The sequence below is a fragment of the Schistocerca nitens genome, chromosome 2 (genome assembly GCF_023898315.1).
Source record: "Schistocerca nitens isolate TAMUIC-IGC-003100 chromosome 2, iqSchNite1.1, whole genome shotgun sequence".
NCBI classification, from domain to species: domain Eukaryota; kingdom Metazoa; phylum Arthropoda; class Insecta; order Orthoptera; family Acrididae; genus Schistocerca; species Schistocerca nitens.
This window is the reverse complement of record NC_064615.1, coordinates 1,109,966,432-1,110,110,610: the sequence shown is the minus strand read 5'-3', so window position 1 is coordinate 1,110,110,610 and position 144,179 is coordinate 1,109,966,432. Positions and strand designations below refer to the sequence as shown.

The window sequence follows — 144,179 nt, the reverse complement described above, 5'->3', positions numbered from 1 at the left end:
AGTACTGATGTAAAATATATACTATGTGTCCTAATATTTGGTGGATATGAAGAATTTTTGTAATTTAGTATTTCAGTCTTTTTGGTCCCAGAAAAAAAATTGACCACCCACATAAAATTTTCATTCACGATATCTAAGTTCAATATTCAGGAGGATTCAAAACATTTTTTGATTTACAGGAGGTAAAAACATGATTAAATGAAATTTGTGTTTATCTGTGATTACATAAAGGTGATATTGTCCATGTGGATGCTTCTCATTCTCTCCTGAGTTGTGTTTGGTATATTCTGTCTGTACCTGATATGTGTATATTTATTAGCTACAAACCATGGCCCTTCAAGGAAATTCTACCATAATTTGAAATCATTGTTTGCACTGCTTATATTCTGCTTACTCGGCGTATATTATTTTGTATTTGTACCAGGCTTTTCGCAGTGTGGCTCAATAAACCCAATCCAAATAAAAGGAGTAATAAAACTCCTACAAGGGAAAACTACATTGGTGTTGCCTGATCTATTTATGCCTGTTTCGGATAAATCCACACGTTGTCTGCTCAACGACCCAGTTGGTTTCAGCCTATTTGGCAGATTAATGTACGAGTACTGTTGTTTTATAAAAATCCGATCGGTCGCGAAATGCAAATCACGGTGATAGTCAAAAATGATTTATTTGGAAGAGTTGGTTGGTTTGGGGGATGGGACCAAAGAGCGAGGGCTTAGATCCCTTCGGTTTATGGAATGACGGAGAAGGGAGACAACGGTGCCCTTTCAAAGGAACCATCCCAGCATTTGCCTGAAGCGATTTAGGGAAATCACGGAAATCCAAAAATCCGGATAGCCGAACGCGGTCTTGAACCGTCGTCCTCGCCACCCCGAGTCAAGTATGCTAACCATTGCGCCACATCGGTCGGATCGCAAAACGTGGCTACACCATCCATCTACTTCTCTACATAGTCGCCGATCAGCGTTAGACAAATGTCGCACCCTTGTACTACACTTGCAGTACCGTCGCCTTAGAAGGCAGTTGCCTGCGCTTTCCGAGAATTCTACAGGCTGGTCTGCAGTCTTTTCTAGTCGGGACTGCATGGTGGATGATCTATGACAGTTGACACAAGGCGCCGATTTGTTGCAGGTGTTGCAGTGCTCGTCTCTGTTCCATGTGAAACCAACTCTTCCTCATGGAGAGCGGTTCATGTGAGCAGAGATGACACCCAGAGGGAGCCATTTCTGGCTGTAGGGCAGGTAATCAAACAATTTTCAGTGAATACGCTGCAGGAGCATCTTCATTGCCGCTGCAGTGTGTGGCCAGAAGTGTCATGGAAATGCCTAACAGTTACGTTACGTGAGCTGCATCTAATAAGGCGAAATCCCTCGGCAGGCATTTGTTCTTGGCGGGGAACACTATCTTCTGTGCATTTTTACTTGATCTCCGTTCTCTCAGAACTGAAAAGAGTGACAAGACGCTATCGACGGGCATATCTGGGACACTGCCGGGGACATCTGTGCAAGGTTTCATCGGATTTTCTCTGTGATTTAGACTTCACGACCCAGCAGACCTTAATAATGGAATAGCCCACATCAATCTTAATCAGCTACGACGTATATTTTGAATGTGGACGAGTAGGAAGAGAAGCACACGTTGGCGGTGAGGTTAATGCACTGGAGTTTCCTACGGTTCGAGCTGTACAGCGATCTGAGCTGGAATTTACTTCATTTCCATAAGTCAGTTCAGTCAGGTGCCAGATTGGTACACCTAAGAATAGATGATCCTTATGGTGGCACAGCTTTGTTGGATCCGCATATCATCGAGAAGCCAAAGCCATGTTTTCCTTTCAGCTATATTGTGATCCACCGCATAAGCTGAAGTTCCAGCAATGCTCTAGATATCCTTTTAATCTGTTGGCAAATTTTAGGATCGTTAGTTGACAGTTTGACTACTAGTAATTAAGTGTGCATCTTCCTAATTCGTGCCTGGAACTCAACAAAACCACTCACTATTTTAATTGGAAACTTAGTAACTTCCCACACAATAAATGGTTCACAGGTATCATCCATTTCAAAACGTCTTTTATGAGTTTGTGATGTCTCCGTAAGTAGTGAGGGTATTCTGTTACTGACAACGCTAAACAATTACCTTCAGTGCATTAGTCATAAATTTCAGGGAATGTGTCAACGACGGATACATAATGAACAAACAACTGAGATTCGAAAATCAGCTGCTAGTTGCCTTTACTACGAGTTGTTGCGTTGTCAATGTACACCTCAGCACAAAATGCAGCTGTAGCAAAATGATAAAATACGGTGCCACTGCCACGCGTTTTTTTATGATAGCAGATCTTTTAATGTATACGCACAACAGACTTAGAGGCGTTTAACTAATTATATTCCATAAATACCTTACTTGTGACTAATATACCGTTGTGTCCGAATGAAAGAACTAAAATCAAGATTTCAGGAACACGCAAATAACATTTAAAAAATCTAAATTCTCTTCTTATTCGCAGTACTTACCTATAAAATGCTGTCACAGGAGGGATAATTGTTATGTATTGCCTACGTGACAACAGCTATAAAGGGCAATTTACATATTTTTCTGAGCATGTCAACCTGTATAAAATATTTCGAATCACTTTCAGTAAACAATATAATTATTGCTAAGCTGATCATAAGTTGCTATACGGACGTAGTTACTTCGCAATGCTTCAGCTCCATCTCAACTATATGTGATTCTAAGCAGTGGGAAAACAAAATTCTGGTACTGTGAGGAAAGAGAGATAATAACTTAAAGCTGGAATATATTTTATTTTCCATTCAAACCTATCTTCTTGTGGATTTAACACAATTTATTTGTGGTGACCGGTTATACAGGCTTTATTTAATGAAAAAATATCCTAACTTGGATGCTGATATTGCTACTACAGTGCTACATTCGGATTACACGTACTAAGGAATTAATGGATCGCATTCAGACAGTCCTGGTAATCAAAAAGCTTAATTTGGTTGACACCGGATGAAAGGCAACCTATTTGCGAAGCACATACGGCAAAGCACGTGTCTGTGGTGACGGTAGTTCGGAGAATTACTGATCAACCATTTTACCGGACGTAGATTCACTGCTCTTGGGAGAAACATGAACACACCAGAGACGATGAGAGAGAGCTAAAATTTAGCAACTTCTTATTCCCGATTACTGCATCTACTCTGTGGACTGGTGATACTAGTTTCACGTGAATTAGCTCAAGCAGTATACGTTGCTCACATCGACAGTTTTATAGAGACCAAACGGGCCATACTGCGACTCCCGTAAGTGTTAATCCTTTGCAGAGTTAACAGTCCCCCGAAAATCGCCTTAAATAATCGGAACGTTTTATTCGGTCTTTCGATTGACCATACTTGCACCGAAATGGTAGACAATAAGGAGAAAACCAAACTAATGAATTCGATATTCAGAAAATCTGCCACCACGGATAATCGCAATAGGTTACCTCCTTTCAGTCACTGGACAAACGCCGTGGTAGTAGTTTGAGACAAATTATCACGAAAAAGAAAATCAACTAAAATCGCTCATCAGAGGAAACACATCGGGACCTGATAAGATGCTGGAATATTCTGTAGAGATTACTCTAAGAACTTGTGATCCTTCAAGTAGCTCTTTACCGTAGGTCGCCTGAGCAACTGAGGATGTCAACGGATTGGATAAGAATTGCAGGCCATTCCCGTTTTCGAGAAGTTCGTCCCGATCGATGCATATAATTATATCACTGTATTGCCACGACAATCTGTTGGAGAATAGTGGAATATTTTTTTATATTTATGCACTAATTTATATTAAGCTTTTGCAGGAAGAAAGTTCAAAAAGAGACTTCTGAAAACACAGATCTTGATCAGCTTAGTGGTTAACGTCGAAAGTTCCTTGAGGCTACGCGGAGGTGAATCTATCATCTATAGAAAGGTTGAAATGCCAAAAGACTATAAGCAAAATGGAGAAATATCTGCAGTGAATCAATTAGTCGCACAGGAACAGGTAGTACCGTAAAAATTCTTCTCATTATAACACATTGTGTATAGATAGTTGAGGAAGTGCATTATTGTTCGATTACGGTACTGGCGATATATCAATGGAAAGTGAAACAACGATAAAACACGCAGAAGCGGCATGAAGTCGAATGATGGTGTACAAATAATTGTAGGAAAAACAGATCCAAAACTGAGACTCACTAGAAGAGTCTTGAGGAAATGCAATGCATCCACGAAAACAGCTACTTATAAAAACCTTGTTCGACCAATTCTTCAGTACTGCTGATTACTCTATGCCCTATATCATCTTGGAATAATAGAGGAGTTGCAGGAGATCCATCGGAGATGGATATCTGTCGTCACGGGATCGTTTAGCAGGTGCGAGACCGTTATGGAAATGCTCAAGTCCAGTTGGAGACGGTAAAAGGGTTGTTGTGTACAGCGGAGAAGCTACTGTTGAAATTGCGAGAGAGTAAGTTCCGAAGAGAATCGGACAGGATATTATTTTCTCGATTCCAGTTCTCACGAAACGATAATGATGTGAAACCCTGAGCGTTTAGAGATGTTACGGTAGCGAATTATTATGTTATCTTCTCAAGCACCTTTCGCTAATACAACAGGAAAAGTGGGAATTCAGAAGCACTCTCGGCCACACGCCGTAAAGTGGCTTGCGTAGTATAGATTTCTATGTACAGTGATAGGCGATTCACGCTGGAGACTGTGAGTCCCACATACGAAGCTCTATATTATTCTGATTAGGACGTATGAGATAATAGCATTCAACAGTAACGGTGTTTTTGGTTGATGAACACTGTCGGGCTTTCTGCTTGGACATGGATGATGGCTGAGTGTAGACAGTTATTGGTCACTTACCTCCACTGGCTTCATGGTTTTCTCTTATATATGCCTCTCTTCAGTAATCAAACTTTTTTCGGCGACGAATTAAGCTCCTTCTAGCACAGATGTGCAGCTCACTTCACTTTTCAGCAGATTCTTTTTCTACGATCACTGATACGCACTTCAATAGCTTAAGTTCACCAGGCAGACAAATGCTAGGCAACGCACGCACGACGTTGCACGATGTTTTATTGTTGTGAGCCTCGCCTGGGAACAATACTGAAGAGTTACCATCCATCGTGTGTGACTGTAGAAAACTTTCTAACCATTCGCGATTTGTTTGTAACTGTCTATTATCCATTACAACAATCCTCGTAAGAAAAGAAGAAAACATAAAAAATTTATTTCTTCATCACCGAAAATCCGGAATCTAATTTAAAGTTCTCCCAAAACAACGAAATAAATGGGTAATAGAGACATTCAGCGAAACCCACATTTTTCTCAGTTAGTATAGCTAGAACCGTTCCTCGGTTTATTTTATTGTGAAGAGATCGAAACATTTTCATATTGTGATATTCTGACGAAACTGTGCACGAAATATGATCGAAGAGACATTCCCCGTGAAATTTGTAAATTTATGCATTAAAGCAACGCTACAATCTATAGTTCGTTCAGTGTATTGAAATTTATTTCTGATTTTGGAGAAAACATCCGTCATTGAATGGCGTGAGTGTCAAAATCACCTAATCGTGAGAGGTAAATGTGTTAAGAAGAGTGGACAGTAGCACACATTGATAATACGTTTAACGTGTTAACAAATTAACGAAGGTGTAATGCATATAGTTGTTTCTACATTAAGTCAACTGGACAGGTTGAGCGTATGAAGTACTAAATAGCAGAGCTCCCTGTGAAATATCTTCATTGAATGTGGCGTGTACACGTACGACTGAAGTTCTTTAAATTCGAAACGTGAGCTAACACAAAAGTGCTACAGATGGAGGTTTCCGCGCCCCTTTCTGTATCAGTGCAGTGCATGAAAAGTACGGGGAAAATGAGAAAGAAAGAGAGAAGGAAAGAAGACAGCGTAAACGTTCCAGATGAAAAGGATGAGAACGGAGTAACTGAATGAATAAAGACGTTTCATAATAAGGGAAAAGGAATGTACCAGGGCAAAGGTGCAGATACGTTTCACATCGAAAATTATACCTGTACCCAATAGTTGAGAGTAATCAAGAAATGACAAAAAGCTTTTAACTGGATAACTGAAGAGCTTCAGAATAAAATGAACTTAATCATGCGATATTTATCTCACAAATATATCGAAAACCTTTAAACAACCACCTTAATAATTCGCAAATACTCATTTAAAAGAAAGAAGTATGTATAGGAAATTTCTTCCCTTAAAAACGTTACACTTAATATGGTACGTGATTATCCACCTGGGCCTTCTAGTGGCGTGTCACATTTTCGGTCAATACGTTTCAGATTCAGAGACGTAGCTGTCATTTTAGATTGTGAATACTTTCCATCACGCAAAACTTACGTCCCGTCGCAGTTCGATGTGAGCGCTTATTACCACGAATGAGAAGCAACTACTAAAAACCGTCCATTAAGTATGGTCAACTCTACCAAGGAAAAATTGGGCTTGTGGTTGCAGTATCTCAAGATAGACATCAGCTTCTCTCCGTGGATAACCAATAAAGATGTACAGCCACGGAGAAAATTGCCTTGCCATACCCGGTCTGAATCACAAGCAGCCGTTTATCCTGATACCAACGTCGACGAAGCGCAAACATTTCACGGACATGTAGTAATCTTCTGAGAGAGCGGTATTAAAATCCTCAATGAAGTAGCAGCAATTGACCAAAGAAGTTTTCTGCTGTCTCTGCGACCAGAAAGAAAGTACCGCAAAGCAATCTTAATCGCTATTGTGGGCTACAGATCGAGCGTTTGGGCTCACAGAGCCACAAAGGTTAGGACAGCACAGGCTCTACTGGGAGCACAGAGAAGTGTACTCCTGCACTTGACAGGCCATAACACCGTCTGAGGCGCTGCAGTGGTAATAGGCTTGCTGTCTCTAGACCCGAGCTTAAAAAAGGCAGCTCCACAGTTTTGGCTGACAAATGGCGAACATGATAAGCTAAAAGAGATACTGGACATATGAGCCACATCGAATAAGGAAATGATGGCATAAACTGATAGAGAATGACGTGAAATCTGGGCAGGGCAGAAATAGCTGGAGGGGCATGGTCCATACCTAACTGCTTACTGAGTACACTTGTTAACGTGGAGCAATCGGCACCCTGACCACATCGTCACAGAAAGTGCCATCAGCCTACATGTTACAGACAACGAAAGGAACGTCTTTAGCATTACTACAGTCTGTAACATAATAAGGAATGAGGAACTGTGGAATCAGCTGAATTCGCTTAAGTCTAAAACATCAGTTTATGAACTTCAAGCCTACATAGCAGAAAGGCTACGAAGACGAGGCCACGCATCATGGAAACGACACACAACACGGCAGAAGATCCACCTACGACAAGCTTCCAGAAGCAGTGAGGAGATGAGCCTCGAGGAGGACAAGGAAGGATTACCTGAGACCCTAACAGCCACCTACAAATCTCCACATCTTTCGTGGCACAGCAGCACAGCCCCTGTGAGTCCCGAGTTGTACCTCAGTGCCGTATGGGATAACTATCCAGACAAACAAGTAATCTAGCTTCGTTCTAATACAAGTACTGTAGTGTAGTGTGGTATAATATAGTGCTGTGTAGGACGAAGGTTGCAAGTGCTACTCTGAGATGAAGAGGTTGGCACAGGAGAGGAATTCGTGGTGGGCCGCATCAAACCCGTCAGAAGACTGATGACCCAAACAAAAAAAAAAGGTTTTCATTCTAGATTGTGGCCTCTGTATGTGTATGGGAGGGGGGAGGTGATTCAGTCCGACTTGTCCACACTCTTGTGGATGACTTGGCGTTACAGGCAGATTCTCAAACCTTATCCGTGTCCAGTAAATATTAGTGGGAGAGTGGTTCGTGATTGCTCGTATCATGCCTGTCACGCACGGCAATCTCTTTCCCTTTTCCACATGCCCCAAGGAGATTTAAATCCACTTTATTGCTGTGACTTCTGAAATTTTCCCGGCGTATTTCTTCTTCTAATAATTTCCGGGTATGCAGCCGGATCCCGTCGACATTCTGCCACGATATTTCGGCCCAGAGACGTCCGGCCATCATCAGGTGAGTACACAACTACTGAAGAGCCCAGGAGCAGTCGCGGTATTTATGCCGATTCTCGCGCATGTGAAATGTACTGGCATCCTACAGCGCATGCGTCAGGTGTTGACATGCGCAGCATGGAATCCTGTTATTAAAATTATACAATCACAGCGGAATCGACAGTGTCATTCGATACTCAATGACTAGATGAACTTTTATTATCACCACCGAGGGCAGCACGTACAACTCGGCTATGCTGCGCATGTCAACACCTGACGCATGCGCTGTAGGATGCCAGTACATTTCACATGCGCGAGAATCGGCATAAATACCGCGACTGCACCTGGGCTCTTCAGTAGTTGTGTACTCACCTGATGATGGCCGGACGTCTCTGGGCCGAAATATCGTGGCAGAATGTCGACGGGATCCGGCTGCATACCCGGAAATTATTAGAACACTTTATTGCTATCCTTGTCACCTATCCCAACTGCCAGACATATAATCTATACTTCCGTATGTCACTCTTTCACTAAATCCCAAGCGTTTTCCAAAGGCATAAGCCATTCGTGCTTAGTGAACTCCGTGAGTTTTTCCCCAGTTTCCTTCTTAGCACCTGCTAATCGCCACACAGTTACGTAAATCACAACTTAGAACTAGGAGTACATCACCCCAGGAACACATAGCATAAATGATAATTGTTAGAACCTCACCCTATATCCCTAAGCAAATAAAGTTAAGTGAACTACGCTATCATTACAAAATCAAACTCGAGAATGCTAAAGTGGAGTTTTAAGTTAATCCATGAGCGTGAAGGGATGATCAACAGCCTGATATTTGCAGTGTTCTGTAAGCCTTTCACGGCAGCGCTTTCTGGGTCGACAACAAGGTAGCGGTGGTCGCCCAGAAGATATATGACTCCGCAGGGACCGTCATACAGCGGACAGATCTTGAATACTTTCTTTTCTGAGAGATCATATAGGTGATGGTTTCGGACTAGAATCAAATCGGCTTCCTTAAACGCAGGATGCTCGGCTGTCTGATCATGTTGCGCCTTCTGGTGAGCTTCCTTCCTCCTCATTCTTGTTAGTGTGTTTGACAATTTGGTTTGCAATACCTCTCCTTGCGAAGGAGGCAAATGCACCGTAGCACTGAGAGGCGTAATTACTGGTCTCTGAAGCAGAAGTTCGGTAGGGGAATAACTTGTAGAATCGTGGATTAAACTATTAAATGATCTCTTCGAACTGCGCGATATACTGTACCCATTTGGTATGTTGAGCTGAACAGTGAATCCGTGTCAGTGTCCCCACTTCGAGGGAATGCCGTTCAATTGTGTCTGCGGTTGCTTGTTAAAGGCTTGTCCGGCTAACAGTGACTTCTCACTGCTGCATTTCGACGCTCCAGGCACGAGAAGTAAACTGTGGGCCACCTTTCCGGTTGTCGAACCTGTAAGTGTAACGCCACGAACAACTCACGAGATCATCCGGATACCTGCACGTGTGCCAACGAATATCTTTCATGTGGATTCAGAATAGTGGCAAGCTACGCGTAGACTTTGATACGCCTGTACTGATACGAGAAATTCTTCCGCCAGTAAGCATTCCAAAGGATTTTGCGGGCAGTTCAGCTCCAACCATAAATCACTAGACACAGACAGCGGGAGTACCTTGACTCTGCTCGTTAGCTTTCCTAAGCAACGTCTGTAACGGAAGCGGCTGCCGTTGGTTGTGTACCATCATTTTCTTTCTGAGGCGGCACAGAGCGCCAAGTTTTCTTGATTTCCTTTCTTACTGAACTAAAACACTGAGGGGCAGCGGGAATTAAGTCATTTTCATGTCAACGACATCACTCAGTAAAGAGCGGCCAACAACTGTAGCTGGAATGAGCGTTTGAAACTCACGACCGTTACAAACCCAAAATATGTTGGAGGAGATATGTAGTCGATCCTGACACAGTCGCCACGTCTGTAGCCTTCGGGTGTTGGTGGATGTGACTGTAGCAAATTAGTAAAGACCCACAGACTAACATCTGTTTCAGGCGTTCGACTTAATTTCTTACAGCAGATGTTTCATCGCCTAGAAAGGAACTGATTTACGAAATGGGAATCAGCGAAGCTACAGACAATGAAATTCGAGATAATTTGGAGGAATGTATACTCAAAAATGAACACATAAGTGAGAGGAAACACTGTACAAGTTATCATACACGGAATTCAGCCGCTGGGCGAGCATTACATTTGCCAAAGGACAAGTTGAAAGTGTACAAGTTCACACAACAAAACCGTCTTCAGAATACAGACAACACAACGGACAGAGCACTGGAATGAAACAACGGGTATCGCTATACCAGAAAAAAAAACAACGGCACACACGATAACGGTAACAGCGGTCGATCCAAACAGCTTTCCAAGCTACATGTCAGTCTGCAGTACCAGTACCTCTCGGCGCAGACATAGCGGTAGTAGAGTCCCAAGTATAGTAATTTCGATGTGCTTAGTACCTCTAAACATTACGAGTGGTTCGAGGATGACTAAACTAGGCTGTCCCCATGGTAATGGAAAGCACTAGCTGCCAAATGTCGGCAAGTACCGTACAGTGAACCTGGCGATGTTGCACCTCTGCAGACTGCAACGGAATGGACTGGAGAGCTGCACCTATGATTAGTTACAGACTCGGTCAATGAGCTATGGCACAGCTCCGCGGTACACGAGAGAGTCCTTGTAGCCAACCAAACAGGTGTGTGAGGTGGAACGTCCCTGCTGTCCTGGCCGCCTGGGGTTACCAAGTTCCGGTTCTCACGTTGGGTGACCTGAACTGGAGAGAATTCTAAGAACGCAGGAGTACTGTGTGTGACTTCGTCACGGCGTGGCTTCAACAACGACACGAAATAACGGCTCGAGGACCGATTTCACCATCTTGGGCGTTTCCTATATTAATTAATCGTGAAATGTTAAATTTGTCCTGAGTCTCTAACTGATGGAACTGTATGGAGACAATAACTCGATGGTGTCTGTGGACGTGGGAAAACTAATTTAGTAGTGTCAGTTCAGTATTTGAGTTTGATGAATTGTGAAGTAATTAATCGACTCGTCTCAGCTAAGCATCAGTTTATTCGGATCTTCCTCTGTTTTTTTCTGGGTTAGAATCTGTGATTTGAATTGAAGGATTAATTTTATTACTCTCTCTTCCTTTGTGGTGGGGAATGGTCTGGACATATGCTGTGGCCTCGATACGTCCGTTTTGTGCTTGACAAAAGCACTGTACTACAAACTGAAACGAGATTCACACTTTTGTAGTCATTCACTTCGTGCCTCTTCGTACGAGCCAGCCTCTGAAACACCAAGAAACGGACGCACGTCGAGGGCCGTCTGATGAGTAATACACAACTGTACTGGACGTGCATCTCATCAAATTTAAGCTCTCCAAAAACCTGTCTTGTATTCTTGGCCTTCTGTGTGGTGTTAATCGTAGATATTGCTCCTGTTGTGGCATTGGTGGTATTCTCGATACATTCATCTGACACTTTTGTTCGAAGCCTGGAGTTCTCCTTTGCAGTGCTGTTCTCACATTTGCGTTTTTTTTTTCAAAATCTTGCCTGCCAGTCATGCGACTGCTCACATCTTCTTGTTATATTTATCTTAATTGGCAGACAGCATCTCGCCACTAGCGTACTAGATAGGTGGATTGCTGACACAGACTGCCACAGTTCTGGATAACCAAATCCAGCAAAAACCTGTCGTTACTGCAAACATGTAAAGTAAAGAGACCGAGCAAATAACTGTAACAACTCATAGTGATAAGCAGCCCACAAAGCTGGGACTGTTTTGATCCGAGATAAAGGTAAAACTACGGGCACTGACTGTTCTGTTCTTCAGGGAAGCTGTGAAACTGGAGTCCGCAAATGTATCCACCACTGAAAATGGGTGTTCAGCCAATAGAAACGAAAAGGATTTTACACCAGGAGGTTTTTTTACAGAGGTCAGGGCAATCACGTGAAAGGCCGTGAAAAGCCTAGAATCATCAAACAAATACATGTCACCAAAGACTGTGTCATTATTCATGGTGAGTCATCGTCAGAAGCAAGGGTAGGTACTTCTGTTTAGTGAGACAGCGAACTATTATCACAGTATACAGCAGTATCGCTACACTCCACTCTAATGCGTAACTAATGATTAGATGTCAGAAGAGGCTGGCCTGGCAGTATAAAACGAGTTGGGGAGTACTGGATTGTTAGCAGACCGAGTCTGTTAGGAGGCGTCAGCAACTTTGAACGTGAAGTAGTCACTGGATGTCAACTGAGTACAAAGGAAATTGTGGTATGGTATGAGGGTGCTTTCTATAGTTAGGTGTGGTCCTGTTACTACGGTTAAGATAATGCTGAAAGCACAATGATGTGAACCCATATTACAGTACAGAGAAGTACATATAGTAGAGGGTCATTTTGCAGACAATGATTGTTCATTATAGTATGACATTCTACCCTATAATAAAGCTGCATCTTTGAACCAATCGTCTGCCGACTACAACGTTGCAGAAATGGACCAGATTCCCCAGAGTCCTGGCATCAAACCGGGTTATTTAGAACGCCGACTTCACTCCAGATTCCACTGTCTAAGCTTACCACCTTCTCTGGCAGGTAATGGTCAATTTCATCTCGTAGTTACTGTGGAAACTAAACAGCTACAAAATGGTTTTCAATATTTGAGGGTGGAATAAGAAAGGAATAAATGACGCTGGTCAAAAAACTTGAGAGGGTATCTGACTTGGAAGTGGTAACTCAAATTCAAGATCAAGTTTCCAGTCGTGCTGCATTACTACAGTTCAGGAAAAAGTTCTGAAGGACTGGGGCCAGTATGTCACCGATTAAGGAAGAAGCGAAGCAAACATTCAAGAAGGCATATGGGTGTGTTTTGTACAGTTGTGAAGACTTATTTGGTGATGATTAGAATCATTTCATATCCAACAAAAATATTTATGTGCTAAGTACATTCATCCTCATGCTTGCTTGGCGTAGTTTGATTTTCCACCTCGGTCAGGCAATTGCCAAGACTGATTAGTGTGTGGTTACTTGGTGGGTAACTGCAATGCAGATGTCTGACTTAGAGTACAATTGCGAATAATATGAGAAATTTTGATGCTTCTTTTTTACATACTGGTCTCAGGAAGCACAAGGCAGAGTAAAGCATGGTACACTAATGATGAAAAACTTTTTCAGTCTGGCTTTAAAACTCCCGCTTGGTTTCTTGAGAGTGCAGGGTCAGGAAATCAGTTTTTGCAAACTTCCTACATTCCTGATGAACGAACTTGCATTTGGATTATGAAATTTCTCTCAGAGCTCCACCAAATCATTCTGTTTGGTGTAAAGCTAATCTCTAAAGAGTTCCAATGTTTTACCACAAGAGGTATGGTCGTGTTGAAAAGGACAGTGCTGGCCAGAATGATAATGATTTCTCTCCTTCAACTGAAGTCACAGGGAAACGCAAAGTACGATTTCAGGTGACACAACTCACTTTTAGGTCGACATGGCGTTGAAACTTGAAGTGGTTGATGGAGGAACTCCCTGCTAGAAATGATGAGGATAATTTTAACTAAGAGAGAAATCAGTGAAATTTTAGGGGTGTGTGGCAACAGTAAACATCATTTGTTGTTACACTGTGGTGTATATGATATTGTTATATTTTAATTAACAGTTTTCTTTTGTATGCAACAAAGTAACGAATGTGTGTTCTTCTAAGGGGACACTGTACGTGAAATTTGTTGAAATTTGACATTTTCTGTGTTCTACTTCATAATGTATTTTGGACTTTTTTTAAAAAAATTTTGGTATATAACACGTTAAAAACAGACAATTGTGAGATCTTGAAATAATATTCTGAATGTTGACGTGTGACTGTCAAATTTGGCGGCTAGGTATACACTGCCACAGTTGAGCAGTCATATCTTGGGAACTACACAGCCTAGGAGGCTGTGAATTGCTTTGTTTGGTGCCTACTGCTACGTCTCAGATGTTGGCAGTACGAAAAGACAAATCAGTCCTTTGTTTCTGATACCAGTTTTCGTTGAAAGTAGTGTAATTATCGGCTATTTTTGTAGTACGCTAAATTCTATTCCTTCTTATACATAAATAAATGACTAAGCGTAAAAGTAACTTCAAGAAACGCAGATTTGCGGATAACAGATATGTGAGACCTGCATTTTCTTCTGAAGCACTTAAAAACACATATGCTAGCAGTGAAGAAAATAACGATAATGTTTCTGAAATGACTACACCCCATAGTGCATCTAAAAGCAAAGTAACTTATTTAAACATATTCTGTTCCTTTGGCAGGAATGGAGGCAATCAAACCTATTGACAGAGATGTGGCAAATCCTCAGCTACTGAGTTAGTGTTTACATGGAAAGATCCAGAATGTGACTGAGTCCTTCAATAATGTTGTGTGCTGCAGCGTGCCTAAAAATGTATTTTTGGCCTTATGACTCTAAAGTAAGCAGTGTCTGATGCTGTAATAACTTTTAATGGTGGGAACTATGAAAGACGTTAGGTTCTGAAAGAAGTTAGGGTATGATTTGGACAGACCACAGCTAAAGGAATGTGGAAACTGGATGAGCTTCATGTACATGTAGCAGAGTAAGCTGCTCAGCAAATGACAAAAGAAGTAAGAAAGAAAAGGAGGAGGCAAGCACTGGGCTGTTTTGACATTAAATGAGACACAGACTATGGGCCAGGGCAATTCTAGTGCATAAAAGACTCAGAAATGTAAGTCTGTATAAGAATTTGTAATAAAGTTTTTAACATCAATATCTCTCAACTACACTTTTTGCCATAAATGACCTGTTTTCTAAAAATGTACTGGTGGTAGAAGCACGAAATTTTCACAGCATGACAAGTGTGAAATTCAAGACATATGGAACTAGAATAATTAAAACATCCTGCGTTGTTTTGTTTTTATGTTCATTTATTTACAACATTCTGTCAAAAAAAATTGAGTGTTTGAAAAAAAAAGATAACATGTCCTACAACACAATTTTAATAAAAATTCTAGTTCTGTGTATCTAGAAAGGTGAATTCAATAATCATAGAAAATTGTAAGTTGGCATCTTAAAATGTTTCTAAGATAATGGGACACAAAATTCGGTAATTTAACATCGGATGCATAGGACATACAGTGTCTCCTTAAAGAGTATTTTGTGTGCCATGATTCATTCACCTGATTAGATCTTCTATGTGCTATTACTTTTTAGGAGGGCTGGAGTCATTTTTTTGGTATGATAATGTGGATGGACTTCCGTAGAATATTTATTTGTATGCCACATTTTATTAGTCTTTCTTATGATGCTGATGGTGAATGTAATGCTATGGAAGCTACAGTCTGTGAAAAACAATTCCAACGACTGAAAACAAATAAATATGCCTATGCAATGTTACAAAGCACTCAAAATATCACAAAATACAATAGAGGCAGTACCATCATCAGAACCTCAGTAACGTGGTTTGATAAGCGAATTTGAATGAAATCAATTTTTACTTCCAGGTAGCCTCAACCGAAGTTATACATCTGAAGTTTGCAACCATTAAAGTAATCTATGAGAGCCATTACACTTGAAATCTCTGTGTGAAAAAAATGCTGTGTTTATGAATATCTTTTATGAACAAAATCCAGTCCCAGAACTTGCTGAAAGATGAGACTTGGAAGAGTGACATGGGTGCCAATGCTCAGTCATTGGCAATAGTAAAATATGCTTCATTATATACAATGGAAAACAAAACAGTATGGGCACTGTCTTAACAGTGTGTTGGCCCACACTGGAACGCAGTACAGCCACTGCTCTGATGGCACCGACTCGACAGCCCTCCAAGGGTATGTGGTATCAGATGTCCATGCACAGGTTACAAAATTGCCATACATTATGCTCGATGTTTGAATGTATGGAGTTCACGCCTGTTAACACCCATATGTTTGTCATCCATATCACAGCAACCAAATTTGTTGGGCAACATGTCAATGTGAGTAGGTGCTGAAAAATGTTGAAATGTGTGTGAAATCTTATGGGACTTAACTGCTAAGGTCGTCAGTCCCTAAGTTTACACACTACATAATCTAAATTATCCTAAGGACAAACACACACACCCATGCCCAAGAGAGTCTCGAACCTCCGCCAGGCCCAGCCGCACAGTCTGTGACTGCAGCGCCCTAGACAGCTCAGCTAATCCCGCACGACAGTAGGGAAAGAAACTGTAACAAAACTGTAACAAAAATATCGGCTTGTGACACAGACAGATATCCTGCTGACAGGTGCCATCGCTATCAGAAAGACATAATATTCAGGTAGTCCACAGCTGCCTTGGTGCTTTTGATTACAACCATAAATTTCGTGAGATCTCAGATGAATGTCCCCTCGGAGGATAATACTGACCCAGTGGACTACGTCCCTGGGGCAGTGCATGTATTTAGCATACATAGACCTGGATAGCGGTGTATCCAGGCATGAACATGGACCGAGTGTAGCAATAAAAACAATAAACGTGATTCATCCAATGAAGTGACACGATTCCACTGATTGTGAGGACAATCTCAATGCTCCTATGCCCATTACAACCTGAATTGATGATGTTGTCGGATCAACATGGGTGTTTGTAAGGGTCGTCTGCTGCAGAGGTCCAATACTGTATGCTGAAAGGTACGGGCCGAAAAGCGCCTGCACCAACACTCTAGTGTCTTGAGATTTCCTGCAGACATCCGCCTATACGGCTTTGCAGAGCAGGAAAGCCTCTGTACTTTACATTCTGTGATGATGCCTACTCTTGGCTAAACATTGTGTCAGGTGGACCTGCTCGTGAAAAATAAACAAAAAAAAAATCTTGTTCTGCAGAAAAGAGCACTTCTTGCTATATTCAAAAACTGTGTAATTTATCGACATTTTGATTTACCATTTACTTGTAAACATAATTTGAACGTAATGCTGCACAGGTGGTACACTCATTTGTAATTTTAAAGTCCGTTAGAATATGTGATGTAGCCTTCTTTTCCTTCTTCTGGCTTTTAGACACGGATCGTAAACACAGACGTATTCTAGAAGGCTCTGACTACCGGAACGTAAGTATAGGTACATCTAGAAGGCTGTGGCTTAGCTGCAAGTAAAGATCTAAATACATTTGTTTAGCTCTTCCTATCGGAATTTCAAACACGTGAACTTTGTAGTTACCACTGTGTTGTTCTATTTCAGAGTACGGTTTCCTGCGCTAGAAATACCGAGACTGGAAAAATTTAACACTAAACAGAGGTTTCGAGGAAATCAGTTCAAAGCAACCTCGAATAATAAGCTGAACATTATTTGTGATCAGTTGTGACTTACTGAAACAGGGTGTACATGCATATAATTCCCTCACAAGTATTCCATCGTGTTATGGAGAATTAAATAAAGGGATCAGACAAATACAAACCTTCTTAGAAGATATTCCCATGGTCTCTCATTGAATTCCACCGAAAGTATCAACAGCTGCAGAGGGGAGCGAATATCGAAAACAGTATTAGTCGGGCTGACAGTGTCGAAGATAGGTGTAATGGATGGAGTAATAACTTTCAATGATAGTGCAGTTTGTAGGATTTATGTTCTGAAAACGTTAGGTATCCAGACTGGAAAGAATACAGTTTAAGCTGAAACCGTTACCGATCAGTTGCAAGTAACTGAAGCGAAGAGAGTAGCAGGAGGTGTTACCCAGGCGGTTAGCATAATTCAGAGAATGAAGGGAAAGAATATGGAGGATAAAGAAAAAAAGTGAGCAACAGGAAAATGCAGCTTCGAAGTTCTAAAACGGCCGACTGATTATTAATCTACATTTTTAAATATATTTCCTGCAGTAAAATAATATTTGTAACGTTTTCTGTAGCTTGACTGATTTTTAAGCTATGGTGTCAGAGATACGAAAGAAAACGTTTGCTCTGTTATACAGTGTTCAGTTTTTTTAGCCTTTTATAAATATTTTTGTCAACATCACTATAAGATAGCTAACTGATTTTCTCAGAACTGCTGGGAATAATAACGTTAATTGCAAGTACAAATTTTAAGCTGCTTCTGCTTTATAAATCCGAATTACTGTGAGGGAGAAAGGAGCGTTAAAAGTGCAGCCCTTTCACAGATAGGTCCCCTCAGTCTCTTTCCCTGGACGCAGACGGCAGCAGCACGCGGACAGTCGTCTGTTTCGCCGATTCCGAGATGCTCGTTCCCAGCCAGCTGGCCACAACAGTCGACTGAATTCGTAAATATCTGTGGATTTCCCATCTATGGCCCGTATTGTCGGTAAAATGATTCCCTCTTTTTCTCTACTCCAGTTATTTTTCTTAGCGCGTCACTTGCTCGTAAAGCCACCGGGCGGCATTCAATTCGTGGTGATTTGCCTCATTAGTGCATCAGTATATTGGAAATTAATTATTAACATACAAAGATTCCAAATAGCAAAAACCTAACAAGGTGAACTCCAGGTAGATCCACCACTTACAAAGACAGTTCCCCAGCGGCGGGATAGACAGTTTGAAACTACCTCTACGGTGATATAGCCCGAAGTCCAGCGCCATTCAGCATGGTAGGCCCTCGTTTAGGAGTAGTGGAAGTTAAATTATTTGATTTACATGCAATTTATTATATTTTTATTGCTCTGTCACGTAAATTTAATCCACGTATTAACATCTTCAGTAGTTCATTTTTATTCTTATTGGAATATCTGAGCCCGTAAATTTAATTATTTTTATTTACCCACCATACCGTTTAAACATTTTAAAATACCGATATGAATACCGATATGTCGATTAAAAAACAGAAGACGAAATAATCAATTTATACTGATTGTGCATTGGTGCCGAGAACGTGATTTTCGTTACAAGATGTACAATTGTTGAATGTTAGTCGTCACATAAATGTTTAAAACATATTAAACTAAGATGATATAAACGAAAGCGACGATTATAAGTAAAACGGCATTCACAAAATGAGAAACAGAAGTAACGAATGCAGTAACATGGAAGATGATGAAATGGAAGACATTAAAACGGAGTTAACGCATAGCAATAATCCAAATCAAACGAACAAGGATTCAAAGTGGAAAAACACTTAAAATTTTGTATTTGTGGCGAGCCACAGCCTCCAGATCCTTAATAAATGTAAACATGGTCAGTATTAGGCTGTAGCGCGAAGTTTAATCGTGCGATTAGCTAATTTCGATTAAGTGTCATTGTCAAGCACGTTTGTAACATCTGTATGTCATGTCATTTTCAAATCACTCTTATGGCTAGTATTTACTTTTAATTTAGAGTGATTTGAAAATGACGTGAAATACCGATGTTACAAGCGTGCTTGAAAATGACGCTTGGTCGAAACTGGCTAATCGCACGATTAAAGAAACGTCGCATTATAGCCTATTACGGACCATGTTTCGTTTACATCTACATCTACATCCATACTCCGCAAGCCACCTGACGGTGTGTGGCGGAGGGTACCCTGAGTACCTCTATCGGTTCTCCCTTCTATTCCAGTCTCGTATTGTTCGTGGAAAGAAGGATTGTCTGTATGCTTCTGTGTGGGCTCTAATCTCTCTGATTTTATCCTCATGGTCTCTTCGTGAGATATACGTAGGAGGGAGCAATATACTGCTGGACTCTTCGGTGAAGGTATGTTCTCGAAACTTTAACAAAAGCCCGTACCGAGCTACTGAGCGTCTCTCCTGCAGAGTCTTCCACTGGAGTTTATCTATCATCTCCGTAACGCTTTCGCGATTACTAAATGATCCTGTAACGAAGCGCGCTGCTCTCCGTTGGATCTTCTCTATCTCTTCTATCAACCCTATCTGGTACGGATCCCACACCGCTGAGCAGTATTCAAGCAGTGGGCGAACAAGCGTACTGTAGCCTACTTCCTTTGTTTTCGGATTGCATTTCCTTAGGATTCTTCCAATGAATCTCAGTCTGGCATCTGCTTTACCGACGATCAACTTTATATGATCATTCCATTTTAAATCACTCCTAATGCGTACTCCCAGATAATTTATGGAATTAACTGCTTCCAGTTGCTGACCTGCTATTTTGTAACTAAATGATAAGGGATCTATCTTTCTATGTATTCGCAGCACATTACACTTGTCTACATTGAGATTCAATTGCCATTCCCTGCACCATGCGTCAATTCGCTGCAGATCCTCCTGCATTTCAGTACAATTTTCCATTGTTACAATCTCTCGATAGACCACAGCATCATCTGTAAAATGCCTCAGTGAACTTCCGATGTCATCCACCAGGTCATTTATGTATATTGTGAACAGCAACGGTCCCATGACACTCCCCTGTGGCACACCTGAAATCACTCTTACTTCGGAAGACTTCTCTCCATTGAGAACGACTTGCTGCGTTCTGTTATCTAGGAACTCCTCAATCCAATCACACAATTGGTCTGATAGTCCATATGCTCTTAATTTGTTCATTAAACGACTGTAGGGAACTGTATCGAACGCCTTGCGGAAGTCAAGAAACACGGCATCTACCTGTGAACCCGTGTCTATGGCCCTCTGAGTCTCGTGGACGAATAGTGCGAGCTGGTTTTCACACGACCGCCGATTTCGAAATCCATGCTGATTCCTACAGAGTAGATTTCTAGTCTCCAGGAAAGTCATCATACTCGAACATAATACGTGTTCCAAAATTCTACAACTGATCGACGTTAGAGATATAGGTCTATAGTTCTGCACATCTGTTCGACGTCCCTTCTAGAAAACGGGGATGACCTGTGCCCTTCTCCAATCCTTTGGAACGCTACGCTCTTCTAGAGACCTACGGTACACCGCTGCAAGAAGAGGGGCAAGTTCCTGCGCGTACTCTGTGTAAAATAGAACTGGTATCCCATCAGGTCCAGCGGCCTTTCCTCTTTTGAGCGATTTTAATTGTTTCTCCATCCCTCTGTCGTCTATTTCGATATCTACCATTTTGTCATCTGTGCGACAATCTAGAGAAGGAACTACAGTGCAGTCTTCCTATGTGAAACAGCTTTGGAAAAAGACATTTAGTATTTCAGCCTTTAGTCTGTCATCCTCTGTTTCAGTACCATTTTGGTGACAGAGTGTCTGGACATTTTGTTTTGATCAACCTACCGCTTTGACATAAGACCAGAATTTCTTAGGATTTTCTGCCAAGTCAGTACATAGAACTCTACTTTCGAATTCATTGAACGCCTCTCGCATAGACCTCCTCACACTACATTTCGCTTCGCGTAATTTTTGTTTGTCTGCAAGGCTTTGGCTATGTTTATGTTTGCTGTGAAGTTCCCTTTGCTTCCGCAACAGTTTTCTAACTCGGTTGTTGTACCACGGTGGCTCTGTTTCATTTCTTACGATCTTGCTTGGCACATACTCATCTAACGCATATTGTACGATGGTTTTGAACTTTGTTCACTGATCCTCAACACTATCTGTACTTGAGACAAAACTTTTGTGTTGAGCCGTCAGGTACTCTGTAATCTGCTTTTTGTCACTTTTGCTAAACAGAAAAATCTTCCTACCTTTTTTAATATTTCTATTTACGGCTGAATTCATCGATGCCGTAACCGCTTTATGATCGCTGATTCCCTGTTCTGCGTTAACTGTTTCAAATAGTTCGGGTCTGTTTGTCAACAGAAGGTCTAATATGTTATCGCCACGAGTCGGTTCTCTGTTTAACTGCTCAAGGTAGTTTTCAGATAAAGCACTTAAAAAAATTTCACTGGATTCTTTGTCCCTGCCACCCGTTATGAACGTTTGAGTCTCCCAGTCTATATCCGGCAAATAAAAATCTCCACCCAGAACTATAACATGGTGGGGAAATCTACTCGAAATATTTTCCAAATTATCCTTCAGGTGCTCAGACACAACAGCTGCTGAGCCAGGGGGCCTATAAAGACATCCAGTTTCCATGTCTGAGCCTGCTTTAACCGCGACCTTCACCCAAATCATTTCACATTTCGGATCTCCGTCAATTTCCTTCGATACTATTGCACTTCTTATCGCTATAAACACGCCTCCCCATTCACTGTCCAGCCTGTCTCTGCGGTATACATTCCAATCTGAGTTTAGGATTTCATTACTGTTTACGTCTGGTTTCAGCCAACTTTCTGTCCCTAGTACTATATGGGCGTTGTGACCGTTTCTTAATGAGAGCAGTTCTGGGACCTTTCTATAGACGCTCCTGCAGTTTACTATTAGCACATTAATATTGTTATTCCCTGTTGCATTTTTCCTACTCCTACCTTGCCGCGTCTCAGGAGGCGTCTTGTCGGGCCTAGGGAGGGAATTCTCTAACCTAAAAAATCCCCATGTGCACTCCACACGTACTCCGCTACCCTTGTAGCCGCTTCCGGCGTGTAGTGCACGCCTCACCTATTCAGGGAGACCCTACATTTCTCCACCCGATAGCGGAGGTCGAGAAGTTTGCACCCCAGATCTCCGCAGAATCGTCTGAGCCTCTGGTTTAAGCCTTCCACTCGGCTCCAAACCAGAGGACCGCGATCGGTTCTGGGAACGATACTACAAATAGTTAGCTCTGATTCCACCCCGCGAGCGAAGCTTTCCGCCTTCACCAATTCCGCCAACCGCCTGTACGAACTGAGGATGACCTCTGAACCCAGACGGCAGGAGTCATTGGTGCCGACATGAGCAACAATTTGCAGTCGGGTGCACCCAGTGCTCTCTATCGCCGCCGGTAGGGCCTCCTCCACATCTCGGATGAGACCCCCGGCAAGCACACAGAGTGAACACTGGCCTTCTTCCCCGACCTCTTCGCTATTTCCCTAAGGGGCTCCATCACCCGTCTAACGTTGGAGCTCCCAATAACTAATAAACCCCTCCCCCCGTGTGCCTGCTCGGACCTTGCTGAAGGAGCAGCCACATGTCCACTCACAGGCAGAGCGGGCGATGCCACATGGCCAGCCTCCACATTTACCCTCCGCCTCGTGCGCCGCGAACGCCGCTGAACCCGCCACTCCCCTTGGGTAGAGGGTGGCCCAACCGCGGCCGGTACCGGCGAAGATGTCTCGATAGCAGGGACAGTGGGTGAAGCATGTAACACCTGGGGTGTACCTTGCGACGCACCAGACTCCCCACTGCCGCTACACTCCGAGGCAGCAGCCTGAAAACGGCTGACAGCGGCCATCAACACGTTCAGCTGTTCGCGAACAGTGGCCAGCACCTCCTGCGTCCGTACACAGCAGTCACACATCCTATCCCTCCTAAAGAATCAATTTACTGAAGAGAGTTAATCAACTTTTAACTAGACAAAGGCGGCTGACTATTGACTAAACTATGATTGCTAGCCAGTTCTTGTAGAAAACAAAGAAAATAGCACTACCTGTCTCTGGACTGTATTGAAAACAAACACTAGCACTACTGGCACTATGGTTGACTAAAGGGACTCTCTCTTACTGTATTCAAAACAAACACGAAATCTATGGAACACTATTAATAGCAATCGACAAATAAAGCTTCCTAAAAGCAAAAACACACGGAAGAAGAAGTGACAAGTAAGAAAAATACAGTTAATACTAAAATTAAGGTAGCTCGCTGCACAGCAGACGTGAAGCAGACGGTGGTTAGGACGACACTTTACTATGGAAAAAGGCTGATAGGAAGAGAAATGAAATAATGTATTTCATACGATTACCAATACGACGTGACACAGGTATAGAAACAAGTTACATTTAAACCAGTTAACGAATAAAAGTAATGATCAAAGTCATCTCGATAAAACTTAAAACTAAAAAAAAGTTGAAGGCACCTCACAAGACTGAAACCCACAACCTTCTGCATGTGAGGTCAGACTTTAACAGTTTCGCTATTAAGCCAGTCTGTACTGTACTACTATTTTCAAAGCCATGCACCGTCACGGGACACTCCGATATATTTTTTCGTCTGTTACTCGCAGACGAAGGCATACCACAGTGAATGGCTGCAGACCGCGATTCCTTAGACCTGAAAATACATCATCGTATAGAATGTTTCAAAACGTTTTACCCCACCCCTGGGGATCTCTCCACGTAACTAAAAATAACGTAAAAAGGGGAGACAAAAGGGACGCAAAAGTTAGTACGTTTATCAGGGCGAAGACAGTAAGGCGTAGTATTGTGTGCCAAGAAAAAACGTCATTGCCTCTAACATCGGGAACATATAAACTGATACGCCAAATGTCCAAGTAAGAATATGAAACATAAGAAATCACTTCTTGCCTCAATAAAACGCATACAGGTTGGATAAAACTTGTGTCACGTAATTTTACCCCTAGATAGATGATGTCAGTAGGAACCAAAATTACTAATTATGCGTAGGTCGACAACACACAATTTTTACACTACGGAAACGTGGTGCCACACGCTCCAATGGCCGCTGGATTGCCATGTTGTCGGATGCTCTGGACAACACATGACCGCGAATGCTTTGCCAATCAGAGATCGCGATATATCCAAAGTGTCTCGCATGGTCGGTGATAGCGCGCCAGGTCCTGGGGGCGAATCCGCAAGGATCACGACACATGCATTGTAGTTTCATGATAAGACGTACCGGGAACAAACCCGTCAACAGCTGTTAGTTCGCGTACAGAAAGTCCTTTACAAATTGTATCGACCTTGAAAAGGGCCCTTTTTGGAGCTAGGACATTGTTTACTTAAAGCAGGTGCTGGAACTGACGACACTATGACGCGACACAAGCTTGGTAAAGTCGAACAGTGTTTTGCGAGATGTCTTTCAAAGACTGCTGGCATTGCCATGATGTGATTGGCGGTATGTGTAATGCGTTTTGCCGAACTCTTTCAAAGACTGCTGGCATTGCTCTGATGTGATTGGCGGCATGTTGAACGCGAACCATTAATTCTTCTTCGTTTCTAGGTGGTTCGCGTCCAGGTGGGTGAACTAGAGCCCTGAAGAATCGCCATAGGATAAAGTCTGGTGGCGTGAGGTCTGGTGATCGCGGGAGCCATTTCCTGTGAGCACCTCTGCCAATTGCCCGGCCGTCGAAGAGTTCATTGAAATATCCTCGCATAGTACGACCGGTATATGCGGGCGCCCCAACATGCTGCAAGCACATGCGTAGCCGTAGGTCCAGGGCAACATCTTCCAGCAGCCCGGGTAGAGTTTCTTACGAAATGTGAAGGTAATTTGCTCCTGTAAGTCGAGGAGGTAGCTGAACCGACCCAGTCAGATGGTCACCCACAATGGCTACCCAAACGTTGAGGGAAAATCGTTCCTGCTGTTCGTGGACGTACATGAGGTGAGGATTTCCCCTTGCCCAGTAATGAATGTTTTGCGTGTTGTAAAGGCCATCCCGATGGAAGGTGAACTTGTCGGTAAACAACACAATGGCGGGTAAGTCGGGATCTCGGGCAACACGTCGCAGAAACCACTGACAAAACCCTAGCCCGTGTTCATACTCCGCCACAGGATTTAGGTCTTGGACGGAGTGGATACTAAATGGATGCTGACCGTCATTCCTCAAAACCTCCCAGCCTAACCGATGAGTGAGCCAAGTCGTGTTCAACTTGTCATATGTGCTTCATCGAAACGCTCGAGTACAGTCTCTTCAAATGGAGAATCTCGTCGTGTTCGATGTCTTCCAGCATCACTAGGATATGCCGCCGACGAATATGTTTTCGCCAAGTCGCCGGTGACTTGCTGTAAACGTCTACGGATGTGGGTGGCGTCTTAGGTGTGAATGCCTTTGACATGAGCGGGAGTGCTATTCGACGCGTGTGCGTATCACGTGGGGGCAGTGGCAGGGCGATTGACGTTTGAATGTGCGAATGTGAACCGACAACCACAGCACTGCCCGTCAGACGACGAACAGGAACAGGGCAATCCCACGCCCAATCGGAGCGCGTGGCACCAAGTTTCCGTAGTTTAAAAACGGCGCATTGTCGACCTACACAACATTAGTAATTTTGGTTCCTACTGGCATTAGCTATCCACGGTTAAATTATTGGACACACTATTTCTTCATCCCTAATAGTAGATACAAGCCCGATACATTTGAGGATGCTATGGTAACATAACAGACGATCAAGAAGAAGGAAAAATATATGGTTTATTCGTGATGGACTTCCAGATGGAAGAGCCTTCAAACATTTTAGGTAAATCACTTGTGCTATCAGTTCTGTAGTACTCTTCTAGTGTTCGGATTCCGTACCAAGGTGGTACTGGAAAAGGGAAAAATGATCCTAGAACACGAACACAAGCTCCTAATACGATACAGTTCTACAATTAGACATGCTATAATGTTAAAGCAATGTAGTTTCAGATATACTAGGTGTGGGGAATGCAACACTGTTAATACCCCAATTCAGGGAATATATTTTCTGCACCTACATTAATTCGCCCTGCGAGTTTTCTATTCCACTCATTATTATGAGAAACTTTAAGATGATAATAAATTACTACCCTCTATTCCAGAGGAAAAGACGATACATTCTTTGTGATGCATGCACTATATAGCTCTCTGGAGGTGTGTAGCACTCAGTTTTCACATCCAGTTACGATTATGAAATTATGCTACGCTCGCATCAGTCCTATAAAACGATCGTCAGCAATGGAAAATGCATGAAACAACGAAATTTTATGGGGAAGTAGACATATGAATAGCAGCAGGATTTGACATGTGAAATTATACTCATGGTGCACTAGCTCCCTGAACAGAACACAGTCTCTTCCACACACAACATCTGACAAACAATTGAACACAGGGATTGCAGTACCTCAAATTGCAGTACCTCACCAATGCTTTGTCACTAACTCAGAATCACTGCAGTTATGAAACTGAAGACTCGATTTATGTCCAAGATGTGACAGATGGTGCTGAAATAAGTTTTCCATCGGTTAGGTGGACATGATTCATCAAACGTGCGTTGAAAACCCTCTGCTGACTGTGGTATAGACAGATTTGCTGTTAACGATTGCAGGTAGAAAGCACTCTAAGTCACACACTGAACACGCAATTGCGTAAAAGTCGAACACAGGTTATAGCACACAACTAAAACATCCCGCAGAACAACAGAAATAGTGGTTAAATGTGTTATGAATGACCTACCGCAACTTCTCCCTCTCTCTAGAATGCATCATCAGTCTACCAGTCACCAATGCTTTGTCACTAACTCAGAATCACTGCAGTTATGAAACTGAAGACTCGATTTATGTCCAAGATGTGACAGATGGTGCTGAAATAAGTTTTCCATCGGTTAGGTGGACATGATTCATCAAACGTGCGTTGAAAACCCTCTGCTGACTGTGGTATAGACAGATTTGCTGTTAACGATTGCAGGTAGAAAGCACTCTAAGTCACACACTGAACACGCAATTGCATAAAAGTCGAACACAGGTTATAGCACACAACTAAAACATCCCGCAGAACAACAGAAATAGTGGTTAAATGTGTTATGAATGACCTACCGCAACTTCTCCCTCTCTCTAGAATGCATCATCAGTCTACCATTAAATCATACTTAGTTACTGCTATTCTCAACCGACTTCTCCATCTACTTTCAATTAGTCTTTAACGCAAATCCATGTCAGTTTAGAGGCACATGGTCCTCTTTTTTTAAGAAAGCAACTTGTATGTATCCCTGTTACCTCAATAGACATACAGCAGAATGTTGTTAAAAAACCATGCAACAGCTGTTTTGTAAGGTACTTGCTAGCTGACACCGAGTGGTTGTGATTGGTAGAGAATACGTAGAAACACATTGTAACTGCTGTTTATTAGAGTTTACAAGACATAAACACTTTTGCAGAGGGTGAATCATGTGCTCCATTCTGTAGCTGTATATTGCAGTCCCCAAAATGATAATACAATGCTGTTTAGCTGAGGACACTTTATAAAAGTCTACAAGGTAGTTGCTCATAACATTGGGGTCACACCTGTGCTTGTAATCTGACTTATATAAATTTATTACTCTGCATTTGGTGTCATCCATGTTAAACATTCTGTTACAGCTGTCTTATTTCTGTGCACGGAAAATGATTGTTTCCCTTGTTCCGAGTGTTCCCATGTCACCTTTACTCGTATTTCTCTTGCTGCCGCATACTCGTTCTGATGTACAAGAACTTTCCTTCATGAATCAGACATGTAAGCACTCCCTCATTGTCCTTCAGTTTCCCCAGTTTCCCATGGGAGGCCTCCATACCACGCTCCGAACCTACCACCAATAAATCCACGACCCCACACATACAGCGAGTGGATTAACTTCTGAAGCACTTCATAAAGAAATCCTGGCCATAGCGCATGGTGGATCCAGTTTCGAACACTATCCCACCCGTAATGCATGATAAATTCATATTCGAACCCTATCCGGACCATAATGCGTGGGGAATACACCCACAAACACTATCCCTGATATAATGCAATCCCTATCCTGATCATATCCCCAAGCAACCTTGTGCCACGAAGGTCCCCGAACGTGAAACCGATACAGGCACAAACACATAGAAAAAGAGCGTAGTTGTGCTAGGTGGTGACAGTTGTACTACATGTACAAGCAGATTTAGAATACGTGGTGAGACGTGATGTCATGATTACACGAGCAGAAGTGACATAAAATCTGTAAAATTAGCGAATTTGACGGAAAATACATCTAAATTGAGGGAAAATACGCCAAATTCGGGAAAACTGAAAATGGCTCTGAGCACTATGGGACTCAACATCTTAGGTCATAAGTCCCCTAGAACTTAGAACTACTTAAACCTAACTAACCTAAGGACATCACACACACCCATGCCCGAGGCGGGATTCGAACCCGCGACCGTAGCAGTCCCGCGGCTCCGGACTGCAGCGCCAGAACCGCTAGACCACCGCGGCCGGCTCGGGAAAACTGTAGGGCAATGAAGGAGTATTTACATGTCTCTTTGGTGCAGGAAATTTCTTGTACATGGGAAAAATGTATGTGACAATAATATGTATACGAGAAAAAGTTGACATGGAATCAACGGGAACCAGGGAAACAGTCTTTTTCGTACACAGCGATAAGACGGCTGCCGTAGAATGTTTAACGTGGATCATCAACAAATGTAAAGTAATAAGTATACATACGAGGGCTGCTCAAAAAATTCCGGAACATTTGTATTTTTGCGCCAGTGGTGTGTTGCAGCGAAATGCGGTTGGCATCCCTGTACACGCTTGTGCTTATGTGTAACTGCTGGAAGTTTCACTGTTGTATGTCTGTTAGTGATTGTTCTGTGTTGTAGTGAGTAGAACCTTATGCCTCACAGTTTGTGAATTTCGAGATGGAAGAGTTAGAGAAGCAGCGTATCTGCTTTAAATTTTGCATGAAACTCACAAAAAACGTTTACAGAGGCACATCAAATGATGCAGGGAGCCTACGGCGATGAGTGATGAGTATTACGAATGGTTGACACGGTTTAAAAATGGCCAGACGGAAGTTAAAGACGGCCCTCGTTCAGGACGCCCTTCGACTTCTACTGACGGCGCTCATGTGAGGAACGTCAATGAAACTGTGCGTGCCAGTCGAAGACTGACTATCCGAGATACTGCAGAAGAATGTAACATTTCACTTGTGTCATGTCACGAAATCCTGACACAGCATCTAGGAATAACTTTTGATGAAGTACACTCTAAGGAAAAAAAGAATACGACGCACCACACAGAAACTATCCGAAAGGGACGGAAATTGGTATATGTAATGTACAAGTGAAAACAAACGATTGATTACAATTTCAGAAAACTTGAATGTTTATTGAAGAGGAAGACCTTCGCAAGCCGCGGAAGGCCGGCGTATACCAGATTCAATGCCAGTGTGAGAAGACAAACAGGGCGCAGCGTCGGGCGTCGTTGCCGAGAACACCAGAGGCACACTCGACTGATGTATGCCAATAAGTCAGCTGTGGCAGAGCACTGTTTATCCCTACAGTCACGCGACGGAGAACGAACGTACCAGGATCTCGTCACAGACTTCCAAATACTGGGACAACGTCGTTAGAGAGGCCACAATGATTAGCACCAGGGACGATCTCATCAACCGAGACAGCGGCTATAATCTTAGCAAGGCTTGGGAACGAGCACTGAGTTTAATTAAGAGCACTGCGGTACTTAACATCTGAGGTCATCAGTCTCCTAGACTTAGAACTACTTAAACCTACCTAACCGAAGGACATCACACACATCCATGACCGAGGCAGGATTCGAACCTGCGACCGTAGCAGCAGCATGGTTCCGGACTGAAGCGCCTAGAACGGCTAGGCCACAGCGGCCGGCCACGTCTTATCACCGAAATTTTGTGTCCGCTCGACACTACGAAACGACATTGCACCCGTGGCCTCTTGGATCAACAAAGACGCCGAGAGAAACTGGAGAAATGTTTAAAATTATTATCTGGGTATACTTTCCTGGAAGACTCAGTATATTGCTTCGAAACTTATATCTCATGTAAAGGCCGTGAAGGTACAGTTAGAGAGATATGACCTCACACGGAGACTCAGCAACAACTGATCTTCTTCACTCACCTCATTTGCAACTGCAACAAGAAAGGGGATGAGCGACAATGGTACACAGAGTAACCTACGCCATGCATTGTAACGTGGTTTGTGGAGTAAAGATACAGAGGAGAAGTGGGAGGCGTCCTAGACATCTACTCGCTCAATCCCCGTGAAACAAGACGTTGGCAGAAAACGTTTGCAGTCTCAAAGTGTTTGGGCTCCCTCCATTACTGACAATTTTTATTCAAATTTCAAGCGGCGACTAGGATCGAAGTAAGGATCCAGGAGGTTCAGTACAATACCGGTAAACTCCAGATTCCTTAGACAATGGAACTCCCATGTATAAAGGAGATTAAAAGTACTAATTGCTTTACGAATGAGTTAACGTATCAAATGTTTGGCGGTAAACGTATTAGCGACAAAAACCGTACAAAATAATTGAAATTATGTTTAAAATTTGTTGAAAGTCGCTAAGTGCTCTCATTACGGAACACTGCACGAATATTGTCTGTGGTCGAGCGGTTCTTGGCGCTTCAGTCCGGAACCGCCCTGCTGCTATCGTCGCAGGTTCGAATCCTGCATCGGGCGTGGATGTGTCTGATGTCCTTAGGTTAGTTAGGTTTAAGTAGTTCTAAGTCTAGGAGACTGATGACCTCAGATGTGAAGTCCCATAGTGCTTAGAGCAATTTGAACAATTTGAAACAAACTTCTCAGGTATCTTAATGTTTATGACGTCATATCTCCTGAAGTGTGTGTTGTACAATGATATAATTTTGCATGCATATTCAATGATATATGTAGGTTTTGTCTGTAAAGTGTGTTGCGAATAGAGCTGGTAGTAAAGAAAATAAACTGGAACGTCACTGAACTATTACTGCACGCCAGTTTTAGCAGAAGCTAGTTTTTCACTTATCTACATGTCTGCGACGTCATACCTCCTAAACTTCGTATCGCATAATCATATAACTTTAGTGGCACGTTCACTGGTATCTGGATACAGTCTGGAAACTGTGTTCAGAGTAGAGTCTATAGTGAGGAACTAATCAATTAAATCGTCATGTCTGATGCAGAAGTCTGTCAAAATTTAGTATGCCAAAAAGATTTATCCTATTCGTCATTTTACAATGGGTGTCAGAAAGAAAGAGTTTCATAAAGGTTTGATATTATGTGCAAAGTCCGCTGGAAGTCGCTAAGTGATATAATTCTCCAATACTTTATCAATAAAGTCCAGGTATGTAGACACCATCAGTTATTCTGCTTCCAGACAAACATGCGATTTCTATCTGTATACTTTTCTTATTGTGTTAAACTTTTAACTAAGATTATACTTCTTAATAAGTACATTGTGATAGCATTTTAAATTTTTAAATCCGGTCAATAATTACGTGAAATATTTAAAATCAAATTTTTCTTACCCTCGGAATCGTAGTATAGGCAGCAATTGCTGTTGATATCTGGCTTCGGACATAGACGTATAGTTGGTCCGTTGGTTGATTCGAGGGAGGGGACCAAACAGTGAGGACGTCTGTCCCATCGGATTAGGGAAAGATGGTGAAGGGAAGTCCGTCGTGCCCTTTCAAAGGAAGCATCCCGGCTTTTGCCTATAGTGATTTAGGAAAATTACGGGAAACCTAAACCAAAGAGGACGGATGCGGGTTTGAACCGTCGTCCTCCCGAATACGAGTCCAGTAGACGCATAGTAGTATCGATTCTATAACGCTAGCCGCACAACAATTGAACTGCTGAAAAATTTGCAATAAATGATATTGATGAGCGACTACATTTTTGGAAGCGTCTGAGTTGTTAAATATATTTGAAATGCACATCGATGTCTACGACTGCAGTAAAGATGGAACATATCGAAAATCTAGACAATATTGCGATGTGGGTTATGTGCACGAGCGGTCGCAACTACCCCCCGCCTTCCGGCCTCACGGGTACACTCTGTGCCGTGTATATGAAAGCTTCGCAACTGTTGCAGTGTGTTAGTTCAGTGCATAACATCTTAGCATTCTTGTTTTGCATGATGATATTCCGTTTGTCATGGATTTATTCATCGATTGTCACTTTTTTATTGTATTTCACTGTTGCTATTTTAGTTTACGTATTGCCATTCTGTAATTTGGATTTTAAAAAAATGGTTCAGATGGCTCTGAGCACTATGGGACTTAACTTCTGAGGTCATCAGTCCCCTAGAACTTAAAACTACTTAAACCTAACTAACCTAAGGACATCACACAAGGTCGCGCGGTTCCAGACTGTAGCGCCTACAACCGCTCGGACACTCCGGCCGGCATTTGGAGACAGTGAGTGGAGCTGTGTACGCTAGAAAGTGGAGTGCCAAATAGAGAACTTTGAGCATTTTCGACAAATACCGACGTACCTTCTAATATCATGTCGGAACTCCTTTCACCCAGCGTAGAGCAACAACTCGAAGTCGCATGGACTGAAGAAGACTTTGGAAGTTCCCTGCAGTATTGAGTATGCTGCCTCTGTAGCCGACATAATTTGTGAAAGTGTAGAATGTTCGATGGGATTCGTGTCGGGAGATCTGGTTGGTCGAAAAATTCGTTCGAATCGCCCACAACGTTCTTCAAACCAGTGGCGTACATCTGAGGTCCACTGACATAAGGAGTTGTCCACCACAGGAGAAGCATGAACACTACCACTCAGCCATGGAACGTGATGATAATAATTGTGATTCGAATAAAATTATTATGGATGGATGTTATTAACCTCAGGCTATTTCAACTTATGAATTACGTCCGCTCTTCACAGCAAAATAATGAGCACTACGTCATTGCTCAGTGATGAGTAATAAACTATTTACGTGCGCAGAACTGCGCGCGCTAGCCTGCAGTGTCTGCTCCCTTCTTTTCTTCCCCAAATCATAGTCTGCAATGACTTCCAACGAGGAACCAACACGTGAAGCCAGACCACAGCGTTCAGTTGGTATCTTCGAGTGCCCTTGTTCCACGGTAGTGTGTTGTTCTGAGTACATTCGTCCAGCACTTTTTTGAGAGGCTATTCGATTTATTGCCTGCACAACGACCAACTGTATCACGAAATTACGTGTGAAAAAAATACATTATGTAGCACATACCATCAAAAACGACAAGGGAAACAAACGAAGGAAATTGTAAAACAATCGGAGAGTATGAACGTATTTTTACGTCGCCTTCAACAAGCAGTAAAAAAAGTCGTATGAAGATGTTCTTTCTTCGAACAGAAACACTGTGAGACTAAGTAGTAACCTCCTTTCAGCTATAACTGCGAAAGCAAAGAGAGCTTCACTCCAAGTTTAAACGCAGCCAAAACCTCTCAGACAAACAGAAGCTAAACGATGTCAAAGTTAGCGTAAGGACGGCTATGCGTGAAGCGTTCAGTGAATTCGAAAGTAAAATTCTGTGTACCGACTTGACAGAAAATCCTAGGAAGTTCTGGTCTTACGTTAAATCAGTAAGTGGCTCGAAACAGCATATCCAGATACTCTGGGATGATGATGGCATTGAAACAGAGGATCACACGCGTAAAGCTGAAATACTAAACACCTTTTTCCAAAGCTATTTCACAGAGGAAGACCGCACTGCAGTTCCTTCTCTAAATCCTCGCACAAACGAAAAAATGGCTGACATCGAAATAAGTGTCCAAGGAATAGAAAAGCAATTGGAATCACTCAACAGAGGAAAGTCCACTGGTCCTGACGGGATACCAATTCGATTCTACACAGAGTACGAGAAAGAACTTGCCCCCCTTCTAACAGCCGTGTACCGCAAGTCTCTAGAGAAACGGAAGGTTCCAAATGATTGGAAAAGAGCACAGGTAGTCCCAGTCTTCAGGAAGGGTCGTCGAGCAGATGCGCAAAACTATAGACCTATATCTCTGACGTCGATCTGTTGTAGAATTTTAGAACATGTTGTTTTGCTCGCGTATCATGTCGTTTTTGGAAACCCAGAATCTACTCTGTAGGAATCAACATGGATTCCGTAAACAGCGATCCTGTGAGACCCAACTCGCTTTATTTGTTCATGAGACCAAGAAAATATTAGATACAGGCTCCCAGGTAGATGCTGTTTTCCTTGACTTCCGGAAGGTGATCGATACAGTTCCGCACTGTCGCCTGATAAACAAAGTAAGAGCCTACGGAATATCAGACCAGCTGTGTGGCGGATTGAAGAGTTTTTAGCAAACAGAATACAGCATGTTGTTATCAATGGAGAGACGTCTACAGACGTTAAGGTAACCTCTGGCGTGCCACAGGGGAGTGTTATGGGACCATTGTTTTTCACAATATATATAAATGACCTAGTAGATAGTGTCGGAAGTTCCATGCGGCTTTTCGCGGATGATGCTGTAGTATACAGAGAAGTTGCGACATTAGAAAATTGTAGCGAAATGCAGGAAGATCTGCAGCGGATAGGCACTTGGTGCAGGGAGTGGCAACTGACCCTTAACATAGATAAATGTAATGTATTGCGAATACATAGAAAGAAGGATCCTTTATTGTATGATTATATGATAGCGGAACAAGCACTGGTAGCAGTTACTTCTGTAAAATATCTGGGAGTATGCGTGCGGAACGATTTGAAGTGGAATGATCACATAAAATTAAATGTTGGTAAGGCGGGTACCAGGTTGAGATTCATTGGGAGAGTCCTCAGAAAATGTAGTCCATCAACAAAGGAGGTGGCTTACAAAACACTCGTTCGACCTATACTTGAGTATTGCCCACATCCGTACCAGATCGGGTTGACGGAGGAGATACAGAGGAGCCAAAGAAGAGCGGCGCGTTTCGTCACAGGGTTATTTGGTAACCGTGATAGCGTTACGGAGATGTTTAGCAAACTCTCTTGCAGAGTCTGCCACTTAAGAGAGGCGCTCAGCATCGCGGTGTAGTTTGCTCGCCAGGTTTAGAGAGGGTGCGTTTCTGGATTAGGTATCGATTATATTGCTTCCACCTACTTATACCTCCCGAGGAGATCACGAATGCAAAATTAGAGAGATTCGAGCGCGCACGGAGGCTTTCAGACAGTCGTTCTTCCCGCGAACCATACGCGACTAGAACAGAAAAGGGAGGTAATGACAGTGGCACGAAAAGTGCCCTCCGTCACATACCGTTGGGTGGCTTGCGGAGTATAAATGTAGATGCAGAACTGTTTCTTCAAGAGTTCACCCATTGCCAGTAAAGATAAGAGATTATTTCATTTACTTGTTGCCAAACATTGTTTACTAATTCTAGGAAAATACGAAAGGGTAAGCTATTGAGGTAAAGAATTAGATAATATGTGGTGTCACTGCCAGACACCACACTTGCTAGGTGGTAGCTTAAATCGGCCGCGGTCCATTAGTACATGTCGGACCCGCGTGTCGCCACTGTGTGATCGCAGACCGAGCGCCACCACACGGCAGGTCTCGAGAGACGTACGAGAACTCGCCCCAGTTGTACGACGACGTTGCTAGCGACTATACTGACGAAGCCTTTGCTCTCATTTGCCGAGAGACAGTTAGAACAGCCTTCAGCTAAGTTAATGGCTACGACTTAGCAAGGCGCCAATTGTATCAGTGCATGTATCTTACGAGTCTCATTTGTATAGTCAAGAGAGATGTACCAAAAGGAAGCATTAAAAGTTAAGTATATTCCAAAGCTACGTATTTTCTTTATAGCAGTCATAACGTATCCTGTTCTAGACTTGACGCCAGTCGGCGTGTGTGTACGCGTGCATTTCGGCTTCCTTCTCCGTGTGGCGTAGCAAGCTTGTTACGCCACAACATAATATCTACCGAGGATATCACGAGCATGAATTAACCTGGATGAAGTTAAGCTTGAAAAATCGCTAAAAATGGTAATCGGATGCTTCTATATATAGCCTTAGTTAGGAGCTGTGGTGCTAAATCCTTTAGAGAGAACTTCCAGAATATCGCTAACACTTTTCCTGATCGTGCCGTTGTAATAGGGGGGGGGGGGGTGACTTCAACTTGCCAGGTACAGAGAAAAAATTCCAGAAGGTAACGTCTTAGACCTTCTACGAACAAGCAGACCTGGAACTAAATGTAAATGTCGTGTGACTAGGGCCTCTCGTTGGGTAGACCGTTCGCCGGATGCAAGTCTTTCGATTTGACGCCGCTTCGGCGACTTGCGCTTCAATGGGGATGAAATGATGATGATTAGGACAACACAACACCCAGTCCCTGACCGGAGAAAATCTCCGACCCAGCCAGGAAGCGACCCCGGGCCCCTTGGATTTTCATTCTGTCGCGCTCACTACTCAGCTACCTTTTTTTATTTTATTTTTATTTTTTTCGCGTCTCCGTCTACCCCTTACAGTCCGTCCTTCCGCTCGCCATTAAGTCGCCTTCTTCGGCGCGGCTTCAAATGCCTTGACAAAGGAAAACAAAACGTGTGTGATTACATGCTCTTGCATTATTTAAGAAGATACAGTCATTCACGTAAAGGAGACGTTAACTGAATGTCAATTCGGCTCCATTGCCTTGTGGTAAACGAAAAACACAATGAAGTTAAACCAAAAGGGAGATTACATTCCTTTTAAAAATAAAATTAAAAGGTGTATTCTGAGCTATTAGAAGTTAAATGAAAACTGATATCTTTCTCAGAACAGAAAACTTAATTTTCTTCTTCTGACGAAATGAAACTTCAACCCTGCCAGTCGATCTGCTTAATGATCGTTTACATGAAGTTCAATCAATTAATCTGTTATGCTCCTTAATTTTATGTTACAGTCTTGAGTAAGTAGTTTGCGAATTTGTCGTTATAGTTTATTTGTTTTCATTAGCATATAGTACTAAGTTGTAAGATAGACCCAGAAGTCTTCCTTACTCTAATCTTCTTTTGTAAATAAGTAATGTACTGTTATTCCTTTTAACCAGTTGAGTGCGCTTCTTCTCATCTGTGGTTACGATGTATCATCCGGCGTCAGAAAGTCAGCAGGTGTTTTATAGCTGGGCGATGTCCTACTGCTGAGTGCTAACTTATTCGTAATATATTCCCACACATATTTTACTTTGTCACACACGAACCTGTGTTTATCAGTATCTATTAAATTGCATGTTGTACACAAAGGTGAATCTGCGAGGTGGATGTTACGTAGTTTGGAGTTAGTTGCCAGTTTTCTGTTAACTGCAAAATACCAAGTGGCTCTCATTGTGGACGGCAAGTACCGACAATGGATGTTCTCCCAGATTACCTTCCAGTTGTAAAGTTTGTATTTTTCTTCGATGTTATTTTTCTTCTTATCTTTCATGAGTACCTGGTATACATGTTTTACTTTCTTCATTTCGTTTTCGGGGATCCTTGTTTGTACATAAGTGTACTCCAGTAAAAACCATTTTAAATGGTAAGGTCCGTTCGGAATATGTTGCACCGTGATAGGTGGACTGAGGTCGGACGGAGCTATCTCAGTAAGCAGATGAGCAGCGAGACTATCAGCTGAGTGTTTCCATTGGTGTAAAGTTTTTGAGATGTATAAAGCTTGCGCCTTCTTTCCAACATCTATAAGATTTAAGCTACCATTTTTTGTAGCAAGCGTTAAGGTGTCAAACTGAACTTTAAAAATGTGATGACTGCTGACAAACTGTGCTAATGCTGACATAATTCGTTTTGCTGTGATTGCAGACATTGGCAAAAGTTGAGCGACATAATTGAGATTTGAGGTGAAGTAGACATTTGCGACCGTTACTTTCTGAATTTCATTTAATTTTCGTACACTGTGTTCCCATATGCTGGCACGTATGGTCTGGAGAAGCTTTCTATAGTTGGTTGCAATTGTGTGACGGATATTACTCTGAAAATCAATTCCAAGACACTTGAAGATTTTCAGCTCACGTAGTTGTCTGTGAGGGTGCGATCCTAGGCCGCGGCCAGTGTTGAGTATTCCAGACTTTATCCAGTTTAGTTGTGCACTGATGCTTGCTCATATTGCCTGACTATCTGTAGTGCGGTTTCCACTTCAGTTCTGTTGAGTACAAGGAAACCGACATCGTCTGCATACGCCTTGCACACAACTCGGGATCCATGTATTTGTATGCCCTGTAAACTTTGCGTCAGGGTAGTCTACAACGGCTCAATGGCAATAGCAAAAAGCGCCATGGGCATTGGGCAACCCTGACTGATGGAACTGGCTATCTCTATTGCTCGAGTAGGCTGTCCATTGATTATGACATTGGATAAATTAGTCGCTACCATCTGTTGTATAACGACAACGAACCCAGGTGGAAAACGCATCGCATACATTGTACGAAAGAGATACTGGTGGTTAACACTGTCAGAAACTTTATCGAAATCCAAAGACTACCGGGGGCGGACGCCTGGAACTTATCGAATCAGTAAACGTAGATGAAGTTATGAGTCACAATAAAGCTGTTCCTGGCAACTATGAGCAAGGGTTTTACAAGAAACTGTACAGTATGTGTATAGTCAGCATCAAATATTCAGTGTTGGGGACGATGACGTGGAGCACAAATGAGGAAAATTCAAAAGCGTTCTTCAGGTATGTTCCGAGCAAGGTTTTAATGGACGCGAAAGACCCAACGTGGTTTAACACCAGTTTAACATCGTGTTATGTAAACACAAATTCAAGAGAATTCAAAACCTAACTGATAAACGAAAGCTGACCGAAGCGAAAATGAGCGTAAGGAGAGCAATGGCAGAAGCGTTCAGTGACTTTGAAAGTAAAATTTTGTCAAAACATATGTGTAAAAACCCTAGGAGGTTTTGGCCTTACGCACTCATAAAATCAGTAAGCGATCCTCTATTCATTCACTCAGCAATGATGCTGACCCCGAAACGGAAGATAACAGAGAGAAGGCCGAAATTCTGAATTCGGTCTTCCGAAATTGTTTCACTGCGGAAGATCGTAACACAGTGGCTCCCTTCAATCATCGTAAGAACGTCGAAACGGCAGATACTGAGATAACCGATCGTCGAACAGAAAAGCAGCTACAATCGCTTGGTAGTGGAAAGGCGTTAGAACCAGATGATATACCAATAATATTCTATAGAGATTATGTGAAAGAAGTTGCCCGCCTTCTAGCAGCAATTCATTGTAGATCGTGGGAGCTACCAAGGGTAACCAGCAACTGGAAAAAAGCACAGGTCGTCCTCGTTTTTTACAAGGCAAGCGTAACAGATGAACACGATTATAGATCCATATTATTGGTGTCAATCTGTTGTAGAATTACGGAACATGTTTTATGCTCAAGAATTATGATAATTTTGTAGAACGAATATCTCCTATCCCATCAGGTAGAAAACGAATGAAACGAAAGCGAATGCTTTGACAGAAATACACCTGCGCAGGACACCAATGTTTGACGTCAGAATATGTCCGATAAGAATAGAAGAGAACAGACCACAACACTAGATCGCAACAGTCTCTTCCTCACACAATAACTGCCGAGCAATTTGTTACAGATGCGTATTCCTAAGATGTGGCTGCACTATCCAATAAATTATCATGTTAAGGTGTTCCTATCTCTGCTGCAGAATCGAAACCAAAACAGCTAGTAAACTGAGAGTTCGACACATATTTTTGATGAAAACTGGTGCTAGTGATACAACACTTCCTGAATGTTTGCAAGAAATCTAGTTCTTAAATCCATTTCCCCTGTATTTCATAAACCAAACGATAACTCATCTCTAGCTCTGACCGGTTTTTCATGATCATAATAGTAACAACTAGACGTATTTCACACAATTTCACATGTTTAGCGGTGCTAAATCTCTCGAGTACACTACGTTTACATATTTAGTTGCTGTTATACCTATCTCTGGCAGTCTCGAGAATGATATTGCACACTGTTTACACTAATTTCAAACTTTATACCTCCTCGCAGTACATTCCTTCTGTAACCTCGAATTCGCAGAATGGGTGAAACTTGTAGCTGTAGTTCTGGCACGTGGTAGTACTATACACTGAATTGTAACGTTGAGTAAACACATTTTTACCACCGACTCAAAACCGCTACAACTTTGAAGCTGAATGTTTAACACGTATAATTGTTTGGACGCCTTCCGGTCGTCCGAATGTATCATTAGAAACTCTCTCACATTATATGTACATGGTAAGAGATGATGAAAGTATCATATTTGAAGTCACATTTTATGGAAACTTTCACTGTAAAAATAAAGTAGCTAACCATTAGATTACGGTCTTCCTTTAAATTTTTTCCAGAGATACAGCTAATAAGAATGAACTGTGTATCTCTTAAGAAGTAGCGAACATTTTAGTGGTGACAAATTATTATACCGTGACATCTGACACCTTTTTCACGCCGAGTGCAAGTATTTTTATATGGACTTACATTCCAAGTTTACTATCAAGTAGCTCCATCAGTGTTGTGAGGAAACTGATCAGCTGTCTAGACAGCACTTACAGATGGTTGTACCGCAACCCGAAGTACTTAACACCAAAACACATCAAAAATATGTGTGAAACATTCAGCTTCAGAGTTGTAGCGGTTTTGAGTCGGTGGTAAAAACTTGTTTACTTAAGATGACAATTTAATGTATAGTAATACCAAGTGCCAGAACTACAGCTACAAGTTTCCACTTATTCCACGAATTCAAAGTTACAGAAGAAATGTACTGCGAGAACGTATAAAGTTTAAAATTAATGTACACTGTGTGCAGAGTTGTGGCAACTTCTGCCACCGAACGTATCAGGATGACCAAATGCAGTGGGAAGACACCAAATGTAGTGGTCAGGTGCTAGGAGGTGTCGTATTAAAACTCGGCGAGAACTTTCCAAATGATTTATTTGTTTCCACTACAGTGCTCCATTCACCTCGGTGTGTGTCACAGGGCCCCACAATGCTGAGGAAGCACCCCAGCCGCCTGTGCAACGCAACGCTGTGTCGTGCCATCCTTGTACACCAGCTGCAGAGTTCCGATTACGTCAGGATGGCTGCGCCAGCAGCCGACTCAGCGGCCACCGTCCTTGTTTCCGTGCTGCTCCCCGTGAGCCGTAGGCCAGCCCCGCTGCTGCTTCTTCGGCGCTGGTGAGGCTGAGAATGTGGCGACAACGACTGCCCGTGATCCGGCGTCCGAATCTGCGGCCCTCGCCTCGGGAGTCTCCGGCGTTTGTCGGGAGCCGAGTCGACTGCCCGCAGTAGTTAGCCGAAGAGTGGCCCGCCACTGGCTGGCTGCGGACACCGTGTCAGCCTCAGAGGGTCGAACCAACGACCTGCTGTGGACTGGGATGCTGGCACCCCATCTGTTGCTGCGTGTAGCCCCGTGGTGTGATACGCCCCACTGTCCAGGAGAGCTGCCACACTTGAATGAATCTCGTTAGAAAATGGTACCTAATTATGCTCGGCTTTGCGCCTCTGTTTTGCCAAGCGCGATGTTTTGCATCACGTATTCATAACACTTAGGTTGGGGAAACTGCTGTGTGCACCCTCTCCTGCAGTTCTACGCCGCTGTGGCCTCTATTTGCCTTCGCAACTGCTGGTATGTGTAACGTACTGCAATCTGTCCCGCACCTGGCTGTAACTCGTGCTCTGAATATCAGACAAAACTAACTTTCCCTATCCTAAACGGTGGTTCCGCTACATTATTCCCCTCTTAGGAAAGACCCAGTCCCCAGGTCAACCCTTAACTACCTCTTAACTTGTTTGGGTCAGCACCTATGGCATATTTCCTTACTACTAGAAAACTTAAATGTGGTCCAGTGCCATCTTAAAACCATGAAATCAAACAAAACGTAAAAATTCCTTACTGGACGACCACTGCTCGATCAACCCCGTACTTACTCGCCTCACGTGCTCCGTATCCAATCCATTGCGACTTGGACTACCCTTAGTTCCCTCATGCAATTAGCTCTCCGCCTGGTCAGAAAGAAAATAACACATAACAAAGTTAAGGCTGCGATGATATTATTTGCCATAGCCTTTCCCTATACTGAGCGACATGTTGCACATGCTGTTCAGCTGATATGAGCCCTTGTTCCTCTAAAACGAACTGGTTTACAGATCTCAACAGACCCGGCTAAGGTGTTTGATTGAACAAGGTCAGATTCTGCCTTCGCAAAAACTCTAAGGTGGTTTCTGAACAGCACAGCTGTGGCTGCGTAACTTGCAGTTGCGTGACTCCTGAAATTGACACTGGCAGATGGAGGTTGGTCCTGTTATGATACACTTAGTTCCATTGATTAAAATTCCGCTTCTGTAAACACTCCTTGCTGAAAACAACTTGCTACTACTACCAAATTCTCGTATGTGGAGAAGATCCAATGGATCCCGACCCGTTACAAGCTCAAGTTTGGTTCCACAATGTCCCTTGGACAGTCTATTCCGTTACCCCTGGCTAAAAATAACTGCACCGTGCATGTGTTCCATATTTGTAGTTTGACAGATTTTCCTCCGACATTCACTATTTTTGATCCAAACTCAACACCAATTGTGGGACTACTTTCATCCTTAAAATTACATTATGTGAACTGGTACAATAAACACGACTTTCCTGACCCAGCACTGTCGATTACTAGAAATTTAAACAAGAAATCGTACTCTGATATCGTTCACCACATATTTATTACGGCTTTGCCGCAAAATTTACTCCGACGCATTTATTTCTTCAGAACTGCGTTCGATTTCTCCTCCAACAACACTCCACATACTTCAGACACTACACTTCCCTTTTCAGTGACCTGAGGACAGGGATCACCATCACCCTTCCTCCCTCTTCTGCTGCCCCTAGCAGGCTCACAATACTCGAAAGCACATATAAAATACAATTCCTAATTAATCTACGCAAACCCAATGATACATAACAAAAAAACTACAAATACTCTACTACTTTCTGGATCGCAAAGCATTCGGTACTTCATGCTGTACTCTACCTTTCTGGTTTTCTCTGTGCTTATCACCTCTCTTCACTCTCTCTTTCTTCCTCTTTCCTTTCTGTGACACTCCTGGAATCACATATGGGCAACCCTTAAATGGCAGTAACCGCCCAATGTGTACTATCGTCGTTCTAGTTGGCAGCTGAAGCTTAACATTAACGGGAGATGTGGTTTCAACAACTTGGTATGGCCCTTGATACCTCGTGAGGAACTTCTTCGTTTTCCCTTTTTGCGTATAGGGGCTGGACAGCATCACCCATTGCCCCACTCTATACTGCGGTAAACTTCCTTTCCGCTTCACTGCGTCTTCTGCCTTTCCAAAGTCTTCGTATTCGGATTTTGTACCCATACAGATTCACCGCTCCTTCCTTTCTGTAGCTTCAATAAATCAAACGGTGAAGGCATTTTTCGCCCACAAACTACCTCATACGGAGACAAACCGGTATTAGTATGGACTTTTGCATTGTATGCGCATACAATATGCTTCAAATACTCGTCCCTCTGATGGTGATGAGAATCCATAAAAAATCTCAACATCTTCCCGATTGTTCTGTGTACCCTTTCTGTCATTCCGTTGGCCTGTGGATGCAACGCGCTCGTCCTCAACTTCTTTACGTTCAACAATTTACATAATTCCTTCATTAAATCCGACAAGCCGGCCGTTGGTGGCCGAGCGGTTCTAGGCGCTTCGGTCTGGAACTGCGCGACCGCTACGGTCGCAGGTTCGAATCCTGCCTCGGGCATGGATGTGTGTGATGTCCTTAGGTTAGTTAGGTTTAAGTAGTTCTAAGTTCTAAGGGACTGATGACATCAGATGTTAAGTCCCATAGTGCTCAGAACCAAAGCCAAATCCGACATGGAATCGGTCGCTTGCTCAGTAATTGTTGTCTCTGATACACCAAACTTCAAAATCCAATTGCTCACTAACGCTTGCGCGACCATTGCTGCCTGTTGATTTCACTTAGCCACCATCTCCACATACCTCGATAAATGGTCTGTTATTGTGAGAACGAATCTGTTCCCCGATGGTGTTCGCCTAAAATGTCCTAAGACATCAATTCCGAGCAAAGTGAATGAACATGTCGCTTCCAGTAATAGTGGCAGCTGTATCGGTTTGCGACTCGAATCTGCTCTCTGCGCACATGGTATACAATTAATGACGAACTGATCCACATCTACTTTCCTACCTCTCTACCAAGACCTCTCCGCCACTCTCCTATTTGTCGCTCTACACCCTCCATGACCAGATAACACGTGATCATGTGCTTCCTTTAAAACCTCATCCCTCAACTTCGCTGGCACTACTATCCTTGGCCCTATCTTTGTTTCCCTGCACAGAAGACCGTCGTACATATTAAACTGTGGCTGTGTCCGATATAATTTACAACCGTTGTCCTCGTCCTGTAATTCTTGCCATACTGCTAGGTCATAACCTATGACTTGTACTTTTGCCACCTTTCTACTTAGTGCATCTGCATTACCGTGCTTCTCCCCAGGCTTGTGCACCACCTCGTGGTCGAATTCACTAAGCGTCACAGCCCATCTAATGAGTCTAGTGGACGGATCCTTCAACCCCAACAACTACTTGAACCCAGCATGATCTGTCATTACCCGAAATCTTCTCCCATATAAATAACATTTAAAATATGTGATTCCATACATTACTCCAAGCATCTCCCTCTCTGTTGTTGAGTAATTATTCTCTGCTGCATTCAATTGTCTAGACGCGTAGGCTACAGGATGTTCTTTGCCATCAATTTCCTGACTAAGAACACACCCTAAGGCTTGATACGATGCATCGCATGCTAGTATAAACTCCTTTTCCAAATCTGGAAACACACAAGAACCGGAATTCTTGTTACAGCAGTATCATTCTCGAGACTGCCAGTGACAGGTATACCAATAACTAAATTCGTAAACGTAGTATGCTCGAGAGATTTAGCATGGCTAAACATGGGAAATTGTGTGAAATACATCTAGCTGTTACGATTAAGATTATGAAAAACCATTCACAGGTAGAGATAAGTTATCCGTTCATACATAAAGTACAGGCAAAAAGAATTTGAGACTAGATTTCTTGGAAGCATTAGGGAGGTGTTGTATCACTAGCACCAGTTTTGTTCCAAAATACGTGTGGAACTCTGTTTCCTAGCTATTGTGGTTTTGAGCCTGTAGCAGAAAAAGGAACACCTTAGCGTGATAATTCAATGGACAGTACCGCCACATGATATGACTACGCATCTTCCTACATCCACATCTACATCTACATGGATACTCTGCAAATCACACTTAAGTGACTGGCATAGGTTTCATCGAACCACCTTCACAATAATTCTCTATACTCCAATCTAGAACAGCACGCGGAATAAACGAACACCTATATTTTTACGTGCGAGCTCTGATTTCCCTTATTTTATTATGATGATCGTTTCTCCCTAAGTAGGTCGGAGTCAACAAAATATTTTCACGTTCGAATGAGGAAGTTGGTGATTGATATTTCGTGGGAAGATTACGCCACAGCGACTAACGCCTCTGTTTTAAAGATGTCCACCCCAAATCCTGTATAACGTTAGTGACACTTTCTCCCCTGTTTCGCGATAGTAGAAACCGTGCAACTATTCTTTGAACTTTCTCGATGTACTTCGTTAATCATATCTGATAAGGATCCAGAAAGCGCAGTAGTACTCCAAAAGAGGACGGACAGGTGTAGTGTAGTCAGTGTCTTTAGTACATCTCTTACATTTTCTACATGTTCATCCCATAAAACGCATTCCTTGGTTTGCCTTCCGACAAAGATTTCTTTGTGTTTTTTTCCAATTTAAGTCTTCGTAATTATGATTACTAGGTGTTTAGTTGAATTTACGGCTTTTAGATTTGACTGGTTTATCGTGTAACCGAAGTTTGCCGGATTCCTTTTACCACTTGTGTGGATGACCTCATACTTTTCGTTATTTAGGGAAATTACCAATTTTCACACCACACATACATCTTTTCTAAATCGTTTTGCAATTCGCTTTGATCTTCTGTTGACTTTACTAGACACTAAACAAGAATATATTCTACAAACAACCTATGAAGGCTGATCAGATTGTCTTCTAAATAGTTCATGTAGACAACTTCCCGTTAGTTACTACGGTTTGTAACCTCTCTGACAGGAAATCATGAATCAAGTCGTATAACTGGGGCGATATTCCAAACACAGGCAATTTCACTACAAGCTCCTTGTGTGGTACAGTGCCAAAAGCCTTCCGGAAACCTAGAAATACGGTATCAATTGGAAATTCTTTGTCAAAAGCACTCTACGCTTCATGTGTGTAAAGAGCTAGTTGCGTTTCACAAGAACAAAGTTTTCTAAATCCTTGTTGACTCCCTGTCAATAGACCATTCTCTTCGAGGTAATTCATAATGTTCCAATACAACACATAGTTCTGCTACATGTGACGTTAATGATATGGGTCTGTAATTTAGTGGATTACGCCTACTACCCTTCCTGAATATCTGTGTGACCTTTGCAACAAGCCAGTTTTTGGACACGGATCTTTCGTCGAGTAATCAGTTGTATGCGATTGTTAAGTGTGGAGCTACTACGTCAGCATACTCTGTAAGGAACGTAATTGATATACAGTCTGGACCGGAAGACTTACTTTTATTAAGTGATTAAATTGCTTCACTACTACGAAATAGCTGCTTCTAAGTTAGTCATAATGACAGCTGTTCTTAATTCGAAATCTGGAATGTTTACTTCGTCTTCTTTGGTGAACGAATTTCTGAAGGTTGTGTTTAGTAACTCTGCTTTGGCAGAAATATCGTCGATGATATTTCCATTGCTATCGTGCAGAGAAGACAATGTCTTGTCGGTAGCATACTTTACACACAACCAGAATCTCTTTGGATTTTCTGCAAGAATTCGAGGCAAAGTTTTGTTGTGTAAACATTTATAAGCGTCTCACATTGAAGTCCGAGCTAAATTTCTAACTGTTTTAGGATATCGCCAACCTTGGAGATTTTGCGTTCGTTTGAATTTGGCATGCATTTTTTCGATTAACAAACTGCTTGACAGTTATTATGTGACAAAGAGACTTCATTTCCTTTATTGTGGCTGACTTGAATTGTTGTCTGACTTTATACAGTATCGGATAAATTGATGGACGACTTAAATTTTATGGAAATCCCATTTAATGTAAAGGAAAAGTGGTGTAGAGGAATGTATTAGTGTCATTTGTAGAGTGCAAGACAGATATCGAACGAAATCAGAGATGCTGTGTTAGAAGCGTTTCTGCAAGGCTACAAATCATGCACGCCGTGGAAGCCATCAAAGTACACATCGTGGAGTGTATCTTACATCTCTGTTAGTCGTTACCTTTCCTATTCCACTCACAATTGGAGCAATGGGAGAACGAGGGAGTGCCATCGTGCGTTAGGTGTTCTCTTTCGAGTAAATTTAAAGCATCCAATTGCGTTGCACCTGCTCTGCAAAAATGATCACTAATCCATAGCAGGTATCTCATAAAAAACTTTTCGATGAGTGTCACTTGTGTGTTGAAACATAAAGTAAGTGTTCCCGACTTCCGGTTGGTGTTCAGTACAGCTCCGAGATGTCACACACTAGCAAAATAAGGAATATCACGACGGATTTATGATTGCAGAGAAGAGTTCCTACCAAGCAGCATGTTGTCATTAACAGTACCTATAAATTTCCATGACTTCGGAACCATATTCGCTGTTTTCGAGATAAAATTCAGTCTTTTTGTTACACTAATTGTTCTAAAAAGCGCAAGAATACACCTGGTGTTGAACTTTATGCTTCCGTTGGCTCCTGTCTCAGTGTACTGGAAGTTCTTCGACATAGTCAGCTACTGTGAAATTTCTAAACTGAGAAGTGTTTAAGATCTCACGAAAGCCTCTGTTTAAGTACCTACTGAGTGACTTACTCAACTGGAATGAACTGCATGTCCCAACAAGTAAGAAATAAATAAATTTTGACGGTACTATTGTTTGTAAATACGAAAGGAGACGGAAACACAAAGCACTAAAGGCAGTCTTAGTCGTAGCGTGTGGCTCGTAATATTCGTGAAGAACCTTAAGACACTGTACAGTTCGTAAGTGCGAAATAATGGAGAAGACTGTGTTGAGGTATCCAGCATGTATCCATCAGTAGGTGACGGGCGAACATCTGCCTGCAATCCAAAATGACGTGGCGCAGGCTGATCCACACTTATATTGGACAGGTAACAGCAGCTGGTTACACGAGACCAAACCACCCGCTGGAGCGTCCAGCAGGTCAGCTGCGAATACGGCGTGTGCTGTGTAGCTGACTAAGGCTTACGGCAAGAGGCGGCTGTGGCAGCAGTGTTGGCGCGGCCAGCGCCTGCCATCATCCGGCATGGTGCTGCACCTCACGGCAGCTGCGGTGGTTAAATAAAGACCCATGTGAGTGCCTCTCCTGTTGCTTTCCCTCCACTACACACTACAGCGACGTGTGTTTGACAACCATACAGACTCCTTGAGTGGGTTATTCACGGCTCCGACATCCACTGGAGTTTCGTCAAGTACTGCTCCATAACAATCCGTGTGCTTCCCATGTCTCTGAACTTAGAACGAGAAGATTTTGATTTTCATGTCTCCTTTAAACCTGCGATAAGTGAATTTTGTGAATTTTGAAACTGAAGGTTGCTGCTTAGCGGAGTGTGGAATCGTTAAACTTGTAATGTCGTCGTGGGGAGCCAGAAGGGTGGGTTCTTTGAAGTTTAATGACAGAGGGGTATTGACTAAACACAGGCCACTGGTACGCTGTAACAACGTTGGAACTTCTCGTAGGCGATTGAGGGTGAGAGTGTAGGTCGAGTTTACAATTTTTCCTGCACCTGGCGCCACACAGCGTCGGTTTGCAAGGCTTTTCTGGGTTGTCGAATTGCTAATGTCAACATCAGATTTGCTTGTGTCTTCTGTGAATAGTGAATATGTGGTGCAGTCGAAACTCCGTACAACGATTACCGATACAATGATAAACCCGGGTGTAGCGATAATTTTGTAGAGTTACGGCTGGTTTCCTATATGTACTATTCTGTATACAGCTGATTAAAACGATGGAGAAATTTCAGCAACATCCCGTAATAACGAAGACAAACTTTCGTGTATATAACTGTTTTCAGCTTCTAAGAATTTGCCATAAGGGTACGTATTGCTCCTAAAACCTCATTACCTTCAGCGTCATATTTTCGAAAGCTTCGCTACGTACAGAGCTGGCGGTAAGCAAGTAGCGAACTCCTTACAGCCGCGGGCGACCCCTTCTCAGCGTCAGTTACACAGTCATAGACTTCCTGCGTTTGAACCATCGTTATATGTTTAAATGTGTACATTATCGAACATGAGTTGCGTTGTTCAATGTTGTGTGGGGCTCAAACGAACTTTACTTCCGGGACTTTCACGATTTTTGAATGTTTTTATCTTGTTGCAAATACGCCATGGACTTGAATAATAAGATTTAGGGTTAGAAACTAAAAAGCAGATTTTCAAAGAGATCGATAACGGAACGAAACAGCTAGACGTCGCGAGGAAGTATCAACGTTATCTGCATTCCTCAATAAACAAAAAGAAATTGAAGAAAGTTCTCTAAGTGGCAAGTTTAACCTTTCAAGAAAATGAATCAAAGCGGATCAGATGACGATGTGAACAGTGCTTCACTGCCATTTAATAATGAATTGCGAGCACAAAACCAATTAATGGCTCATTGAAATGTCAAAAAGCCTTAGATTGCGATAAGTTGCTTGGTGATTCTAATTTTACGGTAGTAATATCTGATAGCAGATATTTAGAGAAAGACATGAGATCATTTTTAAAGTGATTTCAGGTGAAGAACAATCAGCTCCTTTAGGTGATGCAGAATGTTGGCACGTGTAAACTGGTGGAAAAAATACAGTCCCAAAAAAGGTACAATCTATAAGAGACCCAGCTGTTTTACCAGCTGATGTCCGAGAAATCGATGGCCTTTAGAGGAGAAAAGTGTAAAAGAGTGAAGCAATTTAAACTACTCCCCAGGATTCTTCTTTGGAAACAACGAGTCACTGAGACGGAGTTGGCACCTCTCGTGATCACATGATCAATAAATACCTGATGCTTAAAAAATATAAGAAACCTAGCAGGTAAGAGTACATACATTTTATCTTATCTTCCTTTAATTTTAAAGTTGATTGAGGACCTTCATCTGTAATGTAATGCGTGTGCATGAAGACTACATACAGTACAGTACTATCCCGCAGTATTTTTATATATTTCCCTTATTATAAATGTGATTTACTTTATTGCATTAGTTACAAGGCATATTGAAAAGCATGGATGACGTCTGCTTTCATTATCGGGTGGCTGCTTTTTCTTGATAACGAGATAAAAGAAGAAATAAGTATACTGCATTTCTGTTGGATAATTGTAGTGCACGTAACAAAGTGTCAGCGTTGAAGAATGTAGAATCATGCTACTTCTCACTGAAATATACTCCGATGCTTCAGTCATTAGACATGGGGATAGTTAAGAACCTCATGCCGAAATACCTCTAATTCAAGACGTGATCGTAAAACCTGAAATAAATGTGGACAGTTCCTTGTGTAGCAAATGCGAAACAGGCCTGTGACATGATTCTAGAATCTGTCATCGAAGAGTTAAAGGGTAATTTTTCCTGCTGAATGGACTGATGATGACAGTGATGTGATTAGCGAGAATCCTTTTCCTCTGATGGAACTAATAGGTCAATTGGATAATGTTCAGCAAGTAGCATATTCAGTCGCCAGTGTTTCAGCGGAACAGTTGATTGCGTTAGAGAAGATAGAGACAATATTTACACGAAAATCTTTAAGGAAAAATAAGCTAAGGAATATAAGCGAATTCTTCTCTACATGAGGCTAAGGTAATCTACTGATAAGTGTAGTGAACAAATTGTGTTTTATTATTTGTTTTTAGTGTTATTTCTCATCGGAAAAGTGCTACAATTACTTAATATACCGACTCTTAAGATACAATATTGTAGTAGTCATTATTAAGAAAACTGTTGTGTTGGCAGAAGAGCCAACACCGTGTTACGAATGGAGGCCGAAGTGCACGCGTTTCAGCTCACTCAGGCTGGCGTGAGGAGGGAAGAACTGTACTGACGTGAGGTCTGGAACATGACAAGGAATTAGAATTCAGTTTGATACTTAACTTTAATCCATTAATGACGAACGTCGCTCTTGACGGTACATGATTCACAATATTATCTGTTAGTAACTGAATATGGCGCCTTGCTAGTTCGTAGCAAATGACGTAGCTGAAGGCTATGCTAAACTGTCGTCTCGCAAATGAGACCGTATGTAGACAGTGAACCATCGCTGCAAAGTCGGCTGTACAACTGGGCGAGTGCTAGGGAGTCTCTCTAGACTAGACCTGCCGTGTGGCGGCGCTCGGTCTGCAATCACTGATAGTGGCGACACGCGGGTCCGACGTATACTAACGGACCGCGGCCGATTTAAAGGATAGCAACTAGCAAGTGTGGTGTCTGGCGGTGGCACCACAAAAACCTCATTATAAAAATGACCCTCCTATAACAATATCATTTTCTTGGTCTCATGAATATTTTTCTATCGAAGTTTCACCGTATTTGATATGCTGGACTTACCATGTCTGAAGTCTTTCCTAAAACTGCAGTCATCTTTTAACGAAGGTAAGCTATAGAGAAAGCATATATTTGAAAATAGTGTCGTAGTGTTTCCGTTCGTACTACAGTGATGTAGTGTTGATACTGTCAAATATTTGCGATGTATAAATGTCTGAAATAGACTCATTATTCGTTACAGATGCCTTACTGCTGTGACCATTCTGTAAGGAAAAAAGGGGAAAAACGAATTTAATCAGTTACCACGGTTTTTTGGTTGATAATGATCTAATAAATAGGCGGTTACGAGTGATTTTTCTACAAAACGTCACGACAAATACGTTAACTAATTCATTAGTAATTTGTAGTTAACATTTTACCTAGTCAGACTATAATCTGAGGTATTACTCCCAGCTAAATTAACCTCTCCCCAAAAACCATTAGCAGCAAAATCTGGTGTGTTTCAAACATAAGACAAGCGCGTGTCCTATGCAAGAATGTTGCATAATAAAGAGAAATATCAAAACTGGCTAATTATCGGTCCCTTCGGGTATAAACACAGATACGGGCAAAACAGTAGTTTCAGTATAGAAAATTTCGTTTATGTAAACATCACCACTTTATATTGACGGGGAAAACAATGAGATACTGCTACTTAACCACGATATTATTGCAGTTGGCCGTTAACGGAAACAAGCGGTGATGCTGCAGTAAACAAGTACAGTGTTGACTGAGGAAAATGCATCATACTGTCAGTGATGTCAGGTCGGTTGTGCATATACTATCAGCCCCCATTAAGCGCTGATTCACGATAAGGCGACCGTAGCTTCCTGAGCACAAAGTGCAGTAATATTGTGGTCGGCCAATACAGCTATCTGCTCATATTGTCAACATCTTACCTGCCATACGTGAAATGCAACATAATAATTGTTGACTGATGCTCCTACCGGGGTTAAAATAATTTAATACTACTGTCTCATAAAAGTAGATTTTACATTTTCTCTAAATTATTCACTTTTAATAACAACTGAGAACAAAGAACTCTACCGAAGCCCCGTTGAAAAATGAGGAGTGAGAGGAGTAACGCCTCGTTAAAAAACCTTGGTTCACCTGACCTGGGTGATAGTACCTTGTAAGGGTTCCTTGCCAGGATAACGGCGAACACCTCAACAGCAGTGTAAGTGGAGCAGCAGATCATCGGAACAGTGGAAATGGCAGAAGAGGCCAGTTTTGTAAAGAAGATAAAGCATATTTAAAAGTCCGGACACGTCTGTGTAGCAAACCCCAGTATCCTGTCCGGCGTCTATTCACCATGTGAGGTGCGGCTCAGCACTGAACTCCAGGAACTAACAGTCCATGGTTCAGTCCAACCAGCATTAGCTGGAACCTAACTACGCGCAGAGTAATTCGTACAGGTAGCATTGAAATTACTCCTGTGGTGACAATAAAGCCATCGTATTGTGGGGAGCTTGGGGTCGTACGCCGCAGAAAGTCATAGTTCTCTGGTAAACTTCCATGAAAATCTTACGCATATATTGGCACTCTTAACTTCCGAACACTTATTCAGACGGGCAAATTACAGAATCTTACTACAGAGCTCAACAGACAGATAATTCAAGTCCTCACACTTAAGGAGACTAGATTCAGTGATTCGAAAACAACAGACTACAGCAACTACCGTATCTTTAAAAGCAAAACAGACTAGGAGCTGTATTATTTGGTATGGTCTTTATTGTGAATAAGGACTTTCTTGACTCTGTTACAGAAACAGCAGCAGACTAATAATCATGCGAATTAAGCGCACAAACAAGACATATACAATTACTAATGCTCTTCGCGTCTACTAACATTTATAACAAAAAATAACCAGACAAGAAAGAAAAATTTTGGGACAAACTTGAAACTGAGATGTTCAAAATTCCGAAGGAGTACATAATAATTTAATTCTTGTTGGTGATTTCAACGCACAAATTGCCAAAGAGAGGAAATATATATATAAACTGCACACAAATTCACGAACAAGAATGGCATCAGGCTCATCGAGTTGTGCCAAGAAAACAATCTAAAAATTATGTCAACATCACTTCGAAAGAACCCTAAGAAGTAAAAAACTTGGTGATCCCTGATCTTTCAGCTACGTGAATTTCAAGTAGACCACGTTACGGTCTCCTATGATTTACGAAAAGAAATACACGAAGCTCAAATCTGCAGAGAAGCTAATATAATGACCCCAACCTTATCAGAGTCAAAATTAAATTCAAATCAAAATATGAAATGCCTAAGAAGAACACAATTGATTCCCAAATTTGATTTGAAAAAAAAAACAAGAATCAAAAATTACAGAAGTATGGGAAATGAACCTGCAAACAACTGGAAAGATTTACAAACATAGGGTTATACAGAAATCAATAGAACTTATCCCATTAAAGAAAAAAATTGAAGCACCCTTGGTGGAATTCAAATTTTGATAATGCAATAGAAGGGAGGTAACGAGTCTTCTTAAACTATAACTGTGATAAATAAGAAATGACACAGAAAAATTTTTTGTAGTCAGAAAACAAACAGTTAAAATATTTTAATGAAGAATTAAACTCAATTGAAGAAGACTTTAGGAAACACAAAACACGGACTTTTACAAAACGTTTCATAATCAAATCAAAGTATACACCCCACGACACTTCTGTTTCAGGAAACAAAATGGAAAATTGGCCCTAGCTAACAAAGAAAATTCTCAATAATTAGCCAAATATTTCTCACGACTTCTAAACTGCTCACAACGAAGTACGAGATTCCCCAGCACACACTAATGAATCTTCACTAGCGCCAACTTAAGAAGCAATTTGTTGTCACATTAAAATGCTCAATAATAATTATAAGTCATTGGAAGAAGGTGGAATTGTAGATGAACTACTGAAGAACGTTGGTCCAAATTCCTGAAAAGAAATCAATCAAGTCATACAAGAAATTTGGCAGACAGAAAAAATTCCAGATGATTTGAAATGTGCACTAATTCATCTATTGCACAAAAAGGGTGATAGATCAGATACAAACAAGCACAGAGCCATTTCACTTTTGCTGTCACTTGCAAAATTTTATCCTCGTGTCTTCTAAAGAGAGCAAAAAAACAGCTAGAACATACAATTTCAGGTTACCAAACAGGCTTTCGTTCTAATAGATCGTGCACAGAACAGATCTTTAATCTTAAAACTATTTCAAAAATTAAATCAATCACTTCGAAAGCGATGCTCTGCACATTTGTTGATTTTTTAAAAAAACATACGATTCTATAGATAGATCATCTCTATGCAATATTCTAGAAGAACGCGGACTAGATACGAAAACTCGAAAACTGTTCGAGCAAGCACTGTCAGAAACCAAATCAAAAGTAAAATTCATATATGAAATATCAGAACGATTCTTAGTTATAACAGGGGTAAGACAACGAGATGGGATCTCGCCACTATTATTCAACATAGTTTTAGACAAAGTAATGAAAGAATGGGAAATGGAACTAAGAAAACAAAACTTTTGGAATCCAATCGAACTAGAAAGAGGTAAAGGAAAACTGAGCGTCCCGTGCTTAGCGTTTGCAGATGACTTGACGATTGAAACCGACAATGAAAAAACAGCAATGATACAAATCGAGACCCTCAAAGAATGTGCAGAGAAGGTTGGCCTGCAAATCTGCTTTGAGAAGACAGCATTCATGTGTTCCAAGTTAGATATTCCGTAACTTAAAACAAATTGTGGAGAGATCAACAAACACTTTAACTACCTCGGTGAAATTATTGAAACAATAGGGATTTAAAAAATAGCACAAAAAACAGATTGCAGAAAATAAGTAATTAATGTAACAAAAAATGCCTTCCAAAAGACACTAAAATCAGGCACTACAACACAGTAATTAAACCGATAGTCACATATGCAAGTGAAACACACTCATTGAATCGAAAACTAGATTTACAAGAAATTAAGAAAATAGAGAGAAAGATTATTAGAAAAATTTTGAGACCACGATACACACAAGATGGATACAGCCTGCAAACCATCGAGATAACAGAAAAAGCATGAAACACGGAAAATGTCAGAAAGAGACGAATAAAGTTCTATGGACACCTAGACAGTTTACCTGGAAACAGGCTAATTACAAGTTTATTGAACAATGTGACATCCCTTAAAGCATCAATGCCTTGGGTAACTGAAGAATTTGACAAAAGCAAAATTTGACAAAAAAACACATAAACCAGGGATACATTCAGAAGCAAAATTGACAAGTGGAAGTTTATTCCAGAAATGGAACCAAGACCATACCGACCAAAGTGGACTGAAGAAAGAAAGAAAGTCTTCAGGGAGAAAATGAAGAAATATTGGGGAAATAAGAAGAACCCTATGAAACATCGAAAATCACCTGATTATCGTTCTCCAATTTGGACACTCGCTAGTAAAATCATAATATTGACAACAAACTCGAAATTTTAAAACTGTCAAGTAAGTATGCTCATAAACAGTTTTGCACATTTTTCCGTATACACATCTCATAGCTGTCAATCTCTCATCATTGACCAATGTTGGTAAATATGTTTAATTCAAGTTCTAAACGAAATATACCTTTCAGCTTGCCAAGATTCCATTTCAATAATGCGCATAAATATTCATTAATGGATTTGACGTTCTCCCGTAACATCACTGGAGGCAGCAATTATCCATCAGTGTCATTCGTGAATTTCCTAAATGCAGTGTCTGATTTTATGGGCAGTTTTCTTTCGTACTTGTAAACCTTTGGTGTGTGAAAAGAGTTGGAAATGTATATAGTATCAGAAAATGAAATCCGGCAAGTTTTTGTTGTAACATTGGGGAAAACCGTTCAAGACTTACAAATGCTCTTATGTATGATTATTTATCCCCAGTTGTGCTTAAGCATATAGTTCCTACACTACAGAAGCATAAGAAAAACAGAAGATATTGGAGTCCAAACGGTTGAATCAGAAGATGCTGCTACTTTAACACCAGGCTCTCCACTCAGTAGCAGTTCGAAACAGTCAGCTGTCAGTGCCTTGCGGCTACAGGTTGAACTTCACAACCTGACAAGCCCCTGTAAGAAGTGTCGAGGCTAGCAGAGCTTATTAGCGGGCTGTGGCTGAATTTTCACAGGTGATAACGGAATTCCACCCTTAGAACAAGTGACCAGCCGAGTTAACTCCTGTCCCAGCATCTTGGATTCTGAGGCCATAGAGATTACGGACAAAAAAGACAGGCCGTGGAGCGTACGTCACGATGGTAGGTCTGAGCTCGCTCGCTCGCTCAACTCATAATTCATAACTAGGGGTGCGTGTGCCAACCAGAACTGTATCTTTCCACTGGAATCTGCTGTTATGAAGTCTGACTGATTATAAGCCCTGAAATAAAATTTAAGATCAATTCTCGACATAAATGGTATAACGGCTTTCTTATAGCATTTAGTCTCTTCTGCGTAACAGTCCTCATTTCACACAAGATGTGGCACCTTGTGCAACTGGTAATCATTTGGCATGATTTTTATTTCATTGTACCCCAGTACAGCGGTAACAAATTATTAGTAGGTCTATAGACTTCATATCGTTATGAGACTACTAAACAATAAAACTATATAATAGTGGATTCCAGTAGAAGATACAATTCTCGTTTGTAGATGCACACCCAGTTACGAGTTAACAGGTGTAGAAACGCAGTTTGTTCCTGAGCTGAGCGAGCTAGCAAGCGAGCTCGGCCTGCCTTCGTGGCGTATGTGCAGCGGCCTGTCTTTCTCGCAGGCCTCGGTTGCACCAGTCTTCTAGAGGATCCTATACTTAGGACTAAATCCCTTCTTCCACAGTGACATGAGGGGAAAACACAGTGGCCATCTTGAATTCTGTATTTCGTTAAAGTGGCCTATTTCTGTTACTATGACAATGTGACATACTGGATTTTGGAATTTCCTGCCACTTTATGCTTGGGTAACTTCTCTGCTTCCACCATGATGTCAGAGGAGTGGGGCAAAACATCCATTTTTTTTACTTTCCTCCTAATTTTCAGCTTTTGTATAAAAATGTATCTGTAAATAAACTCTCTCTCCTTGTGGGATGTGCAAGTACATATTGTATTCCACTACTGCGGAATACTGACTGTTGATTGGCCCTGCGCCGCGCATTTGAACTGTGTTATGTAACAAAACTTTAGATTCACTGGAATACTGAATCTGAAATAATCAAAAGTAATCTAATTAAATGCCAAACGTAACATACTGTGCTTTCAGAGCGTAATATTTAACTGAAACTCAGTACTGAACTAATTATAGTTGCATGACATGAGGCGCAATTTCTGACTAGAAATATCCACAAAAATAAAATTTTGTTCTACTAGGAAGAAAAATTCTGTAAATTAATCTGCTTGCTTGACTCAACACCTGAGAAATCTGACTATGAACTGTGCGAAGTGAGATCTGTCCTGAAAAAAAGTAACTTACTTCTTGTGATTCTTGAAGTTTTCCCGGCGGACATAATGTTCCATCATCTTTCGGGCGTGCACTCGGGACAGCGACAATTCTTCTTGCGATATTTCGGCTAGAAACCTCCGACTCGCCTTGAAGATGGCTGGGAGGTTTCTAGCCGAAATATCGCAAGAAGAATTATCGCTGTCCCGAGTGCACGCCCGAAAGATGCCGGAACAAAACTTACTTCTTGCTCACCATTCTATTTTATGTGTGATATACTGGCGTTCTGGAAAGCAAACTGAAATCAGTAGAAGCAACAGCTAAAGGAAAAAATAAACTAATCACTACAAAATTTGTTTTTGCTCGTCAAAAACAATCTGTGGCTTCATGTGGAGTAAGGTGCAATGCACACTGGATAAAACATTCAAAACTTCACTAAGAATAATGGCCATGACTTTTACTTTAAAGAAAATCGTTCTTGAAAAATTAACCATTGATTATTGACAAAAAGGGACTATATAACATAAGATGACTAAAAATTACGAAATCTTCCAATTACAAAAATTACAGACATTTAGTCATTAGTGTTATTTGTGACATAATAAAAACAAAGAGATCACATTAACGCTAATCATGAATCTTATTCGTCATTTACGGGGCAAAAATTTTCTCAGTTAACAGTTCTGCCAAGCAAGCATTTCATTCCTACAGTGCATTGGCAATCTTGAAATATTTCTCGAGAAATCTTCTCTATGAGTAGGATCAATGACATATGTTTACAAGTTTTCATGTTCGTAATAAAATATTCTAGATAATTGCTTCCGATTCACAATTATCGAATCTACTTCTCTAAAAAACTCAACTGTTCACTATTACACTTCAAGTAAGAACGCCCTAGCGCTGTACAACTGACAGGCGAGCAAGCGAACCACACATAAACACAGTCAAGGATATTATTCACTGCTCCTGCAGTGCGCTCATTCAGCTTTGTCACAGTATAGCAAAGCTGAATTATTTTCGGTGGCAGAAAACATACGAAAACCTTACAATTCTTGAATATCCAGCCATTTTATACATGAGGCAGCTAGACTTTGTCACGTGGCTGGAGGGAGAGGGTTGAGGATATCCGATGTGCCAGCCGGCCGAAGTGGCTGTGCAGTTCTAGGCGCTACAGTCTGGAGCCGAACGACCGCTACGTTCGAAGGTTCGAATCCTGCCTCGGGCATGGATGTGTGTGATGTCCTTAGGTTAGTTAGGTTTAATTAGTTCTAAGTTCTAGGCGACTGATGACCTCAGAAGTTAAGTCGCATAGTGCTCAGAGCCATCCGATGTGCCATCGGTGACGCCATGAGTCAGGTACTCTGTTCAAGAGCCAGCACTGCCCGAATACTGACGTTGATGGTTTCAGGCATAAATGAAGTCATTTGAAAAGAGATTCAAAGACAATTATCTGTAGCCTATGATTGTGGCAGCTTGTGTTTCCTTGTTTCTCCTAAGTAAAACATTGTTTAATGCCAAAACGATATGAGTGACAAGGTGGGTTTACCACTTTGACATGTTCTATAAGTCAACTGAAGTGTCGCTGACGACGTCCACAGTCAGTGCCTGCGAACACTGCACAACAGCGCAATTTACAAAACGTGTATCACTGTTGTTTAGTGTAAACCCAACCTCATTTAACTTAACACAACAGATTTCCTGTTTCCAGTCAGATACTAGCTCCGCTCGATTGTAAAGAGTTACATTTTATGATAGGACTGTATCTAAAACACCTTCAGGTCAGAGTAGACTAATTTGATATGCGCATTAGAAGTCGTTGTTCTAGCATTACGGATAATTAGGAGAACAGCATTGATAAGAATCCATCTCTGAACTGGATCGGGAGTGATAGCAACAGTCCTGTGCAAGAAACATAAAGTAAAAATGTTGAGAATTTTTCTGTGTTTCTCAGCGTAATAATAGATCCGTAACTCCACCTGTATTGTTCGTAGTAGTTGCGATAGTAAGTATATGAGGTTGTGATACTTGCTGTAAGTGGAACATTAAATAGGTGTGTTATGGGATTGGGAAATGGGAGATACGATACTGCGTGAAGAGTTTGACAGAGCACTGAAAGACCTGAGTCGAAACAAGGCCCCGGGAGTAGACAACATTCCACTGGAACTACTGACGGCCTTGGGAGAGCCAGTCCTGACAAAACTCTACCATGTGGTGAGCAAGATGTATGAGACAGGCGAAATACCTTCAGACTTCAAGAAGAATATAATAATTCCAATCCCAAAGAAAGCAGGTGTTGACAGATGTGAAAATTACCGAACTAACAGTTTAATAAGTCACAGCTGCAAAATACTAATGCGAATTCTTTACAGACGAATGGAAAAACTGGTAGAAGCCGACCTCGGCGAAGATCAGTTTGGATTCCGCAGAAATGTTGGAAAACGTGAGGCAATACTGACCCTACTACTTATCTTAGAAAATAGATTAAGGAAAGGCAAACCTACATTTCTAGCATTTGTGGACTTAGAGAAAGCTTTTGACAATGTTGACTGGAATACTCTCTTTCAAATTCTGAAGGTGGCAGGGGTAAAATACAGGGAGCGAAAGGCTATTTACAATTTGCACAGAAACCAGATGGCAATTATAAGAGTCGAGAGGTATGAAAGGGAAGCAGTGGTTGGGAAGGGAGTGAGACAGGGTTTTAGCCTGTCCCCGATGTTATTCAATCTGTATATTGAGCAAGCAGTAAAGGAAACAAAAGAAAAATTCGGAGTAGGTATTAAAATACATGGAGAAGAAATAAAAACGTTGAGGTTCGCCGATGACATTGTCATTCTGTCAGAGACAGCAAAGGACTTGGAAGAGCAGTTGAACGGAATGGACAATGTCTTGAAAAGAGGATGTAAGATGAAGATCAATAAAAGCAAAACGAGGACAATGGAATGTAGTCGAATTAAGTCGGGTGATGCTGAGGGAAATAGATTAGGAAATGAGACACTTAAAGTAGTAAAGGAGTTTCGCTATTTGCGGAGCAAAATAACTGATGATGGTCGAAGTAGAGAGGATATAAAATGTAGACTGGCAATGGCAAGGAAAGCGTTTCTGAAGAAGAGAAATTTGTTAACACGAGTAAAGATTTAAGTGTCAGGAAGTCGTTTCTGAAAGTATTTGTATGGAGTGTAGCCATGTATGGAAGTGAAACATGGACGATAAATAGTTTGGACAAGAAGAGAATAGAAGCTTTCGAAATGTGGTGCTACAGAAGAATGCCGAAGATTAGATGGGTAGATCACATAACTAATGAGGCGGTATCAAATAGAATTGGGGAGAAGAGGAATTTGTGGCACAACTTGACAAGAAGAAGGGACCGGTTGGTAGGACATGTTCTGAGGCATCAAGGGATCACAAATTTAGCATTGGAGGGCTGCGTGGAGGGTAAAAATCGTAGAGGGAGACCAAGAGATGAATAAACTAAGCAGATTCAGAAGGATGTAGGTTGCAGTAGGTACTGGGAGATTAAGCTTGCACAGGATAGAGTAGCATGGAGAGCTGCATCAAACCAGTCTCAGGACTGAGGACAACAACAACAGCAATGGGATTTATAACTAGGTTCACGGGAAGAAGAGCTGCATTGAGGCAACTCGCTGCCGATTTTGCTTTAGGAAGGCAGTGGCATGTTTGTGAAATGGGACAATAAAAAGCAAAGGTATTTCACTCGATAGCGCGAGCAACCTGAAGAACAATATTTTCGGCCACACTACGCTTCTTGTGAGGGATAAAAACTTTAAATGAAAATTAAGCGTAAATAAATTGTTTATTTTGCATCTGATCTCTTAAACAGCTTCCACCACGTATTTGTAAATACACTAATAATTATGTTTTACCTGCATCGGTAAAATATTTCTGTAGAATACACAGGATAACGGATGGAACTACAGGTTTGTTAGATATTACTTATTGCTTCCCTACTGGTAAGTTACATTTAGTTAGAACATGAACCATCAAATGGAAGGGTTTTCGTCTTTTTTTTACAAGGGTGTGGCAAAATTAAATTCATGAAAAAGTCCCTCGGTATAGACTTTTGCTGCTTCATCTGTTGCGAAGTTTTACACGTCAACTGCCTGTGCTGTTGAGGAAGAAATGGCAGCGTCGTAAAAAGGTATTTCTGTTGTGGACCTGATAACCATGGGTGGTTTCCAGATGAAGTACGGCATGGCATGGATCTGACATGGTGTTTTCTCTTTTGAAAACAGTGACAGTTTTCTATTCATCTGTGTCAGAGTAAATTTTTTTAATAGCCGTTTGATATGAGTGAGGATGAGACACCTTGAAGAGAGTGCGTTTGGAGATCTTACCGCATGCACTGACAATGTTTCAGCAGCGTCTTTAAGTTCAACATACTGAGTTGTACACATCTGAATCGCTTGGAACGAGTTCGTAACTTTAGCTGATGGAACTGCTGAGGTATTCACTGCTTCGCACAAAGACCATGTAGCTTCTGGTAATGAATGTTTCAAAGTATGTGTGACGTCCTTAGATTAGTTAGGTTTAATTAGTTCTAAGTTCTAGGCGACTGATGACAGACGTTAAGTCGCATAGTGCTCAGAGCCATTTGAACTATTTTCAAAGTATTTTTCCGTGATTTGACATTTGGAACAAGTCTAATGTCATACAATCCAGTACTAAAAACATAACAACTCTGAAAACGTGCTTTTGAAAACAAAATGTGTTTATAACGTTGAAATTTTCCACTCTTCATATATTTTTTGATCTTACATGATTTCTCTTGTCTTGAATAACTCTCAAATTGCGAATCTATTCAATTTGCGTGACTTATTTCGTAAGTAATCAGTCACTCACATTGGATGGCACCGACGTTACATGTATATTTTAATTTTTAATCTTTCACTGTGAGAGAAGAATCTTACGAACACAGACACATAACAAAAGGCTGATGTTAATTAAGTTTGTTGATATATGAGTAATTAACCAATGATCTTACGGAAATTCACAGGGGTGCTTCACATACATAAATTGATTCAGTTTGTGTGTCAGGTTTATTTTCATCTGTGTATTTGTTTACTGTGTTGCTGGTGATGCCATAGATTTAGTCTCCCACTCGAAGGCTCTCTGAGCTTTTTCCAGTGTGAACATCGCTATTCATGAAAGCTGAACGTTTAACAACAAGCTATAATCTTAAGAATTTCGTTACCAAGTACTATACCGAGAAACTATTTTCTTGGCTGTTTACACTTCTATAGCATTTTGCGTCGCATACGTAAGTACGACTCCTGTATGAGGATTCGCAACGTCGTCGGCAAATTTTATGAAGCACTTTAATATTTCGTCAGCAATATAAATCTCCTGTTGGCCGAATGATAATATCGTACACCTGCAACAGAAAAAGGATAATTATACAGAAGACAAGACACCCATATAAACAATTGAGAAATCGAAATGCACCAAAGCAAAGACATAACACGGCATTTTCTTAAAGCCATTTTACAGTATGATATTCAACAAGTGTAGTAGCAGTGTGTATATTAGAACCATTGAGTCCAGTTGCAAAGATACTGTGAGTCCATCATCAGTAGATTATGTTGCTTCATCTTTAGCCCATGATTCAGTATTTCGTCACTCTACCCTGTTGTCTGTCAGTTACGGGTTTGTATATTTTGTGTTTGGGAAAGTTAAAATCTTAGAGTAAGATTACTCCTAATTAGGCAATGGCCTGAGTCAGTTATAACATGGCAGGTCATGTCATGTGACGCCCGATGTCGAGACGTTAATATCGCTGTAGCAGTATATTATGTAATAACTTGTTTAATATATGACAGTAATAAACTGCGTTTCTAGCGTTGGTTGCTACAACTGCACACAGCACGAAAAATCGGCATACAGTATTAGAAAGATTACTATCATTTATAAATTTTAATTTTGTTCAAGTCTGTGAAGTATACACATCCTAAGCAAGTTAGTAAATACATAAATATAGTATACACTGTAAGTATCAAATATGTCTGTCACAGGCAGTAAGAAATCAAGAAACAAACGTTTAAAGTGCTGCATTAGTAGCAAATATGTATTATCGTACGAACACAGATTCCCAAAAGCACTTCCAAGTTTGTGAACAACATTTCTGCTGTAAGGTGCTATCTGTTGTGTCAGCTGACACACAAGTTTTCAGGGTACAGGGCACTCATTGTCACTAGATAACTAAACCAGATGCCTTCGCAGGGGAAGGTCGCAGCAACCTTGGCTGGAACATCAGTTTTGCCTTCCAGCGGCAGTTAAAACACAACGGACAAAAAAAAAAAAAAAAAAAAAAAAATTGGCCGCTCCCAGAAGACATGGTGTCGTTTATACCGAGTAACACTTCCTACGGCCTCAGTAACATCCTTGACATGGATGCATGCTCAGATTCGGTTAGGAGGTGAGCCGTAAGGACGTTGTGTCCTCTCCCGAGGCATGTTGGCCCTCAGTAAAGGCTCCTTGATACCGTGGAAAATTTTGCTGAACGGAGTTTACGACCGAGCTGGCCATACATATTCTTTGTCCAGGAGAGATCTATCGATCTTTCTGGCCACAAGAGTAACTCAGTATAGAAAAATTACAACAAGATTTTGTTGCATGAGTGGTAAGACTTGAGGGCGCAAGACGTCTGCTACGTACCGCTCTGCCGTCAGAGTTTCCCCAACGACGACCAGCCTTGACCTGAACTCACACGCGATGGCTCCTCACACGAAGAGTTTGCAGTAAAACCACTTTGCTTCTCCGAAACACTGAAGGAAGGGGACCTCTCCCCAGTTCGCAGCCATATTCGCCGTCGATGGTCGTCCAGGGTCGTGCAGAACTACGGTTCATCCTCAACACTGTGCGACACCATTCGTCATCAGTCCATGCTTTCTAGTCACGGCACCACTCCAAACGCACCCACCTGTGTTGTGTTGGTAACTTTATCCTACGCAGGGGATGTTAATTAGGCAGAATGCTCAGTACCTTCTCTCGGATGGCAGGTAGGGATGTGTGCAAGATACGGCGATCCTCCCTTTCCGTGGTCTGTTGTAGAGGTCCGGAACCTTGATAACAAGAATGCCTGCCCTCATATTCCCACGCCGTCCAATGCAAGGCAACATCGCAGATCTGGACAGTGCACTATTCGCACTAGCGGCCGAATGGAGACTTTTCGTACTTTTGTCAAGCGCTGATAACGCTGTGTCACACGAGTACGTGGTATCTCTGTGTCCCTCACAGTGATCGCTCAACACTTGGCATTGTTCATGCCCTTCGTAAACCCTATGAGGACTGGACATGAACGACACTGACGCACTGCAGTGCCTATTCTACCAGTCACAAATTTGGAAGTCTGACCATTTATGGACGCACCGATGGTATGTACATATACAAAGTTACATTGACATCCGGTCATATGTTCTGGGTGCTTCACATACTTTGTCAGGAAGTACAAATGATTATAAAAAAAATGAAGAAACTAAAAATGCTCTCGAAAGTGGGATCGGTAGAGTTGAGTGGTTTGGGCGTGAAAGTGTTCCTGTTTATGTGCTCCAATAGCATGTGAACAGTGCAGACCTCTGAAGAAACAGCTTTCAGAGTAGAGCTCACATTACCAGAACTGTGTCACTGTGACTGACGTAGTAGTAAACAATCTATTTGTGTCCGGTGTTTGCATTGTTATGAGACATTTTAGCATTTTTTCAAACGACAATGCCACGGAGTAAGGAACAGATCTTACTGAAGCTTCAGATAGGCGATTTAGGCTGCAACGAACTTTTCTGAGGCCTATCGAAGCTGTATTGACAGCCGAGTAGGGAACAAACTGTAAAATAATTGCAGCAGCACAGGTGCTTCCTTTCATTATTCCAGTCCTGGCCGCGTGCAAAGGTAGCTTTACTTCCTCTCTACTCGAAGTGAGAAGACGTCACAGGGAAAACTATTATCAAAGAATAAAGACTGCTGTAACGTCAACGTGTGAAAGATATTCGTTCTACAAGACTTTACTTTTCCATAGTACAGCTGAAAGGAAGTTTTTTACTGTTCATTCAACAGAACTGACTTGACGTAGCAAGCATTTTAACTGAAAGAACAATAGTAACCACCACCTGGCGGTCCACATTCGAGAATATCATTTAACGTTGTTACTATCACTTTCCTTCAAGATTGTTTATTTAGCAACAAGAGTCCACCAGCGTGTATATCAAAAGATATTTTAGACAGCCATCCTCTTAGGCTGCGTACCTTTGACATTATTTTTCAGTATTAGCTAGTGTTAAAATCCTGTTTTCTTTTGTCAGTGAGCCTCGCACTCAAGCTACAGTTTGTCATTTTAATGAAAATATTTGCTGTATGACTAAGTATTCGTGCTGATTTTCTGGGGCGATATTCAGCACATACTCGCGGCTAGCCATGCAGAGAGCAAGGCTGGGTGTCCCTGCTGCTCGCAAATGCCCATCCGCTCCCACATTCTGGCCTCCCTCCTGGCAGCTGCTGAGAATATGTGGGATGTCTTTGATGTGAAAGAAGTACGGCTCGGTCGCGACTACAACCCTGCTGTGCTCAGAGTCAACTCAGTGCCCAGAATCCAAATCACAAGAACTTTATTTTTAACAAATGTCGCAGCACTTTTCGTCATTGAGAAACAGACAGAACTGTATCTCCATCCGCTCTCTTCACACACTACAAAGTCTTGGCAGATGAGATGAAAGTCAAAACCCGAAAGCCTTCACAGAAACATCTACACTGATGAGACATAATATTAGGACCAGCTGCTTAGCTGCGTATTGGTCCACCGTTGATGCGCAATGCAGTAGCCGTTCAGCGTGGCATGGAATGTTGAAGTTCTTGGTAGGTTTCAGCAGGTATGAGGCACAAGACTGCAACGCACAGGTCATTCAACAGCCACAAATTACGAACCTACTGTTTCTGGGAACGAAGCTGAAACCAATAACATTCCAGACGTGTCCCATATGTTTCAGATCAGTTGAAACTGGTGATGACAGTCATGTGAATGCACTGTAAAACCCCGCAGACAACTTTTGCACAATTCTGGACTTGTGACACGAACAGTTATCCTACTGCAAGATGTTACTGCCGTCGAACAAGCAAGAAGGGATGCAGGAGGTCCAGAGAAACGTTCACGTAGTCGACAGCTGTGCAGGTGGCTTCGGTAACTTCCAGTGGTAGCCTACATAAATCTCCCTCATAGAACAATACTGCCCCAACCGGCCTCTATCCACAGCGAACAGTTCGTCACGACCAATAACCTGGTGACGCAAAAAGTTGTGATTCATCCGACCAGCCGACACTTCTCCATTGATCCAAGGTCCAATCACGACGATCTAGTACCCGCTGCAATCGTAATTACTTCGGTTGATGTGGGAATGCCTGGGAGTTGCCTGCTGTTGAGGCTCATGTTGGAGGATGTGCACCGAATGCAAACACTTGTGCGTGCACCAACATTGTGCTCTGTCGTCGCATCTGCCACAAATGGCGCCTAGTCTGCTTCACGAAGTGGGCAAGCCTCGAACTTCACCATTCGGTGGTGACGCGTGAGGTTCGCCACGTTGTGGCCCATTCGTGGTACACCGTCGTTCAACCACTTTCTGCATCTACGTATGCACTCTGCGAACCACCGTAATGCACATTTTCTTTCCTACTCATTTCCTTTCCTGTTACACTATCATAAAGGGTGAGGGAACAACAACTGCCTATAAGCCTGGTTCTCTCATGTTATTTTCTTGGCCCTTAAGCAAAATGTAGACATGATGTAAAGTAGTCGAAAAGAGCGTCGTCGTCTCGCCAGGTATTCCCATTTGAGTTCCGTAATAGTTGCGTGCTGATCAACCTAAGGGTCACAAATCTAGCAGCACACTCTGAACTGGTACCACGTCTTATTTTAATCCGACCTCTTGGGCATCCCAAACACTTGAGCAGTAGCCAAGAATGGATCACACTAGCGTTCTGAACACCATCTTATTTACAGATGATCAACTTTTCCTCAGAATTCTCCAAATGAAATGAAGTCGATTTTCGCCTTCCCTACTACCAGTCTGAGCTGCTGAATCCATTTCATCTCCCATTTAACTGTTACGCATAGATATTTAATTGATGTGACTGTGTTAAGCAGCACATTACTAATACCACGCATCAGCATTAGGATAAATTTTTCCACATTTAGAGCAAGCTGCCACTCATCACCAATTAGAAATCTTAAGTCACATCATTTACGTATGTGGAGGTTAAGTGCGGCCCTATCTTAATTCCCTGGGGAACGCCTATTACTTAAAAATTCCTCAGGGCAGTCATATAACTGCGAACCTAAACAGTATGCTCGAACGTTCGTCAACAATGTACAATTGGTACCCGCAATATACAATTGGTACCCGAGTCAATCGGTTTCTAGCAATCTAGGACAGAAATCTAGGAATATGGAGTCCACCTCTTTTGCTCCGTCCATGGCTCGTAGGAAATAATGTGAGAAAGGAGCAAACTGAGTTTCTTAGGGAAGATGCTTTCTAACTCTGTTCTGATTCGTGTCCAGAAGCTTTCCTGTTTCAAAAAAAATTAGATTATTCGAACTCCATATGTGTTCAAGAATTCTGCAGCATATCGATGTCACAGATATTTGTCTGTAATTCCGCTGGTCAGTTTTTTACGTTCCTTGTGTAGAGGAGTCGCCTGCACATTTTTCCAGTCGCTTTGGACTTTGCCCGCGGCTTTGGACTTTGCCCTATCTGCTAGGATCACTGCATCATCAGCATATAATAAATTATTTAAAAGAATGTTCCTGTTTATGTAGATGCCTTTCTGAAATTCTCATTTCCATGTATGTATTATTTCATTAATGTAGGTGTTGAACAAAGTTGAAGAGATGCAGCAGCCTTGTTGTACCCCTTTGTTAGTTGGTATCTCCTTAGTTGTTCTACCATTGAGATCTAGAGTGATATTTGTGTCTTGATATAAACATTTTTACACATATACTACATGCTTTGGATATCTACGATTCCTCATTATTCCCAAAGTTTCTGTCTATTGACATTGTCAAAAGCTTTTTTAAAGTCAGTAAAAGCAATGTGTGTTTCTTTATTATACTCTCTCCGTTTTTCTATTATTTGCTGTTGAATAAAAACTACATCTATTATGGAGTGTCCTTTCCTAAAGCCAGTTTGTTCCTCATACGGTACTGCTTCTGCTATGTTTTTAAGTCTTGTATTTGAAATCTTAGCATACATCTTGTATTCTGAGTCCAGTAAACTTATTCCTCTGTAATTATTGCATAGGCTTTTATCTCCTTTTTAAAAATTGATATCACTCTAGATGTTTTCCAGTCTTTTGGAATACTCTTCTTCTTCCAACATTCGTTGAAGAGATGTAGCTGTCGTTGGTGTAGCATCATTCCTCTATATTTTTATAATTCATCATTAATACCATATTTTCCTGTTGATTTTCTGTTCTTAAGTGATGTTAATGCAGATGTTAATTCATCAGACTGTATTTCATCGAATCCTTTCTCGTCTTGTTGTTCAATTTCAGTTTCTTGTGCTGTATGTTCATGCCACAGCTCGCTGTAATGATTTATCCACTATTCTTCTTCAATACTATTTATTTGTATCTTCTCTCTTTCTGCTGTGTTTAAGGTTTTTAAAACCTTAAATGCCATTTGTTGTCTTCCTTGGATATCATGTTCGATAGAAATAAAGCTATCCCAGTGTTCCTGATGTGCTTTCCTTACTACGCATTTAGTGTTATTTCTTTTCTGCTTATGGTATTGTTTCTTCTCAATAGTGGGGCTGATTAAGTATTTTGTATATGCATCCTGTTTCTCTTTGACTGCTGTCATTATATACTAATTCGAAATTTTTTGGCGTTTTCTTATTATAATCTTTTTACTGCTTTGGTCTGGGATGTCTTCAAATTTTTGGAAAAAAATTCTACAATGATTCGCATTGTTGGTAAAGGATTCTTTGAGGTGATTTTAGCTTGTGAATGTAAATATCTCCTGTAACCCTTTGTCTACGGTATGTGGGGCACAAATTGTTATTGATGTCACCAACACAGAGTTCATGATGAGCAATATAGGATGAGAATCGGGTGTTATTTAAGTTTTTGCATCCAAAGGCGTCTTTATGTTCTTCGTAGCACGTTGCAAAATTTTTTCCGTGTGTCCTATACGGAAGCGAGAACAGGAGCATGTCACTTTACATATGTTAGGCTTTCGATGCCACTCTCCATTGGATTCATGTGAATAATCTTTATTCTGTAGTTTAATGTCTGTGTGGAACGGTATTTCTTATATTATGTGGTCTGAAAAGACTTGTAAGTTTGTATGACACTTTGTCAAGGAATGTAAAGTGGGCAAATTTTGTCGTTTATGTCTTGGCTTCTGATGGTGGTAGTTGCTTAAATTTACTTTCGGTTTTTGAACTAGGGTGTTTACGAGGGAACTGTTATATATTTTTGGCTATAGATTTAAATATGTTCATTTATTTACATTCATCTGTTTCGCTGATGGCGATGCATATCGTGAACTTACAAGATGACCTGAAGTATTTTTGTGTTGGTTACGATGTCATGAGTTATTGGTAATTGTAACATCAGCAATGGTGGATTTTCTCTATATTTGAAAGATATGCTTGTTCTTGTGACTACAAATTAATTCCTTCATGTCCCTGATCTTCAACTATGATACTGATATTTAAGTGCATTCCATTCACGTCATCGACTAAATTATTTACTTCCTCGTTTGGACTGGTGAAAAGTGGTATTGAGTAATTCAGATATCTTTTATAGCATATAATCTTGGGGAAAAATTGTGGATGAGTTAATAGTTTTTATTGTAGATTAAGTATAAATAAGCCTGCAAGCAAACGCGCCAGGACGCTACAAATTGCCAGACTAGTGTCCTGTGTATAATACTTACTACTGAACAAAAATAGTTATGTTAGAACATTAATTCAAGTTATATCCTGAGTTCACAATGCTTACCACTGAATAAAAATAGTTATTTTAGAACATTAATTCAAGTGATATCCTGAGTTCACAAATTTCTCCATTGATTAGCTTTCTGTACCTGATTCAAATCTTTTGTATTCCTGACAGGTTGTTTTTGAAGAATATATTTTTGTAGAGGTTCAGTATGTCAATCGAGGCAAATACTGCAGTGTATAGCGTTATTAGATACTTAATGTTGATGATTAACACAAAAATATTGTAAATTGAAAATCTGTTTTCAATAGTTTAATATTTCTTCAGTACATGATTAATATTTGTGGTAATTTTGTGTCCTGGGTTGTTTATGACATCTATAATTGGACATATGGGACAACGACTTTTGTGAATCTGAGGTTGAGACCTACGTCCTCGTGGACTGTTTATCCATTACAACATGGTACTGGGCTTCATTAATGGTTAATAGACAATTTGAATTTAAAGAATTTTTTTCAGCTGATCCTTATAATTTAGGGGTGTGGGCTGGTTTCAGTTCAGTGATACTGTTAGATTCAAAAAATTAAAGTGGTTTGGAATTGTAGTCACTGTGATACACGATAACTGCTGTGTTGCTGTTATCCGCCTTTTCAGAATGGCGTCATACCTCGAAAAGTTCCTGTTGATGTCTGTATTATCTCTTAAATTTGAATTTATATTGAAAATTTGTTTCCCTTAAGATTTTCTTTTATGGTTTTATTTGCTTTATGAGCTATGGCACTCTGTGTGTTATGGTTAAATTTAGCTGTGGCACAGGCTATTTTGTTCACAATAATTAAATTGTTCACATTATTGAGTAAATTGTATCGTTCCTTTGCATCAGGTGTAGTCTAGTGTGGGCTTTATTACATTACTCTTAGTTCAATGACTGTACTTGAGAAAACCCCTAAACACCATATTTTTGGGCACCAAAAGTACTAGTTGTGGGTCTGGCCGCTTCTGTAATGGTAAATCGTTGAAATTTTTACCGTATGTACTTAACACGATGTTCTCTGGGAACTTCTAAACATTTTTCGATTTTAACATGTGTTACAGGAATCCAGAGGTTCAAATTCACCGTAAATACTGAACTTAGCCGTAAATACAGTTTTAACTGACGTAGAGGTCGCATGGCAAGGGTTCTGGGGTCATTGTAAGGGTTCTGACTTGACTATCTTGACCTGGAAACTATTCGTTGGTGCTACTTGACATCGTAAGCACCTTACAAAAAATTGTCATACGAAATTTTTTGTACTTGTAAATCAAACACCGCATGAATTGGTATACTGTAGGCGTAGCCTAAAAATAATGAGCTCTTCTGTGTAAAGTACTGTAAAGTGAACTTATATTGGACGGAAAACGATTCTGTTTTAACCTAACGATATGTGTATTTATTTTTCGTGTACATGTGTGGAAGTATGTAAATATGTCGAAGTATACAAGTAAAATGTCAAAACATTACTGAGATACAGACTTCATCTTATACAAAGAGCAAACCCTACTGTAGCAGGCAAAAGAAGGGAACTAGCTGAACAATTCTTCTGTCGGAGCACAGAAAAGACAAATACGCTTACCCAGTAAAAGATTCAGAGAGAAGTGGGGATCCAGCTGCCTCAGTCCCCTTTCTGCCTTCCCCACCAAAAGTTTTTGGCATGTGAACATATTCGCGCTTTCTTGTGCTGCAAGACAGTAACAGAGAGATACTGACCTTAGAAAAAAGAAAGAGGGAGAGGGGTTGGGGGATGTGGCAGCGAAGGAGAAAGAAATGGGTGAATGTAATAATAGTGGGAACTAAAGAGAGAGGAGACAATGGAAACCAGAAAGAGAAATGACTGGAACCACACATAGGCTCAGAGGTCTGGAACCTTCCCATTCTCCCTCCCAACCAGCAAAAGTTAATAAGAAAAGCCTGCCCACTTTCTGCCACCACACCCACGCTTTAACGTTTCCTGGTGTAAGGCCAAAGCCTCAAGGAAATCACCCCCCAGGACACATGTGGAGAGGAGACAATGCTGGCTGAAAAGAAAGATAGCAATGGCAGTGTGACAGAGAGAGACAACGAAAGTGAAAGAAGTAGACAGTCGTAAGGAAGAGCGAGAGAAAGGCATGAAGGCAATGACAATGGGAGAGAGACAGACAGGAAAAAGTCCAATGGGAGAAGAAATAGACATAGGAAGGAGACGTATTTATCCAAAGAGTAGCAGTGAGAGGGAGATGATGAATATAATGGCATCGCTACAAAGAGGGATTGGGTAAAAGGAAATAGAATGTTCTGTATTAAAAGAGTGCGAATAGTTCACATGCCAATATCCTTGTTGAGGTCGTCGGAATGAGGACTGACGCAGTTGGTTACCCACTTTTCAGTTAAATTCTTTTATAAAGGACTGCATTTGCCTTCTTTCCGCTAGAAATAGTGGTATTTTACTGCTGGTATATACGTGCTACATTTAACAACAAGTCGTAGTTTTTCCTATGTGATCGTGGTAATGTTGCCGATCAAAGTTTCTTTTCTTTTTCACAGGTAAACAGAAGAAAATACTGTGTTATTGTTCTCACCCTTTTTATACCCTCCTTTATTTCCTTTTGAATTAGCTGAAGTAAATACGCCACTTTTATTTCTTACCCAATAACTTGTTTCCATGTATGTCAATTTCATCTGTGTCACATAAAATCTTCATGAGCACTACTACACTGTCAATATTCAACATCCTATTATCGTATCTCAAGATGGTTCCTCAATTATTATTATTATTATTATTAATGGCCCTTAATATAAATCTAATATTGATCTGAAATGGGCTGTGTGCGTTTGTAACAACCAATGTTTCCTTTATTAACATTATAAAACTTAATGAAACTTTTATCAGACTTCGAACACCTATCCATTCAGTGTAAAAAATCTGTGCAAGATGTTGGATTACCTATGATAGTCTGTAATTTTCGTAGGAAGAAGAAATGCCTAATTAAATAAATATTTTATACACAGAAAAGGTTATCTGCATCTTTTATGACCATTATCAGTACGTACTTGAACACGTGGAGGTTGCGATAACATATAGATAACTGCATCCGCTATATCTTCAGGTTCAATCATAGGCGTATGCATATTTTCCAGTGCTTCAAGCGAATACTTTTTTAAGGTATTATATATACCTGTTTTCACAATTCCTGGCGATATTTCCTAAAACAAAAATCAAAGGTTAACAAACAAAAGACCATATTTAGTTTTAAAAACTGTTTTATTTGCCCTTGAAATTTATTATTTATCGAAGGATCATTTATATATTTCTCAAACTTATTATCCTAGTTCAAGTATAGTACACGTACGACGGTTACTCGGCAAGTAAGAAACAATCGGTCACAAAGTGGAAACCACAGTGAAAATCAAAAATGTTTTGCAACAGTTAGTTACAACTTCCACCTCCTTCGCTACATAGTCGCCGCTCCGACTTAGACGTCTGTTCTAGCATTGTAAAACCTTACAATACACTCATCAAGAAGGCAGCCTGCTGCATTTTCCGACAGTTTTCTACTCTGGTCTGCTGCTCGTTGTCTGTGCCAAAATGTTGTCTTCACAGCCAGCAGTTCCTCTGGGCAGGGACGAAAATCTTAGGGAGCAAATTTCGGGCTGTATGGTGGGTGATCAAACACTTCCCATGAAAAACGCTGCAGGAGCGTCCTCACTGTCCTTGAAGTGTGCGGTCGGAAACTTTCATGAAGAAGATAATGCATGACAGTTACGTTACTTGAAGTTTCATGAAACGAAACCAAAAACTCCCGGCACGCATCATATTTTGCGGAAGTCACCATTCTATGGGCATCTTTATACACTCATTGTGCGCTCAGAACTAAAAAGAGCGACTTGACACTATCTACTGGCATACTAGAGACACAGCCCAACATATTTGTACAAAGTCTGATCAGATTTTCACTGTGGTTTCCATTTCGCGTCCAATCATTCCTTACTTTCCAAATTAGCCCTCCTACATTGTGAAATAAAGGTTTTACAACACGTTTTACCAATAATTTACATGATTTGTTCAGTCTAGAAAACCTAAAGTAGAGTTCATAGGTAAGATTCACTTTTCCAAAAGTGTTAAACTCATAAACAGAGAATAATTTCTATTACATAATTTAATGTTCCCTAATCGTCGTATTTTAGACGCCATCGAAAGTATGAAGTTGACTTTAGTAAACATCTTTATTTTGTGATGGTGCCTGTCTTGCGAATTCAGTGGGTCAATTTGAGTATTACATTGTGTGAATTGTTCTTTGACAATACTAAGAGTTGCCTATGTTTGGCATATGTACACTACAATTCAAGACTGGTCTTACTCAGTCAGATTAACGAGGTACTATTTTTCCAATAGTAAATAAGTATTGTGAGGCAGATGCTTTTGAGTAAGTGTGTGGTGTATCCACAGAATGGTGTGTGGTCTTAGCTAATGAAAGACTCGGCCAAAAGTCTTCAGAAATCCATAGCAGTTAGTTATGTTACGTAAGTAAAATTACATAAAGACTCATTTCGCTACTTTTAGACAGTTGAACTTTCATTGTCAGTTTTTCATTACGTTCTGAAGGCATGGATTTGTTTTAACTCTTCCTCAAACATAGGTAAGAATTCTACATGCGTCTTTAGAGTAGCTGATCTGGCAAGAGAGTGAAACGGAAATATAGGGCCAGAGCCTTATACACTCGTGCGCACACAGCATCCCAGGAATACTACGACCAACTTCGTCTGGGGGGTTGCTGGAGGGGGGGGGGGGGTGAGGGGCTGTTGAAATGTGTCTTGAGGAACAAATCTAGAATAGAACCCGCGCTCAGAAACATCAGAAGAATGCAGTAGAAACTAAGTCAGTATTTTCCAAAATCCTAATGTGGAATACAAGAGGCAGGTCAAACTCAAATTTTTCCATCCATTAAAAAATTGAAAGCTACTTCTCACCCTTCTTTCGCTGCTCCCCGAAATTTTACTGGATAGACATTGCAAAATTTGTATGAAATTCTGTTTGGCAGCAATGAATCAAATTTGGAATTCCATCTCGTCGAGCGCAGTTTCCTCAGAGCCTAACACGTCTGTTACTTCATCAGTTTCTTTTATTTGTCATCTCTGAAACACATAATCACTGAAGAACACACATTCGTGACCCCATTGTCGTAAAGCTGTTGCAGTTCCTACTTCCTACATATTCATTACGGAATCAGTTAGTAGAATATTTTGTTGTGTAATGAGCAACATGTAAACCCAGTATCTAGGTAAAATGATTTACTTCCTGACTGCAAACCTGAGTATTTGGCATTCATACAAACAATGTAATCGTATTATTGACTACTGCATCTATCCAGCTGAATTTTCATCTTCTCTAAATCATTTTATTTTTTACCTTTCAAAACTCTCAGTATCATAGCCACTTACACCACTGATTCCCTCATTTCAAACTTATTTCCATTTGAGTTACTAAAATTTAAGTGTAAATACTTACAACACAAAGTTGGTCCATTCTAGAAGTAGTAGGGCTAAGAAGAGAAAGAGACATCCTTGAGTTCGACCTAGAGGTCATTCTGGGAAATCTCATGCAACTGAGCTTTTCGTATTTTGCTGATGTCAGCATCAGTATTTTTTTTTATCTCCAGTCATTCGAGGAATCATGTCATACTGCCTCGTCCCAAGGTCAAGGAGGAGAGGACCTGTGCATACCTACTGCCATTGTGGAAAATTTGCATTAAGTACCCACCGCCCCCCCCCCCCCCCCCCCGACACATACACACACTGAGCAGCCCCCGCATTCGTGTGAGAAAGATTCAACTGCAGTTCACATGCATGCCATATTACACTGACTTCAGTAACACCCCCCCCCCCCCCACACACACACGCACACAAACTGCGCTACTACACAATTTGCGTGAAACACACCACTACACCACTTCCCAACACTCCCGCAAACCTTGGCTTCAACTCTGCAGCTATTTTTGTATTACTAACTTAAAAAAAAAATTCGTTTAAGGACTGCCTATGCCAGTCCTCACGTTGGTATCTAACTATGCATACCTCTAATTTACAAATAAAAACCAACATTTGCTCGAAAATATAAGTAATGAATTAGGAATTCTTATTCACTGAAAATGAGTTTTTTCCTTAAACACTTTCCCACAAGGTCTGAAAACATAAATAAAAGCACGTCCATCTTCACATCCTACTTGCTCCTGCTACGTACCAGATAGCTACATCAAAAATCGATATTTCTCTGCAAATAATTAAAAACCAACATTTGTTTCGAAAATATAAATAAGAAATTGAAAATTAGTATTTGTTGAAAGTGATCTGTAGCTTAAATGCGACTCCACAAACCCAGAAAACGCGAAATAATTGCAAATCCCAATTCCTCCAATCACCAGCAGAATACTGCACTGTAAAATCGAGACCATAGTTCGATCTTTGTAATACGCTCCAGTATCAATTAAAAAACAGCAGCAGCGCAAAAATGCAAAATTTACATTTTTATTAGACGTTAAAACGATGTCTGATGTTGCAATATTGCAACACTGTATCGTAAAAGAAAGTATGAGTTAATTTCCACATATATATAGTCGTTAAATTAGTGACCAAAGTCTGAAGTATGCACCCCAGTGGTAAAGATCAACAGTCGACATTTTAGAAACTAGGCCTTAAAATTCGACGTCGTAAAACTACCCTATCCGGGCCTATAGCTGCAGAAAAATATGTGCTAGGTTGGCCCTCAAATAGAGACACTGAATCTAATTACTCATAACACACTCTCAAAGTATATATTACAGTGTTTTTAAATGGTTAGAAGCACCAATTGAGGACGGACATCGATGATGCATCGTGTTATTCACTATAAAATATATAAATGAAGCTTTACTCTGGCAATTATTACTATTACTACAAATAGCACAGGCCTATTAAATTCCATGTAAAAAACAGCAGTTTGCAGTCAGAAGGTCCTGTAAAAGCTTTATAGACTGTATTTGACCGATATTAAGCTTCGTAACACCGGGAGGGTGGGAGGGGGGATACAGTGCTTTATGCCTACCTTTTGAAAATATTGAAATCTACTTAGGTACTTTATTTTTTAAAATTTTGTAAAAAATATTTACTTTTTTTGATGAAGTCTTCTTCCAGATTCTATGATTGTTTCACATTTCTCGTTTAAGCTTAACCGGAAAATTTAAGTTTAAGTGAGATGGTCATAAAGTCTCTCGCCCTTGGTAGTAATGCAACTTCCCACAACAGTCGTCTTACGCCACAAATAATAACAATGCGTGAACTTAGAACACATGTAAATTATCTTTCACTAGGTTGAAAATTGTCTCAACAACGATTCATTTCCCCTTGGTTATTTCTTGTTTCCTGTTCAAGGGCACTTAATTCAGTGCTAGATACAACCGTGATTGAAATGTGTCGACATTCACTCACTGGCAGAGAAATACTACAGACTCTGAAAGAATCTACAGATCCTCAAATTGAATTTGATGAAACCTACGATGTAGCGAGTGAACCTGAAGAGGAATGTGTTGCACGCAAGGATGTGAACAGTGGTAGATTACATAAGACTCTGGGCGCCTGAAACTGATGACGCAGCTTGCGAGTTTAGTGACAGTCACATCACAAGCACTTGAAAAATTTATAGCTCCAAACCTCCTCACATTAGAAGACTAGTGGCACAAAACATAGAGACAGAAAGAGAAGACATAAGAGACGAAGGTAAAGTAGGAATAATAAGAGACCCATTTGAAAAGTTTTTGTCTCCAGAAATTGTCAACATCATAAAAAAAATAAAGCGTACCAATGAAGACGCATTGAGGCAGAAAATATCCAAGACAGACAATACTGAATTCATGGCGTATATAGGACTACTTATTATTACAGAGAAGGAAAATGACAGTAATCATCTGTTACAGATTTATGGTCCTGCAGTTCAGGAAGGTTTGTTTATACTGCTACCATTAACCGAACCACTTTCCAGCTGCTTACTAAAATAATAAGATTTGATGACGTTGCAAAGAGAAATCGTAATACACCTAACGCCTAACGCAAAGCTTTTATGACTACCCTCCATTGCTATAAAGACGAAAGAAATGCCACAATACTTATTAATGGGATGCTATTATCTATAACGCACAGATATGTACATCTACATCTACATTTATACTCCGCAAGCCACCCAACGGTGTGTGGCGGAGGGCACTTTACGTGCCACTGTCATTACCTCCCTTTCCTGTTCCAGTCGCGTATGGTTCGCGGGAAGAACGACTGTCTGAAAGTTTCCGTGCGCGCTCTAATCTCTCTAATTTTACATTCGTGATCTCCTCGGGAAGTATAAGTAGGGGGAAGCAATATATTCGATACCTCATCCAAAAACGCACCCTCTCGAAACCTGGCGAGCAAGCTACACCGCGATGCAGAGCGCCTCTCTTGCAGAGTCTGCCACTTGAGTTTATTAAACATCTCCGTAACGCTATCACGGTTACCAAATAACCCTGTGACGAAACGCGCCGCTCTTCTTTGGATCTTCTTTATCTCCTCCGTCAACCCGATCTGGTACGGATCCCACACTGATGAGCGATACTAAAGTATAGGTCGAACGAGTGTTTTGTAATCCACCTCCTATGTTGATGGACTACATTTTCTAAGCACTCTCCCAATGAATCTCAACCTGGTACCCGCCTTACCAACAATTAATTTTATATGATCATTACACTTCAAATCGTTCCGCACGCATACTCCCAGATATTTTACAGAAGTAACTGCTACCAGTGTTTGTTCCGCTATCATATAATCGTACAATAAAGGATCCTTCTTTCTATGTATTCGCAATACATTACATTTGTCTATGTTAAGGGACAGTTGCCACTCCCTGCACCAAGTGCCTATCCGCTGCAGATCTTCCTGCATTTCGCTACAATTTTCTAATGCTGCAACTTCTCTGTATACTACAGCATCATCCGCGAAAAGCCGCATGGAACTTCCGACACTATCTACTAGGTCATTTATTATATATATTGTGAAAAGCAATGGTCCCATAACACTCCCCCGTGGCACGCCAAAGGTTACTTTAACGTCTGTAGACGTCTCTCCATTGATAACAACATGCTGTGTTCTGATTGCTATAAACTCTTCAATCCAGCCACACAGCTGGTCTGATATTCCGTAGGCTCTTACTTTGTTTATCAGGCGATAGTGCGGAACTGTATCGAACGCCTTCCGAAAGTCAAGAAAAATAGCTTCTACCTGGGTGCCTGTATCTAATATTTTCTGGGTCTCATGAACAAATAAAGCGAGTTGGGTCCCACACGATCGCTGTTTCCGGAATCCATGTTGATTCCTACATAGTAGATTCTGGGTTTCCAAAAACGACATGATACTCGAGCAAAAAACATGTTCTAAAATTCTACAACAGATCGACGTCAGAGATATAGGTCTATAGTTTTGCGCATCTGGTAGTGGAAGGTGTGGAAGTCGTCGTGTTCTAAAAATAAATTAGTGGATCACAACGAGAGATTCTACCAGTCTATGATGCTGCCTCAGCTAGAATATACGCTTAATATCAAGCCCTCTCCCACATCATTCATACTAGGACTTCCAATAAGAAAAGCGTAAACAAAACACCTGCAAATATTAAGAGGCACGTACCTCAACATCACAATGTAGCAGTATGACGGTGCCGGTTTGAAGAGACGAAGATGACAGAATGACACTGCACGGGAAATAAAGTGATGACAGCGGCAATAGTAGTGCGGGATTTCCAATAGTTGCCGACGAGACATCATTGTATTCCATAACAGAGTAGTTGAAAAGACATCAAGTTATTACCTGAACGGTGTTGCACAGGTATTAAACCCACGACCATGATCAGCCACGTGCGTCGTCACTTTGTAAAACCTATAAGCTGGTTACTAATAACATTGCCCGCTCCTGGACTTCTGATTTGCCATATATAATATATAAAAGATAACTTTCAGTCTACATTTGGAGGTCATCCACATTAAACACTGTTATGGTATAGTACAACCCTAGGTGTCGCTTATATGGAAGATGGCCCCTCGAACATACAACGCTCTGCCCTGTAACAACTTTGTAGAACTACTGAAGCAAGCTGGTTCCGTTAATGCAGATTTATAGTGCAGTTTCGCGAGGCAGAATACGTGCGCTGTGTGTAAATTAACGGCATCATCTCAGATTCCGGAAAAAAAGAAATGTTGGCCTATAATAACGTAACGGTGTAATTTAATGGTAAATTCCGCGATTTGTGTGACAGGGTACCAAATGGCGACGGACAGACCGTACCAACGACGGTACCGTGGAGAATAACGCTTCCGATTATTTTGGAGTCCGAGAATCTTATTATAAAAGCAGGCGGGCAGAATATAATAGTTAATGGTCTACCGTTAATGCAGTAGACAAACTGTAGAGGGGCTTCCGACCCAACGCTATCAGCACTGCAGACACAGCCTACAGGAGCAGGAGACACAGACTGGGTGCTCGAATACAGTGAGCGGAACCTGCTATAAGTGCGTCATGGTAAATTGTCATGTGTTACCCAGTTCTCATGTGCTGAAACGGTTTGACTGCAGTAGGAAGGTAGAGCCGCAGCCGTGTTAATGATCAACAACAAGCCAATACTGCTGACATAGTGATCTCAAACCATGTCAGTCTACGTATAATACGTCATAAAGTTCGGGTATACAGCCCTTCAGCAAGCCTACCGGCTTGTATAACAATAACACCATATGCTAGTGGCGATGTAAATACTGCTTGCTTATACGGATTTCCAAATCAGGTCCCTACATTATAGTCTGAGCATTGCTGTATATGATTCAGACACTCCGTATAGCAGTTTTCACTGGATGTATATAAAAGCGTATTTTAGTTCGTGTGCAGGGTTATGAATTGCATATGTGAACTTGCTTACAAAAACAAGTACATTTATTGTGCATTACAACAGTTACATATCAGTTTCGTGAACTGTGAAGTTTAACGTCTCGCAAAAAAGTAACATGCACCATTCGAGGAAATGAAGAGTGCACAGTCAACTTTAACACAGGTAAAAGCGTCTCCACGTAATGGAACATTGCGTTTCCCTGGTCCTGAAAACAAATTTTGCACAGACGGATACCCTCGTTGCTTTATTCAGAATATTTGCCTCAGGTTTAATATTTCACACATCGTTTGCAGTAATTATCGCCTTTTTCGGTCGACAGATGGTATCCACAGAGTGAGTGTCCTTTACACGAATCAGAAACATACATTTGGAGAACCACAGAGCGTGTGCTGTCCTTGGATCATCGTTTTCACGCCAGTACTTCAAACACCACCACAATGAAAACACACTGTTCCAAAGCCACGCCCATCCGCGTGCTGCTTAGCAGGGTGGGGTCAATCACTGAATGTTGTTAATCTAACCTCCTGCGTGCTGTATTACGCCCACACTTTTCTCGGCACAATTTCGGCAGAAATGTATTGAGGCATTTATGCTGGAAAGAAATTCGGACGTATTATCGGTTTGCACAGTTTGCCTCCCACTCCTATAAATACACTACTGGCCATTAAAATTGCTACACCAAGAAGAAATGCAGATGATAAATGGGTATTCATTGGACAAATATATTATACTAGAACTGACATGTGATTACATTTTCACGCAATTTGGGTGCATAGATCCTGAGGAATCAGTACTTAGAACTACCAACTCTGGCCGTAGTAACGGCCTTGATACGCCTGGGCATTGAGTCAGAGCTTGGATGGCGTGTAAAGGTACAGCTGCCCATGCAGCTTCAATACGATACCACAGTTCATCAAGAGTAGTGACTGGCGTATTGTGACGAGCCAGCTGCTCGGCCACCATTGACCAGATTGGTGAGAGATCTGGAGATTGTGCTGGCCAGGGCAGCTGTCGAACATTTTCTTTAACCAGAAAGGCCCGTACAGGACCTGCAACATGCGGTCGTGCATTATCCTGCTGAAATGTAGGGTTTTGCAGGGATAGAATGAAGGGTAGTGCCACGAGTCGTAACACATCTGAAATGTAACGTCCACTGCCACTGCCAATGCCGCCAATGCGAACAAGAGGTGACCGAGACGTGTAAGCAATGGCACCCTATACCATCACACCGCGTGATTCGCCAGTATAGCGATGACGAATACACGCTTCCAATGTGCGTTCACCGCGATGTCGCCAAACACGGATGCGACCATCATGATGCTGTAAAGAGAACCTGCATTCCTCCGAAAAAATGACGTTTTGCCATTCGTGCACCCAGATTCGTCGTTGAGTACACCATCGCATGCGCTCCTTTCTGTGATGCAGCATCAAGGGTAACCGCAGCCATGGTCTCCGAGCTGATAGTCCATGCTGCTGCAAACGTCGTGCAGATGGTTGTTGTCTGGCAAACGTCCCCATCTGTTGACTCAGGGATCGAGACGTGGCTGCACGATCCGTTACAGCCATGAGGATAAGATTCCTGTCTTCTCGACTGCTAGTGATACGAGGCCGTTGGGATCCAGCACGGCGTTCCATATTACCCTCCTGAACCCACCAATTCCATATTCTGCTAACAGTCATTGGATCTCGACAAAACGAGAGGAGCAATGTCGCGATACGATAAACCGCAATCGCGATGGGCTACAATCCGACCTTTATCAAAACCGGAAACGTGATGGTACGCATTTCTCCTCCTTATCATCACAACGACGTTTCTCCAGGCAACGCCGGTCAACTGCTGTTTGTGTATGAGAAAGCGATTGGAAACTTTCCTCATGTCAGCACGTTGTAGGTATTGCCACCGGCGCCAATCTTGTGTGAATGCTCTGAAAAGCTAATCATTTGCATATCACAGCATCTTCTTCCTGTCGGATAAATTTCGCTTCTGTAGCACGTCATCATTGTGGTGTAGCAATTTTAATGGCCAGTAGTGTAAATCCGGGATGGCTGAATGACCATTATAGATCTGTAGCTGCCGTGAGGTGGAGTCACAAATCACACTTCTGCATCACGTGCAGCTGCAGTCGAATTGGAGAACTGACTCAGCACAGCCGTATCATGCACGATACGACCTTCTGACGCAACCTGAGACACAGGTGAGGTCCACAAAACTCTTCTCGGTATCTTGAAAGGTCGAGAACCTGAGAACCGACGACTTGGCACCGTGGCTGTTGTGACCAGCCTGCTGCAACTAGAGATCAGGCGGGTCTTCCAGTTGCAGCAACAGAGTCATGAATGCTAGCATGCGAGTATACACTCCCGACCATGGACCCTGTGTACACATCAATTTACGTTTTGGACTATTGGGATTTTAGATACACAGAGAGGCTTTCAAAGGACCATGGATGCAACGAGCAATCGACCAGTAGTACTTTAATCGTCGTACTGACGTAGTATCCAAAATTATTTCTCCAATGACGTGACGTGCGTGATACGAGTGCGTCCACGTAGTATATTTAGTAAATTTCATGCGTTTCTATGTTTAATAGGGTTAATCTCGCGTTTTTGTAAATGTGATTTCATCCAGTCATCAGCGCAGTACTTGCTCACTGAACAGCCAGTTGCGTAGCTCTTGAAAGCAGCAGCGACCATTGGTGACCCATCACGAGTCTGGAAAGTCGCATTAGACACCTCAGGTGTCACTTGTTTACCCCATGTGTTCTGTTTCCAAGGCACCTCCTAATGCACCCGACGCGGTGGATCCGCCCTCACAGCATCGTCAGTGGCAGGTAGTAACGCTGTCGCAGAGCACGAGGTGGACGGCCGATGTGGAGACTGGCCGCCTGGCCTCGCCCATTCACCCTGTGAGTGAACAGATGGCCGCTCCTTCAGCAGTGCCCAAGCAGGCTCACGGGGGGAGCTGTTTACTGGTTACTGGGAGCTCCAGTGATAGGCACGTTATGGACCCCATTAGGCCGGTAGCGTTCAGGGCTGGAAAGAAAGCCCGTGTGCACTCTGTATGACTGCTGCAGGGTCCTCATAAGAGATGTGGAGGCGGCCTCACCTGTGGCTACAGAGCATGCGTGTTCCAGTCGTCTGGAAGTTGTGGCTCACGTCGGCACCAACGACGCCAGTCGCATGGATCCTGAAGCGATCCTCAGTTCGTACAGCCATCTGGAAGGGGAGATGAAAACTGCTGGACTCGTGTGAGGGGTGCAAGCAGAGTTCGCAGTTTGCAACATCGTACCGAGAGCTGGTCGCTGTTCTTTGGTTTGGAGCCGAGTGAGGGAACTCAACCAAATTCTTCGTCTGTGACGACCTTGGGTGCAGATTTCTGGACGTGCTTTATCGTGTAGGGATTTGTAGGACACTCCTTGACAGGTCAGGGGTGCGCTACACAAAGGAAGCAGCTACTCGGACAGCAGAGTACTCGTGGAGAGCACATGAGGGTTTTTTTTTTTTTTTTAGCAAGGCAGTAGTCTGAGGTTCTCTGATGAACACTCGTCAGTCGATCTACAGACGGGCAAGTCAAACTGACTTCAGAGTAGAGCCATTTCGACTGTCACAATTTTATGTGTAAACTGTCGAAGTATTCGTAATAAAGTTCCCAAATTTACTGTCCTCCAAGAAAGATGTCGTGCTCATACTATTCTAACACGAAGCCTGGATACTTATAATGTGCTTTTAACATCCTGTTCACTACATTTCCTTTCCTGCAATTTACACTCCTGGAAATTGAAATAAGAACACCGTGAATTCATTGTCCCAGGAAGGGGAAACTTTATTGACACATTCCTGGGGTCAGATACATCACATGATCACACTGACAGAACCACAGGCACATAGACACAGGCAACAGAGCATGCACAGTGTCGGCACTAGTACAGTGTATATCCACCTTTCGCAGCAATGCAGGCTGCTGTTCTCCCATGGAGACGATCGTAGAGATGCTGGATGTAGTCCTGTGGAACGGCTTGCCATGCCATTTCCACCTGGCGCCTCAGTTGGACCAGCGTCCGTGCTGGACGTGCAGACCGCGTGAGACGACGCTTCATCCAGTCCCAAACATTCTCAATGGGGGACAGATCCGGAGATCTTGCTGGCCAGGGTAGTTGACTTACACCTTCTAGAGCACGTTGAGTGGCACGGGATACATGCGGACGTGCATTGTCCTGTTGGAACAGCAAGTTCCCTCGTCGGTCTAGGAATGGTAGAACGATGGGTTCGATGACGGTTTGGATGTACCGTGCACTATTCAGTGTCCCCTCGACGATCACCAGTGGTGTACGGCCAGTGTAGGAGATCGCTCCCCACACCATGATGCCGGGTGTTGGCCCTGTGTGCCTCGGTCGTATGCAGTCCTGATTGTGGCGCTCACCTGCACGGCGCCAAACACGCATACGACCATCATTGGCACCAAGGCTGAAGCGACTCTCATCGCTGAAGACGACACGTCTCCATTCGTCCCTCCATTCACGCCTGTCGCGACACCACTGGAGGCGGGCTGCACGATGTTGGGGCGTGAGCGGAAGACGGCCTAACGGTGTGCGGGACCGTAGCCCAGCTTCATGGAGACGGTTGCGAATGGTCCTCGCCGATACCCCAGGAGCAACAGTGTCCCTAATTTGCTGGGAAGTGGCGGTGTGGTCCCCTACGGCACTGCGTAGGATCCTACGGTCTTGGCGTGCATCCGTGCGTCGCTGCGGTCCGGTCCCAGGTCGACGGGCACGTGCACCTTCCGCCGACCACTGGCGACAACATCGATGTACTGTGGAGACCTCACGCCCCACGTGTTGAGCAATTCGGCGGTACGTCCACCCGGCCTCCCGCATGCCCACTATACGCCCTCGCTCAAAGTCCGTCAACTGCACATACGGTTCACGTCCACGCTGTCGCGGCATGCTACCAGTGTTAAAGACTGCGATGGAGCTCCGTATGCCACGGCAAACTGGCTGACACTGACGGCGGCGGTGCACAAATGCTGCGCAGCTAGCGCCATTCGACGGCCAACACCGCACCGCGGTTCCTGGTGTGTCCGCTGTGCCGTGCGTGTGATCATTGCTTGTACAGCCCTCTCGCAGTGTCCGGAGCAAGTATGGTGGGTCTGACACACCGGTGTCAATGTGTTCTTTTTTCCATTTCCAGGAGTGTACATATACTTGTTTGAACTGTATATTTACCGGGTTGGAAAATTCTCTATGATTGAATAGTATATTTACGTAACCGCAAAATTAAGAAACACCAGTCTTGCTCGGAGACTTTGAAATGTAACAACGTAATGCTTTTGAAACTTACCCCACACCGTATCTTGCTGTTCCTGGCAACCAGGTCCTTCCGCAGTCCTTCTAGCAGAGCCTTGACAGCATGCTTGCTGGCGTAGTACATCGAGTACAGTGGATCGAATGGCATGATGTGACCAGCTATACTGGAAGCAAGAAAAAGAAACAAACTTGTACTGCCTGTACTATATGGATGGAAATTGTATACTGTGTAAGTCGGCAAGGTTTAACCACCAAACATGAATAATTTTCACAATTCGTATTTCATTTACTTCGGGGAGCGAAAGCTAGCGAATTCTTAACCGTTTCTTGGTTGATACTGGTAGCCTCAATTTCTGTGGAGATGCAAGCTGAGACTCTAATTTTCTGACAGAAAGGCGAAAGTGCGACTTCACGGTCACAGTGATCGACATGGAACAAGGGCTGTGGGAAGCCAGTTTCCTGGATCTAAAAGCAGACTGCTGGTAGTTTACAGCCCAAGACAGTCGCCTCGTCGCGAGGCCGGTGGGAAAGGTCTTCTCGTGATTGACCTGTGGTCGCCAAGGAGGCTTAGGCGAGATGATGCTGAAAGTATGAGATTGTAGAGACAGAATCTTACAGGTGCCATGAGCAGTCTTTTTTAGCATAAGGAATGTACGTGGGATGCCTGCCGCAAATGAATGCTAACGTCCGAAAGAAGTTCTTATGCGAAGTGCCAAGCCGCATTTCTGCCAAAAGACACGTTAACGTATTCGGTTAGTTCAATTGCAGATGGTGGAGGTGTCATAATATTTTCTAGAAGTTTCTATTGACCTGTACATGAGCTGAAAGAGGTTGAGTGATAGCTTCATGACGTGTAGAGTGGAAGATACTCCATTTGTAAAGGGGGCTGTGATTGGCTGTAAGGAGAATTCACACTAACGACGCGAGATTTACTCTAAACTGGACGCTTCTGGCGGAGGGCGTCTCTTGGTGGTGTCGGTGGGACATATTTGGCTAGACAGCGATTTTGAGAGCTCTCTGGTGAGCGTCAGTGAGTGATAAACTTAGGTGGATAGAGTTTTGAGACATGGCTGGCGAGGTGTCAGCGAACTGTCTCAGCATTAGATTCGAATGTGCTGATGTTGCCACTAGGAACTGCATCATTCGTCTCTCTATGGACAGAGATACGAACCTGTGCTTGTGCGTGGAGACGGAGGCATTACAAAGTGCTTCTTTACGAGCTCACACTTTAAAGAAGTCTCTGATCCTGTTTTATAAGTAAGTAGAATTCTTAATTCGTCATTACATAAGTGGCCTCGACCTCAGGAGGTTGCAGACGCCATTTGACGTCCTCTGTGTAGTCAGAATCTTCAGCTACGCAACGCACTTTGTCTCTGCGACCACTGGCAGCAGTTCCCAGATAATCGCTGCAGAATTGTTCTTCACAGAATTGAATTCGGCAATATACGCACCACGAATCGGCACATAGGAACTCTTTTAACAGTACGTGTGTTAAGTTCCATTTCTTTGATCGCAGAGCCGTTCATTGTCAGTGCCAGTAAGGGTAGAGGCTTTCGTAACTTCCATGTTAATCAGTATCAGCCGCCTAAGTGTTTCTGTCGTATAAGCGAGGACGCGATTCCGAGTCACGTCATGAACGTTTTGACAATCTCAAATTTAGGTTAGTGAGTTGGAGTTAACGTTCTGTCTCAATGAATGTTCACTTTGCATTGTATCTTTGATAGTTGTTTTTATAATAAAAGTATTATCAGTGCCCGGTTGTTCTACTCTTCCTAGAATTAGACTCCAGTCACCGATCTTGGTCAATTTAGAGTGGAGTATCGTCACAGCTTGGGGACTACCGCAGCTGGGGACTGTCATTGGCATGACTAACTTAATTCACTTATTCGGCGATGCCACAACGTTGCCATCACGTCATTTACTGCTATCACACATAATCACCCGCATTTAGAAGGGGTAGTATTGGCACTGAAGTGACAGGACCCTTATGAACACAAGTCTGTATTTATCATTATTTTCTATCCTTAAAATACATAAACTTCAGTGTGATACTTAAGAAGTTCCAGGTTCCTCCCTACCAACCATTGGAACGAAACAGAGGGTTAAGTGTGAGGAGAATGTTTGATAGATTCGACCTGTGCAGGAACTGATACACCAGATGTGCTGTACATTTAGTTCCTCCGTGGAGTTTTTCGTTGATGAATATTACTAATGTTAGTTTCAACTCTGCAGCATGTTGTTGGTCGTAACAGTGAGCAAGTCACAGTATTTATCACTACTGGGCAGTGGTTTTGGCACATGATGCGTTAGTACACAGATATAGCAAAATGCTTGGAGCTCTACAAAGAGTAGGTTATGAAGATCTGTAGGTTACAATAATTGAGCGCCTTCGTTTCTATAGTTCGAGTGAACACAAAAAAGTATACTATGAGTTTGTTTTTCTTTTTCGCTAAATGGTCCTACACAGGACAGAGACGGTGCCTCGCATTAAAGTCTACTCTATGTTGCGGACTTGAAACCATCTGTCATGCACTTCCTCAGGTCTAAGCGAAGAAGTTTTAATGCTCCGTCGATATCGGGGTTACTAGGACAAACAATAGTTCAATTTAACAACGATCTTGTTAGGAAATTAACGGTGGTGACCCTGAAGGAATTATTCTGGCTTGGGCCTTAAAATAAACAAAGAAACCACAGGAAATTTTCATGGGGATCGCTGGACGGGGGTTTAAAATCCTCACCTCCGCCTTTTTTATCCACCGCACCGTCTCACGTAATGCGAATTTTCCTGTTTCCTTAGATGCACGAGAATTCTACATCGCAGCAGAATGCTACATTACTTTCACAGAATCCGTCTTTTAAAGGGAAGTGAAAACAGACCCGTTGTAACGATCCCTTCAATCGGGAAAACGTGATATAATGCAAATATTTTCTTCTGACAATCAAACGTCTTATCTACACCGGTGCCCAAAATTCAAGCAACAAACGCAAATAGCGCAAGATTGCGTTAATTTTTCAACAAAACAATATAAACAGGTGGCAGTAAAGTAGAAACAACGTAAAAAATACAGAAGGCAAACAACTGCACCATTTATAACGGTAGACAAAGATGTTCTTCGTTTTTTCCAACTTAATGCATTTTCACACACATTCCGACAACTGGTTAATGTACTTAGCATGGGGTGTTACCACCTCTGGCAGCAATATATGTCTGACTAAGAGTGGTGATGCTGTGAGTGATGTCATCAGTCTCACGTTGAGGCAATAACGCCAATTTTTTCTGCAGAGCTGTTCGGAAGTTTTCAAGGGTGGTTGGGGGATGCTTCCTAACACATCGCAGACGTGTTCCATAGGATTCAAATCGGGGGAGCGAGCAGTATCATCCGCTTCCAAAAGAATATCAATCACCCGTGCTCTAAAAGTCGAGCAAAAAAAATGGCTCTGAGCACTATGGGACTTAACATCTATGGTCATCAGTCCCCTAGAACTTAGAACTACTTAAACCTAACTAACCTAAGGACATCACACAACACCCAGCCATCACGAGGCAGAGAAAATCCCTGACCCCGCCGGGAATCGAACCCGGGAACCCGGGCGTGGGAAGCGAGAACGCTACCGCACGACCACGAGATGCGGGCAAAAGTCGAGCAGTATCATCCATCAGTACGAAGTATGGGCCCACAACTCCTCGCAAGAACCACACATGAGGCCCCAGGCTCTCAGCGCGATACCTGGCATCAGTTAAGCATTGCCTGTTCACTCGTACAATTTTATGAAGAGGTGTTAGGGTAGTCAGCGTAATCCCTGCCCACATCATTAGGAATCCTCCTCGATACCGCTGTCTTTCCTCAATGTTTGGATTCCGAAAATGCGTTCTACGCTCCCTCCAGATGCGTCTGCGTCGATAATCACTCTCCACACCAAAACGGGACTCATCTGTGAAAATAACATTGGCCCACTGTGGCATGTTGATGGTCCTTCTGAGAAGACGCGTCAGAGGTACACATACAGCAGATCTCAGACAGTAAACGCCTCTATGCTGTAGCCTTCCACACAGCGTTTGCCTCGCGGGTGCTGCGATCTCAGACGCCAGCTGCCATGTGCTACTAAGGCGGTCCGTCGTGCTCTTACAGCCAAATAATGGTTCTCTCTTTCAGATATTACACGTGGTAAGCCCCGCCCTGGTCATCGGGATGCAGTTTCGATCTCTGTAAACAACAGAACGATTCACATTAAGCCATCGAGGTACATTAGTTTGCGACTGTCCTGCTTCCATTCTTTTTACGGCTCTCTACAGCAAAGAATCTGATAGCCGACTTCTCTGTGCCACACTGCACCGTCTCTGACAGTGTACGCCACGACCGTGGATGTTGGACTACCAGACAAATACTACCTCGTTTGGTGGGTGCACTGACGTCATCGTTGGCGTGCTTGTCCGTTGACCGGAATGCTATCTTTCATGCAGATCATGATTGTACGGACATCTGCCGACATTTTATATGATTATATCGTGAATTAGACACAGGACGGGAAAATAGTGGTTTGTTGCTTTAATTTTGAACACCAATGTAGACTGTGGAGATAAGAGTCAGCTTTCATGTTCGTTAATAAACACACAAAAAGTAGAAGAACTTCTACCCATTTTCTAAACATGAGACGTTGATTGGAAATTGAGCAACGAAAACTCCCAACAACAACGAAACATAATGGTAATGAATATTTTGTAAATTGGGCAGTTGTTAAATTTGCATCAAGTGCAGATATTCAGACGAGGTAGTCTGTCATAGACAGTTTACCGACCGTCACTCTCGCACACACACACACACACACACACACACACACTACCACCAACAGTAACAGCAGCGGATTAACAGTAATGATTAACAATGGTGTCAATAGTTAAGTGAAAACCAAGACTATAAACTCTAAAAAAAAAAACACCAACTCCAAATCTTCAAGTGTTACCTTAACCCAGATAAAAATTACACTGTTTGTAAAAAGTGAGGTAGTGTTTGTTATTTCGGTAGCTACAAATACGTACCAGTACTTCGAGAACCAGGTATTCGGGAAACAGAAATCATTTTATTATTCTTCAACGACAGTACACAGTGATATCATCACGTGTAATTGTACTGTCCGAATTGTAAAGAAAGTAGCTAGCGTTGTAATAAAGAAACCTAAATGCGGTGTAATGTTAAGCCTAACAGGAAAAGTATCACGCACGTGTATGACCCTACACGAATATTTGGAAGAGTATATTTACAAGAAGACATTGCTTGTGGTTTATCAAACCAAGATTCAATTTTTATATCGCGAAAAATCATTTCTAGTTTTATAGATGGGTAGATAATCTACATATCCTGAAATAAAGTATATTGTTCATTTTTCTGCTCTGAGAATTTGGTGAACGTGTAAAACCGAAATAGTTACGATAGCTCTAAAAAAAATTAAAAAAATGGAAAAGTACTAGAACACAAATATCTGTAACCTAAGAGCTAGCGTCAACTCAGGCGTAATGCAACAATATAATTTAAGCTGTGTGGTAATAGAAAATATGTTTACTAAGTGTAGTAAAAAAAAAGGAAAAATGTTTGATCGGTAAACAACTCACCTTACTTCTTGACATTGTCTCCTATGAGGGACACACACTTGGTCCAGCGATCTTCCAGCTTTGTCATCCCATCAACAGAAAGAGGTTCTGTCAGACTCTGCGAAATACTCGTTGACTGCAGCTGTCAGTTTTTCATTTGTTGAAAATTCCTTACCAGCAAGCCAAAATTTAAAGTTAGGGAACAGGAAAAAGTAACTTGGAGCTGAGCTTGGTGTACAAGGCGAATGAGGAAGCAGTTCAAAGCCCATTTCACACCATTATCGCTGATATGTGGGATGGAACATTATACTCCTGAAAGAGTACTTTTTCGTGTGCTAATCTAGGTTTTCTTCAGCCAACACAAGTTTCAAACGATCGAGGAATGGAGCATAATAGGTTTCAGGTTCGGGTCTACGTTTTCCCAAGTAATCTATGAGGATTATTCCTTGAGAATCGCAATAGACAGTACGGCACTGGAGAATTCTGAACCGATCTCACTTTACATTGCAACATGTATTTGCTACATGATGAAGAGGAGTACTGTAATCCAAGAACTGTCAAGAAACTTATTAGTTCCTCCCTAAGGTATCTCATGAAATGTTCTTCATGTCAGAGCTATCGCAGGTGTCAGTGCAGAATTCAAGCTTAGGGCGGTTTTGAGGTACCAGAGACAATGATTCTCACGCGGTACCTGATGTCGACGTTTATTGGAAGCTAAATGCTGATTGGCTCTATGTTTAAGAATACCTCTATACAGTCTCACAAGACGACAATACATCGCTATAGACGCTTTGAGGTCTACCTGCATATGTGGATGACGAAGCCGTCGTCGACTCCCCTGTCCAGCATGCTCTGGACGGCCTCCCTCGTGCAGACGGACAGCCCCAGGACGTTGACGTCCAGTGTGTGCCGCCACTCGGCTGTCTGTCCAGCTGGGAACACAGCATGCCGCCATCATCAGTCAGCAATAAAGCGAAGGACGAGGAAACCGTGCAAACTGACACAGCATACTTATGCTCCTAAAGTTACTGACCCTGTATACAATGAAGCTACTCACAACAGTCACTATTTTAGATGTAGTGACACAGCATCGTCGTTTAAGCTTATTCTGCAATCCTCGTCGCAAGAAGTCGAGTGCACACTGTTGTATCTACTTCTTCACAGCCACCATACGTCACCAGTATAATCAATTTGAGACGCTGAAGACTGTGTTCCACGGGGTACAAACTGGAAAAGTCGGAGGATGTCATATCTGGACTGTGCGATGGGTAAGGGATCTTGATCCACTCTAGGAAGCTGCCAGATTAGCTGCCAAAGATTCGTGCGGTTGGGCATTACCATTGTGAATTTGGATCGCGTCCGTGTTCTTGTGAAATCTCTTCGTGGTAATGACGCCTTTATGCTTCTGAAAGGTGAATGTGTCTCTCGCTATTTATGAACAGCGACATTACAGAAAATGAAGAACTGCGTCCTTATCGTTCCAAAAATAGTAATAATGATTTTTTTGCCGCTGGGTGTCTCTTACATTTGTTTAGTATTCCGAAGGAGATACGTCGCTTGTACCTGGATCTTTCTCATTCTGGATTATATACAGGGTGGTTGGAAACAGTCTGAAAAGCTTTAGAGGGTGTTGCAGAGTAGGCTGAGTTGAGAAATAATTGTTAAGAAAATAACTCGGTTCGTTGCGCCGTTTCGGAAATAATAAGCGCTGAAGGTCCCTGAGCGCGCAAATTCAAGCAGCCTTCCAGATAAAGTTAGTATCAGTTGTTATAGCATGGATGCCAACGTACGATACTGCTCAGCCTTTGGCGCTGGTTCGATCCTTACTAGCGTCCCGTGTCTAATTATTTTGTCGCTCTCTTGCTCGGTATTCGGGAAACAAACGAACATGGTTGGCGGCACTGTCTCTGGCGAGCCTCTTGAATTTGCGCGCTCAAGCCCCAACGGCCTTATTGGCTAACTCCCACTGTCTTTTATTCGGACACGGCGCAACTTACCCTGAAACAGGATGACGTGCTATTCAGACTGTTTCTGACAACTCTTTATATTCACGTTTCGTCAGTAGATGGGATACAACCATGTTTTTATTGGCTTCCAATACTTGGCTGTCATCCTTTATCGTGAAGAATTTCAATAGTTGCTGTTACAGCCATGTTTAAAATCTTGACTTGCAAACATCTCTTTATCAGTCTCAATCGAATAGGGCCACGCTTTCTGACAGTACAAATTTTCTTCCACTCTGCGTAATGCTTTTGTAACGCAGACCATGTTTTTAGAAAGCTCTCAGGTTTTTAAACCATTGTCTGAGTAAATAGACTCGTCGTCTCACTTAGGATTTGTGTCAATGATTTTAGTTTAAAGTGTCTCACTTTTTACACTATGAAACAGTAATTAACTAAGTAATTCCTTTACTATCAAAAAATTTAATTTCATTATATTTCATGAATATGACTCTTTATTTTTCAATTTCAATATTGCGTAAATGTTTTGAAGGAATCATCATAAATCATTTGTAACTGATATTTTATCGGAAAGGTGCCTAAAAACGAACATGCAATAAATTTATGAATTTAAACTACAAAGAACCCAGGTAAAACGAAACTAGTCACCTCTAGTTAGAAGTTCGTAAAATAATTCAATCGCACTGTACGGATGGAACCTGCTGCCCAATTGAAAAACGACTCAACTTAAACATAATAGCCGGCCGGAGTGGCCGGGCGGTTCTAGGCCCTACAGTCTAGAATCGCGAGACCGCTACAGTCGCAGGTTCGAATCCTGCCTCGGGCATGGATGTGTGTGATGTCCTTAGGTTAGTTAGGTTTAAGTAGTTCTAAGATCTAGGGGACTGATGACCTCAGAAGTTGAATCCCATAGTGCTCAGAGCCATTTGAATTTTAAACATAATTTATTGAAACAAGTTCTGTAGATTAAAAATATCTGTTAAACCAAAGGTATGCATAATTGTTGCGTTACAAAATGGTAAATAGAAACAACATTGATGAAGGAAGTTAATGCAAGTCGTATCACAGAGGTCGTTTGCTAGTACAAAACCTGAACGTCCAGGTGTTTTACCTGCCTTGGTCCACTGTCTAGTCGATGAATGTTCGTTCGTCTCGTTATTTACAAACTACGTTTGAGAATCAAAGTGGTTGTGCCAAACTTACAGTAATGAATGCGGCAGGGAATGATTCCATCGTATAACACTGATTAAAAATAGTTAAAGGTAAGAGGGCAGATGGACAAGCATTAGCTCGCCCTCTCGGATCAATCCAACAAGTAAAACGGTATTAACTTGGTATATAGTGTCTCTCTCTCTCTCTCTCTATTTTAGTCGATTCCCACTCTCCATGACCACCTGAACTACAGCACGCCAATTACTTCTGTCCTGCATTTTCTCCTGTAGACTTCCCAGGTTCTAATGCATTACTGATGTGACGCCATCGATTCATCTCATCCTTAGCATCCCTCTTCCTTTGCCTCCGATCATGCCCAGGATTACCGTCTTTTCCATAGAATGATGTCTTCTCGTAATGTGCCTAAAGAAGGTCTGCTTTTTTTTGTTTCAGTACTGTACCGTCTAAGCAACAGTGTGGTTTTATTTGCTGTATTAGTACTCTTTGCAGTCCATGGAACTCTTACGTATTTTCTTCCAATACCACAATTCAGAGGTACCTATTCCACGCCGTTCAGCCTTTCTTGCGATCCAGGTCATATCAGTATATCACAATTTACTATACGGATTTGTGTTTTAAATTTGCGTCTCTACTCCTTAAAACACTGTTAAAGTTGTACCTCCCCTCTCCTCAAAGCAATAACGGTCTCTTGATTTCGTGGCTGCATTCGCCATCATAGAAAATACTTCCATTTTTTCTCCTCCCGTATGCCATGAAGTGATACGTGCAGTTGCATAATTTGAGTTTCCTTGACGTTCTCCCTCAGACCAGCCTTTGCATTCCAGTTTATTCTTCATCTAGCCCAGCATTCCTCATAATGTCCACTGTTGAGCCAACTGACCGATACCTGGGACCGAGACTCATACTGACCCACTCCCTAAGAATGTGCGTCTTAACATTTTAACATTAAAGGCCGGCAGTAGGAATAAGCAGCATCCACCGCGTACGTAAGCAATTGACCACAATAACTAAATTTTATATATAGTTGGAAGGAGAAACAGCCTTGGTCGTATTTTTTTGTTTTATTATCAAATGGTTCAAATGGCTCTGAGCACTATGGGACACAACTGCTGAGGTTATTAGTCCCCTAGAACTTAGAACTAGTTAAACCTAACTAACCTAAGGACATCACAAACATCCATGCCCGAGGCAGGATTCGAACCTGCGACCGTAGCGGTCTTGCGGTTCCAGACTGCAGCGCCTTTAACCGCACGGCCACTTCGGCCGGCATTTTATTATCCGCAAAATCGATTTTCGATCACTTAGTGACCATCCTCAGTGCTGTAAGATACAATTAAAATTGTTAGCACTGGTATTAACAAGCTTAGAGCTAAGTGACCAAAATCGATTTTGCGGATAATAAAACAAAAAAATACGACCAAGCTTAGAGTTTGTTAATACCAGTGCTAACAATTTTACTTGTATCTTACAGCACTGAGAATGGTCACTAAGTGACCGAAAATCGATTTTGCGGATAATAAAACAAAAAAATTCGACCGAGGCTGTTTCTCCTTCCAATTATATCCATTATCTGGTTGTGGTGCACAAAAGCTCCATTGTCATATTCATTTATTTAGGAATTCCATTAAAAATAGCTGCGAGAAGTCGCTTAGTTTCAGAATTACGCTCAGACAACGCTCCGTATTTTGAGTATTTTCTAGTGTAGCGGTTCCTTTTATTATGCTAATGACTTACTTTCAAATAAAGTGTTCCCAAACGTATGGAAGAAATTAGAAGTTGATCTCAGGTGAGCTGCCTCTTTTAGGGGCCAAACATAAAAATCGGCTTACTTACGATTTAACCAGCACAAAATCAAGACTGGTACGCAACTAAATATGTGAAATATATGTATAAAGCAACCGAATATGTAAAAGAAATCTGTATGAGTGACTATACATTTACTTCGATACATGGAATTTCTCCTTTCCTCTGTTATGAGATAACTTGAACTGTCAAATCGGAGTAATACGAGTAATGTTAATGTATCTTGGCCGCACTTGTGGAAGTACCCAGGTCATACTATTATTTTTTTTTACAATGATATTGACCAACTAGGATTTTTTATTATTATTTTTTTTTTCAAATGCAAGTAGCTATCTACATTTATTTCTTCGGCATATTTGCACCTTTTATTGTCTGATTTCGAGCTGTGCACACATCAGTGGCATTGAGAGCTAGGGGTGAAGGGAGGGGGGGGGGGGGAGAACCACGAAACCGCTCAGGGCGGCGGCAGATTTTTGAAAGCGGCAAAATTTTAAGTTTTAATGTGGCTCTAGGAGGACGAAGGAAACAAGACAATGAAAGTTTTACATAAGTGAATAAATATGACATACAAATCACTCATAAAATCTAGTGTCTTAGTGGAAATTATCTACGGAAACAGATAACAAATGAAGTGCCGGTTTTCCTAGCGTGCGCCTTTTAAAACAGAAAATATTGCTAGTGGCGGTGTTGCGTTCCCTATTAATTCTTCACTGCCTCTATACAACATTTGACATGCACCTACGTCAGCTTGAAAGCCCCTACAGAAGGGAAAGACTTTATAATAAAGAAATAAAGGTGTCAGCTCGTGATGACCTAACAGTTCCTAAACAACAACCTTAAACACCTGTAGCAACATCACTGAGGAAGACATTTTGTAATAAATAAATAACGAATTAGTAAAATATTCACTGCACGTCACATACCATAACCTTTTGACTACAGATTCAGTGATGTTTATAGGGGAATGATGCGTGTCATCCTTTCCCTATCCTTCCCTCTCCTTTCGATATGCCGTATATGCCATTTTCATCCCTCTCCTCTTGCCATGGTGCTCAAAGTTGCAGACAACGTAGAAAAAAAAATAATTTAATGTTTTCCCTCACTTTCTTTTTCGATGTTGAAGCCCCAAGCAATAGATAATATTAATATGATACGAAAGAAACGTATCAATATTTGTTTTGGAACTGAACTGCACTGCTCGAGCTGTTTACCTATTTTCATCGTATTTCACACTGCGCTCAGAAAACTTCATTTAAGATTTAAGTCCCATTTTTCACTACAGTAAATGAAAGTGCTTTCAAAACTGCTTGTTTTGAGTCATACATGGTGGTCGTGGCATGTCGGAGAGCACGCCTCCTCAATATCCGACTTCAGCCGTTTCTCCTTCGTGTACTACGGATACACTAAATAGGCATTGGTGATTTATACACGTTGTTTCAACAGATACAGCATTTGTACGTAAGCCACCGTGCTGCTATGACGTTCTACTTTGTACAGCAGAAGCGACAACGCAGTACTCAGCTCTTCTGACTGCCACGTGTTTCGCGCCGCAGTTGTCTACTTCTCCACGGTAGTGTGCAGCGGTGCAATTGTTTAGAGAAAATAGTTAATTTATTCAAAAATCGCAGATGATGTTCTCTGTTTCTGCTACAAACTCTTCCCGAACATTAAAATATTATTCACTTCAGGCGCCTACAGAAACTGGCGGTAGATTTCTGAGACGTTAATCGGCTACAGTGGATCCCTAATGAACTCAGAATCGTACCATGAGTGGGTGAAGATCTCCAGAAGATTAAAATTTGTCAAAAATGTAGATGCAGGAGCCCTGGAAATATTAAATGTGGAAACCCGGCATCGGTAAGGCGTAATCAAACACCTTATAGCAATTGTTCATTTTTTGAATAGATAGTCTTCCTTTGAGTGGAACGTCAGACAAAATGTTTACTGAAAACTATGAGAATTTCTTGAAACTGGCAGTGATAATAATAAAAAAAATTCTGGTCAAACATGCAAGGAAGGCAACTCGTGGTAAAGAAATGTCATAAAATTATCTCGGGAAACTCATACAAAGTGACATAATTCGCAATCACTGTTAAAAACTGAGAATAAAATATTTTTATTGAAAGCTACTAAATATTACAGTATGATTTTGGGCTATGCACCAGACATTTTTGGTGTATCTCAAAGGAAAATGATAGTGAGTTTACTTAATTGGATTCTACTGATGATATCTACGATACAAATATTCGTGAACATTTTCTTGCTTAGTGCCTGTAAGGGATACATCTGGTTTGGTGCTTCAACAAAGGTACTCGTAAAACAGAAAAAAAAGGAAATTACCTTTGGCAGACGTGAAGGGGCAGCGCAGTGATGACTGTAAAATATGAAAGGCAAGAACATAGGAATGCAAAATCGAACTTTGGATAAATCCTCATGTATTTCAGGTTCCCTGTAGAAGTTATTCCCTGATTCTAGCCGTGAATAATGCTGCAAAGGCATCGTGCTACGCAGTTTCCTTCGTTTGTTTGGTGAGCAAAATTTTTGGTTTCTCTTCTGCATCTACGCGACGCTGGGCAGATTTGTTGGTCATAGACGAGGGGCGTTCAATAGGTAATGCAGCGTTTCTTTTCTGAAAGCAGGTTTGTTCTATTCAGGATTCTATTAAACCTTATTATTTCCCACTATTTTAGTACAAATCCCTATTTTTCAACATTATCTCCATTGAGTGTGACGGCCTCACACCACCTTGCTGGGAGAGCCAGTATGCCGACATGGTACCATTGCACTGCACGACATCGGAGGCATTGGACCAAATAGACATCGGGAGGTGCGAGATCCTGGCTGTTGGGTGGGTGAGGAAGAAAGGTCCAACGAAGTTCTGTATGCTTCTCTCGGGTGCGCAGACGTGTCTGAGGCTTTCGATTGTCTTGGAGAAGGAGCAGTTTGTTTGCATTTTTGTGGCGACGAATACACTGAAGTCGTTTCTTCAGTTTCCTGAAGGTAACAGAATGCAGATCAGAGTTGATCGTTGCACCGTGATGGAGGGCAGCAAACAGAATAACCCCTTGAGAGTCCCAAATGGCCGTCGCCATGACTTTATCGTCTGAGGATGGGGCTTTGAACTTTTTTCTTCGGAGGTGATGTGGTGTGGCGTGACTCCATGGACTGCTGCTTTATTTCGAGGTAATGAACGCATTTATCATCGCCTGTGAGGCTGTTCTTACTAATAATTGCCTCGATCAACCTCTTAACGGGCAAGCAATTCCACGCAGATGGTTCTTCGTTGTTATTTTTTGGTCTTCCGTCAGTTGGCGAGGAACCCATCGGAAACACATCTTTCAGTACTCCAATTGGAGAACGACTGCGTATTTGATTGTGATCCGTCGATCACCTCAAACGAGAGTGGCCACTCGTTGCAACAGATGGAGCGTGACAGCTATGTGCGGCCGCCCAGGAAGCGGGAGATCGTGAGGTTTCGCGCGACTTTTTTTTGCAATGATGACAGACACCTCACCCTACGACTAATCTTACTTTTGTTCAGCGCCAGGTCTCCACAGACATTTTGCAACCTATTATCAACAAATGTGAGTCTCTGGTTTTCCGCCGAAGGTAACTGAAGAACAACTCTCGGCTTGCAACGCACCGCTATTTTGAATTCTACGTATGGTGCCGCCAAATGTTAAAACTTCATAAAACTACAGGGGTGAAGCGGAAATATTCCACCACGTCCCACAGCAAATTCCGCATTTTGTCAGCTGGAATTGGGTGAGATAACAAAGTGTTGCATTACTTGTTGAACGCCCCTTACATGTATCCTAAAGTTGAAGCCATTGACTAAAGCAAGGTGGGAAGGTAGATTTGATGGAGTTGTCCATCTTTAGTACGAAATATATGACACTAGCGATGCACTGGTTGAAGTAAGCGAAGACGAAAATACGAACATAATGGGTGCACGTGAGGATGGCAATTTGGCAGACTTTAGCCGTGCTTTCCCTTGTTGTACCCCAATATTTGTTCTGTCTCACGGCGAAATAGCTAGCCAAATGCAAACCTGTATTATTATGGGTCCTATTTCACTTGCTATCGTCAGTCCACTTTGTCTTGTTTCTTGAGAGCCACAGTTCTGTTAGGAATTTTTTGACTTAATTCTAAACGTTTCGTGCCTTTTGCAACTTCTGCCAAAGTCGGCGATCTACCACTGTTCAGCGTTGCAGCGAACATTCGGCCAGTGCGCGGCTAACAGGTGTAAGGGCATTTCATTATCTTTGTGGTGTGCTGTCAATATGTACCACATGTGAAGATAACCGTCTACGTACATATGCACTCCGTCTTCAAGCCACGAGTGGCCTACCGGGACCATCCGACCGCCGTGTCATCCTCAGTGGAGGATGCGGATAGGAAGGGCTTGGGTCAGCACACCGCTCTCCCGGTCGTTATGATGGTATTTTTGACCGAAGCCGCTACTAATCGGTCGAGTAGCTCCTCAATTGGCATCACGAGGCTGAGTGCAACCCGAAAAATGGCAACAGCGCATGGCAGCTAGGATGGTGACCCATCCATGTGCCGACCACGCCCGAAAGCGCTTAACTTCGGTGATCTCACGGGAACCGGTGTATCCACTGCGGCAGGGCCGTTGCCTACGTACATATGCACTGACACAAAACTTTTCTGTCCCGCTCATCATGTGAATTACAGCAAGCAATCTGTACGAAGCGCAACCTCGCACATTAGACGTAATGTGAGATTTCTACTCTCCTCTGCTCCCCCGCCTGTCACTGCCCCCGTGGCGCTCATGGTGATCCTCCCTAAGCTCTGCACACTTGCCTCTCCTCAGGGAACAAGAAAGAGGGAACAGATTTTAGTTATACACTCTGCAAGTGACATCACTTAATTCTGGTTGACGTAATTAACTTTGGAGTTATAGCTCAAAATATTTCAGACTGTAAACGTTTCACTTCTGTTTTACTGATTGGTTTCCCAGTCTTAAATACGTATTCACATCCAAAAGAGCTATAATGACGTGTGGAATGTGAAAATAAGACGTCAAGGATTAATGATGTCGTGAGTAACGGAAGATGGGGTGCCTTGTCTCTTGTTCCTTGATCATTGTTCGGAGCCTCGACCGCATCCACAGGGTTCACACAAAGTCCCTTTACCCCCTATGTAATGCAGAGATGCTAAATTGTTCTTTTATTCTTGTAGACACTCACATAAATCTAAATCATTGCTAATGAGTGCACTTGCACCTTCAAGGAACGGATCGTAATGACCACGTGTGTTAACGAACGACCACATTCAGCAAAATCAATAAGAAATATTATTCTAGATTTCAGTGCACTATTTCACAAGCCTTCCCTACCAAACCCCACACTTTTATGGTGTGATAAGAAGCCATTTCAGCTGAACGTATAAAACATAAGATGCGCTCTTGAAGGCCATAAACACTAATGCAAACGTATGTGGAGGTTGCAGTGTCTGTCGAACGTTCGCCAAAAGAAGTCCATTCGTAAGCGGTCAGAGGAATTGGGAGTTCCGTACTCTACATTACAAAATCATATGAGGAATGATTACAAGCTAAAGGCATTTAAACCTTCGTTTGCTAACGAATTGAATGGTAACGGTATCCAGAAAGACATTAGGCTTGTGTGGCTGAATGCTCTTCCTTCAAGGGGCAAAGTGTTTTTCTCGGACAAGTGTGCAATATATCGCGGTGCAAGAGCCAGAAACGTTTCTGGAATAAAGAACACCAATATTTTTAAGATGAACTTGAACACAACCCACCATATATCATGACATTGGATGCAATGTCTGCAACCCACTTGGTAGCTCCATATTTCTTCAACGGTCCTGTGAATCACACTGCTTATATCACCATGTAACGTGATTGGTTTATACCGCATCTGCACGATCGGAAACTTCTCGATTGTATGTGGTTTCAGCAGGATAGGTCACCAGTCCATTCTGTTATCGCCGTTAGAAAATGCTTCAGTGAGATATTTCATTATAAACGGACTGGATGTTGTTCTGTCCATACGCCTGTACCTTTGGAGTGGCCGCTCCGAAGTCTTGATCTGTCATCCAGTGTGCAATTCGTTTTAAGGGGTTCATTAAACCGAAGGTTTCTGTCGCACGTTGCGAGACAGAAATGTGTAAGAATTCTATTCGACGTACGTTTACTGCCATCATGCAAGAAATTTGGAGGAGAATTTCACATCTTACATGTAAGAGAATCATACTATGTTGTGAAAACGATGACGTACCCAGACACTCTGGAATAAATAATTAAGAACAGTCACACAACCTCAAAGTTGTCCTCTGTCATGCTGCCATATAAACACAGTGTCACTGTCTAAGTATATACGGACACTCCATAGGGGGTAATGGGACTTTGTGATCACTCATTGGTCTTCCGGGTAATCCATGCCCCAAAATTCGAATCTGTATGACGGCTCGGAAGTTCTTAATTGGCGAGAACATGAGACAAATTTTTTTCCACAAATTATTAATAAAAAAGATTTTTCTTCATTTTCGAAGATTTACAATCACACAGTAATCATTTGGAATTAAAATTTTTCCTCACGTATGCTTAAAAATAATATTTGACCGTGGAAAACATCAGAAAACCTATCACGATCTTCTAGAATCCACTGCACGCAGAGTCGCCGCTTTCCAAATGTGGACCAACAGACTTCTAAGCAATTGATCATTATGTTTTGGCTTATCAGTGTGTGTAAAATAGGTGATATTTATTTAATAAGATTTTTCCAATTGTTGGGAAGGCGTCGAGGAAAGTAACAACTATCTGAGATCAGAGATAATCATACCGAATGGCTGTTTATTCTGGCTATAGTAACGCTATATTAATCTGTGTCGCGTACCAGGATAACTGTCTAGGCCTGTACACCACATGTCTTGGAGACTCATTCAGACCCCAGCCAGATAGGTCCAATCTTGAGCCGCTACTGCCACTGTTAATCAACGGACGACAGCCTTCAGTAATATGAAATGTATTCGAAGTTGCGGTTATGCGCAAGTATCAGCTGTATAATGGATTGATTGTAACTGTCGCTGTACGGAAATTACCAGAGATCAGAACAAAACAGACTAGCAGATGGGCGTTATATGAGGCAAATTCCACAGATTGGAATACTGTAATAGGTGGGTATCACCCTCATACTGCAATACTACAGTTACTGTAATTGTCAGCCTGTGTCCCAGTTCGAGGTAGTTCCTGCTTATACGTATATAGGGCGAAATTAAGCCTCCCTCGTGTGTGTGTGTGTCCTAAGAAATTCCTCCTGTTTATTTTTCGTTCAAATTCCATGAGCTATGAACAACAGCTACGTGTCCTATCGCTAGTCACAACAACTGGTTTATCTCGCATTGTGTTTGCCGTTTCAACATGGCATTGCCTTATCTGCCCTCCTGTGAACGCCCAATACTATTAGTTTTCTTTGGCTACGTAGTCTATTGCTGGGCTCATGATATGGCTTACCGGCACACACTGCCTTTACTATTTCATCGTGGAACTGCCTCATCTGCCATCTTGGAACGTCGTAGACGGCTGGTTTGCTTTCGGCATTTTCCCAGAGTAGCTTATGATTCTTTTCTGTGTTGTACCTGCTGCCTCTTTTCTTCTTTCATTGACTGAGCGTATCAAACTTTGTGAACTGAACAATGCTTTATTGAAAATTGTATCAATATTATGTGACAGTTTTGCTTCTTATGCTACACGTAGTTTGTACAACAAAAATGAGCAGTGGTGGCTTCTATGAGGCCGCGCGCGCGATCGTAATGGCGCCATTTCTGCGTGTTCCATCGATTGTGGCCCTCGTCGTATCATCTTTGCTTGGTTGTGTGTTACCTCTGGGGCTGTGTGGTAAGGAGTGGTGTATGGAAGACGGATCTGGACGGGTGTGTCTGATTACCCGGCGTACTGACGGTTGCAGAGAGTTGAAACCGTTGACCGTTAGTCCGCTGGTGCCCGCCTTTTCCTCCAGCGTTTACCGTTGCTGCTGGCGAGCTGAGAGGGCAAAGAGCGGCTCTCGTCGCGAAATGCATTAGTTAATTGTGGTGGCCTAAATACGCCGAGGTGTACTGAACCTCTTGTTAGCAGCTATGAGCAGGAGGGCAGAATTATCCAGTGCCTACTTGGAGTCCTGAAGCTATTGACCTCCTTCGCATTTATGTGAAATCACGTACGAAGACTGTTCAGTAACCACTCTACTTAAAGACTGTTAATTCTCCTACAGTGCTAGCTGGCTAGGAATCCGGTTCTTTAATGCTTTCAGTGACACCTTTTGGGCCTGTGTGTGTCAGTCTGGAGTTTTTTGTAAGCGCCAAGGTAGTATTTTGCAATGGTGATCTAGTACCTGAAAGCATTGTTATCATTGAGTATTTGATACTAGTGAGTGTAATTTTTGTTTTTTGTAGACCTAATGGCCCTTCCTAGAACGAGTTATTGGTTTTGGCTTGTAACTGAAGTGCTGTGCAGTCAGCCTCAAGATATGCACGTGTAGGTCATGTGTGTGTGTGTGTGTGTGTGTGTGTGTGTGTGTGCGTGTGCGTGTGCGTGTGCGTGTGTGTGTGCGTGTGTGTGTGCGTGTGCGTGTGTGTGTATGTTGTGTGTGTGTGTTTGCACACACCCCCACTCCATGTTGATGAGCCCTTCGGATTATAGGTGTACATTTTAACCGACGATCTGCCATTTGGCGCGTAGCAAATTACAGTGTCCTTTAGTTACTAAGAGGCCCCAGTAAAGGTACAACTTGTCTTTTTGCCTTGTTTCAATTATTATGTAATTACTGTTTTAAATGACTGTTTACATTTTCTGGGAAGGTTAACTTGCAATGTTTATGAGCGGGCCGCTGGAGGACGACGGTTCAATCCCGTCTCCGGATATCCTGATTTAGGTTTTCCGTGATTTCCCTAAATCCTTTCAGCCAAATGCCGGGATGGTTCCTTTGAAAGGGCACGGCCGATTTCCTTCCCCGTCCTTCCCTAACCCGAGCTTGCGCTCCGTCTCTAATGACCTGGTTGTCGACGGGACGTTAAACACTAATCTCCTCCTCCTCCTCCTCCTATACTGGAGTTTTAATAGTTGGTTTCCTTGAAAATAATTTTAATTGTCCGTTAAAATACGACTGTGCATTTTAATTTCTATCAATCTCTTCTGCTGTTTGTTGACAGCTTCGTATCGGAAGCGGTTGGGGCCTTACTGTTCCGTTGGTCCGATGCAGCGACGCGTTTCCCTTCTGCTTCGGCGGCTTTCCCGTCAACGCACGAGGCCTAAGTGTTGGCAGGTCACACACGCTTCTGCGGATCTCCCATTTCAACCTCAAGCTGAGGAGTTTATTGCCATTCTTTTGGTATCATGCCGTGGCGGGGTTTTTGCTGGGTTAGGACTTGGGTTTTGCCTTCAGTGATTTTGAGAAACTACTTTTGTCAGTGTTTCTGTTATTGTAAGATCCTTGTGGGAGTGTGATGAAAGGCTTTGGGCAAACTGAGCAGAGAGCTTCTTGATTTCTTTAAAAAAAACTATGCGTTTAATTGTCAATATCATTTTAATAGTGTTTTAGGGGGCCAGTAGTTTATTTTGTTTTAGGGGCCCAGTAGCTTATTCAGTACTTGATTTGTGTGTAACAGCCTTGTAGCCAATCTGTGAAGTATTACAGTTTGCACGGTTTTTAGACGACGATTGCGTTTGGCCACCTTGTCGTTTTCTTGTCTATATGGGAGCAGAATAACAATGTCTTTGACATCAGAGTGTTGTCGTTTGCCTTACGCTCCCCATTATTGTTAGTAAAAGGAAGATTTAACATGATTGTTTACCACCTAGTGTGAGGTGGCTAGTAGACTTTGGACACCAACATTATATATACTTGTGTCCAATGTTTGCCTCGGAGCAGGTCTGGAGCTTACTTGTCGTTTGTTGAACTTAAATTGAAGTCCTGTTGTGGGGATAGCCCACAGTTGTGCTGCTAGAAGACCGGGCACAGCCCTGCCACCCGTTTCTTTCGTAAGTTGTTTGTAATCGGTGTGTGTGAATTCCTAAGGAACCAAACTGCTTAGGTGATCGGTCCCTAGACTTACACACTACTTAAACTAACTTATAATAAGAACAACACACATACCCATGCCCGAGGGAGGACTCGAACCTCCAGCAGGGGGGGCCACGCACTCCGTGACATGACGCCTCAAACCGCGCGGCCACTCCACGCGGCTTTGTAATCGGGCCATCACTGTGTTGCACGGTTGACATGTTCTCAGAGTACCACTTGTAATTTTACGTATAGTGCAAATGTCATTATGCATTGCGATATTACTTTAAAAACCTCAGTTATCTGCGTTAACTTAACAAGATTCTTGGTAACTGTTAGAACTGTTAGTTGGCTTATGATAGAATTGTTATTAATTTTTCTTTCTTTTTTGAGGGGAATCATAAATGGCGCACGAAGTTGGCCCACCCTTCCACATGTTTCCTTAAATTAATCCCGATCCTTGCTCTGTGTCTCAAACATATCACACGAGATAAACAAGACATCCAGCCGTGGCCATGGAGAAACAGTAAGCGTACAAGAACAATTACAGCACCGATTCTGTGCGTAATTTACCACCTGTCCATATAAACCATAAATCTCTTTCCAGATTCATTGCAGCTTCATGACGTCTCAAGGTTCTTACTTGAATGGAGACGAACTGTGGCTCACTTACTTGTTGGAAGGTTTTCTCTGCAAACGCCGGCGCTGTTGATAAGAACATCGACCCCTCCTAAATTCTCTTTGATCCATTTGAAGGCGCGCAGAACATTCTCCTCGCAGCTGACGTCACATTGAAACGGATAGAGCGTACCCGGAGCGTCCTTCAGTTCTCGAGCCTGCAAGAAATAAACGACAGATTTGTCGAATCTGCAAGGGAGAGAAGAAGAAAGATCATTACGAGATAGATCAAGTTTTCCATTTAACAAACTGCAATCCTACACACGTGAGTGTCGTAATTCCATAAACAAAGAAGCTGTTGCCACGAAGGATGATAATATTTTTGTGTCTCTCCCTAGAACCTTGGAATTCGTGAAGACACGTAGTCTCACTTAACTTGATCATATATGTAAAGAAACTTAACATAGTCATTCAATGTTCAGCTTTTACCTCTGACTAATCGAATTAAAGCACATAACAGGTAACAACCAAAAACTTACGTTTTCAGAATTCTTCAAAGAACTTAAAGCAAATCACTATGACAAATAAACAATTTTTAGGACTTCAGTCGGTGTTCTGCTCGTTGTTGTACTTTTCTCAGTACATCAGAAACTAAAAGATCAGCTCTTCAAATGAACAGTAACCACAATTCAGATAGGATCTCACGCCGGCCGCTGTGACCGAGCAGTTCTAGGCGTTTCATTCAAGATCCGCGCTACCGCTACGGTCGCAGGTTCGAATCCTGCCTCGGGCATGGATGTGTGTGCTGTCCTTAGGTTAGTTAGGTTTAAGTAACTCTAAGTCTAGGGGACTGATGTCCTTAGATGTTAAGTCCCATAGTGATTAGAGCCAATTGAACCATTTGAAGAAGGAAAATTGAAGTGTGTTGCTCCTGTCGGGCAATCTGAGCAGCGCGATATTCACCGAAACTTCGATTTATGGAGTTCTTGCGACGTAACAAGACGTCTTAGGACGTCCTGCGCTAGATAGTTCGCAGTTTTTTCTCCAAGCAACGGGAAAGAGGGTATTCATGGAATCGGTAGATATCAAGAGTCTGTCGACATGTTTCATATTGTATGATCTGTCAGAAAGCAAGTAACATAGGTGTTAGCACGGATTTTTCTGTGGGTGGCAAAGAGAAGAGGCTCATATTTATCGTTCTAAACTACACAGCTTCTGCAAGGATGCCTCATGTCATCGAGCCACCTGTGAACAACTATTTGCCAGGCTTTCCAAAAGCAGTATCATTTGGACATGGTTGAGTCTCAAGTCGCTTGTATATATCGCCGCTTTTCTGACTTCATTATCTTGTACTGAATAACGAACGCGAACTGGAATATCTATTGCTTGACATCAAATTACCCCAGTTCAGGTATATTCATATTGGAGATATGTATACCACGAACGTACAGTAAGAGACTATGTACAGCCCGAGCATGTTGCTATGAACTGGAGCCAAGTAGTCTAAAGCAGAAACTTCGTCAGTTCGGTGCAGGGCTTACCTGAAGAATCCACGAGCTGCGGAGACTCGTACAGTTACCCCAGTGTCCACCAAAGACCAGAAGCGGCCAAGAGGGAAGAGAGGGCATGTGGAATACATTTTTTTGACTGTGAATCGAAATTCCCCAAGATCTCCAGGTAAAAATTCGTAATCTGAAAACCCAATAACTGAAACTGATGTAATATCAAATATGGGACGTGAGGTTGTAAGAGGTATGCGCTGCCTGCGATATGAGAATCGCTGACCAGAGAGCAGTGTTGACTGTAGTACGAACTGTGTAACTGTAGCAGTTAGTTGTTGCTAGTCGCTAGTCTGAGGTTGTTTGCGCTTGTCTGGAGTCTGCTCTGGTCGGGAGTCCGGAGCCTGAGTATTATTGTATAAGGTAAAAAGCAGCCTCGCGCATATGTAGTAATGTATGTGAACTGTCATCCAAATGTTTTAAAAATGCCCTAATAATAATTTTTGTAATATAAAGTAATTTTTTTTAAAAGCATTCATTTCAATTTAAAGAATTTATCCAATGCATGATCATTCTTTCACGAATCACAAATGTATAGGGCAGCATTGCACGGAGCTGTGCCGAAAATTTTTTAGGTGAGAGCAGATATATTCGCCGTTTTTATTGAGGTAAGAATTTTTTGTTTTTTTTTTATTCAGAATGATCTTACAGGGCCATGATGCAGCACTGCTGTCGTCCTAAAATTTACCAGGTTACTGAATTTATTTTTTTATTACGAGCTTTAGGAATTTTTCTGTTTCGAGCTTACATTAAATGAGAAAAGAATTTTGTGGGTACATTAAATGTGAATGCATTTGTGCACGGAGATTGTAAATGGGAACCAATTTTGTTCTGAGGTCACACAAAAATTAGAATCGCTGTCCATAATAATTATTTAATTTCAATTTATTTTGTGGGGAGGTTACACTTAACGTGAATATTATTTATGTTAACATTTTCTGTTGAGAGGTTGCGGTGAATTATTTTACGTGGGGAGGTTACAAGGTTATTGAAGTGTTAGTTGTCATCTGCCGGAGCGAGAGCTTCAAATAACTTTCACATTACACTAGAAACGATGTTCAACAGTAAATGGAATATACATGGCAAAGTTGGGACAGAAAGTCTCCTCGTGCTTGCGCGAGCAAAATTATTAGGTTAGGCGAAATTCAAATAAAACGTAACTGCAAGTACACATAGACGAAAGTAACGAACGGTTGTCCAGTTAGCCTGATGCCTGTATGCTTGCACATGGTGCCAGAATTGGACGCGCCGGTCGTAAAGTCATTCAATTTTAGCCTAAATTGAATTACACGGATGCAGCTCAACTATACTTTAGCAGAAAGGGACTACTTCCATACAGCTAGCACAAACCAGGAAATGTTCACTTACATTATCGACAGTAAGAACAAGCAATCTTGTAAAATAATATTAAATCCATCATGAGATAACTGGACCGAAGAACTAGTTTCACAACAGTCACGTGAGAGAAACCCTTTAGCGCTGCTGACATCAAGAAAATTAGATGATCTTGAGACCGTCGACAAAGAGACAGTGATTTGCGAACATGGTTAAAAAATATTGGTCACCAAGAAAAAACATTTATAAAGAAATCAAAGGGATCATTCGCAAATATTGGAACCGATAGACAGTTCTACGTAAAAGACGCAATAGAACACTTACTCCAAATTTCAGAATCATAGACGAGTTGTGGCTGATGTTCTAACTCACTATAGATCTCCATGTAGGTAATAAAAAGACGACGATGCCCTCTACATTTTGAAGTTGCTGCAAATTGAATTTTGTTACACCCTTGCTAAGGAACAAATACAGTATTTCTTAATACTGCCTCTGACTCATTGGCTCTCCATGTTCTTGCACTGTTTTGCATGATATAGCCGTAGGTCACCTCATTAGTTGTCAGTTCTCGACAAAGGTTACAGCATACTGATCACGTAGACTCTACCGATAAGATGTTTCGGTTTGTAAATTGTAGTATATTCCTAACAGTCCTATAAAATGATTGTTGGCAGCTGAAAATGCATACTAAGAAAGAGCGACATTTTACGAAGTAATAAACAAAACTATCAGTAGCCAGAGAAGATGTAACAGTCTTATCGCAGTTTACCACTTCTCCTTGTAACGTTCTTCTTCCACAGTGAAGTCATGGTCCAATCAATGTTAGGTTGTACTGCTCATGTGCAGGATGCTATGACCGTTTCACCTTGAGACCACCTCTCTAGAATGCCCCCTCTTTCCACTATTAAGGTGTTTATATGTAACATCAATCCACTTTCGTCCAGGACACACAGTTTTATTGATTTCGGTCTGTGCACGTTTCATGGTAATTTTTCTCTAATTTTGTGTACTCTCAGTCAATTTTCGTAATATTTCTAGGTTTCGCGCTTTTACACATTTCATATAGGTAAGAAAAGGGGGTCGCTACGCTTTCAACTCCGTAATTACAACTACTTTCAAGATCATCCAACCATCCACTTCCCCTATCCGAAATACAAGAACATAGATCAATGTATATAGGAAATGTCTTAGGATTCTTGGTGGGTTAGCGATTATTAAATGTCTTTGTACAAAATATGTAGTAACGTTTGCATATACGTTCACACGTAGAAAATAACTCGTTCCTTATTTTTGTTAGGTGTAGTTTTAATAATGCCCAATTTAATTTTTAGCTTATAACTTAGACCTGCATCTGCATCATCTATTTCTTTATCCAGCCAGTACCCTACTGTTCTGTTAATTGATTTATGATGCCCTGGAGGTTGATTTATGACTCCCTGAGGGTAACTCATTCTTCTGAGAAATCCCTCACACCTCCCCCTCCTCGTCCTCCACCCCTCCAGGAAATCCCCTCAGTGATACAAACACACTTTCGACATGTAACTAATGCACTAATAAATTAAACTGAACAATTAATTAACCTCTCCTCCTCTGGGAAAACTACGAGCCACTGTTGCCTCCTCCAGATCCTCTCGCCTCCCCCAATCTGGAATTGGGGGAAAAAGACTCAGTTGATTTCTACTTGACAGGAAATCGTTTGGGGTGTATCGAACATTTAAAAAAAAATTTATGGCAGGGAAAGGATTATGTGTAATAAAGTTATTTATTCATTTACAAGGTTTGTCAGAAAATTGGTTATAGTGTATGTAATACTGGTTCTTTAAGCAGTTTCTGGATGACAATGCAGTATGGAATTTTTAAACATTTGTGGCGCTTTCTTTGTGTGGTCACACATTGAATACTGCCATGAAACACTCATCATACGTAGGGGCAGACTGTACTGCACATGTCTGGTGAAAGAGCTCTCGATCATGTGACTGACTGCCGGACCAATCTCACTGCACAGTGCATCCCAGGGACCGTCGCAACTGTGAGATAGCACTAATACTCTGCAAACAAAGAATCAGGCAGTGATATTCCTTTCAGAATTGATACCAGACTCAATTCTTGCCTCTCTGTCCCTCCTGTCCCCCCCCCCCCCCTCGTCTCTCTCCATCTGTCTCAAGTAATTACTTCCTGTTTGTGTGAACTAACGAGTGCAAACACACACAGACCACACCTCATCCCGTCCATCCCTCGATGGCCCTCTCACCTACCTGGCGCTGGTGGTCGCTATATCCACTTGTTCTCTCACTTCCATAGCAATGGAAACTGGTAACAGATGGAAAAAAGGTATTTGAGAAAAAGTAGGTAGTGTGTGTTGTGTGCCGCACTTATCCCTCTAATTCCTTCTTTCTCCTGAACAAACTAGTGGATACCTGGAAAGCACCCAGCTGTGGATGTCTTGGAAGTATTCCCTTACTCTACTGGATTGATTTATTAATTAGTTAAATCAATACCATCTGTGTGCGGCCAGTTTTATCTTGTAACCGATTGATGGATATTAGGAATGCTACATTTGGTGCGATTCGACCATATAAGTGCCCAGTTTCCAATCCCTTCTGGAGTTTTATTCACTTGCCTCCTGTTGGTGGATACAGGGACAGTTGGGTCAATTGGTAAGAAATCCACTACATTAGAGGTAGCTGAAAATTTCAAATTTCTGCTGAATTGCATGATATGTACTTAAACAATGTGCGGAGGGGTTTAGTTGGTATGTATGCTCATAATACCACTATCAGGAACAATAAATTTTTCAATCGGGAATTTGATGATGTGGTTGGGTTTTTGAAGCGCTACACAAACCCTAAGTTGGTTTTCTCAGCTACAGCGAGACGAAGAAGGAGAAGGAACGGTCTACCATGTGGCAGTACAGTAACAACAACGAATACCATCTTTCCACTGCAAGACAGAGTCCACTGGACGCTACTGAGGAGCAGTATATATCACATAGTTAAACCGTGTTCCATTCTGCAGTAGTAGTTACCACAGTTAGGGGTCGGAGATCGCTGGAACAGTAGCAAATGCGACGCTCTCACTTCGGGAAGTCCACATGCAGCGCCCCAGGCCAGAAACCGCGCAGCACTGGTTGCCGCCGTGTACTCACGTCTCAGCGACCGCGCCATGTCAGCAGCCTGACTCGGCCCACCAGACAGGAATGCCCAGCTGTGGAGGCGTCTGGGGATGATTGGAATGGCAGGAATTTGGATTTTATCAATACCTCCAGCGCCAACGCTTGTTAGTGATTGATACTGAATCTTCGCAAATATGAACCTAAAATTGGGGGAATAACAATGAATGTGATCATTTAGGCTGCCCAACACATACTGAGTATTAGTTGGCTATCCACCCACCTAGAGGGCGACACGGGTTACCCCAGTTGACTGGTTCATGAGGCTTAGCGATGATTTGCACCTTAATCCAGAAATGCCAATTCATTCTAACCACCGGCTACTTCTGCCAAACACCCAGACTTCAGGCAGAGTCGTCCTAAGAGACCAGCCACATATTTATCAGTGTAATTACAATTAAATATTAAGATGCCATTTGACAATGAACATATTATTGGAAATGACTCCTGTCGACGGCTTTGGCTCTGGAATTATCAATATCTATACCATTCTCATAATTTTCCACATAAAAGCTTACATCCCCTTTATGGCAATTAAAGCAGTGAAATCGAAATTTTCCACTTCAATTCTATACCTCCCTTACAACCAGACTTAGTTACTTTTGTTGGACATGTCGTATCCCGGGCATTCAAATTAAACCCCATCTCTAGTGTAAACTGAAGGTAACTATTTTATTAACTCAAAAATTTAGTTATACACAGCACACATACTCAAAAATAGTCGCCAAAACTGTTGGCACATTTATCCCATTCGTTTCCATCCTCGAAGAAGCTGTCAGATCCAGCCCTGGACCCAGTTATGTTCTTCGTCGTCCGTTGCGAATCGATGTCGGCGAATGGCTTGTTTTAGAGTTCCAAACACATGAAAGTCATGCCGTGAAAGTTCGGGACTGCAAGATGGATGATCCAGCGTTTCCCACGCTGCTGCAATGTCGCCTTCACCGCACCGGCCGTGTGTGGGCAGGCATTATCATGCAGGAGGATAAAAGCCATTGGACAACATGCCTCGCTGGCCGCTGTGGCCGAGCGGTTCTAGGCGCTTCAGTCCTGAACCGCGCTGCTGCTACGGTCGCAGGTTAGAATCCTTCTCTGGCATGGATGTGTGTGATGTCCTTAGGTTAGTTACGTTTAAGTAGTTCTAAGTCTAGGGGACTGATGACCTCAGATGTTAAGTCCCTTAGTGCTTACAGCCATTTGAACCAATAACCTGCTCGTCGTTTCGACTAAATGGTTCGTCCAAGGTTCTATAAAGTGACTCGATAACGCTGCGCATTGATGGTGGTTGCCCTTTCCACGAACTCGACAAGCAGTTGGCTCTTGCGATCACCAAAGGACGTCATGACCTTACCAGAAGTGGTGTGCACGGCCTTTGATTTCTTCGGAGGTGCTCGCTCTGACACTTGCCTTCCGGTTCAAGGTGGTGACACTATGTTTCGTCACCTGTGACAGTACGTGACAGAAATCCGTATTTCTCCTTATGATAACGTTACAGATGACTCAAAGACAGCGACATTCCAGCACTGCGCTGTTTGGCGGTCAGTTGGTGGGGAACCCACTGCGCACAGATTTTTTGAAAGTTCAAGGGTTGATGCATTATGGTGCATTATGGTGCATCGCCCACGCTAATACGCAGTAACCGATAGATCCCGTCCACGGTGATTCTGCGGTTGTCCAAGACTAAAGCATTCACTTCCGCAACCGTTTCCGGTGTGATGACACGACGAGTCTGTCCAGGACGTGCATCGTCTTCCAGTGCCTGGCGCCACTCAAGGAATCGTTTGCGCCGTTCCACAACACTTGAACGACTCAGGCAGTACTCACCTGACACAGCCTTCATCCGTCGATACATTTCGGTAGTGGACGATAACTTGTGTGAGCACCTTCTCTTAGGCGAGCAACCACGCTGGCGCTATGCAACATCAAACGGTGACCATGCGTCAGTCTCTCTGCCAGTAGATAGCGCCACCGTACCCGCAGTTACATAGTCCCACCTTCCGTGTAAGGCAGAGGTAGACGCAATGACCAGGTTTCATTTGAATGCACCTCATATTTCCTCGTTTTCGCCACTTCCATGTCCGCCCCGATAGCTGAGTGGTCAGCGTGATTTCGAGTCTCGGTCCGGCACACAATTTCAGTCTGCCTTCGGCCGGTGAGCGGCGAGGACGTCTTGTTTACGTCCCGTCCGCAGAGTCGCGAGCGCGCCTACTTTGTTTACTTCCTCGCCGCAGCTAATACTCGCGTCCGTTAACACTGAGTCGCCATGGCTCATTCGTACAGAAAAGCTACCATCAAGGTCAGCTTCCAGCCCGACTACGCACGACCACGAGCCTTTGAAGTCGAACGATTCATCCGTGACGAAGTTCAGATACCAACACAGCACATCATCGGTATCCACCTATCCATCACAAGTAGCGTCGTTTACGTCAAGATGGTCGATGACGAGTTATGTCACGCAGTTGTGAACAGATGCGCGAACACTCTCAAGTTCAAACACTCCGATGGTCACACCGGAGAGGTTACTGTTGGCCATGCTGGACTAGGATTAGGCACACTAAGAGTCTTCGAACTGCCTTTCGAAGTACCGCCGGACGTCGTTACCTCAGCTTTCCGCCCTTATGGGACGGTAATTAGCCACGTGGCCGAAAAATGGAACACCTTCGAGACGTACCGGGTCCTCAACGGCGTCCGCCAAGTGAAAATTGAATTAAAGAAACATGTGCCGTCCTACTTAGTCATAGGTGGCTGTCGAGCAATAGTAATGTACGACGGACAACCTCGTACTTGTTCTGGTTGCGGCCAGGAGGGTCATGTGCGCTCGGCGTGTATTCAACGTCGGGTTACACAACTTCCATTGCATGACACAACACCACCTCCTACGCTCACGGCCCTCCCCCTCAATTACGCAGAGGTGACACGATCGGCCGTCATGACAGACGACAACCTCCCCGGAAGACAGAAAGCGTTAGAATGCGCACCTGTCGCCGGTCCTGGATTGACCAACCCCATTATGGTGTCTGCAGAGGTTGAAGAACGCCGCCCATCGACTCCACATGAAGATTCGGACGAGAGAATGGAACTCGACGCTAGGGTTGTACCGACCTCCGCCTTTATACCTGAGGGGGATGCTATACGGGAACCACAAACTCTTTCGGACGCAGAAACCCACGTCCGCAAACAAAGGTCACCGAGAAAACATAAAAAGCGACGTCGCACACCCTCAGACGATTGCCTCCAGCGGACGTCTTCTCCAGTTGACGACCGGACGGCCGACGAAACGACGAGGAAAATGAATGACACGAGATCGCCCTCACCTGTCACTTTGTCTGATTTTGACAAACCCGATTCCGCTCTCTCGGACAAACGAATGGCCAGCACAGCGCCCGCCGTTGGTACACAACCGGAAACAACTGCGGATTCACCCTTAGTCACTCAGCCCACGAGTGTTCTACCGCAGCCACCGTTAACTTACGGACCTTGGGCGGATGACATTGAAGACGATTCTACGCCCCCTGTGGTGGACGAGGAGAGAGTTCTCTCCTCCCACACCTCGGCCCCTCCCGAGTAGCAACAGATGATGGCGCGGACGCGGCCAGCAGATCACAGGCCCCACCTTTTACGGCGACACTGACGGCGGCCCCCACCGCAGGAGACGATCTACAGACCTATCGCTTAACGACCATCAACATTAACACCATTCGGACACGTACGAAGTTGTCGCTGCTCCAAGACATGCTCAATGCAGCAGACGTTGACATTGTCTTTCTCCAAGAAGTCTTCGTCGCCGATTTCCCGGGTATGTATGGTTATACGGCTCATGTGTCCTACGCCTCGCCAACTAACAGTGGGGTCGCAATTCTCCTCAGAGAGGGCCTCGAGGCGGACGAAGTCCGATATCTCCCCGCCGCTAGAGGAATGGCCGTAACGGTGCAAGGCGTCCGGTTTATCAATGTGTACGCCCCTTCCGGAACGAATCGCCGTCGTGACCGATCGCTCTTCTTCGCAGAAGGAATAGCACCGCTTTTTCAGGGCAGGCACGATGACTTGATATTAGAGGGCGATTTCAATTGCACCCAAGCACCTAAAGATCAGCTGCCATTCACCGTGCCCCGAACTTGGGACACTCATCGGCGATCTCCAGCTGGTAGATACGTGGGAACATGTCCGAGGCAATAGACCGGGATACACCCATTTCACGAGTCACTCGTCTAGTCGCATCGATAGGATTTACGTCTCCCGTTCTCTCGCGGCAACGGTGAGTGGCGCGGAGGTGTGGCCAGTAGCCTTTTCTGATCACGAGGCCTGTATATGTGCCGTCACCCTTCGTCGCCAACGGGTGTGGCGCAGCCGACATCCCTGGAAATTAAACCTTGCTCATCTCGCTTCTCCGGATTGTCGACGCGCCATCGAAGACACGTGGAGTTTGTGCGTCCGCCGCCTCCCAACGTATCCTACGTCGATTAGTTGGTGGTTAACCTGCGCCAAGCCGGCCCTACGGCGAACCTTTATTACGTATGGTCGTGAGACTGCTGCTTGGAAGCGGCAGACCCTTGATTTTTATTTCACCGTCCTTCGCGAATGCGCCTCCTTGCCACTCACACCGGAACGACAGTTGACAGTTCAGCGTGCGAAAGCACAGATCGTAGCCCATATGCGCCGACACCTCGAAGGGACGATCATCCGAGCGCGAACACAAGACAGACTCGCAACGGAACGACCCACCATGTACCACGTCATCCGAGAACGTACATTGCGAAGACGGGCGCTGATACATGCCGTCACCACTGAGGACGGCCGTCATCACACCACACAACGCGATATTGCTGCAGCCTTCTTCGACCATTACGCACGACTTTATTCTGCTCTATGTTCCGACCCGACGACGATGATAGAAGTCTCACAACTGGTTTACGGCATTGTCCCACAGAATTTACAAACTGAATTATTGAACGACATTACGGAATACGAAGTTATCGACGCCATCGGTAAAGGAGCGGCGAATAAGTCTCCTGGCCCCGACGGGCTCCCTGTGGAGTTTTATAGAACTTTCCAGTATTTACTGGCTCCCAAGTTAACAGACATCTGTCGGGAGCTTATGTCTCCCGCGGTGCCGCTCCCAGCGACCTTCGTAGAAGGAATAATTATACCGGTTCACAAACCTAAAGGTGGGGCTCGAATACAAGATTACCGCCCGCTAACACTCGTCAACTGCGACATGAAGATATTCACCAGACTATTAGCAAACCGTCTACGACCGACCCTACCTTACGTCATCTCGCCACACCAGACTTCCCTAGGGGGTATCAACAACATCCACACAGCACTGTGTCGATACCGTGACTTAATAGCCCTAGCAAGGGCACGCCACATCCCGGGAGCGCTGACATCACTAGATTTTAGCCGAGTGGATCACGCGTACCTAACGTCCGTTCTCCAGCACATGCAGTACCCACAACAATTCACAGACGTCGTGATGCGCCTCCTCCGAGGGGCGACTTCCAAAGTGCTCGTTAACGGGTGTCTCTCGCAGTCCCTCCCGATCTTCCGCTCCGTGCGTCAAGGCTGCCCCTTGTCGACGTTACTATATGCTCTGGCACTGGAACCGCTCCTCTGTGGCCTCCGTCAACGCCTCACCGGTCTTACCCTACGTGACGTCACATTTCGCTGTACAGCATATGCAGACGACCTGGTTCTCGTGTTCCGCAATCGCGACGATGTCAACAGAGCACTAGAATGGATTACCACGTACTATGTGGCTTCCGGCAGCTGTCTCAACGTCGCCAAATTGGTCGCCATGGCCATAGGAGACGGGTTGACCCCAGCGTGTGTCGAACCCCTGCAGCTTCGTGGCACTATTAAATGTCTCGGAATAGAGTTTCACGACGACATACGGCGGACTGCGGCTCTTAACTACCGCCGCTTATTACAACAAATTCGGGTCCAGATCTTCAACCTTCGTCTGCGGACCCTCGACATTCTACAAAGGACACACTTCGTCAATGTTTACCTCGCCTCACGCCTTCCACACATAGCGCGTGTTCTTCCAATACCGTTACTGATGGCTCGACGTCTATTAGCGGCATTCGGAGCCTACGTCAGTACAGGCATGCTCTTCAAAGTCAGTTATGAGTCACTGACCCTTCCCCCAGAAAGGGGAGGTCTTGGTCTAGTCGATGTCCACGACAGAGCTGTGGCCCTGTATGTCAGCTCACACATCAAGCTGTGGCGCCACCACCCGGAAAGTTTGACAGGTTTGCTGTTGGAGTCCTTAGCTCCACCCTCCCTTATGCCCCCACTGACGACGCAAGACATACCCCCACCCTTCTACTACTTCGGGAACTTTTACATTGAACACAGCTATGTCCGTATCGCAGTACCACCGACGAAACAGGCGTCGGCACGGGATGTATATCATGTCCTACAGCAGAGGCGCCCACCAAACATCGTGGAGACCAAAAGCCCTCAGGTTAATTGTAAGGTGGTGTGGAAGACGATTCACACGGTTCCACTGGACACTGCCGTCCGCTCCACATGGTACATCACAGTCAATGGTAAACAGATCACCCGATCACGCCTCCACAAGATAAACATGACGGAATCGCCTCTCTGCGTAGACTGCGGGATACCAGACACGGACGAACACCGTCTCACATGTGGCGCGGCAGCAGACGTATGGCGCTTGGTGCGACAAATTTTGTCGTATTTTCTACGAGTGACTCCGGAACACATTACACCTCGGTTTCTACTATTTCCGGATCAACAGTATTTCCCGCGCGCCAAGACCAACGCTGTCACGTGGATCCGTGCGTATGCGGTACACTACTTATTTCACGATGGACCTAAAGATGTACTCGACTTTTGGAACTACCTACAAGAACGTCATTGCAAGATCGTACGGAACCCAAAATACAGACAGTATTTTTCTAATTACTTAGGGAGTGCCCTACGCGACCCTCCACGCAGCTGGATCATCAACAGGTAGGAGAAGACACCCATTGAGTGAGCTGACAAGACTAAGTTCGATTCTCGGTGGAATAACATACGTGAAGACGTACCTGGATGATGAAGCGTAAGGAGAGTAGCGACACACCCTTCTGCATCCTGTATGAAGCACTTTTTTTTCGTTTTCCCCATATACATTACCTCGCTATAAGAACGTGCCGAGATATTGTTTTCTTTTTCTCAGAGCACGGTGCGGTGCTAGATACATTTATTTTTGCTGTGGTACAAAGTAAAACCACATTAAGAATGTATTAAAAACAGTAAATAAAAATAAATAAATAATAATTCCCACAAAAGATTTCCCCTTCCCATCCCTGATTCCTTGATTCCTTGACGGACGAGGGGGACACTGTGACCAGGCCTCGGGTTACGACCCCTGATCGCTCTGCCTTCCCCGCCCTCCCTCACCTTCTATTTTTTTTAAAAAAAGGGGTAGCGTCTTTGATTAAAAAAAATAAAAAAAAGATAGCTGAGTGGTCAGCGTGACGGCTTGCCGTTCTACGGGCTTGGGTTCGATTCTCGTCTGGGTCGGAGATTTTCTCCGCTCAGGGATTTCGTGTTGTGTTGTCTTCATCATCATTTTATCCCCAACCGCCACACAGGTCGCCCAATGTGGCGTCGAATGTAATGAGACCTGCACCAAGGCGACTGGACCTGCTACGCAAGGGGCCTCCCGATCAATGACACCAAACGCTGATTTCAATTTGCCACTTCCATGAAACCGTTTCATACTTTTGTTACTTGTAAATCAAGCCAGCATAATGGCGTCGTATGTATTCGGACCGTCATCTTGGAGTTCGTGTTAGTGTATTTGAACCTTATATCATGTTTAAACACATAACCATAGTAGATCTAACATCCAAATCTTACATATTTCTCGTCTAAGACATCATTGCGAGCGCTATATACTACAGTACGTCCATTCGGGGTTAATTTTGAAGGGCCAAGTAAACCGGTAGAGAAATGTTTACATGTGTTGTTGTTGTTGTGGTCTTCAGTCCTGAGACTGGTTTGATGCAGCTCTCCATGCTACTCTGTCCTGTGCAAGCTTCTTCATCTCCCAGTAACTACTGCAGCCTACATCCTTCTGAATCTGCTTAGTGTATTCATCTCTTGGTCTCCCTCTACAATGTTTACCTTCCACGCTGCCCTCCAATGCTAAATTTGTGATCCCTTGATGCCTCAGAACATGTCCTAACAACCGATCCCTCCTTCTAGTCAAGTTGTGCCACAAACTTCTCGTCTCCCCAATCCTATTCAGTACCTCCTCATTAGTTATGTGATCTACCCATCTAATCTTCAGCATTCTTCTGTAGCACCACATTTCAAAAGCTTCTATTCTCTCCTTATCCAAAATATTTATCGTCCATGTTTCACTTCCATACAAGGCTACGCTCCATACAAATACTTTCAGAAACGACTTCCTGACACTTCAATCTATACTCGATGTTAACAAATTTCTCCTCTTCAGAAACGCTTTCCTTGCCATTGCCAGTCTACATTTTATATCCTCTCTACTTCGACCATCATCAGTTATTTTGCTCCCCAAATAGCAAAACTCTTTTACTACTTTAAGTGTCTCATTTCCAAATTTAATTCCCTCAGCATCACCCGACTTAATTCGATTCCATTCCATTATCCTCGTTTTGCTTTTCTTGATGTTCCTCTTATATTATCCTTTCAAGACACTATCCATTCCGTTCAACTGCTCTTCCTAGTCCTTTGCTGTCTCTGACAGCATTACAATGTCATCAGCGAACCTCAAAGTTTTTATTTCTTCTCCATGGATTTTAATACCTACTCCAAATTTTTCTTTAGTTTCCTTCACTGCTTGCTCAATATACAGATTGAATAACATCGGGGAGAGGCTACAACACTGTCTCACTCCCTTCCCAACCACTGCTTCCCTTTCGTGTCCCTCGACTCTTGTAACTGCCATCTATTTTCTGTACAAAGTGTAAATAGCCTTTCACTCCATGGATTTTACCCCCGCCACGTTCAGAATTTGAAAGAGAGTATGCCAGTCAGCGTCGTCAAAAGCTTACTTTAAGTCTACAAATGCTAGAAACGTAGATTTGCCTTTCCTTAATCTAGCTTCTAAGATAAGTCGTAGGGTCAGTATTGCCTCACGTGTTCCAATATTTCTACGGAATCCAAACTGATCTTCCCCGAGGTCGGAAAAGTGTTTGGTATCGGCTCCAAGCACAATTTCTCTTGGTAAACACTGCACCTGTTTAACATTTTGGAGGCGGTACACCCCGAGGCAGGTCCGATGCAGCTGGCAAAAATTAGTTTGTTGAGAAGAAAAAAGAATCCAGCGTCCAGTATGCTTCGTATAATTTCAACCTTGATCGAAGTAATGGTATTCTCGCACATGTAACAAACAAAATCTTTGTATGACGCTGTAACAGGTGCTTTTTTTTTTCGAAACAAACTTATTTTTGCAGGCTAAATCAGGTCCGTCTCGAGGTGTTCCGCCTCCAAAATTTTAAACTGGTACGGTTTTTAGCAATAGGAAATTAAATTCCGAAAAGTTTCCGATAACATTATGGTATGCAAACGTTTCTCTACCCGTTTACTCGACTCTTGAAAATTAACGCCGAATGGACGTACTCTAGTACAATTCTCTCACAGTGATGTCTTAGGCAAGAAATTTGTATGACCTTGGTGTTAGGTGTACGATAGTTATGCGTTTAAACATGATATAAAGCTGAAATCCACTACCACGAACTCTAACATGGCGGTCCGAATGTGTAAGACGCCACTGAGATAGATGGATATACAAGTATAAAAAATACGAAAGGGTTTCGCGGAAGTGGTGAAATCTAGAAAATAAAAAAGTTGTGGAAGCTTTTTAATTGTAATTACATCCTTTATTCCTTGCAGATATGTGATAATGACAATATGGCGTGGGGCGGTGGGAGGGGAGAGGGAGTCTGCTATTGGGCAGAACGACGCCCAACTGGTGCGAGTGTGGACATATAACTTTTTCTGTCGCTATACACTTATAAATGATAGTGCTGCTTGAACGTAAAGTTACTGTAGCTTATATTCCAACATATCACCAGACGTTTGTGGGAAGTGCTCAGACTACTATTCACGTAAGAATATTACATATGTGTAGTTGTAAGGGGAGGATTGATTTGACATCGGTAATTGTAATTTCAATGCACTGAAGAGTATAGCCGACATAGGGAGATGATTGACTTAATTCGTAAACAGCTACACAGTACAGCAACGCTGGGGTTCAACTGGATCTGCTATAGTGTACAAACAGGGCGGGCAATATAGCTGTAGCAAAATGGATCGCAGAACGTCCTCTCATTAGCTCCCCTATGCAGATTCTGACATGTTCTTTGTGGCACTATCGACTGTGACGTTTATTACAGTACACGAACACATACTGGTGATGCCTTTCTAACCCTTTTGTCACACTTTTGATCATCACATATTGCCGGAGGCCTGTGTTTTACAGCACTTGTTTGAGAGAGTCGTGGAGGAGATGCAGCACTTACCAGAAGGGCTGAATGAAAATACCTACAGTCCATTCTCGACCCGCACTGGCTAGGACACTTCAAATCAAGTAAGTTTCTAAAAATGAGGAGAATCGAGACACCTAGCCTTTGTGTGTGGACATAATTTTTCATTCCACCGATTGGTGTAAGGGGCAGGAAAGGTTTTATGTGGAAAATTATGTCCACCCATAACAATGGTATAGATATGGAAATTTCCAGAGCCCAAGCCGTCAACAGAAGTCATTTCCAATACTTTGTTCATTGGCAAATGTCATCAGACTGGTACGATGATCGTAATATTTAATTGTAATTACACTGATAAATATGTGGTTGGTTTCCTAGGAGGACTTTGCTTGATGTCCAGGTGTTTGGCAGAGGTAGCCAGTGACGGGAACGAAATGACATTCCTGGATTAAGGCGCAAGCCGTCGCTAAGCCTCTGAAACCAGTCAGGCGAGATAAAATCATGCCGCCCTCTAGGCGGGTGAAGAGCGAACTAATACTAATACTAATGTGTTGGGCAGCCTTTGTGATCATATTCATTGTGGGTATTCACCGATTTTGACGTGGATATTTGAGAAAATTCAGTATCAATCACTGACAAATGTTGGCACTAGAGATATTGATAAAATCCAAATTCCTACCATTCCACTCGTCCCTAGACGCCTCCACATCTGGACATTCCTGTCTGGAATGCCAGGTCTGGCTGCAGACATGGATCGATCGCTGAGACACGAGTACACGGCGGCAATCAGTGGTGCGTGAGTCTCTGGCCTGCTGGGGCACTGCGTGTGGACATCCGGACATGAGCGCTTCGAATTAACGCGTGTTTCAGCGATCTCCGACATCTAACAGTGACAACTGTCACTACAATATAGAACGTGGCTTAACTATGTGTAATATAATGCTTCTCAATAGCGTCCAGTGACTCCAGCTTCTGGTGTCTCACCTGGGGGGGGGGGGGGGCTGGTTATCTCTTCTAACAACATCCCAAATTTTAGTAGGATGTTGACACATTTGTTCCCTCCCTAGTTACAAGCCCACTCCAGTGTGCAGACACGGTTCTAATATGACGTAATGTTTAAGCACACACTCTCCTGAAGTGTTACATTGATTCCAAGATCAATTATTCAGGCTGTGGGTAAGTCATTTTTCTACAATATTCTTTTTTCCAGGCTTTCTGGTTCTACAAGAAGGCATGCAGGAGTTCTATGAAGTGTGGAATCTATGATAGAAGTACAGGTTTGTAGGAGGGGCGTGAGTTGCGACCTGCGACTGAATAGCTCAGTTAGTAGAGCACTTACCAGTGTAGCACGAAGGTTCTTGGTTCGAGTACTAGTCTGGTACAAAGCATTAATAGCCAGGGCGTTTCAGATCAGAACTTACTCTGTTGCAGACTAAAATTCTTTCTGGACGTCAGGAAGACATTGCAAAAATAGTTCCCTGTCCTCAAATTGAACGCTGAAACTGCTTGGATGTGTGTGTGTGTGGGGGGGGGGGGGGGGCGATATGGACGGCTGCTACTCGCTATCCATGAGGTTCAGAATTGCATGCATGCATATCCGGAAGGACAGTGTATCCTCCTTCTTATCACGACAGGCACTGCAATATCAAATTTATCTGCCAATGCTGGACAGCGACATTCAATTAAACTTTCCTCCCCTGCACGGGAATTACATAATGTGTGTACGAGTACAGGTTCTGTTGCAGGAACGAAGACATACGGAAGTTTAGGTCAGGCCATGAGTCCTTCACGGATAGCCAAAGCGATTAACGTGAATGCTCATGTAAAGCTGGAAGTAATGGTTCGAATGTCGGGTCGGCACAAATTTTCACTGTCATCATTCCCTTATTAAGCTGATGTTTCTTCGCACTCGCAAATTCGAATAAATTTTGTGTGTTTCATAACACAATGCCTGACATGCATGTATGTCCGGAAACACATTGCATCGTTCTTCTTATCAACACAGGCACTGCAATATCGTAAAACTGGAAAGGAAGTTACTCATCTAGGCTGAGGCACAAATTTCTTGTCACAATCAATAGCTACAGCCCTGTGCTGATAGATAACACCTTTCATCGTAAACAAGAACCGAAAATTCAACCCCTGTTCTATTCGCTCTGGTGCTCTTTGCATTGACTGCAGGAGCGGTGTACAGTACCATAGCTAGGACAGGTAAAGTGGGATGTAAAAAATTACTTGTCCTTAGTATGATAAGTTCTATATTGGCCAGTCAGGCAGAGGGGTAGCAATCAAGTAGCTTGGCTGGCAGAACATGAAATCAACAGGAGGTCGCAGAATGATGACCCCACATTCGCTGAGCATGTACTGCGAAGACCCCAGCTACCAGTTAGTGTCACATGTCACTTAGCAGACTAACACAAATTCACCTCCATACGTTAGCAGATCTTGACGAGGCCTGGAGAAAATTCTGGCAGTGCATAAAATTAGTAACTGAGTCAAAGGCTTCTATCCAGTAACTCATCGAAAAGTCCAGTCTGGTGTGACAACAGAAGACAGCAATAGGAACAGTAATTTTAAATTTCGCGTTTAAAAAATCATTCACGTAGGAATATAGTACAGACATCGTCGTTTGACCGCCACACATACCCCAGTACGAGAAACATAGTTATAGTCATCTCTGATATAGAGAAGCATCTGAAAAAGCTGAAAAGAAATCAGTCGCCGGGTCCGTATGGAATGCAGTATTCGGTGTTACGGGGAGTACTCTTTGGCACTGAACCCGTTACCTAGCTTGCATAATCTCCGGCTCAGAGTGAAGTCTCAACTGAGTGGAAAAAAGCGCAGGTGACTCGTGCGTGTAAGAGGAGTATATGAACGGATCCCTAACGCTATCGAGTAAAATAATAAATCTCCTTTGGACACAAAAGTTTGTCCGCAAATCAGCACAGATTTAGAATGCACCGCTCGTGAAAAATGCTTGTCCTTTTCTTGTATGAAAACCTGCGAACCATTGTTGAAGGGCAACAGGCAAATTCAATTTTTTTAGATTTCCAGAATGAATTCCACACATTGCCACACAGCACTCTATTGTGGTTTAAAGAAGGTCCTACCATACGGAACAGTACGTAGTTCGTTGTTCCAGAGTGCAAATGAGACGAGGTTATTATCTCGAGTATGCCAGGGACGAGTGATGAAACCTGTCTTATTCTCTATATATGGATAAACGATGTGATGGGTAAGGCAACGGTTTTCTGACTATACTGCAGTGTAATGGACAGTGTTTTCGTAGAGTGTGTTAGAGGCTACAGGATGAGTCGGAGATAATTTCAATTTGGTATGATGAATGACAGCTTGATGCAAATGTAGAAAGGTGTCAGTTAATGCGGATGAGTAGGAAAAACACTCCTGTACTGTTCGGTACATTGGTGGTGTTGTGCTGATGGACACAGACATGACGATTATATGGGCTGTAACAGGTGTAGTTGCGGATATTGTTACACATGGGACCTTGAAGTGTACACACATCAGCGTGCTGGTTGTTGTTTCTCTGCGTGTAACAGTCTTCCCGCAAACACATCAGAAGCTTTACGACCTGAGGCTTTCTGCATGACAATGCTGCACCACTAAGACGACTATGCCTGTCAGTATGCACTAAGCGTTTTGCGTCCACACGTCCACGCCTCACACCTGACCTGCTGCCCGGGGGAAAGACGGTCATTCAGTGCTTTCTCTTGCCTTATGTACTTGGAGGTACTAACCAACTAAAAGATATATGACTTGTACTGACTATGACTTTTAGTCTGCAGTGACATAAATAAAGAAGTAATATTGTTCAGTATGCTGTCCTCAGCAACCAGTAGAAATATCTGATCTTACTTAAAGCAAGTCCCTCTAACTAAGGGCTCACCTTCAGAGGACGTCATGTTTCCAAATAGAGAAGGAATTAGTATATTTCATCAAAATATAAGAGGTATTAGAGACAAAGTTAGCGAACTGCTTGTAGATTATTGGTGTATCGGAGCTCCACTTAAATAATTTCACACTTTGCAATATTTTCTTTCTCTGTGAGGTACTGGATGAGTTAAACAAAAGGTTTCGAACGCTAGGCATATTTTTTTGATTTAACTAAGGCGTTTGATTGTGTTGATCACAAAATATTGCTGCAGACGTTGGCCCATTACGTTATATTGGGAGTAGCTCACACTTGTTTCACCTCTTACTTTAGCAATAAACAGCAAAAGATTATTATTCACAGTGTTGAGAATGGCTGTGATGTGGGGTTTGAGTGGGGTACAGTCAAGTGGGGGGTGCCCCAGCGATCAGTGTTGGGGCCACTCCTATTCCTTATTTATATAAATGATATGCCCTCTGGCATTAGGGGTAACTCTAAAACATTTCTGTTTGCTGATGACACTAGCTTGGTAGTAAAGTATGTTATGTGCAACATTGGCTCGGTTTCATATAGTGCAGTCCATGACCTAGGTTCATGGCTTGTAGAAAATAAGCTAACGCTATATCACAGTAAGACTCAGTTTTTACTGTTTCTAACACACAATTCAACAAAACCCGACGTTTTAATTTCACAGAATGGGCATATGATTAGTGAAACTGGGCAGTTCAGATTTCTAGGTGTTCAGATAGATAGTACACTGTGATGGAAAGCCCACGTTCAGGATCTTGTTCAGAGACTTAATACTGCCATTTTTACTATTCGAACGGTATCTGAAGTGAGTGATCGTTCGACAAGAAAATTAGTCTACTTTGCTTATATTCATTTGCTTATGTCGTATGGTATTATATTTTGGGGTAACTCTTCCCATTCTAAAATGATATTTTTGGCTCAGAAACGGGGAGTTCGGGCAATAAGTGGTGTAAGTTCACGATCCCCTTGTCGACCCCTGATCACGATATATATATATATATATATATATATATATATATATATATATATATATATATATATATATATATATATATATATTAGCTTATTCTCAAGAATAAGCAACTTTCACTTAGTTAATACATGTCAGAAATCAAACCTGCATTTGGATCGGACTTCCTTGACTCCTGTGCAGAAAGGTGTGCAGTATACTGCTGCATCCATTTTCAATAAGCTACCACTCGAATTAAAAAATCTTTGCATTAATACACGCGCATTCAAATCAAAACTAAAGAGTTTCCTCATGGGTCACCCCTTCTACTCTGTCGAGGAATTCCTTTAAAAATTAAACTCATTCTGGTTGAATTGTTGATCGCGTCTACTTTAACTTATGGGCTGACATTTTTCTGGTTCATAAAGTTTTGACTTTTATCTGTTATTACCTCTATGTTGTAATTTCAAGTACTGACACGTTCCATGACCTTGGTCCTATGGAACTTGACGTGTAAATAAAAATAAAATTGTTGTGGCGTAACAAGCTAGCTACGCCACACTGAGAAGGGAGCCGAAAGGCACGCGTACACACACGCCGACTGGCGTCAAGTCTGGAACAGGATACGTTATGACTGCTATAAAGAAAATACGTATCTTTGGAATATACTTAACTTTTAATGCTTCCTTTTGGTACATCTCTCTTGACTATACAAATGAGACTCGTAAGATACATGCACTGTGACAATTGGCGCCTTGCTAAGTCGTAGCCATTAACTTAGCTGAAGGCTATTCTAACTGTCTCTCGGCAAATGAGAGCAAAGGCTTCGTCAGTATAGTCGCTAGCAACGTCGTCGTACAACTGGGGCGAGTTCTCTTACGTCTCTCGAGACCTGCCGTGTGATGGCGCTCGGTCTGCGATCACACAGTGGCGACACGCGGGTCCGACATGTACTAATGGACCGCGGCCGATTTAAGCTACCACCTAGCAAGTGTGGTGTCTGGCGGTGACACCACAAAAATAAATTACACCCGTTACGCTCTATATGTCTACGTGTAACATTGCAAAGCTACATGAAATGAAAGGTGCAAGTAGTGTCGGCAGTAGGGAAGGTGAATTATCGATTTAAATTTATTGGAAGAATTCTGATGAAACTTTGGCTCAGATATGGAGGAGACCGCGAATAGAACACTTGTGCGACCCATTCTTGAGTAGTGCTCCAGTAATTTGGGTCTCCAAAAGTTCGGATTAAAGGAAGATGTCGGAGCAACTCAAAGACGGTCTGCGTGATTTGTTACTACAGGCTCGAGCAACACGCGGGCATCACCAAGATGCTTCGTGAAAGAAAATGAGAATCCACGGAGGTCGACGCTGTCATTCCGGTAATGAAAATCTGGACTCTATTGAAGGATTTCGCTAGTGTGAATATAGAAGCCAAACGCAACATTAAGGTAAGTCTTGGTTTGTTTGCTTGCCGACGTTAGATAGTGTGTTTTGAATCTCTGAGAACATGACAAGTTCAAACAATAGTGCTTACAGTGTTCCAGTCCTACAGTCGGACTCACTTGTTAGCAGCAAGAACTGTTAATACATTTTGGAAGAAACAACATCCTGTTTGTGGAGACGGTGACGAGCACTTGTCCATCAAATGCCGCTCATATACATTGTTATAGCACATTAATAAGCTCACAGGTAAACCAAATGAAAAAAATAGCACTTGTTTCAGGTCTTACTGTAACCTTTCGTATTGTCCATAGCAGCATTGGTGATGCACAAGTGGTCGAGGGGTATCGTCTTTGATTATTGATTTGATTGACGTCTTCGGTCCCAAGTTCGAAACACGAAACTACTTAAATATTGATTAATAACCATCATAGGCGGGCGAAGACTTCCGACATAAGAATCACCCTCTTTCTGCCAACGGCCTTGTCAAAGAGGGCGATGGAGCGGACGGAGGTTAAGGCCACTCTCTTGTCCTCGGTTTAGGAAACTGCCCCTAAGGGCGGAAGAAACAACAATATCAAACGTCCAAGGTCATGGAACGTGTCAGTACATGAAATTACAATATAAAAGTAATAACAGATAAAGATAAAATGTTTATGAACCAGAAAAAAGTCAGTCCATAAGTTTAAGTAAACGCAATCAACAATGCAGAAGGCAATGGAAATCACTGCATTAAAGACACATAACGTGTATCCAGAAGATATGTAGCCTGTAACTGAAAAATTTTCATGATGATCTCTCCATTGACAAAAGATTCCGGAACAGTCCCCCATTCGAATCTCTGGGAGTGGACTGCCAAAGGGGAGGTGACCATGAGAAAAAGGTTAAATAACCAACGAAAGGATAGCGTCCTACGAGTCAGGACGTGGGTTTGTCAGGAGCCTGAACGTGGTCGGGAAGCTAGAAAATCTGAGGAGAGAAATTCTAAGGCTCACTATAGACATAGTAGAGTTCAGTGAAGAGAAATGGAAAGAAGACTAGGATTTATGATTAGATGAGTATAGGGTAATATCGACAGCAGCGACAAATGGTGAAACGGGAGTAGGATTCATTTCAAATTGAACGAAGGGAAGAGAGTGTGTTACTGTGAACATTTCCCTGATAGAGTTGTTTGTATGAGAATCGACAGCAAACCAACACCAACGATAGTTCAGGTATAAATGCCGACGTCGCAGACTGAATATTAAGAGACAGAGAAAGTATATAAGGATATTGAGCGGGTAATACAGTATGAATAGGGAGATGAAAATATAATAGTAATCGGGGACTGGAATACAGTTCTAAGGGAAGGAGAATAAGGGCGCGGGACAAGGAATGAGAGACTAGAAAGATTGATTTAGTTCTGTTATAAGTTTCAGCTAGTAATAGTGAATACTCTGTTCAAGAATCACAAGAGGTGGAAGTTTTCTTGGAGAAGTCTGAGTGATACGGGAATATTCAGTTCGATTAAATCACAGACATGCAGAGATTCTGAAATCAGATACTCGATTGAGTATCAGAATGCAGTAGTGATCAAGAGTAGGCTGAAGTGTAAGAGATTAGTCAGGAAGAATCAATAAGCAAAGAAGTGAGATACGAGAGTAATGGGGAATGACAAGATACGCTAAGTTCTCTATGGCTGTAGATACAACAATAAGGAATAGCTCAGTAGGCAGTACAGTTGACGAGCAATGGACATCTCTAATAAGAGCAATGATAGAAGTTGGATAGAAAAACATTGGTTCAAATGAAATAACTCCGAAAAAACACTACTTCAGTTGATCGGTGAAAGAAAGAAGTACAGGAGTGTTCAGGGAAATTCAGGAATAAAGAAATACAAGTTGCAGAGGAATGAAACAAATAGGAAGTGCAGTGTGCAGGGAAATTCAGGAAATACAAATTGCTGAGGAATGAAGCTAAGACGAAATGGCTGCATGAAAAACGTGAATAAATCGAAAAAGAAATGATGGTCGGAAGGACTGAGGCAGCAGGAAAATCAAAACAGCCTACGGTGAAATTAATAGCAAGAGTGGTAAGATTGAGAGTGCAACGGGAATTCCACTGTTAAATGCAGACGAGTGAGAAGATAGTTGGAAAGAGTACATTGAAGGCCTCTATGAAGGGGAGGGTATATCTGCTGTGGTAGAAAATGAAACACCAGTGGATTTAGAAGAGATTAAAATCAGAATTCACGAGAGCTTTGGAGGACTTAAGATCAAATAAGGTGGAACGGATAGATAACATTCCAAGAGAATTTCTAAAATCCTTGGCGGATCTGGCAACAAAACGACTATTCAGGTTGGTGTGTAGAATGTATGAGTAGTCTGACGACATACCATTTGACTTTCGGAAGAATATCATCCACACAGTTCCGAAGACTGCAAGAGCTGCCAAGTGCGAGAATTATCGCACAATCAGCTTAACAGCTCATGGCTTTAGAAAAAGGTAAAGGCACCATACAGGCAATCCTGACATGTCGGTTGAAAATGGATGCAAGACTAAAGAAAAATCAAGATACGTTCATAGGATTTGTCGACCTGGAAAAAGCGTTCGAGAATATAAAATGGTGCAAGATGTTCGAAATTCTGAGAAAAATAGGGGTAAGCTATAGGGAGGGGCGGTTAATATACAATACGTACAAGATCCAGGAGGGAATAATAACAGTGGACGTCCAAGAACGAAGTGCTCGTATTAAAAAGGGTGTAAGACAAGGCTGTAGCCTTTCACCCCTACTCTTCAATCTGTACATCGAGGAAGCAATGATGGAAATAAAAGAAAGGTTCAGGAGTGGAATTAAAACACAAGGTGAAAGGATATCAATGACAAGATTTGCTGATGACATTGCTATCCTGAGTGAAAGTGAAGATGAACTACATGATCTTCTGAACTGAATTAATAGTGTAATTAGTACAGAATATGGTTTGAGAGTAAATCGTAGAAAGACGAATGTAATGAGAAGTAGCAGAAATGAGAACAGCGAGAAAGCTAACATGAGGACCTATGGTCACGAAGCAGATGAAGTTAATGGATTCCTCTTCCAAGGCAACAACATAACTAGTGTCGGACGGGGCAAGGTGGACATCAAAAGCAGACTAGCACCGGTAAAAAGGGCCTTAATCTGTTGAAGGAATTTCTCAGAAAGTACATTTGGAGCACAACATTGTGTGGTAGCGAAGCATGGGATGTGGGAAACCCGGAACCGAAGAGAATCGAAGCATTTGAGATGTGGAGGTACGGATGAATGTTGAAAATTAGGTTAAATGGTAAGGTAATGAAGACGAATTTTTGCACAGAATCGGAGAGGAAAGGGATATGTGGAAAACTTTCACATGCAGAAGGGACAGGACGATAGGACATTAGTTTAAGACATCAGAGAATGACTTCCGTGGTACCAGACGGAGATGTAGAGGAGACAAACTGCAAAGGAGGACAGAGATTGGAATACATTCAGAAAATAATTGGGGACGTAGGTTGTAAGTGCTACTCTGAGATGAAGAGTTTGGCACAGGAGAGGAATTCGTGGCGGGCCGCATCAAACCAGTCAGAAGACTGATGACCCAAAAAAAGTAGCATTTGAGGATGACCTATGAAGGCTGAAACCCAGTTACGATTGTGTCATAAAAAAGTGACTGAGCTAAAAATAGAAAAAAGTAATACCTTACTCTTAATACATCACATTCATTTCTCTATGGCACTGAAACCCACGCTATTTCTGTTTAGGTTAGCTAAATAACACTTCGAACAGAAATACTGGCACAGTTTTCGAACCTGTCCGATTTTCAGATGCTGTACCGAGGCTGGTGGTTAGTTAACTACCTGGACCCTGTCGATCCTCTTGTCGAGGCCGACGACCTCGAGCCCCCTCCTGAGCAGCGCCCGCGCGGTGGCGGCGCCGATGCCGGAGTTGGCGCCCGTCACCAGGGCGACGCGACCTGCGTACCGCTCCATCCTGACAGCAAGTGGCGCGCCTCAGCGGCTGTTCGCCTCCAGAGGACAGGCGGCCCGCGTAGCTCCGGCAAGGGCAGCCCTTTATCGCCATATCACAGTCCATATTCCTCTCCGCTGGCGCGCAAACAGATCTGTGTGTCCGATGGACGACTTCAGTGGAACGCTACGGACAGACGCATTTGTGTCCTTTAGGCTTCATCTGTAACTTTGTTTCATTCATAACGACAATCGGTTGACCGCAGTTGTATGTAAATAAATAAATAGCAGCATTTGTTCCAAACAAATTGTTTTCTGACGACGGTTTTGTAAAGCTACATAACGTCGGTGCAGTAAGCTCCACATTCGAAATAAAGGTATCGTTCTACGAGGGGCGTTCAATAATTAATGTAACACATTTTTTACTCTGTCCGTTTCTGTTGAAAACATGAAGACTTTGCTGGGGGACATCGTGGAATACCCCGCTTCAGCTTCTGTAGTTTCATGAAGTTCCGATCTGTGGTGGCGCTATATGTAGCCCTCTGTAATGCAGGTGCGTTCAAAGCAGAGCGCTGTCAATACGTTTCTTTTGGTGGAAAACCAGAGTATCGCAGATATTCATAAGCGCTTGCAGAATGTCTGCGGAGGCGTAGGAGGGTGTCTGTCATCACTGCAACAGAGTCGTGCAAACCTGACCGATCTCAGGCGCTCCGGTTCGTTGCACACGGCTGTGACTCCTGCAGTGTTGGAACGTGTCGACATTTTCATTCGAGGTGATCGATAGATCACAGACAGCCACCTCGCTGCAGAGCTGGACACCTCTGTTCGTAGTGTGGACACTTTGATATACCCTCTCATGGTGCAACGATCAACTCTGAAGTTTACCCTGGTGCCCTCATGACACTGAAGGAACGACTTCAGTGTGTTGCCACAAAAATGTAAACGACTGTCTCCTTCTCCATAACAACAGAACACCTCACACAAGTCTGCACATCCAACAGGAGCTCAAAATAGTTCACTGGATTGTTCTTCGTCATTCACCCTACAGCCTGGATCTCGCACTTTCCGAGATCCATGTCTCTGGTCGAAAGAGAAATGGACTCCGCGGGAAGCAGCACGTGGATGATGCTACAAGACGTTGGCTCCGACGTGGACCAGCAGGTGGTACCGTGCGGGCATACAGGTCAGCGTGGTAGGGAGGCGTAAGGCCGTCTCATCGGACCGAGATTATGCTGAAAAATAGAGTTTCGTATCCAAAAGAGAGGGAAACAATATCCTGCACTGGAATGGTAAATCAAACCAACCTGCCTTCAGAAATATCTGTTGCATTACACACTGAACGTCCCTCATATTATTATTTCTTCAAATAGCTTCGGGCATTGGTCCACACAACCAAGTACTAAATGTGTAAACACGAAAAAAATTAAACTGCAAACCCTTTGGGTATAGGGTTTCTGGGCAGGTATGTTGACTTTTCAGGTATATCAGAAGAACGATCATTTGAAGGCGAAATATTCATATGGACATATTCTGGAATAGTTTCCGAGATAGTATAGCTTCATATTCAGCTTCAGTGCTGTTCAATAAAATATCGGGTGTACACATGTACAGATGTATAACAGGAAGTAAATGTTACAACGTATTTTACAAAGTGTCAATTGAAAAATATCATTTTTTGTAACAGATTCACCTTAAGCCCTCTTGTGCATGTCACATTACAAGTGTTTTACAGTTGACAATAAATTCTAGAATACCCCACCGTCAGCTTCATTGGATATGTACTGTTGGTTGTGCGAGTGCTTCTGTACGTTCCCTAATGAGAGCAGCAGCTTCAATGATGCCACCAAGCAGTTCATCTCTCGTATTCACCTTTCGTTTCTACACCCCACATTTCATCTAACACCATAAACAAAGACAATTGCCGGCCGAAGTGGCCGTGCGGTTAAAGGCGCTGCAGTCTGGAACCGCAAGACCGCTACGGTCGCAGGTTCGAATCCTGCCTCGGGCATGGATGTTTGTGATGTCCTTAGGTTAGTTAGGTTTAACTAGTTCTAAGTTCTAGGGGACTAATGACCTCAGCAGTTGAGTCCCATAGTGCTCAGAGCCATTTGAGCCAAAGACAATTCCCAATATACTTGAATCTCTACCATTTGCTATGGGACACTAAAAAGTGGTTCTTTTAAAATTAATCTCTGAATACGTTTCTTCTTCTTCTGTTTCGTCTTCTTCTTCATCCTAGTCGTTTCCTATTTCTGTATAATGCAGGTTTAGGCAACGTTCACCTGTTCGTCTTTCCTGTCACGTGCTCATGACAGTTGTGTTAAATAGTAAATATTATAATTCTTATGCTAGAAACATCGTGTCAGGGAGGCATTTTCAAACCTTTTTTTTTCCTTAAAGGCGCACTTGATTTTCCGTCTTAAATATAAATTGCCCTTTGTCTCTTCATTGAAAGTAACCAAAGAGAGAAGCCTATGACATGAATAGGATGCTTTCGTAACGCAGTTAAATAATCTTTTACTGTATTTGCGTCGATAGCTGATGAAGCTAGAGGACCTGTTACTGATTCTTACTGTCACATTTTCAACTTTCAAATCAAATGCACACTATTTTTAATGTTTACGTTTGCAAAAAACCTTATTACGTCTCCTTCGTTAGGCTATAAATGTGTGTGTGTCTCCTCAACGCCCGTTCAGTGAATGTTGCTGCTTTATGCGCCTCCGCAGCAGGCGCCTCCTTCCTGCACCCATGGCGACTGCTGTTCATCGCCGACGGAGGCTGGAATTCCCACTCCAGAACCGCAACTGAAGGTCCACTGAGCGCCGACAGGAGGCCTTTCCAGGTGGATCACGTTTTCTGCTTCATCGTACAGACTGCCGTTGGCACCGACGGCCCTACAACGTTCGTCGGAAGGTTCTAAGCTGGAGGAGCCAGCATCAAGTTCAGGAGTACATTTTGGTGGCATTCCAAGGGTGACATTATTCTCGAACGTGAAATGGATCAACACAAGTATGCATCTATCCCTGAGGACATGGTCACTCCTACATGCAGTTTGCTTTTCCTCTACACCACTGCATCTACCAGCAGGACAATGCAAAGCATCACACAGCTCGCAGTGTACACGTGAAATTGGAACACCAGGGTGAGTACTCCTCTAATCAGCAAACTCCCCCTATTTAAGATCAGTCAAATTCTGTGGGACCACGTCGATCGGACTGTCACGCCGTTCATTCTCAAGCTGTCACAGAGTGATGGACTTCAGGCAAGTGAGAGACTGTTTGTTTACTCAGAGGACAGTGTATGTTTGACATGTTGTATTGTATGTTCTGTGACTATGTAATAAAGTGTGGTTAGACTGCTAATCGCTGCTCTACTGTGATTCACGACATAAAAATTTGGTGCCGAAACCCGGGAGACAATGAATTTCCAAGTAATACCGTGGTGGGCGAGGAACTGATAAGTTTTTGTGGTGGTTAGTACCTTCCAAAGTTGGGCTAGTCCCAAATTCGTAGATTGGAATGTTTTCGCGTTATCTGTATATATCGTGTGGGGTAGCCCGCGTCTTCCGGCGAATCGCTGAAGTGCCATAAGAAACTTGTCCGTTGACAAGTCTGTACAGAGTACGAGGTGTACAGCTCGTGTGGCAGCACGTGTGACAAGAGTGATATATGACTTGCGCGTTTCTTTCCCCACTTCAAATTTTTATGTCGTGAATCACAATAGAGCAGAGATTAGCAGTCTAACAACACATTATTACATAGTCACACAACATACAATACAACATGTCAAAGATATACTGTCCTAAGAGTAAACAAACAGTCTCTCACTTGCCCGAAGTCCATCACTCTGTGACACAAGCAAAGTACATAGAACAGCTGGCCACGCCACGTCCTTGTCGGTACCTTCCAGAGCCTCACTGACTTTCTACCTGCAAGTATGCGTAACGTTACAAAAGGTGGTTGTTGAGCGTTTTGACAGGTGGTCACATAAATGGTTCAATGGTTCAAATGGCTCTGAGCACTACGGGACTCAACTGCTAAGGTCATTAGTTCCCTAGAAGTTAGAACTAGTTAAACCTAACTAACCTAAGGACATCACAAACATCCATGTCCGAGGCAGGATTCGAACCTGCGACCGTAGCGGTCTTGCGGTTCCAGACTGCAGCGCCTTTAACCGCACGGCCACTTCGGCCGGCTCACATAAATGGGACTGGATCGTCTGTAGTCATGAAAATAAAGACTATGAAATCTGTGTCATTCAGAGTTGGGCTTTACGATAAAATAATAAAATGAAAGAACAAGGTAATAAGTATAAACATATATTATCGTAAAAGATACCCTTGGCGATAACTAATTTACAGATTCGATGATTCAGAGAAATTAGAACTTAATGGCGTGAGAAGTAATAAATACCATCCCGATTTGGGTTTCCGTGATTTCCCTAAATCGCTCCAGGGAAATGACGGGATGGTTCCCTCAAAAAGAGCACGGCCGATTTCCTTCCACACCCTTAACAGAATGCCCGCTTGTGCTCCGTCTCTAATGATCTCGATATCGACGGGGCGTTAAACACAATCTTCCATTTTTCCTTTTGTTTTCACTTTTTTATGTTTACACATTCCAGTAAAATGGAGACTGTCATCTTCAACTGCAATTTGCATTTGTCTTCACTGCAAGCCTTTGACACTTATCTCAATACGGGTGGGATATTAGTGTGAGTGTGTGCTGTTGTATGGGAGTTGAGTAAAAACAAGGGAACACCGCGAAAAATGCATGCGTGAACATAAATCCAGATCCCAGCCAAGGCGGCGGGGTACGCCGTTCTATTTGACCACGAACGGCATCTGCGCATCGTTCACATTACGTTGAAAATGTAAGTTGTACAAAAAAAGAGTTTTCTGCGTGATTGTGACAGCATTATGTCGCAGTTAAGTGTATTCCGCGGCTGTTGCGCGTAATAGTCTATCTAACAGACTGTTTGTGTCAGTTGTTCACATTTCTTTTTGTCATACTCGTCGTATACTCACTGGTGATTGTAGCAGTTACGCGGACCGATTAAATCCACAACATTGCATCCAATCGCTCCAGACGTCCTTCAATATACTTCTATATTAATTATCTCTTCTACGTATAATTCGAAGAAATGCAAGCTACTGGCTCATTACTGACTACAATAAAAGTTCGTTTCTGCGTGGTCCCCGGCAGAAATATGCTGCCACATGTTTTCAAAGTTCAACCGTAATCGGCCATTGTCGATTACGGCATTCGTTATGATTTATCGCCCCATGACAGAAGAACAGTACTCATCTTCTTTAGCAGGGGAATAAAGATACCTTTCAGTTTCACAATCAGCTTCATCCCATTAAACTATAGGTATGTTTAATAACCTCTATCGTGTCCCTGCATATCGTATGACAATACAGGCGCGTGACTTCCAGGCCAAGAGTTTTACCACACAGAATGTGATGCTCTCCTGATCGCAGAACATTTCGTAACAGCTGATATATCCGTGTTTCTCCATTTTAAAGTTGGGTTTCTTCACAAAAATTCAGCTAACAACCCCAGTAATAACCCAGAATATTTTCGGCTATGGAAGCCACACCCACAAACTGATAAAAAAGACAGGAAAGTCATTAAAAAAGCATGGACAGTATTTCTATTTGTCCAAAATAGGAAACAGTCATTGTCATCCCGTCTCAAGAAAGACCTTCGAAGTTACATCCTCACAACATAGGACAATCTCGGGAGAAACATGAAAACTATCACATATTATTTGTATCGGTGACAAAAATAATACATCTTTCAGTGAGAGAACATATCAAAAGATATGACAAGAAATTTTAGATCGCACAGATCAGATGAGGTTCAGAACCACAGTTCTTACATCATCATCCGTGGATGGTCTTGCATTGAAATTCACTGCAACAGGAAGTAAGCCAAAATATCAAATTGGGTGTGACGGTTATCCAAAAATTTGCTTCAAGTACTGAGGACAACAGAGAAAACAAAGAATTCAGCCTTTATTTTGCTAGATTTTGCGAAGAATACTTTTCTCAATTATCGGCTTTCCTAGCTGATTACCATCTGTAAATAATTTAGCGTTACACATTTCTGCGTCGTTGTGGAGATCAGTCGAAGACTGCTTCGTGCAGTCCTCTGCACTAGTCTGTTATTAAAAGCTCTTCAGCTCTGAGTAACTACCGCAATTTACATAAATTTTAACCACAATTTACATCAATTTGAACCTGATTACTGTACTCTAGCCCTGGTCTTCTACTGTACTTTTAACTCTCCACTCTTCCTCCATTTCGAAACTGGCATTCCTCGATTCCTTTTGGCGTGTCTTATCAAAATGAAATTTGCTTGTTATATTTGCACATTGCTAACCTTCAGTTACTTACGTGTCGCTTATTCGCGACGAACTTCTGTTGTTATCGCAGAACCCACTCATAAACTTTCACTGCAGCGTCTGTTACAGTAGTTTCTCTGCTTGAGCTCTTTAGGATGTGAATAACCCAAGCCAACTAAGGGAAAGAGAGCTGAGACGTTAGGTATGCTTTTACAAATTCCGAAGGAAAACAGAGCCTGCGTCTTCTTTCTTTTCTGTTCGAGGCTGTGACAGAGAAAGGTGTCCTTTCTTACGGTGTAAAATGGTGTACCGTTGAGACCGACAACTGTGCGGCTGGTCCCGGCAGAGGTTCGAGTCCTCCCTCAGGCATGGGTGTGTGTGTTTGTCCTTAGGATAATTTAGGTTAAGTAGTGTGTAAGCTTTGGAACTGATGACCTTAGCAGTTAAGTCCCATAAGATTTCATACACATTTGAACATTTGAGACTGACTGTATATACGTGAGGGGCGTTCAGTAAGTAACACAACCATTTTTTTTTTTCCTGAGAGCGTATTATGGATTCAAATACTCCATACTATTCCCCACAGGCTTTGCCTACAAAATCCTACTTTTCAACATCATCTCCGTTCAGTGTGAGAGCCTTATGCCACTTTACTGGGAGGGCCTGTAGTCTAACATGGTAACATTCTACTGGCCAACGTCTGAGCCATCGTCTTGCTGTATCAGTAAGCTCACCATCACCCGGGTACTTTTTCCCGCAGAGTGCGTTCTTCATTGGTGTAATAGATGGTAGCTGGAGGGTGCGAAATGTCAGCACACGATTTTGAGTGAGTCAGCACTAACAACAGAGACACACAGTTGTGCAGCCTGGCGTCTGATTGTGAATCATCGATCACTTGCAAACAGAGAGTCCACACATTGCAAAACTGCAGGAGTGACAGCTGTGTGCGGCCGGCAGGCTGGCTGTCAGGCAGACTTACGCGACCCCGTTGTGACGATGACAGACACCTCGCCCAGTGACTCGCCGTGGTTTTGTTCACTGCCAGATCTCCGTAGACATTCTGCAAGCGGCTAGAATATCTGCGATACACCAGTTTTCCGCCAAAAGAAACTCAGTGACAGCTGTCTGCTTGTAACGCACCTCCGCTACAGGCGCCATTTTGAAGGCCACGTATAGCGCCACCACCTATCGGAATTCCATGAAACTGGAGGGTGTGAAGCAGGAATATGCCACGATGTCTCACAACAAAATTTTTTTTTTAACCAAAATGATGGAACAAATAAATGCGTTTCATTACTTATTGACCGCCCCTCGTACATGATGAGAAGTCTGTGAGAGTTGTAATACCCACGGCTACATTTTATTCAGAATAATATTCACGACAGCATTGTGTGTGGAAAGTGAATGAACGTTCTTGCGATATTAATAAAAACGACTTCATCGTTAGTAAAATAACAAATAATTATTGTAAATGACATAATTTAATATTTTGTAAGAAACTATATCTCAGACAATACCCATGGAGAAAGATAATGGCAATCTCAATCTTTTGTTTTCTTATGATTCTTCTAGAATAATCCTTCTTCTTTTTCGAACTGTTGTACTGATAGGATGTGATTGATATCTGGTAACACAGATGTCCGTAAAAGAGTATATTATGTTGCTAATTTTATAGTTCATAAATATAGTTTATGTGTCACTGAAATAAATCTTCTTTGATTGGAGTTTTATTTCATTTTGACTCTCGTCATATGTAAATGTTAAGTTTTCTGAGCAGCTACAGAGAAGCGCAGCCATTGGAACTATTGATCTACAGTGCGGTTTATTGGGAAATGCTGAATAATAAGCGATTAACACTAAGAAATATTTTCAAATGTTAATACATATAGTAAAGATACAAAAAGATTTAATATATATTATTTGTTAATAGTAAAACAGGGGTAGGAGAAGAATCGGTAAGTCACTGTCTTACGTTAGCCGCCATCTTAGTGATATACTGCAGCGGTAGTTTTAAATTAACTTTCTATACAGACATAAATGTTGTTGCTCATAATAGTGGTAATAATTGTGTATTGGTGGCCCAGAACCCAATCTTAGGTAATAAATTCCAGTTAGACTGTGAGTAATCCCTAAATATTGTGAAATTCTATAAATGGAAACAGCATCTTATGTGATAC

At 42.5% G+C, this 144,179-nt stretch overlaps 1 protein-coding gene across 1 annotated transcript; it reads right to left on the bottom strand.

The window, feature by feature from the left end:
* Window positions 1–84,644: 84,644 nt before the first annotated feature.
* On the bottom strand, window positions 84,645–135,678 carry LOC126235576 (dehydrogenase/reductase SDR family member 11-like). The gene is made up of 5 exons (XM_049944293.1): window positions 135,547–135,678; window positions 108,892–109,054; window positions 94,044–94,173; window positions 87,689–87,818; window positions 84,645–84,725 (listed from the first exon to the last, which is right to left on the bottom strand). The coding sequence occupies exons 1-5, from the start codon at window positions 135,676–135,678 to the stop codon at window positions 84,645–84,647; spliced, it is 636 nt and encodes a 211-aa protein (XP_049800250.1).
* Between the last annotated feature and the right edge of the window lie 8,501 nt (window positions 135,679–144,179).

Excerpts from the sequence above, each read along its gene's own strand:
- LOC126235576 (XM_049944293.1), bottom strand. The coding sequence starts at position 135,678 with ATGGAGCGGTACGCAGGTCGCGTCGCCCTGGTGACGGGCGCCAACTCC. Across the intron at positions 94,174-108,891 it reads CAGAGAAAACCTTCCAACAA|CTGGACAGACAGCCGAGTGG; the intron begins GTAAGTGAGCCA and ends CTGTGTTCCCAG. Across the intron at positions 87,819-94,043 it reads TTCGTCATCCACATATGCAG|TATAGCTGGTCACATCATGC; the intron begins GTAGACCTCAAA and ends TCTTGCTTCCAG.